The sequence below is a fragment of the Punica granatum genome, chromosome 6 (genome assembly GCF_007655135.1).
Source record: "Punica granatum isolate Tunisia-2019 chromosome 6, ASM765513v2, whole genome shotgun sequence".
Lineage (NCBI taxonomy): Eukaryota > Viridiplantae > Streptophyta > Magnoliopsida > Myrtales > Lythraceae > Punica > Punica granatum.
The window spans coordinates 13,671,313-13,792,722 of NC_045132.1; the positions used below are offsets into that span (position 1 = coordinate 13,671,313).

At 35.7% G+C, this 121,410-nt stretch overlaps 5 protein-coding genes and 3 long non-coding RNA genes across 14 annotated transcripts; 5 read left to right on the forward strand and 3 right to left on the reverse strand.

Moving 5' to 3' along the window:
* The first annotated feature begins 11,199 nt into the window (after window positions 1–11,199).
* LOC116210531 lies at window positions 11,200–13,562 on the forward strand. The gene is made up of 4 exons (XR_004157516.1): window positions 11,200–11,545; window positions 11,656–11,938; window positions 12,088–12,203; window positions 13,037–13,562. It is a non-coding gene; the product is annotated as an uncharacterized LOC116210531 (long non-coding RNA).
* Window positions 13,563–16,861: 3,299 nt separating this feature from the next.
* Window positions 16,862–23,858, reverse strand: LOC116211727 (aberrant root formation protein 4). Of its 3 annotated transcripts, XM_031546223.1 has the most exons (14): window positions 23,485–23,858; window positions 22,692–22,874; window positions 22,454–22,603; window positions 21,847–21,919; window positions 20,768–20,943; window positions 20,612–20,671; window positions 20,073–20,217; window positions 19,902–19,964; window positions 18,810–19,081; window positions 18,664–18,735; window positions 18,390–18,467; window positions 18,143–18,301; window positions 17,575–17,626; window positions 16,862–17,410 (listed from the first exon to the last, which is right to left on the reverse strand). In XM_031546223.1, exons 1-14 carry the CDS (start codon window positions 23,560–23,562, stop codon window positions 17,199–17,201), a joined length of 1,773 nt encoding a protein of 590 aa, XP_031402083.1. In that variant the 5' UTR covers window positions 23,563–23,858; the 3' UTR covers window positions 16,862–17,198. The 3 variants fall into 3 exon arrangements, with proteins under 3 accessions (XP_031402083.1, XP_031402082.1, XP_031402084.1); XM_031546222.1 differs by having other exon boundaries at window positions 20,612–20,943; XM_031546224.1 differs by lacking the exons at window positions 16,862–17,410; window positions 17,575–17,626 and adding an exon at window positions 17,633–18,017 and having other exon boundaries at window positions 20,612–20,943.
* Window positions 23,859–37,334: 13,476 nt separating this feature from the next.
* LOC116211584 lies at window positions 37,335–40,829 on the forward strand. 2 transcript variants are annotated; one of them, XR_004157703.1, is made up of 4 exons: window positions 37,335–37,713; window positions 38,075–38,194; window positions 38,308–39,927; window positions 40,195–40,829. It is a non-coding gene; the product is annotated as an uncharacterized LOC116211584 (long non-coding RNA). The 2 variants fall into 2 exon arrangements; XR_004157702.1 differs by having other exon boundaries at window positions 38,075–39,927.
* Window positions 40,830–41,209: 380 nt separating this feature from the next.
* LOC116211583 (pentatricopeptide repeat-containing protein At3g02650, mitochondrial) lies at window positions 41,210–43,228 on the reverse strand. The gene has a single exon (XM_031546033.1). It carries the CDS (start codon window positions 43,130–43,132, stop codon window positions 41,396–41,398), a length of 1,737 nt encoding a protein of 578 aa, XP_031401893.1. The 5' UTR covers window positions 43,133–43,228; the 3' UTR covers window positions 41,210–41,395.
* Window positions 43,229–45,455: 2,227 nt separating this feature from the next.
* LOC116210395 lies at window positions 45,456–48,952 on the forward strand. 2 transcript variants are annotated; one of them, XR_004157495.1, is made up of 6 exons: window positions 45,456–45,643; window positions 46,797–46,921; window positions 47,363–47,807; window positions 48,045–48,142; window positions 48,222–48,415; window positions 48,662–48,952. It is a non-coding gene; the product is annotated as an uncharacterized LOC116210395 (long non-coding RNA). The 2 variants fall into 2 exon arrangements; XR_004157494.1 differs by having other exon boundaries at window positions 46,797–47,807.
* Window positions 48,953–70,328: 21,376 nt separating this feature from the next.
* On the forward strand, window positions 70,329–84,380 carry LOC116212416 (sulfate transporter 3.1-like). Of its 2 annotated transcripts, XM_031547021.1 has the most exons (13): window positions 70,329–70,797; window positions 71,722–73,008; window positions 73,133–73,340; window positions 74,567–74,738; window positions 75,385–75,450; window positions 76,320–76,433; window positions 77,233–77,349; window positions 81,429–81,555; window positions 82,234–82,520; window positions 82,601–82,791; window positions 83,284–83,372; window positions 83,468–83,544; window positions 84,005–84,380. In XM_031547021.1, exons 2-13 carry the CDS (start codon window positions 72,672–72,674, stop codon window positions 84,203–84,205), a joined length of 1,986 nt encoding a protein of 661 aa, XP_031402881.1. In that variant the 5' UTR covers window positions 70,329–70,797; window positions 71,722–72,671; the 3' UTR covers window positions 84,206–84,380. The 2 variants fall into 2 exon arrangements, with proteins under 2 accessions (XP_031402881.1, XP_031402880.1); XM_031547020.1 differs by lacking the exon at window positions 70,329–70,797 and having other exon boundaries at window positions 71,716–73,008.
* Window positions 84,381–93,268: 8,888 nt separating this feature from the next.
* On the forward strand, window positions 93,269–95,570 carry LOC116210378 (protein ANTAGONIST OF LIKE HETEROCHROMATIN PROTEIN 1). 2 transcript variants are annotated; one of them, XM_031544244.1, is made up of 2 exons: window positions 93,269–93,543; window positions 94,424–95,570. In XM_031544244.1, exons 1-2 carry the CDS (start codon window positions 93,369–93,371, stop codon window positions 95,491–95,493), a joined length of 1,245 nt encoding a protein of 414 aa, XP_031400104.1. In that variant the 5' UTR covers window positions 93,269–93,368; the 3' UTR covers window positions 95,494–95,570. The 2 variants fall into 2 exon arrangements, with proteins under 2 accessions (XP_031400104.1, XP_031400105.1); XM_031544245.1 differs by having other exon boundaries at window positions 93,273–93,543; window positions 94,427–95,570.
* A 151-nt stretch (window positions 95,571–95,721) lies between these two features.
* LOC116210377 (protein NETWORKED 1A-like) lies at window positions 95,722–102,396 on the reverse strand. The gene is made up of 4 exons (XM_031544243.1): window positions 102,055–102,396; window positions 101,314–101,491; window positions 97,230–100,819; window positions 95,722–97,043 (listed from the first exon to the last, which is right to left on the reverse strand). Exons 2-4 carry the CDS (start codon window positions 101,414–101,416, stop codon window positions 95,961–95,963), a joined length of 4,776 nt encoding a protein of 1,591 aa, XP_031400103.1. The 5' UTR covers window positions 101,417–101,491; window positions 102,055–102,396; the 3' UTR covers window positions 95,722–95,960.
* Between the last annotated feature and the right edge of the window lie 19,014 nt (window positions 102,397–121,410).

The following is a 121,410-nucleotide window of genomic DNA, read 5'->3' on the forward strand; positions in this document are numbered from 1 at the left end:
GCTTCGCTGGCTCCCGCTCTAGCCAATGCGCCTCATGGCTCGATCTCATTCTCGCCGTCGCTGCTTCCCTCGGATGCGGCTCCCGCCTCTTCCCCGTCCACGTCCCCCTCCCCTCCATCTCAATCTCCATGTTAACGTGTAAACATGTCATGTTAACGTGTTCGGGTAAACGAGTTAATTGGATAAACATGTTGTGTTAATATATCCGGGTAACGGAGTTGATCGGATAAACAAGTTGTGTTAACGTGTCCGTATAACGTTTATAATCGTGTCGTGTATATGTGTACCTATTATGACACGTTTCGATAAACGAGTTTAAACATGTCTAAACGGGTTGACACGGATATAAACGTGTTGTATGGGTTTTTAAAACCTGACCCGTTTAATAATCGTGTCGTGTACGGGTTATGACTTCAATGACACAAACCCGTTTAGACACGATACGTATAAACACGACACGATACGAATTGCCACCCCTAACTCCTCCCACATTAATGTTTGTGGTTGGATCGGCAAAGATAAACTATATATCTTTGCTTTGAACTCATTAAAAAAAAATTGTATGGTTGGTTTGAAATTGTTACAAATTTACTACTACAAATTAACCCAAGTAAGACCGTTAGGTCGGAAAAAAGATAAATTATGTATCTTTGCTTTGAATTCATTAACAAAAAAAAAAGTATCTTTGTTTTGAAATTGTTACAGACTTACTACTAAAAATTAACCCGAGCAAGACCATTAGCTAGCACTGACAAAAAATTGAGCCTGGCCTTCTTAATTTTGATCTAATTTGCTAGGGAGTGAACATTAAATAAGAAATTAACATAAGCAATTGACGTTACTTCTAAATGAAAATATTTTTTTTTATGTAAAACTCACATATTTTACAATTTTACAGTAATATACATAAATTAATACATAACCCGTGCATGCACGGGTTAGCCGCCTAGTGTATAAAGTATATGTAAAAGAGAAAAGCAATCCATCCACCGCTATTAGCGTTCAAAAACTGCTCCTTCACTCCCAGCCACGCTATGGCTGCCTCCGATGTGTTCACCTGTGGGCACCTCGTTTTGGCCCAGGTTTTGGTCAAGAATCAGAAGAGACCCCAAGCATATCATCAGTCAAAGTGCGAAATTAAACAGAAAGACTTGCTGGAAGAACAACTTCTAGAAGACAGTGTTCGAGAAATACGAGATAAAAATCCTCGAGTAGTATCCTTAAGCAATTCTTTATTTTTGGTGTCATTTCTAAAATACTACAGTATGGTCGATAATATTTTTCTCAGGGTTTGTACGTAAGAAAAATAATTTCCAAAATAACGTGTAACTCCAAGAGATTTTTATTTTGAAACCCCACCATCTGTATTTTTCATCAAAAAATGGAACTTTTAACTATTTTAATTGATAAAAACTCAAACTCTTTGATTACCTCATTTTGGCCCAGATTTAGTCAACAATCACAAGAGACCCCAAGCATATCATCAGTTGAAGCGTGGAACTAAACATGAAGACTTGCAGGAAGAACAACTTCGAGAAGACGCTCTTCGAGAACTACAAGATAAGTCCTCGAGTACTATCCTTAAGCAATTCTTTATATATTGGTGTCATTTCTAGGGTACTATGGTTTGGTCGATAATATTTTTCTCAGGATTTACACGTATGAAAAACAATTTTCCCAAATAACGCGTAACTCCTGGAGATTTTTATTTTGAAATCCCACCATCTGTAATTTTATAAAAAAATGGAACCGCAATTATTTTGACTGATAAAAACTCGAACTCTTTGATTACCTCGTTTTATCTGATAGAATAAGGGTTTGAGAATGAGAAATCAATATTTTCTAGTCGTGAAAAAATTTCAGGTCATGCTATTTCTAGTTAAACAACTATTTTCCGATCAGAAAATATTTTTGGATAAATTTTCTCCACTAAGATGTGCTTAAAATCTTTAAAAAGGGTAAGAATGAAGTTTTTGCAAAGATTAGAGACTAAAGCGCGATTAATTCAGACCGAACTAGTTTAGTTTTAACTAGTTAAACTCAGTTCCATCATTTTGAAAGTGTAGGAGGTAATGGTACCTTGTGGATGGCATCCATGCTATCCATATGGTCGGTTGGACACCATCCACATGAGCTGACCATTCTTATCAGAACAGCCAACTGGCACGCTTCAGACCACCGAAAATTTTTTAGATTCAAAAATTACAAAACGACTCATGTCTCCATTTTCTCCATAAATCGAGGGTTATTTTCAGTATCAAGGACTTTTTGGCGGATTCATGTGCTGAAGAGCTGATGAAGTACACCAAAAAATCCTGAAAATTATATATCTTACCAGTTTCTATTTACACGGAGTAAGGAATCAATGAGTATTTGCCCGGTTTTACTAATAGAAGGTCGATTTACCCACAAGACGCTCGAACAAGGATTAAGGCCTTTGCAGCCTCTGGTCAGTCCGGGATTCAACCTTTCTAGCTAGAGTTCAGGTTGATTTATGATTTATTCTTTCGTTTTCCTGAGTATATATGTAACTACATAGTGAAGTCCCGAACTTTCCTTTACTTTCCTTTAATTTTTTAGTTAAATAGATGCTTAATAATGGAATAATAATTATGGAACTTATCTATGATGCTTCCTCATGAATCTCTTGATGTCGGGAACCCCGACAAAGGAAAAAAGGATCGAAGTATTCATGATATGTTCTTTTATTTTCGTGAAGTTACTTGCATTTATATTGGATGAAAGTCGAATGATGATGAATGTTGGTGAATGTTGATGGCCAAGTGGTTAGATTATGTTTCCATGAGCTCAGCTCAATTAGGGTTACACTTGCTAGGTTTAGTCAAATTAGGTTAGTTAGCTCTCGCGTCATAAGGGAGCTGAATTGATTAGGTTGATAATTTGGCTTAAGGTTGATTAATTCGCTAGGCAAAGTCTTGGGTCTCTATGCACGTGAATATGGCCGAATGGATTAATTAATTATTGAGTGGCTCAAAATTGATGAATTTGCCAAGATTAGCTCTCGGCTCAATAGGGGTTGAGTATGATTGGTTGACAAATCACAAATGAGCAAAAGGATTAAAATTGCTTAATTGGTCACCATAGCTCAAAATTGATTAAAACTGAGCTCAATTTGTTAGAAAGAAGGGAAATGGTCGAATCTATAATGATGCTCCTCTCCTTGGCCGAATTGAATTCCTGGATTCGGATGTCAATTTATAATTGGTTAATTGAAGTCCTAAATCGGTTAATCATGTGCACTTGGCACTTAATTAATGGGAAATCGGGTTTAATCCACCCACTTAGATAAGGCTTAGGTCTAATTGAAAAGGTTCATGTGACCTCGAGGGTTTAGGATCCTTAAAATCGATAAATAAATTGACAAAGTCCTTACTATTGATCTCGATAATATACTATGCTGTCACTATTATTTCGGTGTTATATTATGGGCACCTCCTCTTGACTGGAGCTACTAATCTGTGCTTCAGGGGATTCCATTATCATCCAGGCGATCATTAAGCGATCATTGCTTTCCAAATCCCTTTGATTTTTGGTCTGTTTTCTCTGTTTCTTTCTTTTTTGAGTAAATAGGCAATTTAGTCCCTGAATTTTCATGATTATGTCAATTTGGTCCTCGATTTATTTTTTGCATCAATTCAATCTCTAAATTTACAATTCACATCAATTTGATTCTCATTACATCATTTAGGTCCATCACTTTGCAAAACTGCATCTTTTAGGTTCCTCATTTAGGTCCAAAATGATGCAAATTTTACAAAGTAAGGGGACCTAAATGATGCAATTTTGCAAAGTAAGGGACCTAAATGATGTAATGACGATCAAATTGATGCAATCGTGAAAAGTCAGGGACCGAATTGGCGTAAAAAATAAGTCAGGGACCAAATTGATCCAATCGTGAAAATTCAGGAACCAAATTGCCTATTTACTCTTCATTTTTTCTATGTTTCCAGGGAAGCATGGGCGCTTCGGTCGAATAGGACATGCATATGTTGTTAAGATTAAAGAGTTCCGAATACGATGATACTCAAGAGGGCTGCATTGACTCCCTATATTTGCTAGTTCTTTAATGAAGACTTGTTACGTTTCTTATACTACTATCATCCATGTTGGTTTTACAGGAAATGACGTAGTTTGTCGATTTTCTTTCTTCTCTTGTGTCAACAACATTTTGTGTACTATGCAGTCGGCCTTCTCCGGAACTTTAGCTTCGCACAGATAATTGTCCTTGAGTTGTTACCACTGATTGTACTTTCGTTGCTTCATTTATCAATGAGTAAATTGACAAATTGGTCCTCTAGAGATTAAATGTACATCAGATTTACCCCGAGAAATTTTTTACATCAGTTTAGACCTCCACCTTAAAAATGTACATCGCATCCATCCTTCCGTCCAATTACCGTCTAATCTTAACAGACTTATCCGCTTGGCTCTGTCGTTCTTTCATCTTCTCAACTTTCCTCAGTTCTCTCTCTCTCTCTCTCTCTCTCTCTCTCTACCTCTCACTCTCTCTCTACCTCTCACTCTCCCAATCGAGGCAATCATGGAGTTGAGGAAGGGGATCAATCGCGGCAGCCTCTGCTTCGCCTCCGAGAAGCCGATCGGCACGAAAGGAGGGAACCTGATCTGGTGAATCGTCTCTGGACCTGCCGCGATGCTCGAGAGCTCCGCAATGAAGCGGGAGATTCTTCGGCCGTGCATGGCCGCAACCTCTTCCCCCGCTGAAGGGAGCGATTCCGCTGGGTGAGGTCCGTGCCGCAAGAATCCAACTCAGCTAGCTCCGTGCCGCAAGAATCCAACTCAGTTGGCTCCTGTTAACATGAAAGAGTTCAAAAAATTTCGGGAGAAAATTCCTTCTTTGACCCTTTTTCCAGGTAATTAGTGATTGAAATTTCGAAATTGATTCTTTCTTTTCATCCTAACATAGTTTGGTTTATAGGTGCCCGCAAAAAGCCAATGGTCTGGTGAATCGTGATGGAATATGCAAAAGATGGCTCGGTAAGGCAGTTCTTGACGAAAAGGCAAAACCGATTAGTTCCACTCAAATTAGCCATTAGGCAGGCACTAGTTGTTGCGAGGGGAATGGCTTGTGTTCATGGGCTCGAGTTCATTCATCAGGACCTGAAATCCGATAACCTCTTGATTAATTTTTATCAGACTAAAGATTGCTGATTTTGGAGTTGCAAGGATTAAAGTGCAAATTGAAGGGATGACACCAGAGACTGGAACTTATCGCTGGATGGCTCCGTAAGAAGTTCTCTCTTTGGTGCTATCGAAGTTGCATTGTTTCTTTGGTTGACCATTTAGATGCATTTTGTGCAGTATAATTTATTACAACTCTTTATTGGCTTTGGGTATGATACCAAGTTTGATAATACCCTTATTTCCCATGGTTCTAACTAGTCAAATGTAACTTGAGGTGGGCAATTCAATTCAAAGCATGCTACATCTCTATCCACTGACCTTTAAGCTTACATTGACGTCATGTCCGGTGCATAGAAATGGACTCTTTTGACAATAGAATAGAGTGTAAAATTTTATTTCGAGATTCCATGTTCATATTTCTCCACATGAAACACAGCATCAGAGTTTGTAGCTGAAATGTCCTGCTAGTTTTTGCTACTCCATAACTTTGCTGCATGACTGTTCTACAGGAGACCTATTTCAATCTCTGAAATTCGTTAATTTACTCTTGTAGGAATGTTGGACATGTGTATTAGGCAGTTTTGTAAGTTGTAATGACAGACTTACTGTCCTTTATGTTTCAACTTTTGTGTAATGCAGTTTTGCAAACCTTTGCAGATAAGTTAATGAAGTTAATGTGTTGTTCTCTCAACTTCTCTCTGTTCTGTTCATCTGCTATATATGTATTGTGTATACTATTAGTATTATCATTTCCAGTTTGCTTATTGTTTCATGGTTTTGATGAATGTATGACTGATTGTCAATAAGTTGTTGATATTTCAAATTGGTGGATGAGCTTCCTTGTTAGAAATGGATCAGTATTGCATGACTGTTCTATAGAAGACCTATTTCAATCTCTGGATGACCAATTCAATAGTTTACTGTTGTAGGAATGTTGGACATGTGTATTAGGCAATTTTTAAAGTTGTAATGACAGACTTACTGTCCTTTATGTTTCAGTTTCTATGTAATGCAGTTTTGTAAACCTTGGCAGCTAAGTTAATGAAGTTAATGTGTTGTTCTCTCAACTTCTCTCTTTTCTGTTCTTCTGCTATATCTTTGATCTCCCTTTTATTGTTGTTGCTAGTTTGATTTGGTTGGAAATAGGTACATAAGTTTGTTTATATATTGATAAGAAGTTGTATTTATGTGAAGTCCAATCTAAGCTTATGTACTTACGAGATTTCTGCTGTAAACTATTATGCAATGTAAGAAAATTGATAGAAGCTCAATAACATTCTTTTCTGTTGCCACTATCTTTTCTTTTGAATTGACAGAAGCTTAACAACATTTCTTCACAACAAGATTGCTTCAACAAGACTAAGGAACCCGACAGATATATATAATATAATTATATGAATAAGATAAGAAGTTTAATATGCATTGATGGAACTCAATAAACACATACAAAGGAGTCAATATACCATTGAAGTTCATATCAGATACATACCAGTCTTGACAAGCCTAAATAAAGAAACAAATTCTTTTCTTCTATTAACATTCATTACCACTATAAAGAAAGTCTTGAATTGATAGAAGCTCAACAACATTTCTTCACAACAAGATTGCTTCAACAAGACTAAGGAACCTGACAGATATGTACAGTACAATTATATGAATCAGATAAGAAGTTCAGTATGCATTGATGGAACTCAATAAACGAACACATACAAAGGAAGTCAATATACCATTAAAGTTCATATCATATACATACTAGTTCTCACAAGCCTAAATAAAAAAAACAAATCAATTCCCTTGCTCTATCAACATTTTTTGCCACTATATAAATAGAGTCTTGAACTGACAGAAGTTCAACAACATTTCTTCACACATTTATTGCTTCAACAAAACTAAGGAACTCGACAGCTATATACAGTACAATTATATGAATCAGATAAGAAGTTCAGTATGCATTGATGGAACCCAATAAACGAACACATACAAAGGAAGTCAATATATCATTGAAGTTCATATCAGATACATAACAGTCCTCACAAGCCTAAACAAAGAAACAAGTCCCTTCCCTTGTTCTATCAACATTCCTTGCCACTATATAAACTAAGCCTTGAACTAACAAAGGCTAAACAACATTTCTTCACACCTTTATTGCTTCGACAAAACTAAGGAACCCGACAGTTATATACAGTACAATTATATGAATTAGATAAGAAGTTTAGTACGCATTAATGGAACTCAATAAACAAATGCATACAAAGGAAGTCAATATACCATTAAAGTTCATATGAGATACATACCAGTCTTCACAAGCATAATCAAAGAAACAAATCCCTTCCCCTAGATATAACAAATACCAAATCGATATAGGATTTGGATTTGGTACCTGTTATACAAAAAATACAGTACTTCCACAATCTAACAGGCATATATGTGTTTAACTCCCTAATATTAAGAATTTTGGCTGCCTAATATTAACACATTTAGCTCCTTCCAACTTTACAAAAAGAACCATCCAACTTTACAAAAAGAACCACAATATATACCTTATATCACTTCGAACTTTACAAAAAGAAGCAAAATATATACCTAAGATCAGGAAATTCAAATCTGGTCAAAAAATTACAAATGGCATTACCTAACATTTCTTCAATGTGAAGGGGGCCTTTGGTTGAGGTTGAGGTATCTAGCAAATCTTTTTGCAGTTACATGACCAACAACATGCATGGTTTCCGATGACATTGATTTCTGTCCCCTAGACACGAATTGAGTAGGTACTGATCTGCTGATTTGCTGGTTGGGGAGCACAGTCCATGGCCTTATAGGAGGGGGCCTAAATGCAGGCACTCCTCTCACAACACTTTGTCTACCGAGCATTGTCATAGTTGGTGTTACTCCAAAGCTAAACCTCCATTGTAATGTCAAATACTTAACATCAGCATACTCAAACAACCAATACATATTCAATGCTTCAAACACATTAATACGTACCACATATGAGCTTGATGCAACTTGAGATGGCACTACTGAACTTGAAACAATCACTGATGAACTTGAAGCATTCCTCAACTGTAGAATATAAATCTTTCATGCTAATCAACCTATTTGCAAATTTACTTATAAAAAAAAATAATACCAGTTAATATATACCTGTGCGGATGGACTTGGCCTTTCAGGTAGGAAATCTTGACCTACGAGAGGAGTCCCCTGCATTGTGACCCGTTTTATTATTAGAAAAATAAAAGCACATCGAGTAAAGTATAATGAAAAATCTTTAAACATTTACCTGTGTTGAAGTAGTGTCATCAGATATAGCAGCTGAATTAGTTCCACTAGGCTCCACATTGGATTTCTTAGAAAAAAAATTCCCTTTTTTCTTTGAACTTAAAGTAATTGAAGGACCTTTGCAAGTCTTAATGTTGTGGTTACTGCCTCCACATTTCCCACAAACTATAGGATCTAAGCTTCTTTTCAGCTTGTATGGATCTTTTGTTCCTCTGCTTCCTTCTTCCTTTACTTCTTGGGATGACCAGGTGGCCTCTTTAACTTTGGAGGTTGGACAGGGTTTTTACTTGTTTTTGTCCAATATTCCTCACCGACAGTCGGTTTGATGAATGAACCATACAGCTGCTCATGTGTGCTCCTTGAATACCATGGATGCACAAAATCTTCAGGCTTCAAGTTATTATAGCCAATGCAAGTAACTGCATGCATACAAGGAATCCCAATAAGGTCCAATTCCCTGCAAGAACATGTATGCATTTGTAGGTCCACGACACATTTGGAATTTAGAGGGCAGGTGACCTCAAATTAACCATATCAAGATCACTAGCCCAATGTGGAGTCCAAGCAACAACTCTATTTTTCATGATCTCCAATTTAGTTTGAATTCTAAGGCATAGTGGACCTTTGTATTTGGCCATTTACAGCTTGCTCCTTGTCATCTTTTTCATAATATACATTCTGATCCCTTCAGCCATAGTGATGATGGGCTTACTCCTAACTTTCATTATCTCAGAATTAAATTGCTCGCACATGTTATTTTTTAGGGAGTGATTCTTTGAGTATGTATCAAATGCCGACCCGGTCCATATGTCAGGTGGTAATTTGCTCAGCCAAAGCCATCCTTCAGGACTGATTGTCTTTAAGTGATCCATCCTCTATTGAAATTGCTGCTCAGTTGCTACTCTAACACAAACCCAAAATGCATCCTTCAACTCTTTACCTGGCCAATTCTTGTTGAAATTGGCCCAGATATGCCTAGCACAAAACCTATGTGGTACTCTTGGGCAAATCTCTTTTAGAGCAGCATCTAGGCCCTATAAATATAAAGTAATTGGATTAGTAATAAGCAAAGGTGAATACATAAGTAATGAATGAAATAAATTAAATTTAAACATACATTTTGCATATCAGACATGAAGCTAAAACCATTGAGCACAAGATCCCCTAAGTCATCCACAAGATTTCTGAGAAACCATCTCCAATTTTATGTGTTTTCTACATCAACTATTGCATATGCTATTACATAAAAGGCATTATTTCCATCTTGAGCGACAGTTGACAGAAGTTGGCCCCCCAAAATACCCCTTCAGGAAGCAACCATCTAGGCCAATCAGTGGCCTGCAACAACTCAAAAATCCAGTCTTACAAGCCTCCAAGCAATACATACATTCTCTGAAAATGTTGTGAGACTGGAGCAACATTCAGTCCTACACTCAACCTTGGGTTGCTTTTTAGAAGTTCATTATAGTAATCTCTTAGCTTAGCATATTGTTCCTTCTCTGAACCCTGACATGTCGTATGAGCAATACATAGGGCCTTGGAGATCATAGCATCTCCCACTTTCACTCTATATGTGTGCATCAAGTAATCATAAGCTTCTTGTCCAGTCATGCTTGGTTGGAGCCTAACCCTTGGACCCCAACTCACTCCCTTGTAGCCAACTTATTATGCAACCTTCTACAACATGTATGTTCACTCACAAAGGTTTTCACTTGATATGTGTTGGTCTTCTTGTTCAGTGAGCACAATATAACCACAGTTGCTCTGATTTCATAATCCTGCTGCTTCTTCACACACACAAACGCACAACACACAACAACCTTCTTTGTAAAGGTTTTTCCCCCGGGGAAAAAAAATTTAAAGTGTTTTCGTGCTCCAAAATTACTTTCATGTTTCAAGTTTGGGGGAGGAAGTGCCTTTCCCCGTTCAGCTTTGCTTACTGAAATATAATCAGACCATGCCCATAACCTTGGACTTCGAATCCCACTTTTTTTGCTTCAATATGTTTTTATGATAGTTCTTCCCAGAGGGATGGCCATGCATATCCTCTGTTTTGGTTTTACATCAACTCTTCTTTAATGTATTAAATTTTGGCACGAAGTGAATAAATGGACAATGGAAATGGTTCTTCAAACAGTTTTGGGTTATTTGTCCATCTATCATGCTATCTGCAAATTGGAAATGTCCGATATTTATTTAATTGTCTGTGCAGGCAGAGCATTCTTGGTGCACCTCTTGCTATTTCTGATGTCATGGGTAGAGGTGAGCTCCCCTCTCCATGTCGAGCTGCCATGAGTTTGTCCTGTTATTCATTATGTCTCACATTATTTCTGAAACTGCATTGTTTCCGCTTCCCCTAGCTTACAGCTACAGAAATCTACTTCTACCATGTTATGAGATTGGGAATATTATTGCCCTCACAGTTGGGTTATCTTTGCATAGTGTCCATTGATTCTTACTGTTCATGTTTCACTATTGTTCATCGTATTTTGTACTTTCCATTTTATGCTTGCCTCTCCACGTTTCGAACTACCTTTTTTTAACCATATTGAGTCTCTGAGGTTCAAGCTTTAAACAGCATAAGCTTGGAAGTTGTCAGTGTGTAGAATAATAGATCTGAGCATGTTGGACCTGTTAGTTGCGTAAAGAAGAGTTAATACGTAAGGAATCAGATTGGGAATATTACTGCTCCATGCCTTCTATCGGACTTGACTGTTTTATCCATTCTGCATCTAAATGAGAGTGTATACTTTTTAGAGAGGTTTTTTCCCTTAGAAAATACTTAGCTTTTTCCTTGTTGGGTTGCTGAGACATTACTGCGTTGTCAGAGTTGCTGTTTTTGAATAGGAGGCCGAATGACAGTGCATACTGCTCGTAGTATATTGCATTCGTCTACCTTTTTGTCCTTTCTGGAATGCCGTGATCAAATTTGATTAGATAGAAAAGGGAGAGAGCAACATTTCGTGTATTTTGAAATCGCACTATATGTCTGGTAAACGATAGTTATTTTTTCATCTTTTGTGGATCTTAACCCTGGAAGAGTGAGCTAGCTCCCTTTGCGCTCAAGAAGTCCTTGCTATCGAGTCGCTGAACTTCTGATACGGTTTCTATTCACTTAAGTTAGAATACATTTGCTTTCTTATCATGTTGCTCCCCAATCCAAATGGTTAATCTCGAGAAATTATTTGATGTTGATTTTTGATCGCTTTGCAGAGTTGTGAACCATGTATAATTCTCATCCGTGCTTAGGGTACTTCTGGGTCTGCATGAAAGAAGGTTGAGTTGAGGGGCGTGATCACCTGGCTTATGGATATTTCGAGGTTCTACGAGGTGGCAGTTGTTCAAGTGGAGGGCTACCATAAGTTCGTCCACAAGGAGGCAGAAGCTGCGGCTTCAATATCAGCCACCAGGACCTGCTCCTTGACATGGCCAAGATCCACAACCACCTTCTCGGCCGGTTTGAAGAGTCTGAGCTGGCCATCTGCGACAAGGATAGGTTACATACCATTACATTCGCAGTATATCATGATTTTTATGAGTCAAATTACCTATCCTTACTGTCAAGTGTTGTTGCGATTGATTCAGTAGTTAAGTATCTCTATAAAGTTCATCTTCTGAATTTGTTCTGTCATCGGTATTAACCAGGATTCAATGGAGAGATCGGAAACCAAGTGGAGGCTGCGGCATGCTATGGAGCTGAAAGAAAGAGAAGTTGGAGTCTCTGAGGACAAAAAGTGAGGGATTTGATTAGAGCGAGGAAGGTGAGTTGAAGTTTAATGGGCTTGAAAATTTAAGACCAGCATGTATGGTATGTAAGAAAAGTTGGAGGGAGCTTATGAGCATTGTGGCTTCGCAATTGATTGGGAGAGCAACCTAGGCAATGAGACCGATAACAGGAGAATTGACCGGATGGATTGAACATCATAAACCCGAACAAGACGCAAGGGTGGATTTGTTTTTTTAAAAAATTTCAACTCAACTCAACTCAACTCCATTTATTTTCAATTCAACAACACAATCATTACTTTTTTTATTTTTAAATATTTTGAATCATTCAATTCAATTTTTAATATTAAATTCTATCAACTATTCATTACTTTTACACCATTCAACAACACCATCATTACTTAATCATTACTTAATCATTACTTTCTCTCAACTATTCATTATTTTTTCACACTTTTTTTCATAATTCAACAATACAATCAGTACGTTTATTTTCGCAACAAAGTTTAACTCAACTCAACTCAACTCCACTTATCTTCAATTCAACATCACAATCATTATTTTTTTTATTTTTTTAAATATTTTTAACCATTCAATTCAATTTTTAATATTAAATTCTCTCAACTATTCATTACTTTTTTACAATTCAACAACACAATCATTACTTAATCATTATTTTCTCTCAATTATTTATTACTTTTTCACACTTTTTTTCATAATTCAACAATACAATCATTACAAATCAATTAAAACCAAAACTCAACTCAACTCAACTCTCAATCCAAACACACTCTAATTAAAATTAAAACTCAACTCAACTCAACTCTAAATCCAAACGCACTCTAATCTTGCATTTGGGAAGATGCAGAGCACAACCTTCTCATGTGATACAAGCCTCATGGAGCAGCAGGAGAGGCAGGCCATCGAAAAAGATGTTACTGCTTCTTGTTACTGCTTCTTTGATCAAAGGGTCCATTTGGGATGTTCAGCAAAGTCTCGAGACTGAAATTTATGGGTGGTCGAGAAGAGAAGATGGAGAATGTTGATCTATACAATTGAAGTCTATGAACTCAAGCAAGAAAACGAGTCGAAGCTTCGGGAGAGGACAATAAGCAGGCTTTATGTAGATCTCTTACATGTTCAGAAGTGAAGAAACAGAATGTTCATCACTGATTTCTCTTTCGAATTTGAGTTAGTCATTGTTGAGATATTACCTTTGCAAATTGGTTTTGATAGATTAAGTGCATGTGCACTATATCTCAAGGACAAAGTCTAAGGGAGTTCTTTGATTGAAATAAGCTATAAATACACTAATGCAGCTTATTGATGAAAAGAATTGCCAAGTAAAAGATATAGTTAATTGGAATTATATAGCATCTAACGAGTTATTTTAGGGGTCCATTCTAATGAAATAATGGGCTGTTCTTTGGACGATTCCATTTTGGTTTCACTTTCTTTACATGCTCATTAGTTATATTGTCTTTAGATAATGGCTCGTGCAACGCTCGTGCATCTTCACTAGTATAAAAAAAAAAGTTGAATAGATTTAATTTTTTCATCTAAATTCATGTAGCTAGTTTTATCCTGCCAGAAACAATTCAATGTTGGTTTTTATGAGCCAATATTAGAGATAAGCTAACTATAAGTTATATGACTCTTCTATTAGTATAAATCCTTTTTTTTTCCATTATAACTCTTCTATTGATAATAATTTTGTTAGATAATTAATATATGTTATGTTTTTGAAAGTCAAATATTAGGATGATCTACTCGATATTAATTATTTTTATTATTCTTATCTTTGTTGAAGAATTATTTTCTCTTGCCAAATTAGAAAGACATTTTTTTTGGGTGAACAAAAGAAAATTTTTTAAAATGTATACTAAAACATTAATAAAGATTTTTAGTTTTTATTTCTAATCCAGCGCATCCTATGTGTCATCATCTAGTGTGTGCGCATATATATATATATATATATATATATATATATATATATATCATAATTTATTAATAAGAGATTAGTTGTAATAGTTAGGAAAAAGTATATGTGAGAATTTATTATTAAATGGAAAAAAAAAAGATAAAACATATGGATATAAAAATAGATGGAAAATTTTATTATTAAAAAATTAGTTGTAATAATGGTTATGAAAGGAAAATGCTCTTCCTTCCGATATGGAGGATGACGTAGCATGCCTACTCTCTCACAACAAAAAATTACCCTTGATTTTGTCAATAATTACAAAATTAACATTTGTATCTATTCGCCCCAATTTTCTAAGGGTTAACTTAGAAGGAAATAGCATTACTCGTTATGAAAAAAATAAATGCGAGAATTTATTATTAAATGGACGAAAAAGACCAAAAAAAAGTAATAATTATGTTGTTAAATTGAAGAAAAAGTAAAGTGTAGTGGGATTTGTATCCACAACTATACGGCAACTTGAAAATCCCAAAGGTTTTCATTCAACTATTTGAGCATGAGACCATTAGGCAAGCCCACCATAACTTTGCTTTCATGTATACTAGAAAAAAAGTTCGTGCGCGCAGTCGTGAGAGTAATGTTATATAAATTTCAAAATTATTATAATTTTGTTAAATTTTTTATATCTTCTTATTCATGATATATGATATTCTCTAATTTTCAGTGTCTTGCTATATTTGAGAACTACATGATAATATTTGAAAAACAATCATGTTAAACTAATTAAATATATTTTAGAAAAAGGTATAAATTAAAAGTTAAATGATGACACAATCATATCAAGATGCAAATTTAAGGAAAAAAATATATATGGAGCATTTATATTAGTTCTTATTGTGTTCGGATAAAACTAAGGATTTGTTTGACAAAATGTTATAGTCTTCTGTCATGCTAATTTCACATTTATTTAAGTAACTTTAGTTTGTATTGAAGGCAAATTATATCCATTTTAGCAAGCTATTTTCTTAATTTAGCAAATTCAGAATCTCGTATTACATTCTGTTGATGATTATTAGAGCAGGAATCATATAAACAATAGTTTAATAAAAAAAATTGAATAACCATGTAAAGATTATTTGGTTGAAAAAGTCCAAAAATTTAATTCCTCGAGATGTCATCTAATGCCTGAGCACCAAGTTAAGGAGAGTGTCAAACTCCAAAAATTTCCTTTTTAAAAAGTTCCTTCTTTTTTCTTCTAGCGTGAAGAAAAAGAGAGAAAGGAGTTTTAAATTTTTTTTAACAAATACTTCATGGAGGGACACATGACTAAAAGAGCTTGGAACTCTCCGTTAGCTTAATATATATAAATATATGTAAATTAAGTTATAACTCAAAACTCTCCTTTAGATATGTGATGCATAAGTCTAACGCCTTTAAACAACAATTTTTAAATTTTGTTTGTTAATATTAGTGCTATATTATTAAAAAAAATTGCATTAACTTATATTCATAAAATACATGTATACGTTTAAGGACATAGTCATGTTTTGAAAAAAATTTCGAGTAATTAATGAGAATATGAACATTGTTTGAAAAAAAATTCAAGTAATTAATGAGAATATAAACTTGTATTATGCGTTTGATTTAGAAAACATATATGATAAAATATTTGATAGTTCCATGTAAAAGGATTTCTTATAGAAGATTGTGAAATTTACGAAATAGAAAATAGAAAATAATCGTAATAAAATTAAGAAAAATAATACATAATTTTTTTATACATAATATATGACCCTTCAAGAAACATAAAAACAATATATTATTTTTATAAAATTCATTTTTATTGAAAAGTACTATTTCAAGCGTTTGTATTATTGAAAGTATGATAACTTTTTAAATATAAATATAGAAAGAAATAGAACATGTCCCTCTTCAAGGCTTTACGACCTACTCTATATTTTTATTATATAAGGTGAATAATAAAAAAATCACAAACTCTTTACATTTTAACAATTTACGCACAATTTTTTTCCTTAACCTAAAAATGTATAAATTTTCGATTTGAGAACAATTTTATTACTCATTAATTTTGACGGAATCGAGGCTATAGAAGGTGTCAGTGCCACCAATCGAGGGGTGAGGGCCAGAGTCGTGACTCTATCTGCCAGAACCAGGAGAATTCCCAATTCGAGGATTCTCCCAATTTCGAGAGTGAGGGCATCGATTCCGGCCACCACCCCCGATTGGGGTCGCCAGCACCCTCCCTCTGATTGGGGTAATCGACGCCCTCTATGACCTTGATTTCGTTCAAATTAACAGAGAAAAATTGATGTTATGTTAGAATTATTATCAAATCAAAAGTTTGTGCATGATTAAGAAAAAAAAAAAGTTCGTGCTATAATGATTAAAATATAAAATTTGTGCTTTCTTGATTATTAACCCTATTATAAATATGTAAACTACCATCTTAGCATTCGTTTTTCTTTTTTAATAATGAAGAAACAAAGGGGTTTGAAGGTTTAAATATTTTATTAAAAATTAACTTAGAATGACACACAGCTAAAGGAGATTTCTAAAACTTATTGATATAAATACATAAAGAATTAGAACAGGTCCCTCTTAAAGGCCGTACAATATAATCGATATTTTATTAAGTATATCCTACCATCTTACCATTTGTTTTTCTTTTTTTAATAATGAAGAAACAAAAGAATCTGAAGTTGTAAATATTTTATTAAAAATTACCTTACAATTATACACACACACAAAAGATTTCATCATTCTGTTTCATTTCGTTAATACCCATGACCTTTACATTAAGGTTATATCACCACTAGCAACCATGATGGAACATTGTCAAACACTCTACTCAAACTAAGAACTTTAAATCCATCATCCATCCAAGGTGAGTGTATCAATACACCACCACCAAGTGAATCTCTTACATCTACGCCGCAACAAATATAAAGATTTCCAATCAACAAAAACCCAACACCGGTGTCACCGCCTCAAATTTCGACATTCCAATCATGATAACTGAACTATTATCTCACTAGGAAATCTTAGTTACATGACTTGCAAGAAAGGAGAAAAATAACTGCCGGCACTATTTCAGCTTTGCTTCAACCAGTTCGATGCAACGATACAAGACAACTTCCACTGGATAGAGGCCGCATACCATGTCCCCTACAAGGTGATCGCAATCGTTCTTGTTCTCTGCCAAAATGCTAGTCACCAGAGTTCTCAGAGGCAGAAGCCACTCTTTGTATGCCTTCCGCAGGTTGGTCTCTGAAAGCACTCTGGAGTAGTTGGTGTTTCCTGATGAATCACAGTTCAACATACAGTCCAACCAAACCAGAAAAACTACAAATTTATAGAGAAACCAATATAGAGATGCGGAGAGAAGCTGCTTGAGAATTGAAAATATTGTTATCTGTGACACAGAACGGAGATGTCTTTAGATTTCATGAAGGATGTGTTACCTCTAGACTCTGCTATTAGTACGAATCTGTAGAGATTAAGGGCAGATGAAACCTGTCATGTTAAGCCACAAAGCAATAAGCTAATTGCTCAGCCAAACAAAAACATCAAATTCTGAATAAAGAGGGGTATTATCCAATAGTAAGATTTGTGATCATAATTGCCTCCAACGATATAAAAACTATATAACAAATTCTCATCCTTCACATATACAAAAAATAATAATAATAAAATAAAAAAAAATCTCATCTTCATTGAATTGATGCTGAAGTGGAAATTGACCGAAAACTCTCAACCTAACTAGCAAAATATAATTAAGAATTTGCAATAATTTAGTATTGCAGAATTACTATGCTTCCTGTATTCATTCATTTGGAGTCTGTAATTTCGAGCTCACCGTATAAAGGGGGACTGAAGGTGGTAGGTGGGGGAACAAAGAGGTAACCTGTTTCATTGTATAAAAACCTTTTCTACAATCAGCACTACACGCTCTGCATTGTATTTCCTAACACAAACTGGGAAAATTTCCATGCCAGATATGGCCTCATATGTAGTGAGAATGATAATTACCGCGTCAGTCTCCTCTGGAAGAGCCGGAGGCCCACCCTTAGATGGCCTCAAAACCAACTCAACCAACTCCAGAATACTTCTCCAAAATGGACCTTTCTTAGCTCTTTGATTTGCTTCCCTTCGCATTTCTTCCCTCACACAATCTAGAAGGATTGCTGTCTGCAAACATAAACGTAACTCAACTCCAAAATAATAAGCCATAAAAGCCTATAAGACATTACTTTTCAAGCTCACTTAATGCATTTACCATGGAGGGAGAGTTGCTATGCATAACCAGGGCTTTTAACATATCGAACCTTTGAGAAGTTGGAATGTCAGCAAGCACCTATGCAGGTTGATGCATGACAAGAAAAGATTCATATCATAAGAAATTGGAGATAAAAAAGCATATATAATTTTCAGAGCTTTGCAGCAATGGATAATGATCTTGGAAAACTCATAATAAGGGACAACCAAGAATCTAAGAAAAATAAGCACGTGCATTAAGGGACTAGAGAAACTTTAAAGACAAAACCCCTTACTCTTTTCAATGCATCATATGCTTTCTTCCTTAATGGTGCATCAGGTGAATAGATAATAACCATTTGAATACCCTGAAATATTCACGCCATCAGAGGAAATATCAACATAGAATACAAAGAAGTGCAAAACAGCCGAAAACCATTACCTGCAAAGCTGCAAAAAGGCTAGGGAGGAAGGACAAGAAATCTGGATGTTCACCATCAGACCCTCTCAAGATATCTCCTTCTGTTATGCAAAACAAAAAGTCAATGGCATGTTCCTTTAACCTCCAAGGTAGATCAGCCGATGAGAATATGTGCTTTAACATGCCAATCGCTCGCCACCTTTTGGTCTGGTCATGTCGAAGTACGTTCTCTACCGCACCCAAGTCTTCTTTAGCAGACTGTGCAACGTCATCAGAGATATAGCCCCAAATCACTGCATTGATACGACAACAACTGTAATTTGGATACAGGCCAAAGAAATACAGACAGACTCGTGTATGTCTTGGGGAACTAAAAATTTCATCTGGAAACTAAGTTTGATGACAATTTCTCATGCCACAAGTGCTCAACTCCGAAGTGCTTATAAAGTATATGCTATCACTCCACAATTACCACAACACATCAGTTGCTAAAATACTGTTGCCATGGCTCATTCCCTTCCAGGAAAACACCTTTCAACCACCACTAGTGAGGTCGTTCCAGACTATGATGACACACGGCACAGTAGCCCCTGCCTTTAGCTGCCCGGCCCAGGTAGGGGCTGGCTTGTCAAGATTCTATAACAAGCTGGGCCTGGGCAATGCAATTGGCAGAGCAACAAAGAGTTGTAGGAGTGAAACAATAAGATCTATTAATAATCTTTGTAGAAACTATTTAACTGGTTTAATTCTTCATGATAATAGACAACTTAGCAGCTAGGGCAGGATTGGACGTTTATCTTGTGTCTGATTGTAGTGATTGGCTAGGTTTGGACAGGCTAAAGAAAAGAAGCCTCAAGATCCACGCATCCTAAATCCAGTACATGATCATGTCTACTTCTGAGGCTTGATTTTAGCATTTAGGTGGTAAGAAACGTGACTTCATTTTCCCATTTTCCTTTTATTGTTTGGTTTTTCTGTCTAAAGGCTTTGCAAAATGCTCTATCAACTCATAACGACAAGAGAGGCATTTCCAAAACAAAGCATAACCACAATTAAAACTACGGAAGCCAAAAAAATGCAACTACCCAGTAAAAAGTATCTGTAGATATGTACCTGAAAGAGAGGCTCCCAGCTCAACGTTCGAAAAACAAGATTGGACATCATCATCATCTTCTTCTGGTAATGTGATTAAAGTAAAAGCTTCAAGGGAGGTATGAAAAGGAAGACTGGAGTTGCTAGTGAATCTTGGATTATCATAGATACAAATGTAGAATAGCAGCTTACCTATGAAGCCAGTCAAGTTGTCCATAACTGACCCTGATAATAAGCTCACATAAGACAGTTGACAATGATGGAAGAAGCATGAGAGTTGAGACACCAGGGGAAGGCAGTTTGGGGATCTATCACCAATGCTTAATGAAACAAAAGCCTGCACATCAGATGTCCATAAGGAGTTAAATATCAAGATGTTTGACAACATCATGAGAAAGAAAGAGAGGGTAGAAAGAGAGGATAGAGAGAGAGGAGGCAAAGAGTAAAGCTCCCGCTAACTCGTCAGAGCAGCAAATTCTTTCCCCCATTTGATGACAGAGGAAACACCACGAAAAGAGCATAATAGATCGAATCTCAGTGCAAAAATCCAGCCCCTTGACTACCCCACATAAACCCATATATCAGGTTAGACTGGATTCCACAGGCAAGTGGTCTCACCAAGGGTTACACACGACATGGGTATTCTTGGGATAGGAGGTACACAACCTTCCACCAATATACGAATTGATGGTGTTTGAAAAAAGCAATCAGGTTTCAAGTTAGAAACGAACCATAATTTGCAATATGTACAAACCAAGGAGAGCCCGCAGCTTTACACGAGACACATCCTCCTGTTGTGAAGAGCACATTAGGATAGGGTCAACATGGCATGTTGAATAATTCTGAAGAATCACGGGAGCAGTTAAGTGCATAAAAGTGATACAGACCAACTTTTGATGAATAGTGCGTATAGAGTCAGCAATGTCTATAGCCCTGCCAAACAAATTCTCCAGATTTTCAACCTCATCATCCAACTCCAGAGAAGCTTGCTTTAAAGCTTGAAGGATCACCGGAATGGCTACTTTTGTTTGCTCGAGTTGACGCCTTTTAATTGAAAGTAAAACTGTAAGGAAAAATGGAACATGTAATCTCAGTTATTCAGAGTGCGTTTGGATTTTGAGTTGAGTTGAGTTGAGTTTTGGTTTTAATTGGTTTGTAATGATTGTATTGTTGAATTATGAGAAAAAGTATGAAAAAGTAATAAATAATTGAGAGAAAATAATGATTAAGTAATAATTGTGTTGTTGAATTGTGAAGAAGTAATGAATAGTTGAGAGAATTTAATATTAAAAATTGAATTGAATGGTTAAAAAAATTTAAAAAATAAAAAAAGTAATGATTGTGATGTTGAATTGAAGATAAGTGGAGTTGAGTTGAGTTAAAAAAATTTCAAAAAACAAGCACACCCTCAATGTGCAGAAGTAATCTAAAATTTGTACCAGTAAAAAAATCTCACTTCTTTTTACATAAACTTGGATGAATAAATGCTCTTGTGGATGTAATGGGATCATATTGGTTGAAAAAAGGAAAAATTAAAAGGGTCCCTAGGAAACACTTTTATTTGAATTTCAGACCATAACGGAAGAAACTGACAAACTCCCCACAAATTTCCAAGAAAAATGATTCTGGGGATTATGACCTCCAAAAATATAGAGTACTAAAAAAAGCATCAATCCTTCTATCGTCAAACTTCTACAGCGTTTCAGGCACATCAAAGTCATAGGTACTACAAACACATTAGATATTCTACAAAATAAATGAATTGAATAAATTTAGTAATGGAAATGCAACAAAAAGAGCATCATGTACAATTCATACAGAGAAGCTCTTGGGCAGATTTCCCACTGTTTAGTTGCAATTTGTGGCAGTTAAGCATCAAATCCCAATCAATTAAGTTGCAAGACAAAAGTTCTTCATTGATAGGCAGCGTCAATCTGCCCCTGATACCGGGATATAAGAAAACTACCTTTTGAGATTCCACCTAGAAGAGGGTTAAGATAGAGAGAGGCGTTGACCTTTTCACCCGATGAATTTAAAGCCTGACCCAATAGTGACAAATTATGTGTTAAGCTCAATCAATAGCCACCTTAAAAAGCAACATGATGAGTGTTGCTGATTATAAAAATCAAGATCGCACTCAAATAAAAGCACGACCAAGCACCATATTATTACTCATATATAAAATCACCAACATATTTCATAAAGCTAGATCACTGAAGAGATCTTAAATGCCACTCCTGGAAGATAATGTGATGAAAGCATCAGCATGACATGACAAATGGCTGCATAAAACAAGGAAGAAAAATCCTTTGACCCATTCAATCCCAACACTAAGAGAAAAGGGATTTTCTATTGACTTCTCACAAAATTTTAGGGCTCATACTCATAACTGCGGAAGAGAAAGTCGATAAATTAACTTTATTGGAAAAGGCGCACATAATTGAGCAAATGGATTGTGATCCACTAGTCACACTGAATGAATATGACCAGAAAGATACCTGATGCAAGACCAAGCAAACAAGTTGAAAGTAAATAACCGGGGGAGCTTTAACTGAAAAAATCTAGCAACAAACCTCACAAAGAATTGTGAGCATGTCCCGTGGATTGCACGTCAACACGAGCTGTTCAACAATGCTTTCAGCAATGGTCGAAAACATTGAGGAGGCCCGGGAGAACTTGCAAACTTCTTTTGGTAAAATAAATGATAGTGCATCAATAACTTCCTGCACACAAAATCTCTAGCTTTAAACTCATTATCAAAGTGAGCCATAGCACGAATAACGTCTGTTTCCGACAAGATAGATTAAGGACCTCTTTCACTGATGGTGAGCAAATGTACGCAAGAGTGTGCATGAGCATCTCGATTGCATTATTACACACATCTTCATTCACAGAGTTGGAAGAAGTAGCAACTGACTCAGATGCAGAATCAAGAAATTCAGCAAGCTCTGACACCGATTTCTCGGATTGACTGATATCCCTGCTCTCAATGGACTGCAATGCATATAAATTTCAAGTATTAATCTTTCATCAGTTAGGACAACAAAACGAACATTGGATGACGTAGGGGTATTATTCACTTTCATGTCGTGCTTCTTTCCGGATCAGAGACCTAGGGATGAATACTACATTAATAACAGAACTTGAGAAAGGGAAACTTTTTTTTAAATAATTTGAGAGCATCTAAACTTTTTCATGCCCATACAGTGAAACTTCATCGCCGCAATTTCAGCAACTCTCCCTATTTAAACAACCCATGTAAAGCATGTGAAAATGCGGGAAGTCACGAGACAAAAAGCCTGAACCGATTTCCAGAATCATTAGAACAAAACAAAACTGAACAAAGCATCGTATCTTCAGTCTTCTTCATTGTCGCCAACTTTCATATCATATGTTAATTGCGGTTATCCTTAGACTGTGTAGCATTATTTTCTCCTACATCATACATGCATTCTCGGACTCTATAAGCCTCCTTTCACCGTGATTCAAACTTAAACAGTAACGATCACTGAAGTTGGATTAAGCCAAGCTGTGCCTGTAACAGAAAAGATAGAGAAAATACACATGGAAGCTCCAGAAGAGAGGTAGAATTGACGGGCCTTACCTTGAGGATATTCTGGAGGCGAAGCAAAAGAGGATTTGAAGAAGAGGATGAAGGTCCCGCGTTGTCTTTAATCTCCATGAACGGCGATTCGTCGCACCAAAACTTGCTAATTAGGCTACAAACGGACACGGACTATTGAGTTGAATTGAAATTCGGACGGCAGATGAAGAGGAGGAGGCGATGGTGATGGGAGAAGTGAAGAGGGAGTTCAGTTCGGTGGGTATTTTGCTCGGATCTCCGGTGGGGCTTTTGATGGGGGTGGGGGTGAGAGACCGGTGAGGGAGGAGGGCGGAGAAGGAAAGGCCGCCACCGAAGGAAGAAGGAGACGGACGGGAGCAGCAGCAAGCAAAGCAACAACTGGCGGACTGTTAGGGCTGGGGCTAATTTCTAAAGCAAAAAAGTTCGGGGCCTCTGTTTTATATTTTTTCTTTAAGATTCGGAACGGAGAAAGTTCGGATTTCAAACAAAAAGGCGCGCGAACTATAAATATAAATGCACTTTTGGCCAAAAAAAAATATATATATATATATATATATATTAATTTTTTATAAACATTACTCTTTTTTTTCCTGTGTGAGCCCTATAATTCAGACCCACAATTTGGCTACGACTAATTTAATCGAACCGAGTCGGCCCACTAAACGATAAAACTCTCCCAACGTAGATTTTCTGCATTAAAAAAAACTCAAATTTAAGACCTTACTTAAGTCAAATAAGCGCCGAGTCGCTTGAACCGATCTGTATTGGTAAAATATTGTTTTGATAGATAAAGAGCATTTCAATCTTTTTCTTTCATTCGATTTATGTATTCATTGTTTATTCTAACCAAGCAAGTACAAAAATTTTTGTTGTCGATATTTCTATTCCAACCAGACATATAAAACCTTGTGAGTATTGTAATCGTTGCCCTGCCGATTTATATCCTCCGGCTATAACTTTCATTGTCTGTTACATCGGAGGAAACCAAACGTGACGTAAAAGAGTTTTGAACATGTTTCCCATTTGATCATGGTTCCGACGAACTGGAAATACAATTTGCCTCAGCTTTGTGATTTGATAATAAGCTTCCCTTTCAAATCAATATAAATGAATTGATAAAGAGTAAATTGACAAATTGGTCATCTAGAGATTAGATGTACATCAAATTTACCCCGAGAAATTTTTTACATTAGTTTAAACCTCCACTTTATAATTGTACATCACATTCATCCTTCCGTCCAAGTCTGTTCAATTCCGTCCAAATGTTGGAGGGCTAAAGTGATGCAAAAAATTTATGGAGGTAAATGTGATGTATATTCAATCTTTAGAGGACCAATTCGTGAGTTTATTGAACTGTGCCTTTAAATTTTTTATTCTTTTCTACTGTTTCATCCTTTATTCTTCCTTTCCCTCACCTTGTTTTAGAAAAGTGTAGCAGAGGGCGGGAAACGAAACTCTACAAAATCGGCTCTGTGGGTTTCGAAGAAGATTGGTCCTATGTTGTTAAGCATTTTGGTTTTTGGGTTTCGAAGAAAATCGGTCATGTGTATGCAGCGTGCTACTAGCTTCGACAATCTGAAGGTAGGTAAGGGAGTTTATTACTTGCATTGCCGATTTTTTGGTCCCCTACTTGTCTCCTTGCTCTGATGTGTTGTCATTTGTAATGAATGTGGTCCCCTACTGTTCCTCTTCAATGTTGTTGTGGCCCAGATAATGATAAAGTTTCTTTTTTTTTCTTTTTTTAAAACCAACTGTGGTCCCCTACTATTCCTCGTCGATCTTTTCCTTGGTAGTGGTTTGCTGCTCTCCGTTTAAAGAAGACGAATTAGTTTCAACAAAGGAAACTGATCACAAAGTTAAAGCAAAGAAAAAGTAAAATGATTGAATAAATTGGAATGACAATTGTTTCCTAGAAGTAGGAGTGCTTGTCGTAGCTGTAACTGTAACTTTCATCTCCTGTGTGAAAAACTGTAGCTGTAGCTATTGCCACAGATCTTTATTCATGCATAATTTGAAAGTCTGGTCCTATAACAAGGAAAGAAAAGAGTGGAGAGTGATTCTGGTTGTTGTCATTTTTCTTCATTTAGGATGGATTGGGGGATTGAAGAAATGGGGATGTTATCATCTCATGGGAAGATTTCATTAAATGATTAGTAAGACAAGAAAATAAGGGAAATTAATTAATTAATGGATTAATTGTGGTGGCTTTAAGTTGTCTTACGAGAAGAAAATATTAGGGCCATCTCCCAATATAAGGAGATAAAAGGCCTAGCAACCCCAAGGTGTTTGGCCTAGTGGTTAATGTGCACTCAAGTTTGCATCGAGACCCGAGTTCGAATCCCCTTGGGGCTATCGGAGCGCCTTTGGTGTAATTACCAGCTCCGTGCGCCGCCGGGAGTTCTGTTAGTATCCAAAGCGAATCTTAAACGACCATATAGATTTATGTCTTATGTTCATTCTCTTTGCTATAAAAGTATTTGAAGCTTCCATCCCTAATTCTGGTATGATGATGATCATGAATATATTGAATCAAGTAAGCCAGGTTTAGATGTATGAGGTACACCACGTAGATGGTGGAGGTTATGGATGGCAGTTTGCTACTGGAGGGAGTACATCGCATGATGCTGGTGCTAGAGGGTCTGGACTGCAAGTCGCTGGTGTTGAAGGTCTGGACTACAGGTTGCTAGTGTTGGTGGATATAGCATCGAAGAGGCTCAAATGCAAGACAAGCCAAGAGCTAAAAGAAAAGGGAAGAACACAAAAACCAGGTTCAAGCAAAGAACAGCTGAAGAAAGAGAAAGATTGTTTGCAGAGCAAAAGAGAATATTTGCAGAACAAGAGATAAATGTTGAGGTGGAGGATTTAGCCATCATTGATCCTTATGACACAAATGAGCTAGAGTCTCTTAAAGGTGATGAGAATGATGGGGAGGGTGTGCAGTTACCAGTGTTTAATTAAGCAGCTGAGTTTGAACATATTACAAAAGAGCTTGGAATGGAATTTCCAAATCTAAAAGTATTCAGGAATGCAGTGAGGGATTATAATATTAGTAGGGGAAGGGAAGTTCGATTTAAGAAAAATGAGTCCATAAGGGTGAGGGCGAAATGCGTGGAGAAAGAGTGTAAGTGGTAACCCAGCGAACGTGGGGCAAGCCGACGTAGACAGCATCAGAGCATAAAAGATGCATACTAAACCATGAAGGGAGGTGTTGTGCCGGTGGCTAAATTTATTTTGCGGTACATCAGCTAAATATTTAAGCATGGCTATCATGCACATGAGAAGGCTTGACACGAAACAGAGCTGAACCAGATTCATGGCCATCACTGATTGTCATTTCATGTGCATGTAATGTTACAGTATCCAGTTTGCTAAAAGAAAAGAAAATTAACTGGTAATATCAATCAAATGAAACAACTGTGTAAGCATAACTTTCAAAATGAAATGCACGCCCTTAAAAAGTACCAACTATTGAGTGCAACCAAGAGATCACAGTGCAAGTTCGATTAGAACTTACAAAAAAAAAACCTGGATTCAGATCAAGCTCGGTAAAGCCATGAACAATGAATACCTGACTACTATGAAATGTCATCCTCTTATCAACTGGTAATGAGACGCTTCATATTCTATTCTATATGCAAAAGCAAAACAGAGAAAGGAAAAAAAGTGCGGGAAAATTAATAGACTTAACCATAGATAGAAGAAATATAAACATGGAGACATGTTTGATACTGTGTATATGTCATTGGTGCCCCCAATTCTAGGGATACAGTCCAATTGGTATTGAAAGTGTGTTAAAATTATGAATTGTTCCTACATCCATGCTAATAACTTAACTGTCTTAACTTTGCATCGGACTTAGAGAAGAACAGACAAAGTGATAAATAGAGGTGCTGCCAAAACAGACATAGAAGAGACTGAAGCATAAACCCCTTTAGGGGTGGATCAGATTATCTTGCCTAATAGCTTCAGCAGCTCCGGCTTGTAAGACGAAGTAATGAAATTGACCATGAGTTCAGGCAGACAGTTGCAACATCCCTGAAACACAATTCCTGATCATTAAGTTTTAAAAGGAAAAAAAAAAGATTTTGGCAAGCCACCTCCCAGTCTTGAGCATTAAATGCATGGGAGTGAGCATCATAAAGAGACAAACCTTATCCAAGATCCCTCCAAACAGTCTTGGAGAGCTTCGAGAACCAATAACAAGAAAGGCAAATAAAGATCAAGAAAATGATGGCGAATCATCCTTCAGAAAGCTACACACATAACTCATAACTAATAAATATAGAAGAATGCTGCACAATGATGATGATGAATGGTGGTGATGGTGACCGAATGTAGGACTGAGAGATTGAGAGGAGAGAGATAACAATGAAAGACTGACATGTAGAACGGAAGAGAAATGCAAGAATGATGTCAAGTGAATAATATTTTCCTTCATTTTTTTGGTGTGCACATAGTATTTGAAAGTTGATAAATACGCACTGGCTAATTCAGATAGAGTCGGATTGCGATCCACGGGTAAAAAAATTTCAGCATGCATTTCTCTATTCAGAATACTTAAACTTGAGATTTTACTCAAGATAAACAAACGTTAAACCACTTGAACCAACTCTTATTGGTTCTTTTTTATTTTAAATTATAAGAATACTTTTTGATTTTTCAACCACATCTTATAAATTAAGTTGTAATGACAAAATCGAATTTTCGCTTAAATAATAAATTATATTAATATAAGTGTATAAAAGTATATTTATATGTTTTCTTGTCTTATAATAAATTTATTGAAATTTTAAATCCCTGAAAAATCACTAGATTTTGATTTATAAATCACTTTGTCATGCACCATTTCTTAATGCCTATAAAATGGCCCTGTATAACTAAATAATTTGAAACATGAATATCTATTTATAAATCTAGCAATTACAGAAATAACTAGCCTTTTAGTCTGTGCATGGCATAGGTGTCTGCATATTCCATTTACAATCAATATTTTTAAGTTATTTTTGGATTTCAATTTTTCCAAGTTTTTAGGTGATTTTGTTTTTTTATTTGAAATGTTTTTTTTTTCTTTTTTCCTAGAGCCACAATGAGAAGATATCTAGAATTACTTGAGGTTCAAATCATTAAAAAAATGCATAACTAATTAATGAAATAATTATGAAAATTCATGTTCAAATTAATAATAGAGACTTATTGTTTGGATTAAAAAACAATTGATTTTAACTTTAACTTTAACTTTAACTCAACACACTACACAACAAAAATACACATTTCCCAATTCAAAAATTTTAACTTTAACTTTAACTCAACACACTACACAACAAAAACACACATTTCCCAAGTCAAATTTATAATCACATCTCATTTGTTCTTTTCCACAATCAAAATCAAAATCAAAATCAAAGTAACTTTAACTCTGAATCCAAACGGCTCTAGAGATTTAGTCAAAGGAAATGTCCAAAAAGCTTATGTGAAAGGCTCTCATAGATCAAATGAAGGACTCCCATTCATGGGAATCTACTTTATTAAATGTATATTTATTTTAAATTCATCGGAAAAGATTTCTGAAAAATTCAAAATTCTTTGTTGGAAATTACGAAGAATCTATATACATATAGTAAAAGAGAATTAGTACATTTGTTATGCATTAAATATTTTGGTGCAACTAATTAATCAATTTTAATTTTTTTTTCAAGAAAATGGTTCAAATAAAAGATCTTATGACTTTTCTACAATGATAATAACAAAAAATATTTTAGATAAATTTCGTAATAAACTTTTTACTCTTTTATTATAATTGCTACAATTAAGTATATGTATATGTATATGTATATAACATTGATAATATATTCATGAATAAATGTTGTGTACTAAATTTAAAAATTCTTATTTTTATGACTTAAAAAGGAAAAAAATCTATTTTTATATTTTTATACAACATGAAAATCATTATTTGAGTTCCCAAAGTACGATTATATGATAACATAAGAGAATTTATTAATTTTGAAAATATTTTAACACAAATTTGAGCAAAATGAGCACCATCAAACACCAATGCATCAGATGAGAAAATGTTAGTATACATAAGTAAAGAATAATTGGTGCATTTAATGATGTGAATTAATAGAGATCATGAAATTGTAAATTAATTTGAACATATAGATAAATATATATAATATATAACTAATTATACAGTTTCAAACATATATAATAAAGAGTTATTATACGTAGAAGTTATATAGATATTATAATTAGAATGAAAATAGAATAAAATATTATAATTATTATCGGTGATCCAAATAGTACTAATTAATAATTTTTCAAAGTTTATAACTTATACAAAATTTTATTTTTTTTATCAAAATACACACTTTACTATATAAAAGTTCAAAAGTTTGTGAACCAACTTACTTAAAAATTACTACTATATAATGAAATAGAAATTGCAAAAATAGAATAACATTTTTATTAGGATTGAAGTATTAGATATTCCTATAATTATTTTCATATACTTTTATGTTTTATACATATAAAAGTTAATATGATAATGAAAAACAAAAATATGAAAGATGAAAATGATAAGTTAAGATATTACTTTAAAAATATTGTTAGATTTAGTATTGCATCACAGGGCCATTCAACAATTACATATATATTATGTACTAAGTGGAGTTCTATTCTTTATAGCAAGGAGGCCTTGAGTTGATGAACGAGAGTTGAACATTTAAGGAGAATTTATGCTCCCTTTTTTATGGATAATATGGTGGGTAGCAGTGGTGATAAATTTGCCACCCGGCTATGCAATATTCAAATTTATATATGTAAGTATACAAATTTAAGCCAATAAATCATTTAATGTTTAAAGCCCTGTGATTAAAATGCAATTTGAAGTCCTAATTACTGCTCTAGAAGTACTTTCACTATTAATCTAAAGTAACATATAGTAAAGAAAATTTAATTGAACATAAACGTAACCTATATTGAAAATATCATACATAGGGTTAAAAAGAATTTATAACAAGCCACTAATTATATGAATTTATTACCCTGAAAAAAATATTGAATATTATGTAAGAGAAATTCCTCAAACATTTCAACAATTAAGTTGTAATCTATAATGAATATAGAAAAGGAGAATTGGTATATTAATTAAGCATTGATTAGTTTTTAATTTATCATTATATATAAATGAAAATAAAAAATTCATTTAATATGATTACCTAAAGTTACAATTTTGATTATTCAGTCAATAAAAATGTAAAACGCAGTTGCCTAAGTAACCGAAAATTGAAATATCTAAACCACTTAAGCATGTATATAAAGGTTCAATCTTTTTAGTTTGTGTTTCATTTCATCAATTAGAAAGTAAGCCAAGTAAATTGTAACTTGGGGATAATATAAAAGGTAAAATATTAATCAATATTTGTAGCAATGAAATGGAAAGAATGTGATCAAAAGTTAAAGGAAAAAACTCACACAATTTGTAGGGAAAATAGTACCGCACAACATGTTTTTTAAAATTTTTTCACGCTGGTAAATTCAAATTATTTCTTTATGCAGCATGATTTTTTTTAGTGCATCGCATTCCGTCCAAAATTTGACAGAATGTTGATATGGCAAAGTTTTTCGCGCAAACCGTGTACAGCTGGGCGCCACAGAGGACACTTGTGGGACCCACTTCCTTCGTCCTCCCTCTGTGTCTTTCCCTCTTCCACTGAAAATTTCACTCTCTTGACACAAAAAATCAGTGTAAATATCCCTTATGAAGGAAACCCTAGCCCAAGCAACAATTCGCATCTGAAGGAACTTTCTGATTATTGGAGGGAGTGGATTTCTTGTGAGAAAGTTTATTTCAGGGAGGAACAAGGGAGTGGTTCCCACAAATGTCCTCCGTGGTGCCCAGCTGTGCACAGATTGCTCCAAAAACTTTGTCACGTCAGCATTCCATCAAATTTTGGACGGAAGTCTAATGGAACGTTATGCACAATAAAAAAAAATTGTGTTGCATAAAGAACTGATTTGAATTTATTTTGTAGCATGAAAAAATTATAAAAAAAAAATGCTATATGGTGCTGTTTTCCCTAATATATTTTACTAAAACTTTACGCGAGTCATTCACTAGGATTTCAATGGAGAAAACTACCAAATACACCCTGAAAGATTGATTGTACATCACATTGAACCTCGAATTTTTTTTTACATCTCATAAACCCTTGGCCGTTATAAAACACATGTGAGGACCCTTCCATCTGACTTCCGTCAAGAAATAGACGAAATCGTCCGACATGACATTGTTTATCGTTTGTTTCTCTCTCACTTTCATTACTTATCATATATATATATATATATATATATATTCTATTCTCTCTCTCACTTTTCCTTTTTTTGTGTGCGTGTGTGTGAACTCTCACTCTTTCATTTGAAACAGAAAGGTGGTGGATGTAATGGGGTCCTATTCAGATACTGCGCCCCCTGTTGAATCGAAGATAAGTGGAGTCAAAATGGAGTAATGTTAAATAAATATTCATTTTCCAAACAAGGGTCATTCCAATTGCACTTCGAATCTATGTGAAATAGGGCTTCTCGTTTTTTGTTTGGCTACGAGATCAAATGAAAAATAATCGAATGCATTTTGAAATTTTAAAAAATAAAAATAAAGTAAGTGACGGAAACTTAGTGACACCATTAACACGATATATGGTCTCTTAGGAAAACACATACCCCTTTTAATTGTATAAATGGAGCATATTATAAAGCCATATACATATTTATATGTATTTCATAAGTAAGTTCATATGATTTAAGAAGGATAAAGATGAAAAACTTTAAAAGTTTACTGAAACTTTTGGAAATAAAAGAATTTGGTGATGGTTGAATGATAAATGGAAAGTTGGTGGACATGTGGCAATCTAATGAAGTCATACTGTAATTTTAATTTATTGTTTGTTACAGTTATCATTATATTTTATTTATTATAAATCATAAAAAAGTCAAAATAAAAAAGGCAAAATTTTGGTGGCTTGACACATGTCAATAATATCTAAGAGTTTTAGTTGTATTAGATATAATATAATATATAATATAATTAAAATTTCATAGTAGGCACTGCAATATCTATGGGAGCATAAAGCAAACTCCACAAAGCCCATACGAAAAGTTGAGGAGAAATTCTTCCAAGTGAAAAGTTTGGGGGCTGAAAGTCTGAAGAAAAAAATTCTAGGAAGTGAACTACCGAAAGCTTTGGAGTTTGGATTGAATTTTGCAATATTTGCGCTTTTCTCTTTGGTCTTGCTCGGTCGCACTCACCGCGCAGTTATCTCCTCCCCCGTCCCCGGCCTTCACTCCGCCGAGTGCACTGACGATGGCGCTGAGTTTCAGAAGTGTCCGTTCGATTCCTTCGGTTGCTTTAGGATGCCTTCGGGCTTCTCCCCGGCTGCTTCTTCTTCTTCCTTAACAGCCCGTGAGCCCTTCTCTCATCCACCCCATACCTAATCTTCTTCGTCCATCACTCTGCCGTCGTAATTTCTGCTCCAAAACTGCGATTTCCGAGGCGGAGAAGGCTCAACTGTTCTTGGATGAGATGAGGCACTGATGCAAGACCGGTGGATTAAGAAATCTCGACCAAGCCTTGTCTGCCTTCGATGGAATTACCAGAATCCGGCTCTTGCCTTCAGTTGCTGATTTTACCCTGCTCGTGGGGGTCATCGTTCGGTTGAAGCACTATGTCGCCGCTATTGGTCTAATAAAAATGATGGATGAGGTCGGTATCAATTATGACCTTCATAGTTTCACTATTTGGATAAACTGTCTATGCCGTATGAAAATGGTGGATTTTGGGTTTGCTGTGATGGGTAGAATGCTCAAACTCGGCTTTAAACCGGATGTGGTGCCCTTGACTACTCTGGTTAATGGACTCTGCATTGAGGGAAAACTTTTTAGAGCCGTGCAGTTAGTTGATGTTATGGAGGACAGAGGGTCCGAGCCTGATGTAGTCACCTACGGAGCAATAGTGAAGGGCTTAGTTAGGACAGGCAAGACAGATGTGGCCCTCAGCTTGCTTCAGAAATGGGAGGGCAGAAGCTGCACAGTAGATGTTGTTACGTACACCACGGATGTTGTCACAATTTTTATACACAACTTTTCAATTATGTAAAATATTAATGTGATACAAATACCATGAGAATATAAATGGAAATGGATTGTTTTCTAGACATATCTATACATATCTTGCTACCCAAACAATCTATTTCCATTGTACTTTATTATGTTTCCATTTACATTTCGTACTTTTGTGGTGACTTTGAAATAAGACGTCAAGATGACAGAATATTGACACAAACTTTACATATCTACTCTACTTATTTAATTTTTCTTGTAATTAAATAATCAATTTATCTAAGTAAACTTTGCTTCATGGTTAAGTAAATTGTATATATTGTACTCTTTCGTAGCTTCGTAGCTCAGTAAAACTTACTTCGCAATTAAGTAAACTTTACTTCTTGAATAACTAAATTTCTATATTATTATTCTATATGTCAAGGGTTTTTTTAGGGAAAAAAATCAAATCCATTTGTGAGAATACGAAAATCGATCGTAGCGATGTAAAAAACTTTACTTCTTGATTAAGTAAATTCATATATTATTATTTTAAATATCAAATGTTTTTTAGGGGGAAAAATTCAAATCCATTTGGGAGAATACGAAAATCAATTGTACTCTTCTTCAGGACTTTTGAAATGCTTCCGCTTAACATATATATATATATATATATATATATTAGATTGCGAGAATACGAAAATTGATCATACTCTTCTCTAGGGCTTCCGAAATGCTTTCACTTTACATATAGACTAGGGTGACGGCCCCTGCTGCGCACGGTCATTAATACCCGCTAATTATAGATCATAAAATATAAATATGCATAATATTTTTTAGTTATTGTTATGTAATGGCGGGTCTTCGAAGCTTATGTAAATATTTGTATAATTGATATATATTCATTAGAATTGTGATTACATCTTATATTTGAAAAAAGATGAAATACTTACTTTACTCATATGATGTTGACGTATTGTAATAGTTTTTTGAGCTGCATGACTTTTTTTTTTCTGTATACGATCATAGTTTGTTTTGAATCTCCATAAATCTTTGTGTAAAAGGAACAACATTGTTCATGGTCTGTAAGAGAAAATTGTGTTGTCAGAAAAAAAATAGTAATTAGAAAAAAAAAACTCTCAAAAAAAGTGAAAGAACAAAGAATATGTTGTTGAGAGGCATATATATGTGTAAAATGGTAAAAATTATACATGTTAAAAAAAATGTTGGTTGCATGATAGTAATTTTGTTGCTCATTGACAGATGTATTGATGAAGATCGTGGGCATGACAATGAAGCTGATGCACATGAGCTTGGAAGTCGGACTAGTGAAGAAGGAGCTGAAGCACAAGATCTTGGAGGCTTGCATGTTCCGAGTGGGCCAATCACACGGGCGAAGGTCAAACAAATCCAACAAGCTATGGGGAGCTTGCTGATGGGCTTTTTGGGCCAAGAGGAGTCTAATTCAATTGGGTCTCCAAAGGCCTTTATTGAACTGACTTGCCATGAGATGCTGAAGATGAAATAAAAGACTGTCAACTATTCTAGATAGCCTTTATTTAGTTTCTTTTGTTATTTCTGGCTTTAGGAAACTAAGGTTATTTCAGTTACCTAGTTTATTAGTTTTCAATTTCTCCTAGACTTATATAAAGGAGGCTGAGTAGCTGATCATAGGTAGACTATTCTAGTATTTTGGTAAGATTTTCTCATTTGTTCTTCATTGAACTCCTTCGAACGAACAAGTGTGACAACTTGTGATTGTTCGGTACACTTTGATATTATTAGTTCTTGTTTCTTCATAAACGGGTTAATAATCCTTGTCTTGATATTGTTGGTTCTTGTTTCTCTATAAACAACGGATCAATAATCTTCTTTATCTAAATCTGTGTTTGGCGATCTGGGAATCGATTCAAGTTGGTCGTCGTTTTCACAATCCTTCGTGAGGTCTGCATCATGTATTGTTGAGAAAAAATATATACTCAACTCGAATATATTTTAAAGTACCAATTCATAGAAGACGAATCCATTTTATAGATAAATTTATTTTAAATATTATATATTCTATTCCACTTTGTAATTTAAACTCTATACATTACTTAACTATAAATTAAGTAAATGCGATGAAATTAATTCATAATAAAACGAAATAACAATGTGAACGCATTTATTTTCTCCGTTATTTATTTATCGAAAGTCGAATAGAATGTGTTCTTTTATACCGTAAGTTTTTGAGAAAAAATGAACGTATATATTAATATTATTTATTTCACAATTAATTAAATACATATATTATTATATTATTTTATATTTTATTATTTACTTTCTCGTTAAATAATGTATATATTTTTATATAAAAATTTAGAAAAATTATTAATTATATATTGTAAACTGAAAAATTTTAATTTGCATAATAAAATGAAATAGTAATGTGAATGCATTTATTTCTTCCTATCTTTATCCATCGAAAGTTGAACAAAATATATTATAAGTAAGATTAATTTATTAAAATATACTAAAGAAATAAATGAAAATGAATCGCAATCTAATGTTAACCCATTTATTTCTTACACTTGCTTATTCATCAAAAATTGAATAATTAAGATAAATTTATTAAAATATATTAATAAATAAACGAAAACTAATCACAGTCAAGCGAATACAAAATCCGAATTGTACTCTCCCTAATATCGCATGAAATAGATCAATTAATGAAGCTTATAATCCTTCTCTTTGAACAATATAGAGTTAATATGTGCTTGGTAATCAGCAAAAAAGTAACATATTTGTGGAAAATAATTTAAAATTTATACATTACTTATCTTTTAACTAAGTAGATATGACAAAATCAATTAAAGTTTATTATTTTATTTTGTAAAATATATAGAAAAAATGAAAGTATGGGTAGTATAGAATCCATAGTATCCATATGACCCTAAACCCTAAAACACTGTCATAATATATCCGAACCTTGCCTCATAGGGGTAGAATGGGATCTGTAGTACGCGAAAAAATCATTCACTTGATCGATTATGCTACCATTCAATTTTACACAAAATTCATGAAGATTAATTAGTTATAAAACTCATAGAAAAATTAAGATACGTATTAATATTATTTATTTCATCTTAAGTAAACGTATATATTAATACATTATTTATAATATTATTATTTACTTAATCGTTAAGAATTTATTTTTCTAATAAGACGAAATAGTAATGTGAATGCACTTATTGTTTTCGTTCGTTTATTCATCGAAAGTCGAATAGAATATATTATAAATAAAATGAATTATTAAAATATGATAAAAAATAAACGAAAATGAATCACAGTTGATAGTCGTGAGAATACGGAATTCGAATCGTACTCTCCCCGATATTGATCGAAATAGCTCAGCTTTAATTGTATAAGATATAGATATATAGAAATAGATAATAGATATATAGATATATGAAATTATGTAAGTCTACCAGAAATCATGAGTTGTAACATCCACTTTTTTTGTTAACGAAGTGTTAAAGAGTAATAAAGCGTAGTTCTTTATCAATGATGATCTCTTTCCTGCCTATCTTATTTAAGACAAAGGGGGTGTTTGGGACGATAATCGTAAAACTGAAGCGTTGGTCTCAACAATCGACGGGATGATTTGGACAGGGTGTGCGAGCGGCTTACTTATACAGTGGGATGGGAACGGGAGTTGCCTGCAAGATGTCCAATACCTTCCTTTTCCAGTTCAGTGCCTCTGTCTCTTTGGGCTTCGCATATGGGTGGGGTATGGGAATGGGAACATTCAGCGGTTGGACCCCAAATTCGTGGGCAGCTCACAGCGATCCAGTGATTATAGATTGACCATTGGGGCGGGGCATGTTTTCAGCTTGGCCAATCGTGGAAAGATCGGATGTTCGAATGTTACTTCACCGGGCCCACTAGACAGCATTTTACGAACCGAATTGGGTGGGAAAGAATTCCTGTATAGTAGAAGAAAAAAATGTGAAAATGTTGGCAGGTACATGGAATGTTGGACAAGGAAGGGCTTCTCATGATCCGCTCATAGCATGGCTTGGTTCTGCAGCACCTTTAGCTGGTATAGTGGTGGTTTGGCTTCAAGAAGTTGAAATGGGTGCTGGTTTCCTTGCTGTGTCTGCAGCTAAAGAGACGGTATGGGGATCTTATACGTACTACAATTTTATCTCTGTCCTAGATAGAATGTTTCTATCCAAGTTCTTCTACATTGAGTATTGACCGAGTCCCCTTAAGGTCCTTATTCCGTCACTATCTTGTTATTCCCTTCAGAAATGAACAAGTCATTAATCCTACCACTTTTAAGTCGAAAGAACAAATTAAACTCATAAAAATGAAAGTTATGATGCTGTCTATTTAGAATTTCAGCAGGGAGTTTCTTGACAAATTTATAGATTTTTTCTTTTTGGTGAATATAGGCAAAATAAATCAACAGAGAGTTACAAGGATCTATTTTTAGTCTACAAAAAAAGGTCTTATTGTTTTCTTGGATATGTAGGTGGGGCTCGAGTGTAGTGCTTTTGGGCAATGGTGGCTCGATATGATCGGCAAAATACTTGATGACTGATCAAATATGTATTGGTTCTAGGCAGCTCGCTGACCTGCCGATGGCTGTCTGGTGAGTCTGTATTTGTGAATTTTTGTAGAATGTTTGTTTTGGTGCATGTTTTTCAGGTAGTTTAAGGTTGATCTCCTTAGATCAGCTAATGAGATTTTGAAATGCTTGCTCAGTTCCTGGCTGCCCTATGTTTAGCAATGGCAAACTTGCAACACATGATATCCCAAGGTTTGCATTTGTTTCAGTTTTTCACATAAAGCTTTTTTCGTGCAATCCTACTTAAGCTGTAATATTTGGTTGTATTTCTTTCGTGCCTCCATTGTGCTTATTAAAAGAATTAGTGTTTTATTGATCACCGTGCTTATAAAAAGTGGGGAAAAGTACAAAAAGTTCTTTTGTGATTTGGGATCGGGAAAAATTAAACCATGTGTTTTTGTTATGGACAATTAGCCTCCTAGGGTGTACTTTGTCAACCATAAGGAGTTACGATATTAGTTTTTTTTTTTCATTTTTAGCCCTTGATCTTTAGCCATTTAATCATTTTGGTTCTAAATCATTTTTCATTTATCATTCCCACCATCAACTTTTTATATTTTTCATTTTGGTCCTAAAAAGAAAATCGATAGGAAAGGAGGGGTCAGGGCTGCTAATCACCGAGGTCACCGGCGTCCTCTATTGGTATCGGCGACCTTGGTGGAGGGGTTGAGGTCACCAGTTGGTGGCCCCAGCACTCGAATTGACTAGGGACTCCGAGATCGATTCACGGGCTGGGGTCACCAAGCGACGACTCCGGCCTCTCCACAGAGGTCGTCAATACCCATGAAGGATGTCGGTGACCTCGGTGATTGGCGATCCCGACCCCTCCTTCCCAATCGATTTTCTTTTAGGAATAAAGTGAAAAAAATAAAAAAGTTGAGGATAAGAATGATAAAAGAAAAAAGATTTAGAACCAAAATGATTAAAAGGCTAAAGATTGAAGATTAAAAATGAAAAAAAAACGATGTAACCCTTTTTTGCTAATGGAATACACCACAGATGAGCTAATTATCCCTAACAAAAATACATTGTGCAATTTATCCCTATTCGAAACGTCAATGGAGTTTTTGTACTTTTCCTTAAAAAGAATAATAGTGTTTTCTTTCTATCTAATTTCTCCTTCCTTTCTTTCTTTCTTTCTGATTTTCCTTCCCTCTGCAATTCCCGGCCATCATGCTCTTGTTTTGTGTAGTCTCTTTCTGACTTGGGAGTGTATAAAGCATAACCGGTTCCCGCTAAAAAATTGCAGAAAGTATTGCGTATTTTAAGAGCATTGCTCTCTCTCCGCAACTGCTGGAACCTCTCTTTGCTGCAGGACATTTTTTACCTGTAACCCGTTATGAGTTAGCGATTATCCATATTCAAATATTGACAAATTTAATCCCTGAAATTTAACACTTTGTGTTTGAAACGTACGAGGTTTGCATGGATGTGATTGACAGCAATCACAAGCCCGTCCGCTGCACTTTCAGTGTGGATATTGCTCAGATCAATTAATCAGTGAGGAGATGTGAGTTCGGGGAGATTATCATGTCCAAATGGAAATGTCGACTCTCTGCTTGATCGGCTGTTTGAGATCCCAGAAACCATAGTCAGCACCAACAACATAATCATTTAAAATGAAGACAGCATCCAATTCTGTTCATTACCAACAGATCTAGGAAGGATATTGCTCTGTTCCAGATAATTTGTGATGGCGTCTTCAAGCAGCAGATCATCGTCCAAGGGGTTCCTTTGGGTTTCCACCATGGCTCGAGGTAATGGCGTATTCTTGCTTTGTATAATGGTTCAACTCAATTTACGCTTTCTTCATTAGATTCTGCGGTCGGTCTGATAATTGTCTATTGGATCTCATAGTTAGCCATCAGTCTGCATTTGCATTTGCAAGTGCATAGATTACTGTAATATGAAAAGCAGTTCCCAACAATGTTTTCTCAAAATTGATTTGGAAAACGGGATTGAGGTACATGTAAACACGCTCCTAAATGCCTGGTGATAATATTTTGGATTGGTCATGAACCTAGGTGAGTCGCATTTCTAGCACGATTGAGCCTGATCACACGGTCGAGGTGTTGGCGCATCACATGGTTGGTGGGAAAACCCCCAACCCAAGAAAGTCATAAGAGTGATTCGGGTGGGGCGGGAGCTACATCACTCAAACAAAGTGTCACAGGGTCCGGGTGCACCACTGCTCCACCGCAAGAACAAAGCAAATAGTAGTCAAGCCATCACCAGACTCAAAGAGGCAGCCACAGATCCTCTAGCGGTCTGGTGTACAGTGTCTTAGCGGTTCCATTGAAACCGTGGCACACCTGAGGAATTTGCAGAGTCCGTGAATTGACAGACAGGTTTGGATATCTGGGTGGAGAAAATGTCGAGATTATCAACCAGTCGATCGGCATACCTTTGTTTATCTTGTGGATGATGAGCAAATGTACAGAAAACTTGATATTACTTGAGAAAATATTAGCCTCTGTCAATATTCATTACTTGAGAAAATATTAGCCTTGGAGAACTTGACTCGGAAGCTCTTCTCCCCCCTCAGCAACCGCAAAGCCCTGTTGATCTCCCCGAGCTTGCAGTATTTCCCGACGAGCATGAAACATACATTAGACAGGGGAACCTTACACTGGACAAAGAATAATCCATGCACCGAAGCATATACTTTCTCTATGCATTCTTTGCAACGTAACATCTCTGCTATTGTATTATACCAGGACCCTGAAGCAAGTATATTCAGTCCAAGTGCAAAGCTTTGCAGCGTGATCAGGAGATGAATAGGGACCAATCCTCTCCCGCAGAGAATGTGCCCTTTGCTGCCATCTCTGTGATTCCCACCTCTCAAAGTTATCTCTGAGCTGATCACAATACTAATCATACATATAATGAAAGTTATATGACTATCTGATACTTGCAAAAGGTTACTTCAAATCTCACAGAGAAATTAGTGTCCGTGAAGCAATCAGCTTTTCCTGAGCATTTAGTGAATGCAAAGAGAAGTGAAGCTGAAAGAATTATCTAAAAGCAGAAAACAGTGTATTCAAGTAAATAAAGCATGTCACATATATAATCACCTTCAAAATTCCTTTCGGTTATTAGGACAGCGGAGAATACATGCGAAATGGGTAAATGATGCTCCGCAATTCGTCGTATCTGGCAACTACATAAAATGAACAAACATCATCTGATTGGCCTAGGTCCCATGGATTCGCACCCGAAAACTATCTAAGCTTCTATTCTTGTTTCTTCAGCTGCCAACTCCTCGCCTTGAAGTTCTTTCACAGCCCTTACGAGACCGCGTGTGATCCCATTTAGATACAACCCGCTCTCCTTCATTTCCTCCAGCAACTTCTCAGCTGTATCAGTGTCAAGAGCCTTCAAGCAGAGGGATTGGATCAGCTTACTGTACTCGTCTGTGTTGGGTTTGACCCCGAAGTTCTTCATCTCTCTCAACAGTTCTAAAGCCTTGTCGAACTCCTCGAGCTTGCAGTATCCCCTAATGAGCGTGTGGTACATGACAGGGCTCAGTGTCTTGTGCTTCTTCTTCGCCTCCTTCAAGAGCTTACATGCCGCCTCCATCTCTCCACCACTCACAAAGCCGCTCATGATCACCGTATAAGTGAACAAATCGGGCTTCAAACCCCGTTGTTCCATTAACTTCTTCACCTCCATTGCTGTCTCCATCTCTCTGGCCTTCGAAAATCCATTTACTACCGAGTTAAACACCGCGTTTCCAGGAGGTGGGCCTGCCTCGATCATCTCATGCAACAACTTCTTCGCACCATCCAATTCCTTGCTCCTGCATAAGCCACTAATAACTGCCGAAAATGGCTTGATTGCATATCTTCTTGCCTCTTCATCAAAGTCACCCAGATTCTCCCGAGCTAACTTCACTGTCTTGTCCTCCCGGGACAATGAGACAATCAAGAGGCTGATGGCGGAGGGAGGAGGGATCTTTCCTTTCTCCTTTGCAGCGGAGTAAAGGTCATGAGCAGATTTAGCCAGCTTTCCCTTGCAAAGCCAAGACATGACCTTCCCGACTTCCTCCCCGTCAGGCAAGGTCCCCGAGTTAATCATTCTCTCGCACACGGGCCAGGCGAGTTCATAAGTGTTGCACTTACACAGCGCATCAACCGTGGAATAATAAGACGCAGAATCAGGAACACATCCAAATTCATCGAATTTGTCAAGAACCTCAAGGGCAGCCCGCCCTTTACCCAGCCTCGAGAACAAAGAGAGCAACTCATTCAGAATTCCCCTATCCAACACAGCCTCGCCCTTTGCTTTCTCCCCGATCTCCCGGACCAAATCCCACAACACGTAAGCCTCTTTCTTCAGGGGTTCGCCTTTGCACACAGCCCGAACCAGAGCTCCGGCAACAGTGCGGGTTACTTGAAACTCTGAAGGCTTACTCGAAGCCCACTTGAAGAACCTGATGAGATTCCCACCGGCGATAAGCGGAGTCTCGAGCACCGTCAACACGAACTCCTCATGCACCGGCAAGTGCATTCCGTCGAGTTTCGACTCCAGAGACCCATCAGCAGTGCCCTGCAGAAGGGACAGCACATTCTCCATTTCCTCCGGGCTGATCTCGCGGGACTCGGCTCTGGAACATTCCATCCGGTCATCATCAGATTCACCAGAAGCCATTTCCACGGCCCCGGCGGAACCATATTCGGCTGCGAAATCTTCCACCTGGTCACTGTCAGATTCACCGGAAGCCATTTCCACGGCCCCGGCGGGACCATCCTCGGCTGGGTCAAGGTCGCTGCTGTGGACAGCCGACTGGTCGGAGAAGAACCTCGCGAGCCCACCATTAGAGAGGAGCCCAGATACAACAGCAGGAGATGATTCGACGGGGACCACTTGGAGGGTTCTCCCGGAACAGGTCACCGGAGATAACGATTTTCCGGCGACATGTCGAAATTGGGAGAGAGAAAATCTCGCCAGTGCTCTCCACATCCTCTTCGTTCCTCCTCACGACCAGACCCCAGTCTCCTTCTTCACTGTGTCGAACTCCAACTGCGGCGCCGGCGATGGCATATAACGATCAAAAACCTAGCGAATGGAATGTATTGAGGATTCAGTTTTAGTTTAATTTTTTTTTGCACCCTGAACTTTTATATTTAGAGTATGTTTACCCCTACGAGCTTCATAATTTTATTTGCACCCTACACTTTGATAATTAGAATATTTTGACCCCTACGAGCTTTATGCAATGTTGTTATCCCCTGCATCCCATTAGGCTTTATTCTGAGAGAGCAGAAATTGCTGCTCCTCTTAAAAATTTTATTATGTTTTTTCATATTTTGGAATTAAAAAAGAAACTTAAAGACAAAGTGAAGTACACTTGGTCCGAGTTAGAGCAGTGCTCTCAGTTGGAAAGACTCAACTGACAATAATTAATTGAGGTTAAGGCTTTTTTTTTTATAAGTGAATATCAAAATCGGGATTATCTTCGGTAAATATCGTAAATGAGAGTATCCCGAAATTTGCAAATGACTCATTATAATATTATTATGTTATTTACCCCAAAGTCATGTGGGGTTATTAATATTAACAAATATTAATAAATTATAACAAATCATTCATATCAAATATAGGTAAATTATTCTGATATAGTAATTAATTGCATCTGACGAAATATAAAATTACTATCTATGGGTAAATAGAACAATCTATCGATTATGAACAATATATCTACCTAAAGCCAAGGAAAAGAAAAAAGAAGGGAAATATGAATAGACGTTGGAGTGAAGAGGAAGAAAAAATTTTGGAATATGAATGTAATATATATTAAAAAAAGCGGGTGATGTTATGAATTTGACAATAGGTAATAATAATAATAAAAAAAAGGGGAATTATAATGAGAGTTCTTAAAAGTTTTTCATTTTTTAAACTTAAGTATTATAAGCTCAACTTTGCAAAAATTAGTCATAAATATTTTTTTTCGGCGTGTACCCTGATATTCAGAATCCTAATGGGGTCTGATTAATCAAGTCGGGAGATCGAGTATTAAAAGTTATTCTCCCTCCTAACAAGTGCGCTTTCCGGAATTCGAATTTGTATTCTACTCCTTACGGGGGTGAGCTGATTACCACTCAGCCAACCTTTTTGTTGGTTAGTCATAAATATTTTAAAAAAAGAATAAAAGTGAGAAAAATTACAACAAATTCAAAAGAAGATTAAAAAATGAAATGAAATTAATTAAATTTACAGAAAATTGTAATTTTTTTAAAAATAATAGAATTAAAAAAATTTATAGAAAGTTCATAAAAAGTTCAAAAAATTGAAATATTTAGAAAAATAAGTAAAAATATAAAGTTAAATTAAACAAAAATAAGGCTCTTCCTTTCGACCTCCCTTACTTCCCGATGAGGTTGCCGAGGGCTCTAAAGCCTTCGGCGACCTCGTCAGGAAGGAAGAATGGCCTGAAGAGATCCCCCAATCTAAGGAGCAAATCGGGGGAACCCTTCCGATGTTTGGCCTTCCCTCCCTCGGTTTCTCTGTTTTGAACGAGGAATTAAGGTGGTGAAGGACTAGATCGGTGAGCTACTCCTCCTTCCTGAAGATCTCGTTATAGGGAGAGGTGGCTGAAAGAACCCCCTTTCTGGTATCTAATGTTTTTCTTTTTTAATTTTATTTAGTTATTTTTGTAGATTATATTAATTTTCTTACTTATTATTTTCCTAACATTCTACTTTTTATTTAATTTTTTTTGTATTTTTAGTTTTAATTTATTATGAACTTTCTGTCATGTTTTTCGAATTTTAGTTTTAATTTTTCTGAATTTCTTGTTTTAAATTTTTTTATAATTTTCTGTAAACTTAATTATTTTTAAATTTTCTGTAAACTTAATTATTTTTAAATTTTCTTATATAATATTTTCAATTTTTCTTCTTTTTTTGAAACTTTTAGAATTTTTTCATATATATTTTTATTATTGTTTTAAATTTGTAATATTTTTAGTTTCTAATTTTTTTATTGTATACTTTTGCATTAATTTTGGTTAATCTTATTTAATTTTTATTTTTTCTTATTTTTATGTTTTTTAAAAAAAATTAAAAAATTTTCTGAGGCGGCATGCAGTTATTGGCACACGTGTGCCATATTAACACTATAACCATTTGACGGCGGTAAGTGTACATCATCGCTTGTTAATGACTAATTATATGATTGATCAAAATTGTCATTTTTTGAAACAATTTAGAAGTGTCTTTTTTGCTATAATTATATAATTAATAAAAATATGCGGATTCAAGAATAAAATTTTGGCATTCCCAAAATACCCCTGCCTTTTCAATTCCCGTCCCCGCGTTACTTCCCCGAGTCTTCTTGCCTTGTGATCTGCAACATCCACTCGCCCCGCCCGCTAGCCCATTGCTCTGCGCGACCGCCCTCACACACTACAATGGCCTACGAGACGTTTACCACCACTACCCATTGCTTACTAGACACATACCCGGTTGGCAGGTTCGTTCCTTTTCCCTTCCTCCGCTCCCGCTTTACAGTTTTTGCAGTGCAGTATATCTCAATGCTTCATCGTCCGCTGTCCCATGCTATCCTCTCCTTGTGCCTGTCATTGTTGGTTCCTCATTTTCCATACCCTTTCTTACGCCTTGAAGCCGTTCGTCAAAATGCATAAGAAATTCGGTTTGGTAATAATGCCCACCGTCAGTTATTAGTGTGACTGGAACAGCAAAAGTCACTAATATGCTGCAACCAAGATCGATTTTCGAGCACATGAGAATGTTTGATTCTCATGAACTTCTATTCGTTCTGTTTGGGTCGCTGAAGTTCTGATGTTGTTGGTCTTGTCCCTTCAACTTTGTGGATGCAGCTTTTACGTGTTATCATATTATGTGTTCGTATTCGGACTATTGCTTCCTTGACGATGCTTATTTGTTCGATCTGGATTGTTAGTCGCTCAGTTAATTGATCCCATTGATTGGTTTTCTTGGTTCCTTAGTCTTTTAATATTAGATAACCCCGTAGGAAATTGAAAAAAGAAGGGCAGGCTTAGAGATAATTGCAGACTTGATTGGCTTTCATAATAGAACCTATGCAATTAGTAATTAGGTTAGAAGACCAAAAAGTAAATGGACTTAGGAGTGTAGAATTATGACCCCTAGTTAATAGTAGGTTCCTGATTGCCCTTGAGTACTAAGTGATTGGTGGTGACTCTTTGTTTTTCTGGGTTGGGTTTTAGGTCTTTTGTTTTAACTTGCAACAACACTAATATAGGCAACGCCCTAATTTTCAGATATGTAATCAACAAACTGAGAATTAGGATCCAAAATTTTCGTTTCTACTGGAAGTCTTTCTTTTTGGTAAAAATGATCGGTACTCTGATCTGTCATTAGACGAACAGGGAGAATGTTAGCTGTGGGGTTTGGTGACTTGATGATCAGAGTACTATAGCAACGGTCAATATGCGGAAGTTCACAGTATTGTGGAAAGATTATTTCAGTTTAACTGCAATCCTCAACTTTGGTCACCCCTTTGTTCTGTCAGTTCGAGCTCTTGATGTCCGAAATATCTGGTTTGTTTTGGATCAGGAAGGCAAATCTGAGCTCTTTATTATAGGGTTGATCGAATCTTTTTGGTGTTTCATGTGAAATAACAGTTAAGTTTAAGCCTTCAAGGAAGTTTACAATGTTCCCAGTGCTTCCGCATCACAACTATGCTGAGGTTGCTGCAGCACCAACTGCCACATATTCGCCAGAGAATGGTCTCTCCAGCAACACTGCGGTACGTTTACAAAATATTTTGTCGTAACCTCATTTGTCATGTTCTGAGCCAATTAGTCTATCTTGATTTGCATCAGGAATATTGTAATTATTGATAGTAATGCTGTCTTTTTTGGTAGCTGCACTGATTAGTAGGTCATTAGAAAGCCTAAGAAGTTATTTACTTGATTCTGGGAACTTCCTTGTTGAGATGGTACATTGTATGTACAAACTATGGCATGTAGAAGATGCTATTCAGCGAAATTAGATTGCATAGACTCTTCTTCTGTTACAGACTTATGTATGCGAGGAAATACTTGCTACTATAGGAGGACTTGACGTCCAATTTCTATATTTATCTCTCTGGTTAATTTTGTTGGATTTGCTTATCTACGATGATATACAGTGATGGGTGTATTATAATTATTAGTGCTGCAAATAACCTGAACTTTTTGTCAGGCAGATATGGGTAAAATGTTCCGATCTAAGCCTTGCTCCCTAGCTCTAGCCTCAAGACTCTCCATTGAGAATAAAGGAGCCACATTAAGGTGGTGTTTGGTTTCATAGTAGGATTTTAGAATTGTGATTTTGATTTTGATTTTGAGTGGTATAAATGGGGCCCACCCTTTGACTTTGTAAGAGTTATGTTGTTTTGTTGTGGGAAAAAGTAATATAAATGGGATCCACTCTTTGACTTTGTATGAGTTATTTTGTTTTGTAGTGGGTAGAATTAAGTTAGAATTGTGATTCTAAAATACAACACTGAAACCAAACAGAGCCTAAAGGCATTCGGCATTTTATTCTAAAGCTGATGCTCTTTTATAGTAAGCAAAGCACATCTATTAGAGTAGCAAATGTTGTTTACAGGCGAATCCTTTCACAAGTTGATAAGCCCCCTATTTATGAAGGTAAGTCTTACTTTCTATTCTTTTGTATGTCTTAATATGTTGAACTTCATTCGCTTCAATGCGTTAATTCTAAAATGGTAGTCTGAAACATTTCCTCCCCCCCTTCCCCATACCCATCACCCCCACCCCCCCCCCCCCCCCCCCCCCCCCCCCCCCCCCCCCCCCCCCCCCCCTGCTCTTCTCCCCTCTGCAGTATTTAATATGGAGAAAACATTTAACTTATTGTTGACAATGTAGATGGACTTGGAGAAGATATTCTACGGAAATATTGTTGCTTATGATAATGCCATGCTTCCTGATGGCAAGCGAGATGAACTAGTGAACCCAATTTGGAGGTAATAAGACTGGTTTTTGTTTTTTCAAGATGTGACAGTAATTATATTTCACAGCTCTCATCTTCAAACATTGTTGCAGGAACATTTTTACTGACGATGGCTCATCCACGCCGACTAAATGAATGACGTTCTGCTAGTTTCTTTGATTAAATGAATGATCGAATGATATTAAATTGTCTTCCATTAATCTGGTACGGATCTCAGATGTCACTCATTATTGAAGGCAAATGGCCAGGGATGCTCGTCGAGAATCGTTTTGCCTCTCCTTAACAGGTAATGCACTCTTTGCCCGAGCCCTTTTGGTTTCACTTTAGTAGCTATTAAGCTGCTTATGCTCAGAATTTTTTAGGCTCAATTTAGATGGATGCCGTCATTTTGGCCAATTACCTGTCATATTAGATATTTGTCTGCCTTGTCCGTCGAATTGATTTCTTGTCAGCATGACACATGTTGATTTGTGACTTCCGTTGATAGTTTGTATGAATCTTTACTGGGTAAATAAGGAAGCAATGTTTTCAGGGAACTTCATTTTCACCTTCATGAAGAGTCCGACAGATCCCATGAAAAATTAACGGATGAGTCCAGAAAAGTTGGGATCATCATATCACAGAAAGCGTCCGAGATGTCATTCAGCATCATCCAGCAGCTTATTCTAGTTTTAAGCTCCTTCAGCATCTCACTCGGTACAGTTGTTCTAATGTCTCCTAGTTGTTTCGAAAATAAATTATTGATGGTTGAGTAGAGGATAAAAACTTTTATTTATTTAGAATTATAATGATTGTGTCGTTGAATTATGGAAAAAAAAGTAAGAAAAATAATGAATAATTAAAATAAAGTAATGATTGTGTTGTTAAATTGTGAAAAAAGTAATGAATAGTTAAAAAAATTTAATATTAAAAATTGAATTGAATGGTAGATAAAATTAAAAAAATTAAAGAAAATATGAAAATAATAATTGTGTTGTTAAATTAAGGGTTAATAGCGCCATATAGCCTAACGTTTGAATGAATTCTTAGTTCTAGCCCAAATTTGATTTTTTACCTGAGATATCCCAACGTTGACGTGTTGGTTTCAAATCTATCCCGACGCTAACTTTCCGTCCAAAATTGACGGAATTGCACACGTGGCACGTTAATTTCACATCTATCCCGACACTTGTTACAAAATTAATGTGCCACGTGTGCAATTCCGTCAATTTTGGACGGAAAGTTAGCGTCGGGATAGATTTGAAATCAATACGTTAACGTTGGGATATCTCATGTAAAAAATCAAGTTTGGGGTATAACTAAGAATTCCTTCAAACGTTAAGCTAAATGACACTATTATCCTTTAAATTAAAAATAAGTGGAATTAAAGTGGAGTAGAGTAATGAATATTACTCCAAAACCAAATACGGGACATGGCGACATGTTGATGAGGCTCCTTGAAGCTTGGCCAAGAAGGGAATGGGATATGTATTTTTGTTATTTATTATGGACCTCCCGCGGGTGTGTATTCTTCTTTCTACATGTGGACCTTGTAAATGTTTGTCTTCCTAAGACTGGTCAGGCCTTGTGCCACCCTGATTTCCAGCTCTAACTTGTAATGGTTTATTAGTAATGCATGCCTTCTTTCAATAAGATAAATAATTTATCGTTTGGGTTAAATTCAGTATACTCATGTAATTTGAGGACGTTTCAAAATAAACCATATAGATTAATATCTCAAAGCAGTACTCTCTAAGAACATTTTAACATTCTCAATCCGCTCGAAACCAAAGTCGTTAATTTTGGATCGAAAGGAGATCCTGTGCAACACATATGAGATTTTATTAGGACCACAAATGGAAAAAATAATAATAACTGAAAAAGGGTGGACATGAGTTTTACTTTTTCACTAATCTCTCTCGAATCTTTTTTTTTTTTTTTGGAGAAAGTTCAAAAAATGGTCGAAGCAGTTCATCGCTTTTGCCATTCCATGTGCGAAGAATTCTTATTATGTAGATCTGCTTCCATCCGAGGACTCGTGATATATATTGACCGCACTGCAATAGTCTGTTCTTTTTTCTTCTTCTTTATCCTACAGATAAACATTGTATATGTATTTTTGAAGATCAATCCGTTGAGAATTGTAGTCCCACATACTAGAAATTGAATAAAAATCTATGAATTTATTAGATACAACGTATCTGTTCGAAAACTATTAGCTAGAGAAGGGAAGAATAGCCAAATCTCTAATTAAGAAAAGGGGGAACGCCAGATACCTGGACATTATTATCCTTGCATTATCTTAGGATAGGTTCTTTGATTTTGCTAAAACCAATAAAAGCCAAAAATGTTCTCTGCTGACGTTCTTCTTGCTCAGTAAGATGATGGCATCGAAGCAAAGCAATCTTATGGCCCAAAGATATGTTGAAATTCAATTGTGCTCCTCCTGATAGAAAGTCATGCCAATATCACGTGATCCCTCTTTTCATCCAAATGTTAATGGCATCAGTGCATGCTTCGGAGCAGGACGGATTTACTATCTTCGAGGATAATTCCGAGACATGTTAAAAGTATAGGATGCATTTTGAGATCGCCCATTCGCCCTTAAATTTACAAGATGAATGTATATTGAAGTCATTATAATTCTACCGCCTCCAGGGACCTTTGTGATAGATCAAGGTGGCCAAGGGTGCTGCTCTTCCACATTTCAAATTTTTAATGAAATTTCATCGTTGGAGAATTTTAAATTTACAGGTCCTGATTTTTTTTAAAATGACGATTAAAAACGCTGTAATAGATTTTAATTAATGAGAGGAAAGATTATTCTTTTCCTCACATAATTCATTATTTTCTGATTTCTTTTTCTAAACCTAATTTTTCTGCCCCAAAAAAGTCGTCCTTCGGTTCTGTCGAAACCTGAGATGGTAATAAATTGCCCACAACAGTACCTGAAATTACAGGTGCTGCTAATGAGTCTAGTCAGAGGACTGGTCCGGCAGATCTTTCACAGGAAATGACAGTTCTCTAATCATAATTGTTTACACCCGATTGTCGCACCTCGTGTCACGGAGTTTGGAGCTTACAAGGCAAGTCCGATGATTAAATTGGCACTGAATTGCGCGAAGACAACCCATGTACGCATCATGGACAACCAATGCACGTGGATAATGGACCCGAGCTAGCAAAAGCCGAGACAAGAGCAGAGGCCCATGATTGAAGCTCCAGTCCAGCCCAGCCCATGATGCGCGGCATCGTCCAACTCGGCCTGCTTTGTGCAGGGTTGGCAGCCCCGAGATGGAAACCATGGTTGATCTCCTTAATCAATGCAATTGCAAATTTTGGCGCATCTAAAGGAGGCAAGGGCTATTGAAGTACGGCATTGCTTTCTTTAGTTTTTAATTTCTTAGTTTAGGCTTTGGTCAATAAGGAACAATATCTCTTTAGTTTCCTTAGACTAGTTTTTCCTTATTCTTGGATAAGTTCGGATGTAGCCTAAAATAGATCATCCTAGACTCGGCCTATAAGAGCCAGAATCGTCCAGTATTATAACTCTCTCGATAGTAATACGCAAAATCTTTCATTTTATCTACCTTTGTTTCCAGTACTTTACATAACCTTTCACTTTTCTTTATACTTATCATTACGCTCTTCATTTCTATCGGTTACATTACGCAATTATGATTATAGAGCCTCTCGGATTTATCCATGTAACCATCTAAGCTTCCGGGCAAGGATTGAGTTTACATTCGCGGCTTGGCTTCTGGGCCTCGGCATGTACTTGCAAGACCGGATCCCTATCACACAGATCTTCTAGGGTTCGTGGTGGCCACACCGTTGGGAATGGCTTTTGGGTTGTCTCTAGGAAGTTAGGCTTAAATGACGTGCACATGTTGGGAGCATAATTTTCAGAATCGTGATTCGAATCATAAAATCATACGATTCAACGATTCAAAGGGGGTCATACGATTCCGATTCAGAGGGTGACTTAGAAAATGTATAATCGGAAGTGAATCGGGCCGTGAATCGCGAAATCGCAGAATCGGGCCCATTCTGAGATTCTGGATTCAGCCCAGGCCTGATTCAGGCCCTCGGGCGAAAGGCAGGCCAGAGTCGGGCCGAAGCCCAGCCCATTGGCTCTAAGCCCGACAAATTCTTTTTTTTCCCCCCCTCATTTTCCCTTTCTTCCCCAATACTCCCCTTTCTCCCCGACAATTTTGTGCCCTAACCCACTACCTAGTCTTCATTTCGTCCGACTCTCCGACGATCCAAGGTGAAGATTCAGCCATTTCTTCTTGTTCGGTTGTTCCGAGTCTCCGACGAGCTCCGTGAGTCCGTAATTTCGACTTCCGGAAGTTCTGCCCAAGCTGTTCCGACTTCTAAGCTTCAACCAAACCAGTCAAAGCTGACTCGCCTTGAGTTTCAACAGCCTAAGTCTTCGACGAGCTTGAAGCTCCGAGCCTCCGTGAGTCCGTAGTTCCGACTTCCGCCCAAGTTGTTCCGAGCTTCAACCGACTTCCGTTCAAGTTGACCCTGCCTCTAGTCCACTGCCTTCTTCAAGTGAGCTTCGACCGCCCAGCGTCCAGGATCTCTCGGTTCGGTTGCTTGGTCTCTCTGTTCAGGTAGCTACTGAAATTGGAGGATCTCTCGGTTCAGGTTTGTCTCTCGGTTCAGGTAGTTACTAAAATTGGAATTGAAATTGGTTGCATTGGAATTGCCCAACGTTTGAAATTGGAATTGGAATTGGAATTGAAATTATAGGAATTGCACAGCCCCGGCGCCCAACATTTTTTGTTGGAAATTGGAATTGCTTATTGAAAATTGAATCTACTAAAATTGGAATCTATTGAAATTGAAATAACTTATTGCAAATTTGCAAATTCAATCAATTGTTTTCTAGTTGAAAATTGGAATTGCGTTGTAATTGAGCTGATGAGTACAAGGATTAACTGATGATGAAACAAAGATCTTAGATGGGTTGATGAGCCGGCAACTATTTTTTTTCCCACATTGTGTTTTAATTTCCTATTCTGTTGGATGATTTTTTCTTGAGTTTCTGTTAGATTTTTTGAGTGAGTGATTATTAAGTTTGTAACGATATATTTTTGTTTTTATCATTTTATGACTTATTATTGATTTGTTGGTTTGTAGTCTTTATTTGAATGAACAATGATTGATTTTTTTTACTCAGAAAAGTATGCTACATATATATGTATATATGCTATTTTTCTAATTACAAGTAGAATCTTACGATTCATGATTCTACGACTCTCGACCGATTCTAGGTAGAATCGCGATTCTGAAAACGTTGGTTGGGAGAATATAAACGGCCTTACTCACGAGGCCACGACGTCGTTTGACCATCTATAATTCGCACGTGTTCTATCTCCATCGACACCAAGGAAATTCAGCTGTCGGCTAGTCCTTTGGACACCCATGAATGAGGTATTATGTGAGGAGGGCTAGTGGTTTCGCCATCTGTTCACCTTAGAACTACGCTCCTGCACGCCTGACAATCATCAACTTGCCACGCGTAAGCGGGAGAAAAGTTGTGATCATATTTAGGCAGAACAATAACTATTCTCACCTCATATAATTATAAAAAAAAAATTTAAAAAAAATATCCCAGCTAGCTCTTATACAATGAGCCAACACCGAGGCTGCGTGTAGTTGGTCTGGCACAAGGCTCTAGACTTCCCGCAATTTTATCAACATATCTATCCTCTTATATAATGATCTAATTTCAATTTTGTGAAAATCTGCACCGTTTTTAATTAGAAACTCGATTTTGACTTCCATGGTAGTTGCTCTCGCATAGAATACTTTTTCCTTCAGAATAATTAATGGGGCTCAAAGAGGATACTTGAGCTCAGGACGCTTGAGTAACCAGTCTTTTGTGATCTATCTACTGAAATAAAAAGTCATCTCTTTATTTGATTGGTTTAAATTTTTTGGCAAATCACAACAAAAGTCATGAATTTTTCATGTTTTCTCAAATCTAGCACAAATTATTGTTAAAAATACTAGAATTTTCATTCCCCCAAAATCTAGCATTTCTCAAAATTTTAATTTATTTTCGCAGATGTGACGAGCATAATACTAACATAGCTTTAAAAAATTCAAAAATTTTATAAAAAGCTTAAATGGTTCCAACAATTTCTAAAATATTATGAAAAATAAAAAATTCAGATCAGATATAAGAAATACAATACAATATTAAAAATGAAAAATTAGAAAAATTCAGGAAAAAATGAAGAAACTCATAAAATTACAGAAAAATAAAAAGAATTATAAAAGTTCAAAAAAATTCAGATCAAATATTAAAAATATAAACAATAAAATATGTAAAATAAATATAGAAAAATTAAAGTACAAATCAAGAAATTCAGAAAAATAAAAATTTCGAAATATTCAAAACTAATTCTGATAAAAAATAACAAACAAAAGATAAATTTGGAAATAAAAATTAAAAAACATCCAGGAATAATTACGGAAAAATAGAAAATTTTATAAATATTTAAAAAATTCAAAAATTATAAAATAAAAAAAATCAGAAATAATAAAATTATAAGTTAAAAAGAAAAAGAAAAATTCAAGGAAAATTTCATGAGAGCAATTGACCCTCTCAAGATCAGCATGTCTCCTTCACTGCCTACCACGCTGCTCACATTTTTTACTTTGGTGACGCTATATTTACGTTTCGGATCGGGTCTATCATATCTCATTTCTAAACCTTAGAGTCAACCGATACTTATTCAGTCTCCATAAAGTCTAATAAGTTCGGAGCGACTAAGCTAACCTAGTCTAGCTCTAGAATTTATCATCAACTGATACATTTTCATCCGTTGATTACATAGTCTTCAGCCATGCAAAATATTTTGAATAATTCCTCCACAAGGATCAAGTCAAATTTTGATATGGCAAAGGACCCGACCAGGACTGACGTGCCCTCTCTTCCTGAGAACCATTCAATCACACTCAAGTAAAAAATATAAAAAATAATAATAATAACAAAAGGAAATTAGGGGATCATATGGTCTAGGCATCATCCCCAGGACTTTAACTAAGTGAGCAAGTACATTCATGGTTCTGTAGCCACAAGTTTGTGCCCAGAAAACGATTATGGCTCTGATATGTTGTATGGCTCTTTGAGCCTCTAGAGTTGCACCAAGACCAACTCTAGTTAATGGATGTACCTTTCGCTTCAATGAGTTCAAGTAAGGTTGCTAAAGTGAGGTCGGCAGTACGTCAGTCCCCAAAATGTTCCATCCAATCAACCCATTGAAGAGAGAATAGGGGTTTGGTGTAATAGCATATCTCGTGTCTAAAACAAATTTTCAATTTAATTTTAATTTGTGAAATTTCCTATACGTCCTTATTTTAACCTTTTATTTCTTTTTTCCTAGGGATTATATGTACATGGGTCTTTATACTCACCGAGAAAATAAAAAAAATTGTACTTCAGAATATGATATCTCGCTAGATGTTATTGTGTGTAACGAGAATATCACATGACATTGTACCGTCATATACAAAAAATTATTTTTGTTAATAGTCGATTTTTTTTGTGATACTTCTAAAAATCAAGAGGAATTGGTCTTAATGATTTATGACATTGTCACGTAGTATACTGATTACATATAAAAAAAGATTAAATTTTAATTATAAGTTTTTGTATTCCAACATACTTGGGATCTGCACGGACGACATTATTTATGGACATTGGTAAGAGGAAAAAAACATTATTTATGGACATATAGGATCACAGTATGTGATTATAATACTCTGGATATTATTGGGGCTTTATGAGATGTAGCATGTGCAAAACATAAATAGGAAATATGATGGCATGAAAATTATACTCATCCATAGTTCAAAATAATGTATATTTGATATATTCAAGTAAGGTTCATGTAAATCCATTTTGCTGGGTAGGTTCATGTAAATCTAAATTACAATGGGAAGAAGCATAATTGCCTTGTTTAGTTCGTGAGTGTTATTTTAAAATCACAATTCTAACTTAAGTCTATCCACTACAAAACAAAATAACTCATACAAAGTCAAAGAGTGGGTCACATTTATACCACTTTTTTCCACAATAAAACAACATAACTCATACAAAGTCAAAGGGTGGACCCCATTTAAACCACTTTTTTTAAAAATCATAATCTTATTTTAAAATTCTACTATGAAACCAAATGCAACATTAGATATTTGAAATGAAAACATAATAACAGAATAATCTGTGAAGTAAAATTAACAATAATTCAACTTTGCTTACTACTACCGTAACGGATTCCATCCATCTTGTTCCAATAGGCATCACTGATCTTCATCTCTGCGAATCGGGATGGGGAGCTTCTTTCTCCTGCAAAATCAAGAGAGAAAAAAAAAATCATCTCCAGAAAGGGAGAAAAATGATTGAACAACTTGCCCTCAACCTATAACCAACATGGTTTAAAGCATGGCATACCTTGATCTCCTCTGAGTCTCCCCTAGTCAATATATCGAAACCGTCATTTTCCCTACTTCACACACTTGTCATATTGGATGCATATTTTCAGGACTACTGGCTTCATCATCAAAAGAAGGAATATTACATTTAGATCCTTCAAATGGAAAATGAATATCGGCCTTACTTTTGACAGCATCATTCGAAGCATGGACAATGCCTTGAAGGCTTGAATTGAGGCTCTCTTCAACTCACCTCTTGTTGTCCTCACTGAGCACAGATAAAACAAAATAAAATAAAAAAGTTAGGAAAGAAGGATAAATAAGGGAAGCCGTAGACATAAACACATTTAAATACATGAAGAGCATGCTCAAATTGAGTACAAAAGAAGGAATAGGGCAAATTATAAAAAAAAAACTCAAATTTTATAAAAAGTCTCAGTTTTGTCATAAATTTTGTTTTATAACAAAAAAAATCATAAGTTTTCTAAAATGTCTAAAAAATGACATCCGTTATAACTTCCGTCAATTTTTGCTGTTGATGGTGGGTCACTTTAACAGTCCACGTAGGTCACACGTAGGCAAAAATTGACGGAAGTTATAACTGAGGTCATTTTTGAGACATTTTAGAAAACTTATGGTTTTTTCTGTTACAAAACAAAATTTACGACAAAATTGAGACATTTTACAAAATTTGAGTTTTTTTTTTGTAATTTACCCGAATGAATATTACATTTAGATCCTTCTATCTAAGTTCCTGTAGCTTGTTCATACTCCTTCAAATGGATAATGAAGATCGGGGCCTTACTTTTGACAGCATCATCCGAAGTATGGACAATTCCTTGAAGGCTTGAATTGAGGCTCTCTTCTATTTACCTCCTGTTGTCCTCTAAGCTCTGATAAGTAAGTAAGTTGTCGTCTTTAGCGCCTCTCCCCAGAGTAATTATGTTAAGGTCATGTATGACTAATCATGCTTTTCACCATATCCTTAAGTATCATATTTTGTCTCTCGGCAACACCATTCATAGAGTAAATCTTAGAGGAATGAACATCGTCCCACAGTACACCGTGACCTTACTAGAATTACTTTAGAGAGAGGAGCTAAAGACTGCAGCGTATTTATTTAATAGAGTGACCATTTAAGAAAGTACCAAAAACCCCTTATGAACTATGGATGGGCAAGAAGCTCAATTTAAAGTATTTATGCATTTGGAGTTGTTTGGCTAAGGTAAGGCTAAATAGGCCAAATGAAAGAAATTGGACGTAAGGATAGTAAAGTACTATTTGGTTGGCTACTTTGAAAGATCCAGATGCTACAGCTTTTATGATCCTACAACAAAATGATTCATTTACAAGAAATAATTTTTTTAGGACGTTGAAATTGGGGAAGATAAGGTTAAGGATGTTGTCCTTGAAGGGAATTTGTTTCTTTTCCTACAGTTGTTGTTTCTACCCTATCCAGTCTCAAGAGGCTATTTCGAAAGAACAAATTCAACAACCTCAAGAACAACTAAAGTAGGCATCTCATTAATGGTGTCATAAATTTCATCAAGGTGTCATCTCATTTGGTTTCGAGACGAATGCGTTGATGAATATGAATACCATAAGTTCAACGGGAGTATGTATATTTGCATGAAAGATTGTAAATCAGGAGCTACCCCTGTTGTTAAATGAGACAAATTTAATCTCAATCAGTGCCCCAAGAATAAGTTTGAATAGATATAGTTGTAGTAGATTTCCTATGTATGTGCAATGGGAATTTGGCAGTTAATGCATGCACAAGTATGTATGTGTCTAAACATTGTGTGCATGATTGCCATGTTTGGGAGGTAATTAAGTAATTTCGGTGTGGATCATTTTAGTAAGCAGCCAAATAGGTTTTCCAGTATTTACAAAGAACAAAGTGATTTACGCTCACTAAATCAAATCAGTTCAAGATCTACGTCTGGCTATGTTTATTTGTTGGCTGGATGAGCCATCTCTTGGAAGAGTGTTAAACAAACGCTTACTATAACTCTAATGATGGAGGCAGAGTTCATAGTTGCTTTGTGACATCTAACTATGAAATATGACTGTATAATTTTGTCACTGGCTACGAATTATGCAAAGTTTTGAAAGACCACTAAAGTTATTATGTGACCATAAGTTGGCAGTCTTATAGTCCAACAATTTTGAGTGGCTAGTTATTTATAGAGCATATCAGTACAACTTCCTCGGTTGCGGATCCGCTCACTAAAGGCTTACTACCCACAGTCTTTCGTGAGGATGTTGCTCATATTGGTACTATTTGTGAGGATACTACAATTTAGTAGGGTATTTTGATGCTTTTCGGTTGTATTAGTACATAATGGGAAATTGCGGTTTATTCAGAATCCAAGTGGGAGATTGTTAGATTTTATTTTATAATTGTCGTCCAACATATATATTAATTAGTTATGTATTATGGCTATCTTTGTTATTGGCCTGATTAAGTGATCTACTATGATTTAAAGTGTTGGGCCATAACGATATCTCGGTATAGTATGGGGTCTATTGTGCAGATACGATAAGGTAATTTCTAATTTGATGATGGGAAAAATTAGAAATTACAATAACCTCGGGTACTTAGATGCAATTGATGAGTTATGGTCCTCGAGTTGTACATTAAATAGATGCTCTTTTGAGATCCCATTACTCAGTCTAAGAGATAGCTCACATCGTGACTTATAGACTTGGAAGAACACATTACTTGTCTTTTGCTCACCTTTGGCTCCGCAATTAATCCAGGTACGCTTCGGTTACTCAATTGATTCGACGTTATCGGTAAGATCTTGGTATTCGGGTAATTCAATTTTACTAACAACACTACCCTAAATCCTAAAACCCTAAAACACTATGTCATAATAGATTCGAACACGTGCCCCATAAAGGTAGAATGGGACCTGTAGTACATGAGAAAATCACACGCTTGATCGAATATGTTACCAATCAATTTTACGACGAAATTCATGCAGATTAATTTGTATTAAAACTCATAGAAAAATAAACATATATATTAATATTATTCAATTTATCATTAACTAAACGTATATATTAATATATTATTTTATAATATTATTATTTACTTCATCATTAAATAACGTATTTGTCATTATATTATTTAATAATATGATTATTTACTTCATCGTTAAGAAATTTATTTGCCTAATATAACGAAATAATAATGTGAACACACTTGCTATTTTCGTTCATTTATTCATCGAAAGTCGAATATAATATATTATAATAAAATAAATTTATTAAAAATATAATAAAAAATAAAACAAAAACGAATTACAGTCGTGAGAATACGAAACTCAAATCGTACTCTCCTCGACATAGCAGAAAAAAGCTTTAACTTTCACGTATATGTAATGATTAGTCAAAGCAAACTACTTTATGGAGTGAAAAAAAAGATGGACTACTTTACAATATGACTTGGATTTCGGCATCGCTACGTTTGTCATGATGAGCCTGGCTGGCTATCAACATCATCTACGTGGCGGCCTCCAGCCATAGCAGCCTTGAAGGTTAAGGTGGTACAAGGGTTAGGGATTGAGCATTAATGATACCTCTAAGGGATTTAAGAAACCGCGTTTGATTAAAAAAGTGAGATAGTATTCGGATGATAAATCATGCCATGAGTGGACCGATTTTACTACATTACAAAGTGGTTCGAGATCAATAAAAGTATCACATGGTCAAGATTAAATCGAAGTTCAAATGAGCATTATTTTCAATTGATAGTTGAAAGTATCTCATATTTTACCTAAATGGGTATTTACCTAAAATGACCTATGGTTTGCCTGTTTTATCAAATCTATCATATGTTTTTTTTTGTCAAATCTATTTCATGGTTTACTTTTTGCATCAAATCTATCTCGGCGTTATCTTTTCCGTCGACATTTAACGGCCGTACTGACATGGCGCCTACGTGGCAAGTATGGCCCACTATCTCTCCACATGCCACATTAGCATGCCACGTTAGCACGACCGTTAGATGTCGACGGAAAAGATAACGCCGTGATAGATTTGATGCAAAAAATAAACTATGTGATAGATTTGATAAAAAAAACATATGATAAATTTGACAAAATGGACAAACCATGAGCCACTTTAGGTAAAAAAATCCCTTACTAAAAAAAAAAGTTAAAATGACCTTTATAATGAGCCGATTGTTCTACCCTTATGCATAACTAATAATGGAAACTATCAAAATTTAATTTCTTTTTAAAGTAAATTAGAACATGACTTGCTGCATTATAAATTTAATTTCTATGTTATGCGCGGAACTTCTTAAATTAATAGGAAACACGTCTTCTAATTGAAATTAAATAATTTCAAAAATATATATATATCAATGGGGTTTCCAATGCGGCTGTGCCTCTATATTTCCATCTTCTCATAATAATTACAATACATTCTTGAGAATTTTATAATAAAAAATAATTAAAACTTATACAAATTATGAGAAATATCTTAATTGAAAATTATGTGTAAATGCCCTGATTTATGTGAGGGAGGGAGAAAGAGAGAGAATAGAGATGGAGGGACAGAGTAAAAGGTGGGAAGTGGGTGATTAAAGATATACGAAAAGATAAAATTGTCACCCACTTTTTATTAATCTAACTACTTTGATTTTTTTTAATTCTAAGAAAATCATGCATGGATCTAATATAAAAAAAATTAAAAATAAAAATTTCAATAAATAGATACAAGTTGTTTCATTGGCGAGAGTCGACATTGGGATCTCTCGATTCTTCATAATGGGTATGTGCTACTACGCCTCGTTTCTCAATTTTTTTTAATTACCTGTAATTAAATAAAAATAATCCAGATGAATTTATATGTTATAATAAGTCGGGTTAAAGTAACCCAAAACAATCACACCATGATATTTTAGTCATATCCAATTCAAAATGTCTAAAAAGCGAAATTTGAGCATATATATATATAGGGAGACGTGTGGCAAAGGACCCGAAACCATTTTAATGGCCACTTCCTTTTACTATAGACAACCAACCATTCTCGACAATGTTTCAGGGAGACATTGCTAAGCATTCTCTAGAAGCTCATTCCGCTCCCTTACCATCAGATTTCCCATCTCTAATATTGCCTCGGTTATATTGTCTGTGTTTCATCTCCATTTTACTATAATTTCATTAATATTCTTTCAACTTTCTTAGCTTTCTCTGTAATTGAACTATTTACACCTCATAGTATGAGTGCACCTCTCTTACCCCAAAATATTTACATTGATCAATTAAATTTTCAAAAAGTATATATGTAGACCAAGCATTCGGTTCCCTTGCTATCCACGAATGTTTCATTGGTCAATACACTACTAGAAACTGCGTGTTTACCGAGAGAATTTACCGAGGAACATGTCCCTTGGTAAAAATTCCTCTGAAATCCATCAGAAAAATTTTCCGGCGGCGGATTCTCTCGGTACTTATCGAGGGACAATTCCTTTGGTACTTACAGAGGGAAAGATCCCTTGGTAAAATTTTAAAAAATAAAAAATAGAAACAAAATAAAAATATTTTAAAAAATCTAAACAGTTACAATAAAAACAAACTATTCCTTGTGTAATATTTAAAGATTTCTTAAAGAAGTTACCGAGGGAATTATCGAGGGAATATATCCCTCCATAAAATTTAAAACAAAATAAAAATATTAAAAATAGTTACCGATCACCTTATAAATTATAATAAAAATCTATAATATTTTATTTTTTGTAAATTATAATACTAATTTCATGATTGAGATAAATTAAAACACTATATTATAAGTTATAGAATAAGCGCCGATGATAAAAATAATACAAGAAATAAAACGTATAGCATTATAATAAAATATCAAATGAGAAAATCAATATTAATTTTATAATAATAATTTTAGAGATATATATTAAATACAAATTATATTTCTTGAAATGAATATTATTATGTAAATTGAATTATTTATCCTAAATATAAAATCAATTTAATTTAGAATTGATAGTGATGAATTATTTGTATTATTGAAATTAATTTAATTTAGGATTGACAGTGTTCAAAGCGTATTGTTGAAATTAATTCAGGGTTGAAAGTGTTAAAGATTTTATATTAGTTCAGCAAAAAAATAATTTATATTAAATGTAAATGAATTTAATTACAGTATTAAAATTTTTATTTTCCAATATATATATATATATATGTAATTATAATTACATTAAATATAATTAGGTGTATGTAATGGACAAAATGCGTTAGCATAGCTTTATGGTTAAGGAGTTGAGCGTAAAATTAACGGGTGCGTCGCACCCTTTGCAGGCGCGCTGGTGCATGCAGCCTCGTGCGCCGGGTGGGTCCAACAATTAAAATTATTTTAATCCCATGGAGTTACCGGGAGAATACCTAGGGAATGCTCCTCGGTAACTATTTTTTTTTTAATCCCACGGAGGTACCGAGAAAATACCGAGGGAGCTCGGTAATTAATCTCGCGGTCAATTTACCGAGGGAGTGTTCCCTCGGTAAATTTACTGAGGCTAGGTAAATTACTTAGGCCTGATTTACCAAGGGACTCAATTCCCTCAGTTTTCCACTGGTACCGATGGATTATCGGGGGATTGTTTCCTTGGTAAACGTGTGATTTTAAGTAGTGATATGCCCAACTAATTTCTTTCATGGATAGGCATTGCATCCCACATGTTGGTGTTATCTTCTGAGCAAATCGACAGAGTTCATTCTCGAATAAACCATAGCACTTCACGAAATTTGTCTTCACAATTTTCCATAGCGAGTATTCTCTTTTCAATTTCCTTCTGGTCATTATACGGTCACAAGCAAAATATTGTGAAAGCTCCAGTCACTATGTTTCTCGTATTGTGTCAATGCAAAATAGCATAGTCGATATGGCAGCCATAGCAAGGGTCAAAGTCTCTAAAACTTCGTTTTCTTTGAATTATCTAGAGTATTTTCATGATTGATCTAAACACGTTAATGGCAAAACAAATCAAGACACATTATTTTACTTTGTGTGTGTATATATATGTTTTATAATTGAGAGAGCATTTCTTGCAAGCTTCAGAGTTGTCCTTTTTGTCTTGTGGGAAAGAGCCTCCCTCCCCGTGAAACAAGGCTCCGCCTTATTATATTATATATGTTATATTAATATATAAAACATTGCTATATATACATATATGCATATTTCATGTAAATAAGTATACTCATCCGACCAATCATAGAGGCAATATAATAGAAAAATAAAAACAAAAGGGTCATCTATGGATAATGTTATATGCCCCGTTTGGATTCAAAGATTCCTGATTTTAACTTTAACTTTAACTTTAACTCAACACACTACACAACAAAAATACACATTTCTCAATTCAAAAATTTTAACTTTAACTTTAACTCAATATACTACACAATAAAAACACACGTTTCCCAAGTTAAATTTATAATCATATCTCATTTGTCATTTTCCACAATCAAAATCAAAATCAAAATCAAAGTAACTTTAACTCTGAATCCAAACGGTCCCTTAGTCTTTTAGATGGAGATCCAACTTTAGTTAGGATCTCATGAATTAATGTTATAGCCAATTTTGTAGGTCCAATGATAATATACGAAATGACATTTTATAGTTTTAATTTTTCTCTATCTCGATAACTTTTATGTACCCTTAACTAACGATTTAAAATGATTCGAGTCTATCATCAAATTATGATTTTCAAAATGAGATCATGTTGATTAATAGAAATGCATATGTCATACTAATGAGACTGACAAAATTCAAGTTGATTAATTTGATAGCTTCTGGCTTACATGTATAAAAAGAGATTGATGCAGAGAGCGGGTAATTGATGGAGTTTACTCCTCTCACTAAGGCCTTGAGTTCAAATGTTATTTAGAGTTCATCGATCTAAAGTAATTCTCATGAATATACTGGGCCAAGCGTGGATTGCTTGTATTATAAATTCAAGTTAAATTTGAGTTAAATTTGTGATTGTACTATAAATGTTCCATGTATTAATCTCACTTTGCAATTGGCATTATGCATATTTGATGGAACACTGTTTTAAAAAGCTATCTATTCTAATTGTTGAATGTTGAATATTCGGTGGGCTAAATTATCAATAAATAACTTCAGCAATATGATAATACATCCACGGAATGCTCTTGAACTTATCAATTACGAATTATGTATAAATAATTGAATAAATTAAGCAATAATATTTGTCAAATGTAAATACAAAAAAATGGCCAGAATAATCGATCATCATATATGAAAAAAGTACATATCATCCCTTAAACATGTCGGGCTGCCCTCTGGCGTCTACGACAGTCACGAGAGATCCCATTGGGTCCAAGACTTCTGCCTAGAACAGATTAATAATTGGCTGATATTTTATTAATAAATAAGAAAAATGTAAAGCTGCATAATGTATAGAAAAAGGGAAAAGAGGAAAAGAGTTATAATATATAGAAAACCAATATGCATGCTGACTGTGAAATTGTATTTTAGTTCTATTTTTGCACATGAAAAATAATAAGCCATATGACAAGTCTTTCGGTCGGGAAAGTATTAGATATGGACTCTCATCATCTATAAAAGCATGACTTAACCTATGAAGCGCCAAACATCTGACAGAGAGCGAAAGATAAGACCTACGTACAAGTTAGCTGAAAAGAAATCCAATTAACTAGATTCCTGTTCCCGTATTTGCCTAGTTTCGACAGAAGGTAAAAGAATTATTCGTCAGGCCGATCTGGTTATTATTGCTATAGTTGTTATTGTTCCAAGAAACTCCTTGGACCGAGTAGGATACAAGAACCAAAAAACAAAGGGAAACATAATTAATCGTGCCTAAGAGGTCCGCCAGTTAAATGTTCACAGCTTTCTTGGCCAATATTTTACCGTTATCATAAAATTGATAGAGTGTGGAGCATTACATGCAAAGATGAATGTTGATTTAGGTGGTTCGACGTCTATTTCCCTTATATATGATTATCTTATATTCGAGTCTTGTGAAAATTCTATCATGTAATGAGCTGATCAGACTTAAATTTGAATTAATAATTGAGACTTATTGAACTTTTAAATATTAAGTGATGTACAAGAAATTGATATTATAAATTATTAAATATCAAGATTGAAATTCACACCTCCCATCCCCTCTCCAAGGCCCCATATGTTGAACGCGGATATGGTAGTTATGGGCGGCAAAAAAATTGCCCACTTTCTCGTGGTTAAAAGCGCAACTTGCTTATCAAAATAGGGTGCAGTGTAGTAACGCACATCTTTACTTGTTGACTTAGAAGTCACATGTTCGATACATAGTGAGACTATTCGTGCTCCCTTATTAGTTATTTATGATTTTTTTTTCAATGTACTCGACTTTGAACCTCCCTTATAACAAAAAAAAACACAATATTCTTTTATCCGAACTTCCGCATGCATACTCCTTTTTTTTTTTTCCGGTAATAAGAGCAAGGCTGTTCTCAACCTATTAGTAGATATATTCAATTTGGGATCGGCTTAGTCTTGGCAAGTAAATTTAGAACTTCTATATTGCAAACACTACCAAAAAAATGAAAAAAAAATTAGCAACTAAATAATCAATTTTAGTTGTTAAAGAGTAATCTTTAACAACTAAAATATTTTGCATCACACATATTTAGTTGTCAAACTCTAATATGCAACCAAATCATTTTAGTTGTCATAGGTATTAACCGACTACATCTTTTTTTTTTTGGTGGATTTTTCTCCGGTGGATATTAACCGACTACATCTTACTATTTAGTAAAGTTATAGTTGCTGAAACCTATAACAACTAAAATAACTTAGTGCTGAAAATTATTTTAATCATTAAAGATTACTTTTTAGCAGCTAAAATTGATCACTCAGTTGCTAATTATAAATTATTTTGTTGTAGTGAAGTGAAATTTACCGAATGAAAACTCAATTTCCCAATCATCAGTCACAGCTTATGCTCTTATATAATTTATATTACGACTTGGTCGTAGAAATTGCTTTTTAGCTAAAGTTTGTCAACTTAATAAACTGACTGACTAGTCATTTGAATATCAAGCGTGGACGTAAACTTTACTCTTGTCTGATGTATCATATATTTTGAAATATTTATTACATATTTATAATTTATCAATTATTATATACGTGCTGTCTACGCAAAAACATAAGAAATTAATTCTTATAATATGAAAAACAATCCAGATCAATACTAGTGTGAAACCATAAAAATATTTAGACACTTAGATTAAAGAATCTTGATGTTCATGTTTTTTCAAAATTCTAAACGTGTATTTAGAATGTAACTCTTTTCGACAGTGTGGCTAAGTAGTGGTGTATGTAATAGCATGTGCATGTATGTTAATAATATAAATTAGATGAAAATCCGCGTATTGCGCTGTAAATTTTTAAAAGTAATAATGCAAAGAAAAATGGCTGTTTTGTAGAAAATATAAAAAAAATTAGCATTTAACATTTTGCACTATATTTTCTCAATTTAATATATTTATCGATATCATTCACCGAAAAAATATCGCTATCGATATCGATATCCTAATTAGACCCCTAACAAAAATTTAAAGTGTCTCAAGATTTATATACAAGAAAAAGAATTAAATCCTCTCTTATATAAGAAGTTACCTCATTTTACGGTAACATCTACTGAGTCAATCGAATCTTTTGCCATTTGAATTGGAGCAAGATTTGGGGAGCTCCTAACAAATAGTGAAGAAAATACACTACAATGAAATGGGTCTTTGCTAACATTTCCGCCCCCACGGCATGGAAAACTTCAAGAAAAATTGGCTGGAATTGGTTAATCCGACATTTTGAAAAACGTTAGCTTTTGTTAACCTTATGACGACCTTTTTTTAGCTTTAGCTTACGCGAAATAAAACGTCCCCTTTTGTTTATCCTATGCAAATGCTTTCTATCAATACCGACGCTTTTCAAACGTTGGCCTTTGTTAAAAAAAATTATGAGCATAAATTTCCCGCTTATTCAAAAATTATAAAAATTTGGGTAAATTGCATTGGTGGTCCAAAATATTTTATAAATGTTTCATTATGGTCCAAAAAGTTTTTTTCGCTACATGATGGTACAAAATGTTTCAAAGTTGTTTCATGATGGTACGAACCGTCAATTGGCCCTAACGCCGTTAACATTTTTGCTGACGTGGCGCGTCCTATGTGTCACTTTTGTTACGTGGAACCAATCATAATGCGCCACGTCATTTAAGAGAAAATAAAATTTTAAAAAGTCCAAAAAAATACAAAAACAAATTTAAAAAAAAACAAAAAAAGAGTAAAAATTTTGAAAAAAATAAAAAAATATTTTAAAATTTGAAAATTTTAAAATTATTTTTAAAAAATTAAAAATTTTTAAATTTTTTTAAAAAATACAAAAAATAATTTAAAAATACAAAAAGAGTAAAAAAGAAAAAAAAAAAAAAAAAAAAAAAAAAAAAATTTTTAAAAAAAAAAATTTTTAAAAAAAAAAAAAAAAAAATTTAAAATTAAAAATAATTTTAAATTTTTTAGTTTTAAAATAATTTTAAATAATTTTATAAAAATTTTTAATTTAATATTAAAATAATTTTTAATTTAATATTAAAATTATTTTTAATTTAAAATAATAAAATTATTTTAAAATTAAAATTAAAATTTTAAATTAAAAGTTTAAAATTATTTTTAAAAGTTTTAAAATTTTAAAATTTTTAGAATTATTTAAAATTTTTCGGCCACGTCAGCAAGGAGGTGACACGGCGTCAAGCTCGAGTTGACAGTTTGTACCATCATGAAACAATTTTGAAACATTTTGTACCATCATGTAGCGAAAAAAACTTTTTGAACCATAGTGAAACATTTGTAAAACATTTTGGACTACCAGTGCAATTTACCCTAAAAATTTTGTCAACAAATTATTATTTCGCTACTGGATGTAGTCAAATTTGTCGTCTAAGTATATCAACAGATTATTATTTCGCCACTAGATGCTGTCAAACGTATTGTCAAAGTGCAAATATGTGAGGGACAACATGTTGTCACCTTATAACAATCTGTTGTCTACGGTATTCATGGCTCATAATAAAAATGGCAGCGTGTTATCTCTTAATGAAAATATGTTTTCATAGAACACAAGATATTGAGGAAACTATATGGCTTTGAACCCTATATAGGATCACGTTTTCAGTTGTTGGAATACAAGCTTATAGAGGCCCGGTCAAGAATGCATTATTGTGCAAACTCATGACGGCTCTTTATCAAAAGACCCATTTACTTAATCTTACTAAGAAACAAAATGTTGTGCAATATTTTGAAAAATATTTCAAAATAATGAATTTTATAATATTGGTAATTACCTTCTCCACTTTTCATACAAAAAATTGGCATATGTTTGCTCTAACCAAGATAATTCAAAACATATCTCTACATCATCGGTGCTTTTTCATGTTTCTTTGAAAGAAGATAATTATTTCACATATATTTAACAAGTGTGAAGCTAATTGAAACCTAATTGACAAGAATGGAATTGAAGTGGTAAGAGACTTATTTCTCTCAAATTTGACTAGAACAAACCCAAGGTTAAAACAAATCAAAGTAATCGCTAGCATTTCGATTATATAAAATAACTTTTGAATTCCTCATGGTCTAAATTTCAACAAAACCAAAAGAAAATATCCCGACAAGCATGACCACATATTACAAGAGGTCAATTGAATCATTGAAAGAATAACTTATACCTCCTAGAAACACATAATTATAGGTTTATTAAAGGGATTTAAACCAATCAAAATAATTACTTCTAACTAGCACCAATCCAACTACGACCGTTTGTTATTGTTATGTTAATAGAATTAAACCTCAACGAGTAACTCAAAAAAATAAGTTGACGTTAAATTTGTGAGATGTAATGTGTCATAATGGTTTTGAGCAACACATTATCACTTCGTCGGCTAAAAATGTTTAAACTAACATTTCATAAACGTCGGCCACTATCTTTTTAAAAAATAAAAAAAATAAAAAAAGACTCAATTGCTGAGCATAAACTTTCCCACCCAATCCTTGAAATTTTTGACCCTTTCACTCCCTCCTCCTCCTTCTTCTTATTGAAATTTGACTATTAAATTTCATCCCTATGCATAAAATTCTCTCCATCCCATTTCACTCATCCATGACCCGTCTTGCACCCTTTCTCTCTCTACCCCTTCTTTCTCTTGACTCTATCGTCCAAACGGTGTGGTTTTGCTGCATCTTCTTTTCCTAAAAACACATAATTAGAGGTTTATTAAAGGGATTTAAACCAATCAAAATAATTACTTGTAACTAGCACCAATCCAACTACGACTGTTAGTTATTGTTATATTAATAGAATTAAACCTCAATGAGTAATTCAAAAAAATAAGTTGACGTTAAATTTATGAGATGTAATGTGTCATAATGGTATTGAGCAACACGTTGTCACTTCGTCGACTAAAAATGTTTAAACTGACATTTCATAAATGTCAGCCATTATCTTTTTAAAAAATAAAAAATAAAAAAGATTCAATTGCTGAGCTGGAACTTTCCTGCCCAATCCTTGAAATTTTAACCCTTTCACTCCCTCCTTCTTCTTCTTATTGAAATTTGATGTTTAAATTTCATCCCTATGCATACAAATTCTCTCCATCCCATTTCACTCATCCATGACTCATCTAGCACCCTCTCTCTCTTTACCCCTTCTTTCTTTCGACTCTATAGTCCAAATGGTGTGGTTTTGCTGCATCTTCTTTTTCATCTTTTTTCCATCCTTTGCCACACGCTGCCGCCACCTTGAGAGGAGGGCACAAGCACACCAACTCGTGCCGCTTCCTTCCATCTTCTCCTCTCCATCATAGCCTACCCGAAACATTTAACCTCAGCTATTACCTCTATTTCCTTCCCTTTTTCCATTGCAATTGTTACTGCTACTTCTGCAATTTTGACTAGCTCTTTCTTTAAGCTCAACTCCTACTGCAACATCATCAACTTTTATTATGGCTCATACTCAGATCCTCCTCCATCTCGTTCCCTGGCGGCTGTAACTCTTGCTCCCTTCTCGAAGCTGTTGCTGGTGGTGGCGGCTTTTCCTCTGCCTCTCAAAGTTGCTATTGCTAGTGAACGCCCCTCCTCGATTTCTCGAAGTTGGCTGCTACTTGCTCGAGTTACAACCCTCATCATTTGCGTGAAGGTTGCCGCCCTCATTCTTGATCTACTGAATTAGTTAGGGCCCGTTTGGTTTTGTGATCAAATTTTAGAATCATGATTTTGATTTTAACTCTACCTACTACACAACAAAAACACACGTTTACCAAGTCAAATTTATAATACAATCTCATTTGTTATTTTCCACAATTAAAATTAAAATCAAAATCAAAATCAAAATCAAAGTTACTTTAACTGTGAAACCAAACGCACTCTTAGCTACTTCTTGCTTGAGTTTTACCTCTACATACATGTTATATTTGATCGCGAAAGTTGTGTTTGGAATGAATCATGCGTTTTCTTATCTTGACATTATACTTGTGTTTGATTGAGATTTCTAGGGCTTGACAATAGATTGTCAACAAATTAACAACCTGTTGTCCGTGGTAAAAGGTTCTCAAATTGTTGTCTATTTTTTAATTAAATTGGCCTACGTCGATGCTTTCTCAGGAATTTTTTTTTAAAGGCTTTTGGCCAACATTTTTTTTCATTGGCTTAGGCATGATTTTTGCTAACACGGTAAAGGTCAGCTTAGGCATGGTTTTAGCTAGTTCAATAAACGTCGGCTTAGACATGGTTTTAACTGACGCATTAAACGTCGACCTAGGCCCGATTTTTGCCGACGTATGAAACGTCCACTTAAACTTGGTTTTTAGCCGACATTTTTGAAACATCCACTAGGATTGTTGTGCCCCACGTTTTTCAAAAAGTGTTGGGAACCTCTGCTAAGGGGTTAACAGATAATTTTCAACTTTGAGAGCAGAATATATATACAAAAAGGATTATTTGAAAACCTCTCCCATTGGTTTTTTATTTGGATGTTAAACGAGATAAGTTTCAACTTTATCTTGGATGATAAGAGATTTACCATACTCTTCCTTTCTTTTGTTGCCTCTTGTGTCGGATTCAGGTGGTGTTTGGATCAATTTGCAGACAACTCGACTAATCTAACTTGATTCTCAGTCGAGTAAATGTCATATCATCAAAGTTCCCATACCAGTAAATTTATAGGCGAATAAATTTTATTTATCTATCTTCATGGGATTTGAATCTCAGTCTCTTACGTGAACAATTATCCCTGCAAATTACTTAAGTTTGTCTCTTCTTATTTTTTTTTTCCCTTGATTTATGACGTAAATATTAATTTTTTTTAGGTGTATACGATGGTCTGGAAGTTTAACGAACCTCATATATCAATTTTTTTTTAATGCAAAGAAAAGTTTTTGTTGTATATTGATTCAACAATGGTCAACATATTTCCTTTACAAAAGTAGACATACATGAGCTTACACGAAATGTGGCTCCCCCCGACTTGGGAAAGAACAGACCACAATCGAAGAAATTATTTTTATTTTTCTAATTATTCTCTTCTAAGGAAGACGAAATATATTGAAATTTTTTAAAGCCAACCCCAGCCATGTGAGCGTATGAAATTCATGGAATTTGTGGGTCCCATTCCTCCACTCCATAAAGACAATAGCAGGTGATACTAACAGCCAAAAATGATATGACATGTACAAGTTTTAATCAAATGTAAAGAAAAATATAAAAGAAATAAGTTCCGTGACTTCGCATAATAATGCATTACACTTTAATTAGTAAGTTAAATTTCACACTATATGTATTAGTCTCATTAATATTTTCTTGAATATCTCTGGTCAGTCCCCTCCCATGGCATTATTATAAAGCCATATCCTCCCTCCATCCCCTTTGCCTCGCTTCACCTTCTCTTCAATCCCTCATCACCACCATACATATTCACGTCTCCTCTAAACCCATACATCTGCAGAAGTATAATATCATATAACCATAGGCCAAAACCCGAAAGATATTGAACCGTGCAGGTTCCTGAGCAAACAAATGGGTACCATAAACTATTCATATTCGCCCGGTAACGTGGAATGCCCTCACAAAGTCGTCATTCCACCTCCTCGACCATTTTTCAAGTCGTTTAAGAACACACTCAAGGAAACCTTCTTCCCCGATGACCCGCTTCGACAGTTCAAAAACCAGCCGCGGGGCCGCAAATTCATCCTGGGCCTCCAGTATGTATTTCCGATCCTGGAATGGGGGCCACGGTACAGCTTTGAGTTCCTGAAGGCTGATCTGATAGCTGGGATCACCATCGCTAGCCTCGCCATCCCACAGGGCATAAGCTATGCCCAACTGGCCAACTTGCCACCTATTCTGGGACTATGTGAGTGCCAATATAACATAGATACACCTGTATATATATGCATATATATATATATATATATATATCCAGATGACATGTTATCTTACCATTTAACCATGCTTTAAACTTCCTTCCGATGACACAGATTCGAGCTTTGTTCCACCTCTGGTGTATGCAATGATGGGAAGCTCGAGAGATCTGGCGGTGGGAACTGTGGCAGTGGGATCGCTTCTCACAGGAGCGATGCTGAGCAAAGATGTGAACCCGAACGAGAATCTAGAGCTATATGTTCACCTGGCTTTCACCGCTACATTCTTTGCAGGGCTCTTTGAAGCTTCTTTGGGCTTGTTAAGGTGAGTTAGTGAGACAAATTTAAACATTCATCATATGACATATGTACGTGCAAAGATGAACAATGTCAAGACTTGACTTTCCACATCGAAAAAATGTTTCATATTTCTTAATATTTTCCCGGTGCGGGTCGAGTGATTCTCAAAAATAATAATGAACGAGTAAAAGAATGGAAAGGAGGCGAAAATTAGTGCAGAAAGCGTGCAACAAACTATCACTTTCTTTTGTCATTCGCATAGCCGTTTGTTTGAAACATTCAGCTTAACATATGATGAGAAGTGTCATGTCCCCCACCTTCTAATTTGGACGTCTGACCATACACTCAATTCATGAAATTACAATGATTGTGACCGGATCTCTTGTAATTACCTTAACTCCCGAACTAAAAATAAAAAGTAAAAAATTGTCCCTGTCATAGTGTTGTGATGTTTTAGGTTCGATATTTTTCGGTGGATTTAGGTTCGGCGTTCATTAGTTGGAGTTAATCTAGGTCCTTGTACTACTAGTTGGTACAGGGAAAAGAGAAGTAACAGAACATATACAGAAATACAACCGTGTAAATCAAAAGAAGAAATTGAATACATGCATTTACGTTATACAGTTGCCTTTTTCTCACTTTGTCCTGTTTATTTGAGACATTTTCCTCGGAACGCTCTGTCCTCAACCTGATAGACCAAGTCATAAAACTTTCGGCTTTGAGAAATTAACTGGATAAAATAAGTCAACCGTGTTAATCATGAATCAAGGCAATCGTTAACTGACATATAGGTAAAAATAACATATTTTAAACAATCCTTCAACACTGATATTCTTTGGTTGTTATAATCAAGCATACGATACTTCTACATATGTATCAAAATAATTGACTCAGTCCACCACTAATCTAATCTGATGATTTTTTTCCTCTCTTCTGAAACCACTAATGTGATAATTGACTTAATGGATCCCATAACATACGGTTAAAAATTATTTTCTTCTCTCTCTCAAATTTGTCCTATTTCGTTTTTCCTAATTCAGTTTGTCCTGTTCTAGAATTAGGTCAGTTTGCTACTTATACCTAGAATATCATACATATACGACAAAAGATTGAGTTATTAAGAGAGCTTCGTGATGGTAAATATATTCTCATGGCAATACACAATTATCCTGATCTGTCTGGTCTTGGGAGTATCAAATCGTGGCAATTCATTTTATATAATTGATTACATGATTAATCTGAATTATGCAGGCTAGGGTTCATTGTGGATTTCCTGTCACATGCAACGATTGTAGGGTTCATGGCCGGAGCAGCCACAGTCGTGTGTCTGCAGCAGCTCAAAGGCATCCTTGGACTCGAACACTTCACCCACGCCACCGACGTCGTGGACGTCCTCCGCTCTATCTTCTCACAAACCCATAAGGTTAATCAATTAGTTCAATCACTTAATTCTTCTCTTGATCTTATCAATCATTTTAAATCTTCTAAGTCAATTAACCATCTTACGATTTGTTAATTTTTTGCCTAAGACAAACTTAATTAGCTAGAGCATTAGGGTTCAATGTGTGTGTGTGTGTATATATATTTGAAACCAAAGTTTACCGTTCTTATTTCCCTTTCAGTTTGAGAGGCCCAAAAACTTCCTTTATAATGGATTGATGGAAAAAAAAAAAGCGCCAGTAATCACTGGACTTTACAAATTATAGATATGTATGTGGCATGCCTACACTGTCTCAGTTGAAGACACTAGATGAACTATCGTTGTGACAATTTATATACGCATATTACAGTTCAAAAATAAGAATATTGAAAAATGAATTGATGTGGTTGTGCGTGGGAGAAATTCCGTCTATTTGTAAAATCTAGTGATCCCAAGAATATATTCAGGTAACACTTTTGGAAAACGAGCTCGTCGTATTAAAAATCGAAAATTTGAACTTACATATCACATCTGGTATATATATGTGTGTGTGTGTGTCTGTATGAGAACACTAGGTAGCTATTCCTCCCATGAAAGCTATAATTAAATCTGATATATATCTGCATTATTCTCTGTAAATTGACTGCAGTGGAGATGGGAAAGTGGTCTGCTGGGATGCTGCTTCCTTTTCTTCCTCTTGTTGACCAGATACTTAGTAAGTTCCCTTCTGATCTCTCTCTCTTTCTATATATAAAAATCTTTTTATTTTATTTTCCATTATTATTCTTTTTTTTTCCCCTCTTGTTTCAATTCTCTTTCTTTTTCAGTGCTTCTGTATAATAATAGCCAAGGTGTTCACATGCATAAACAGAGGTATGAGGACATTGACCTCGGAATTAGAAAAATAAGGGCATGTGCCATAATATCGACCTGCCAATATGCCATTTGACATTTTTAAGCTAGACAAGTGAATTTATGTCGTCTCACTTTGACGTGGGTTTTCATCCCACGTGTGATTTGTTGGCTCAAACTCAACAAAATTAATAACTTCCTATTCTGGTGATCTCTCTCTCTCTTTCTATATATATAAATCTTTTTATTTTATTTTCCATTATTAGTCTTTTTTTTTCCCTCTTGTTTCAATTCTCTTTCTTTTTCAGTGCTTCTGTATAATAATAACCAAGATGTTCACATGCATAAACAGAGGTATGAGGACATTGACCTCGGAATTAGAAAAATAAGGGCATGTGCCATAATATCAACCTGCCAATATGCCATTTGACATTTTTAAGATAGACAAGTGAATTTATGTCGTCTCACTTTGACGTGGGTTTTCATCCCACGTGTTATTTGTTGGCTCAAACTCAACAAAATTAATAACTTCCTATTCTGGTGAGGAATCTCTCGCAAAATTGACTGGATACACATCTAAATCTCATGTACATAGAGAAATAGGGTTTCGTGCGATAACACCATCATTATCCACCTGAAACTAAAGGATTTTTTTGTTCAATTATCATCGACGGAATTCAAATAATACAAATTCTTCATAATGTGATTTTTCCCATACATGGTGATGAGCAGAGCAAGAGGACACCAAAGTTCTTCTGGATATCTGCAATGGCACCACTCACCTCAGTCGTCTTGGGAAGTCTTCTTGTTTATCTCACTCATGCTGAAAAGCATGGTGTTCAAGTGGTATGCCCTACTCCTACCGAGTTTTCTTAATAACTTCCACTGGGTTCATATACATCATTTTGGTCCACAAAAATCTTAGATATTGGAAGCGAAAGCTTCTCCATTCACCCTCAGGAATGGATGGACCCGCCAGTCCTCTACAACCTATCCTATACATCGAATTTTATTAATGCCATTCAAATTCCAAAAAAAGGAAAACAAAATAATAGCCAGTCCTCAAAGAAGACATTGGCAATTCCGGAAGCGGGCATTCCGTCACGAACTTCTTATCCGTAGATTTTATCGAAAGCAGAGCGTGCCCAACCTCTCTCTCTATCACGCAGATAAAGAGTTCCTCTCTTTTGGGTTAATGGGGTGAGGAATAAAGTGTGGCACTGCTACAACGTTTGAGGGGTAGCTAGAACACAACCAGGTCATCCACTAAGGAAAAATACATATCGGACCACAACCTTTAAGCGGGGTCATCATGTGTTATGGGCTTGTCTTGTTCTTTTCTTGGGCCCGGTTCATACCTCTTGACTGCTTTCCTTCTCCCCAAAAGATGAAATTGGACAGCGACAGGACCGCCTTTTGTGTTTGTGAGCCGGCCCCCTCCACATCGATCTGCAGATTTGAAGTGTTTTTGTCCTGTGGATGCTATTCCCTTGGGACCCCGATCGATCGTCATTTCTAACTACCACGAGCACCAACAATTGTGAAAATCTTCAACGGTCCTTTCTATAAGGACCATATGGCGAACAAAAATATAAGATCCTCGTATGTTTATTTGATTATTTAATTTTGCATATTGTTTGTACAGATAGGGTCATTGAAGAAGGGTTTGAATCCACCATCCATGACAGATCTGGCATTCGGGTCCGCTTATCTCATGACGGCTATTAAAACGGGCATTATCACGGGAGTCATTGCCCTAGCTGTAAGTTCTATCTTTCTATCTGATTCATATTTCCTATGAAAAAAGAAGATTTTTACTGAAGATATTTCACGAGTTTTAGAAGTATATGCAAATAATAATACTAATTATATCATACATGCATGCATCACATGATATGTCGTCATGCATGCACCGTTTGTCCTTACCATGTCGTTCAGAAAATAAGAATCTCTTGGATTTATGTGCATATACAGTACTAAAATGTGATGAACATGAATATGAATAAGAATATGAATATGAATATGAATAGGAGGCAGCCAACCCAAAGGGTTAAGTATAGTAGTTAATGTGCACCCAAGTTTGCATCGAGATCCGAGTTCGAATTCTCTTGGGGCCACCGGAGTGTCTTTGGAGTAATTACCCCCTCCGTGCGCCGCCGGGGGTTCACGGAACCCTGAGGATTAGTCGGGTAAAACCCGGACATCCCGGGTTAGAAAAAAAAAAAAGGAATTGGAGGCAGCCAATTTGCTGGATTCTTTATCTATATAGTTATAATATGTGATAATAGTGTCCATCTGACATTAATTATTTTTGTCAACCATCGTGTTGCTCATTCCCACCGCATAAACTCTTCGCACATGGTAAGGGTTATTTATAAATAATATATTATAAATTAGGATTTAAATAATATATTATAAACAGATCTATGAATATACGTACTTTATACTAGAGTTTCCACTTTTGCTACGTGCGACTGAAAAATTAAGAAAAATTATCTTAAATTTTTTCAAGTAAAAAACCAAAATTATATTAAAATGAAATGAAAAAGAAAATTAAAACTAGAAGGGAATGGAAGCTTGGAAGATGGGATCGGAGAAACAGAAGAGGAAAGAAGAAGCAGGACACGTAGCGCAAAGAGAGAGAAAGTTATAGGGAGTGATAGGGTATATGCTTTTACAATTTCGTCCCTACATTTAACATATTATTTTTTCCTTTTTAGGCTTGGTTTAGGATTGATGTTGTCGATGAAGAGGTACTGAAACACAATCGCTGAAAAACAACTATTGATTTCAGAATAAATTAAGTATTTGAAAGAAATTAATTTTAAAATGCTGAAAGTTAAAAAGACAATTATTAATATTTGAAATAAAATAAGCAGAAGCAGATTTCATAGACATATATTGACTTGTTTGATAAAAATCACGTTTGTAATCGCAATTTCAACCCAAATTGTGGTTCCAAAAACTTTCACCAAACATTAAATCTGCTTAAAATTATAAGGAAAAGTGATCATGAAACATCTCATAATACCTCCAAAACGAACTATTAATATAATAATAATGGTTGAGGGCAACATAGTAAAAATGCAATAGAATAACTATTAGGGTACACTAAAAGGTTTCCATCATATATATTTATATAGTAAATAAAGATAGTATAGGAGTTAGATATATATATATATATATATGCATTAGATATATGTATATATGTATTCTATCTTATTTACATATACCTTTAACTATATGTTATGGCCAAAAAAAAAAAAAGAAATTGCAAATGGTAGGTATAGCAATGTACAAATGCATGCGTATGCGTCTATACAAGTCCTCCGTTTTGAAGTGGGACATCCTAGAATCCTAATACCATATCCAATACGATTTCCTTTTATGAGACCCATCTTATCCCTTCACTCCACTATCCCCTTTAGTTTATTTGTCCTTTTCTTGGAGAGGTAAATTTGAATATATATTCCTTTACTCGTAGTCGAATATAAAGGTGAGGGTGCCATAGAAAGCACTGACCATGATTTATGTGGTCCAGTTGGGAAGCTGATAAATTTTTTCCGCAATAAAAGGTACTTATAGCTATATATTTTTACTAGCATGCGACACGTGTGTTGCTTGGGTGCAATTGAATAAATTTGTACTGTAACTAGTCTAAATAATTATGTATAAATAAAAATTTAATTAAGTTCAAATGAATTATGTTAAAGATATCAATAATTATAAAATATCATTCATATTGGCTAAGTAAAAATAATCAAACACACAAAATATCTCTTTATTAAGAAAAATCATGTGAAAATTGATAATTTCATTACTTCTTCCGGTCCCAATTCTTTTAATATATGATAAACCATTGTACCACCTCACAATCTATTAAGGTATAGATTAAAAAATAAATGATAAAGAAATTTTCATGCAAATATAGTAGATCTAAGCAAATTATAAATGACCAAATAAATTAACATCCAATTAAAAAGATAATATCCTAAACAAATTACTTTTATAAGAAAAATACATGAATATGACAATCATGGATTTCAAGAAAACCTGACGAAACCTAGTGAAATACTTGTGAAATCTTGAAAATCGACCAAATTAGTGTCAGATATTAGTATTAGTATATCGAATAAACTTGTACAGTATATATATAGTGTAAAGGTCATATAAATTAACAAGATATTTCCTATCATATTAAAATTCCAACACAATGAAAATTTTGTGTAAGTTCCACTATACCATACATACCATATATATGTAATCAATATTTGTGATCTAAGTCTCAATATATGATATGTAGTGTAAATATACATGGATATTTATAAAATGAAGATTATATATATATATTACAATATATATATATATATGTATATTACTATAATGTAAATATCTATTACACTTGTATCAAACGGCGCATATAAATATATTTGTATTCCTAAAATATAAGATCTGTATCTTATCTTTTCATTGTATATCAAATATTTTAGTATATATTTCATTGAATATCGAATATTTCACAATATATTTTTTACATAATTGAAGTGATGAAGTGGTTTCCACGTGCCAATTTATAACCCTTGGGCTACATGTGGATCTAATATATATTCTACTATATATATATATTAAATAACAAAACATTATGAATATATTTTTCGGTGGATAAATATTTCTTGATAAAAGAATATAAAAATTTCCTTATTGTATAATTGATGATGTGCCATCGCGAAAGAGTTCTGTTTTATATTTTTGATGATCTAGCAGCATGAGGATTCAGCTGGAAACTTTATTTTCATATTCTTCTTCTTCTTCTTATTATTATTATTTAGGTTCTATCTGCATTAAGAACAAGATAATAAGGGCTTGAAAGTTAAGGCCAAAAAGCTTCCAGAGAAAGAGCAATAAAATTTTCTTCGATCAGAAAATGACAATAATTGACCTCAGTCTTTTTTATATTCTTTTAATTATATTGTTATGAAATTAATTAATTATTGCTGCAAAAAAAAGTGAATTTATTATGGTAACGCACCACCATATATATCTTATGATTATTGAAAATGTGAATAAATATTTTTTTGTCAAAATTTAAGAAGAAAGAATTTTTTTAATTTTTTGGGTAAATAAAGTTATTTATTAATTTATGTTTAATTTAGTCACAGTAAACGGATCTTTATCTATTATATGATGATATTACTTTTGCTGTACAATAAATATCTCTATAAATTAAATGTTAGATGTCAAGTTTAATAACATCTCCATCTTGTATACATAGCCTATAGGTACAAAAATATAGAAGTATTTTACTTTTATTTTTCCTTATCCAGTAAATATTAGTTAAAAATTCACTTGCTTGAAACTAACCCGTAATTCACATTCCACATGACGTTGGACATAAAAGAATTACTGTAAAAATTAACGCTTTAAATCCAAATAAATATCTCAAGTCCATTTTTTTTCTTTTTCTTTTTCTTTTTTACTATGGGAAAGCAACCATGTGTTCATATCTTTCAATGATGAAGGCGGCCTAAGTCGAGAAATTAATGGCTGGTTTCAACTCGATGCATTAGCTTGGGCTTCCGTAGAAGATATCCGGCTACCATCTTTGCTAGGAGCTTAATTACGTGCACCAAGTATGAAATAAATTAGAACTCTATGTCGCAAAGAAAGTGGACCGGCCGGCAAGATAACATGATTTAATTGCTTCTGTTTCTATCACAACAAGGCTGGCTATTTATTGATGATAAACTCTTGATTGCTTCTGTTTGTATCACAAGAAGTCTAGCTATTTATTGATAATAAACTCTTGATTGATTTTAATGTTTGATGGTTGGGACAACGCAGGAAGGAATAGCAGTCGGAAGAAGTTTCGCTATGTTTAAGAATTACCAAATTGACGGTAATAAAGAGATGATTGCATTTGGGATGATGAATATCGTCGGTTCTTGCACGTCTTGCTACCTGACCACAGGTAATTCCTTTAAATTGTATTAATCAGTTTTCAGATCATATCTACCATCAGGCATTCACTCTTGTTGGCTTTATAGCTATATTACAAAAGGGAATAAATGACAGTAGGAATAACTTTTTTATTCTAAAATTGCTCATTTTAAAAATTTAAATTGCTTAAATGAGGACGAAGTTAAAAAGACAAAATAGTAACTTCAATATTACCTTTAACCACCCGTTTAACCACCAATTTCCAACTTCCCTCTCCCTATTTTCTCTGTCTCCCTCAGTGCTCTCTCCCTTCTTCTCACTTTCTCTCATTCTCTTTTTCCTCTCAATTCTTTTTTCTTTTAATTTTTATTTAATTAAATTAATTAATCATTATAAAAATGATAAAGATAATTACATTGTATCGAGAATTTCAATAAAAGAAATTATGAGAGATCGTGCATAGTACGGGCATACGTCTTGTATATATATAGTTCAACAAAGTAAACGGACAAAACTATTATTGTTTATGATATTGATTTTTTTATAAATATAAATACAGAAAAGCTTGCAATTAACTCCTCTAGTTTTTCTCCCTTTACAACTAACTCCCTTTTTATTTGACTTCTGCATTTGAACCCCTGCCATCTATATGATCACGTCCTGCTTTTTGACACATTTTTTAATTATCTGAACAAAATTAATTGCATAGGGCCATTTTCGCGATCGGCCGTGAATTTCAATGCTGGATGCAAGACTGCAGTGTCAAACATCGTGATGGCAATTGCGGTCATGATTACGTTGATGTTCCTAACACCGCTGTTTCACTACACTCCCCTTGTGGTACTGTCCTCCATCATAATGGCAGCAATGCTTGGGCTGATAGACTATGAAGCCGCCATGCATCTGTGGACTGTCGACAAATTTGACTTCCTTGTGTGTATGAGTGCGTATATTGGAGTCGTGTTTGGCAGCATCCAGATCGGACTGATAGTAGCGGTATGAAATATAAAATTTCATTACCGCAGTCAAGATAAACACATACAAATAATAAGTTTGGTGGGAATGAAATGTTTCAGGTGGCACTGTCTTTGCTGAGGATCATACTTTTTGTCGCAAGACCACGGACCATTGTGCTGGGAAACCTTCCAAACTCCAAAATCTACAGAAATGTCGAACAATATCCGATAGCGACAACTGTTCCCGGAATCCTCATCTTGGAGATTGATGCCCCCATTTACTTTGCCAATGCAGGCTACTTGAGGGAGAGGTATGTTTTTTTCCTTGGTTTAAAAACCTGGTCAGGCCTGTCCGTCCGACCAAAGATACTATGATTCGAAGAATCCCATTTCCTTCATAATGAGTAGTATGGATTGCATGATGCGCCAATTGGACCGGTGCAATTTGGTATGGTTCCTATGCTAAGTCCGTGCAGATTAGAGACTAAACCAGTTCAGTCATCCTATAATTAATACACATCTTCTAGTAACTTATAGAGTTGTCCAACCTTGAGATAGTCGGTCGTATTACCTTCGGCTTGTGCAAGCATTTAATCTACCATTCTACCCCACGTGATGAAATCTATAGCAACCACTAGAGTTTTATTGAGTCTGTGTCTTCTTGCACTAAGACGTTAGAGGTTCCATGAACTGCAAAGTACAATGTTTAATGCAGGATCCATCGATCACTTGTGTGATGCTTAATGCTTTGAGGCAATTTATGGTCTGATATTACAAAACTTATTATCAATTTTCTTTTGCAGGATCTCTAGGTGGATTGATGAAGAAGAAGATAAACTGCGCACAGCAGAAAAAGAAACAACCTTGCAATATGTTATTTTAGATATGGGAGGTTAGTGGCAAATCTTTCAGATGAATTTCGGCAGATTATGTACTTATAAGTTTCTGAGAAAATGAATTATCTCATATGGTTTCATATGTTGGCAGCGGTTGGAGCAATAGACACCAGCGGAATAAGCATGCTTGAGGAGACCAAAAAAATTGTTGATAGAAAAGAATTGAAGGTAATATATGATAAGTATATATCTACTGTTCTATCTTTTTGTTCCTTCCGCGTTGAAGCCTGACCTCATTCATGACCAAACATAAGTAGTCTGCCGTACTGGATATGTCTGTTGTTTACGATTTTGAGTTATCACTCCGACCAAAAACATAATATAATCACAGCCTTAGTGAACTAACATTAACAGAGAATATTATTGTGTCGTCAGGCATCTCAGTTCATATTGATGGATGCATGAGACACCGTCATTCTTTTGACAATGTTTCTGACAAACAACTTGATCATTGTGTCTTCATATGCAAGCACAAGCCCGCTTAGAATAGTTGACATTGACACTTCAAAACTTCATACAAACAGGAAAGAATGGTCCGGCATAACTACAGACAGACATGTCGAAAAGCTTCATGCATTCGCAGCATACAGAAACATTTACATCTGGTTCTTGTCTTCGTTTCATGTAGCTCGTGTTGGCAAATCCTGGGAGCGAGGTGATGAAGAAACTAAACAAGTCGAAGTTCATGGAGAACTTGGGCCAGGAGTGGATCTTCTTGACAGTGGGAGAGGCGGTTAGCGCCTGCAATTTCATGCTCCACTGCGCCAAACCAGAGAACCATTGCAGGAAGGATGCTGATGCTGATGATACATTAAACAACAACGTTTAATCAAACATCTCAGTTTCGATTGGCAATTTGGCGAAGCCGAATTTTAAGTGCTTCAGATTAGAATAATGGTACGTCTTGTATAATTGGCAGGGAGAATGAAACTCTTCCGAAATAATAATAATAATAAAAAGGTTACTTGGGTCAATATAACCCCGGCAACCACCCGATCCAACAAGGGCCTGGGTGATCTTTCATTTTTTATTTTTTTACGAGGTGAAACAGTCGCGTTTCGCCTCGGAAAGGGGAAACTAGCTTTTCTAAATATGATTATGTCTTCCATGCTAATCCATTATCAGTCAAATGTAATGAAAGAAAACTTCAATTCCATTGTCAAAGTAGCCGACACTTAAAAAAAAAAGAGAACATAATATATAACTAAAAATATTATGAGTGCTTGTGGTACAATTATATAATCACTTATAAGTTATCATAAATGTACTAAGTGGAAGAAAAAACAAATAATAATAACAATATAATTGAGATAACAAGCAAATTGACTAACCAATCATGATTTATTATTAGATTAAATGGTAATATGATGTTCTTATAAGACAGTAGTCATTTAGCCCGGGCACGCGCGAGCATTTGCAGAATCTGTTTAATCTAATATTTCATAAATTGGATTTACGAATTATTTAGTAATAATAGGAGTTAATTTATGGAATAGGAGTTACATGAAAGTATTGAATTCATTCACTTGCGCAACGCTTAACCTTGATGGAAAGGCGAGAGATGTAATGGGGTTTTGCAAATCCATATGAAGCAAAATTGGTGGGAGTTACGTCCAGATCAACCTGATCATGGACAATCACTTGCCATAAGGCTAATTTAGATTTTCAAGCTCGATCCCCAGGTTTGGCCATATACCACTCTTGACCAGGATGATAATCGAATCATCATCATATACCTACTTTTGTTACATAGGCAAACATTAAAAATAAGAAACCAAGAGTGAACTACCCGGCAAGCATTGGAATGCCACAAGTACTCTTCGGGGCAACCTCTCAATCGTCTTGTTTGACATTATTTATATCACACCTATAGGCAATATCTGCATAAATTAATCCAACCTGGAAATAAAATTTAGTTATAAAGAATATATCAAAAACAGTAACATGAAATGCTTGCCCAAGTCTGCCCGAAGGACTGACATTCTTGTTACCTAATAACCTGTCCAGCATTGCAAGTTCCACACATATACTAAGCAGATTTCAGCAATGCAGCTACTGGATCGCGACGGTGGCATTAAGATGAACTAAAACTGCAGTATTTGATAGCATGTGTAAACTTCTCTTCCCGTCGCTCCTGCCTCGTTCCTTCTTTTGAATATTTCCATTCTTGAAACATCCTAGGAAGGCTGCATAAACCAAAGCACTATTCAACATGGCGCATATTACAAAGCGAGGAGGATAATGAATCAGTACTATTTCATAGTGCCTTCGTCAGGCTATGGCAGGGACTAAACTATGATTCATTCGTCTTCTCATTGTGTGTCAATTTGCAAGGTTCGACTCCGGATTCTTCCCTAAAGATTTCGAACCAGTTGCATAAAAAGTGCACGTTGGATTGCATATTAACATCTTAAGACTCAACAATTAAATAAGCAAATTCTAGCATTTACCTTTTCTAGGAAATATGCTCTCATTAGGTTTGCAGATTCTTTCATTTGTTTTGTTTATTATTTGACCGTGTGGAGTATTGAATTAGAAAGAATTGGGATGAATTTTCTCAATGTACAAGCCGTAAAGAATATAAGAAACAAATGAAAGAAAATAATTTTCTAAATACCTTCCCGATAAGGCATCTATAATTTCATTACGATAAGCACCAGAGTTCACTGTACATACAGATAGCAAAAGCACATGGTAGATCATCCATTAATCGTCGAAGGTAAGGAGATGTTATTCAAAGTCCTTTTTTTCCTTGTAAATTTTTCTCACCCAATCGAAGCTAATTGTTCGATTTGTGCTGGGCCACCATCGTCTGCCGCCCCATAAGACTCTATCCTAGCAACCACGACACTGTGGGGCTCTATCCATCTCACTCTATCCTTCAGCGCTTTGTGGATTCCTCATTATCCTGAAGATAGGAAAAGCATATGGAACATCTCATCGATTATTATTAGGCAAGAAATGTACTTTTCTGTTTTTGCCAAAGCAAAAAAATTCTAGTGAAAGAGGGCTCACCTAATCCGTGTAAACAGTCTGATTTGTGTTTGCTCGCCATCATCAGCCTCCACAGAGGGCTTCCGTATCACCACGATGGCTCTGCAATATAGTCGCCAACGATAGGTGTAAAAAAAGAAAGAAGGAAAGGCGAGCCAAGATAAACAGACAGAGGAGAGAGATACAAAATAAGTGTAATTAAATCTGTAATTAAGTATAAAAAAAGATATAGTGCAGTAACATACGCCTCGTCTGTTGACCTAAAGTTCATTCATTTATTAGTTATTTATGATTTCTCTTTCGTTGTACTAAGTCTTGTGCCTCCTTTATAATCGGATTAAAAAAATCTGTAATTAAGTCAGTCGTTTTAAATTAATTCGTACCTATTACTATGGGAGACTTGAATGGAGAGTTATGTTGGACTGAAGATTATACATCATTTTTTTTATAAGTCTACATCTGATTTTTTTTTAATTTTCACAAAATTTAATATATATATCAAGGTTGTCAGAATCGCGATTCTACCTAGAATTGATCGAGGGTCGTAGAATCGTGAATCGCGATTCGAATCGTGAATCGTAAAATTCTACCTGTAATTAAAAAAAATAACATATATATATATATATATGTAACATACTTTTCAGAGAAAAAAAAATAATTCTTGTTCATTCAAATAAAAACACAAACCAACAAATCAATAATAAATCATAAAATCGAACATTAATCAATCAACCAAACTCCCCATAAGAACTCACTCCATAGTCCAGAACTTTGGGATCACAGCAGGCGGCGGCCCCGCCATGTCCACTGCCAAGAAGAGGCCGAACCAGCCTCTTCTCTCCGGCCCCTCCGCCATCTGCCACCCCCTTGTTCTCCTCTTCTTCCTCGTCTCCTCAACCCTCTCAGTTTACTTCCTCTTCACCTCTTCCCTCTGCAGCAGCTCCAACCTCAACAAGAACACCGCTCCCCTGTTCTTCATTCCTCAGTCGCAAGTGGTCCCAAATCATGGAAATGGAAATGGGTCTTCGAGAACGGAATCCCGTCTTCTTCGTCTTCTCGGAAACCCCGCGAAGAATCCTGCCATTGCAGAGGAAGAACTAGGTCCGTACCACAATTGGGAACAATTTGCCGCTGATTTCCAAGAAATGATGCGGAGCTTCAAGATTTATGTGTACCCTCATGCCCTGAATTCCTCGTCTGCTTCTCCGTTTGCCGACATTTTCCTCCCCCACCCAAAACCGACCAACCCGAAGCTTGGGAACTACTTCAGCGAGCACATGTTCAAGGTCTCCCTTTTGCGGAGCTCCCTGATCACTCCCAACCCGGAAGAAGCCCACTTCTTCTTCATGCCCTTCTCCATCAACAACCTCAGGAACGATCCCCGGGTTCGCTCCGGGGATCGAACTATCGAAGATTTCGTCGAAGATTTCAGGCAACGTTCGAAGGTCGAATTGGAAGGACAAAGCAGGGGAGAAATTAGGGTTTCATGATAGGAAAAGAGGAAGAAGGGCGGGTGGGAGAGGGGTTTCGGGTTTGGGCTTTCGGGTCCAGGCTTCGGCCGCTTATTGGGCCCGGACTTGGGCCGAATCCAACCTGAACATAGAATCGCAGAATCGGGCCGATTTTGGGATTCTACGATTCAACACGCGATTCGGATCCGATTCTACAATCTCGACTCACCTAGGTGAATCAGAATCGGTGATCCTCCTTGAATCGTAGAATCGTACGATTCTATGATTCGATTCGCGATTCTGACAACCATGGTATATATTGATATAGGGGATTCAAAGGGACGGTTAACCAAAAGTTAAGAAAATAAGAAAAAAGCTGACATGAAGAGCTCTTATTTAAGGAATCGTGAAATTTCCTCGCACAAGTCTAAATTAATTAATATAGTAATAATAATAATATAGATAGATAGATTTTTAAGGTAATACCGTTCTATTAAACTTGACCTAATTAAATAATGATTTTCCAAAAGATACTCTCGATGTTTAGAATTAAAAAAATTAAGAAATTACATTTTCCAATCTTTTCTACATTTTGTAATAACTGAATTCTGCATATTTACACCCGTAGCTGCTCCTTTAAGAATAAAACTTGATCAAGATAAAAAAAATTCATGACCGAAAAAGAAAATCAACAAATGTAATTCTTAAAAAAGAAAAGTAAAAAAAAAAGAATTAAAGAAGAATATATGTATATATATTGAAGCTTCTGTGCTTTGAACCGAAGCATCAAGGTTCCGTCCTAACTCTTGCTGCAGTGATTAGAGCACAGAGGGCTTTGATTGAAGCCCCTGTAATTCGAATTACACACTAGCAAGGCTTTGACCGAAGCCCATGTGCTTCGAATTGAAGCCTCTTATGCTTAGAAATTTTTTAACAAGAAGTGTTCCAGTTCTTCGACTGAGAGTGATGGTGGCAGTCTTGGCTGCCGGGACTACTGGTGGTGATGGTGATGGCGGCGGCAGCAACGAAGGCTGGTAACTGGAGAGGAGGTTTGTGTGCGAGGTTGGAGGAGGCTAAAGGATGTGTGAGAAAGAGGGTAATTTCGAAATTTTAAAAAAATAGAAGATTGCCAGCAAGTGGTAATCCACATAGCCACCTCCCCCGATGGTAATTTACATTACCACTTTGGTGGCAATGTGATGAAAATTCAGATTATCAATAATGCACCCCAATCAAATATGTCAATGTAGTGGACCCAAGCACTTTAAACTAAGATTATGGGTAATGTGGATAGATTGTCTTTTTGACAAAAAAAGAAAAAAGAAAAAAAAAAGAAGAGTTTTAAGAGTAACTTTTACATAACTTGTCAAGTGGTCCTCTTTTTTTTAGAAAGAAAGAAAATTATTTTTTTACACAATTAGTTATTGGTTTGTTTTCTAATTTTAATATTACTTTTCCAAAAGCTAAAAATATAAAAGTTAAAGAGCGCTTGGAAAAGGTGCCGCTTATGGTCAAAACGACGACCCCAATCTCATTGTTTTTCAAATATTTCATTATTCAAGGAAAATCTACTCCTAAAAGATGTAGAACATTTAGAAACTCTAAAACATATAACGTTTTTCATATTAAATACTCCAAGAAATACGAAAATATCATTATTAATATAACAGTGACATATAAAATATTTTTCCATTAGTTATATTATTGTTGTATATATTTTATACATAAGTATATCAACTCAGCTTCTTTTAGTAAAAAAATGTTATAAATATTATAAATTTAAAGTTTAATAACTATTTGATATTATGAATATTAAGGATTATTGTGTATTTAATGTTTTACTCCTTAATTTCATAGGGTAAAGATAAATACTTATCTTTTTAGAACTTTTACCCCAAAATTATTTTATTTTGAAACTACATTTTTTAAAATGATTTTGAATTTTGAATATTTTATTCTTTTTATTTTTCTTAATTTCTTAATTTTTATTTTTAATTTAATTTAATTTCTCTTATTTTATTTTTCTGATTTCGCATACTTTTATATTTTATTTCCTTCATGCATCTTATTCATTGTTTGAATTTTTCTGATGCCACGTTAACTAATCATTTTTCATATCAGCAAATATAAACCGAAAATTGACATACGGAATTTGGGCCGAAATGGTAATTCGTGTATTTTTATGTAAAAAAACAAAGTTCATACTAAATTTAGAAAATATGCAAAATTCATGGTTATTGGCACAATTCGCCCTTTTTCTTTATAAGTTAGGATTGTTAGTATAAAAAAAAAAAGGCGTACACCCGTGCCACGCATGGCGTTTCATAAATTTTTTTTCTTGTTCTACAAGAATTCCTAAAATATATAGTTTTTTAATAATAATTTTCTAGATGTATATAATTTTTAGCAATTATAATAAAATAAGTAAATCATTAATTATGAAATTAAGTAAAATATTTATTAATGAAATTAATTAAAAAAAGGAAATTATGAGATGAGAGAGAAAAGGCAGCTGAAGATTCAAACGCGAGGGAGGTGAGAGAGGAGAGAGAAGAGAAAGGAGGGAGAGAAAATAGAGAGAGAAGAGAGTGAGAAGATATGAATGGGTAGTTATTTAACTGTATTTACGATATTAATCTTAATCTAGCGGTTGCTTTTAATTAAATAAATATGTAGTAAGGGCATTTTGGGAACTCGAAAGTTACACTGAGTGCTTCTCAAATATAGTAATAATAGACAAATAAGAAAAGGTAATAAAACAAGAAAAAGATCAAAATGAAGGCAACTAAGGCAGTCGGCCTTACTATATTTCTGTTATCCTATTGTCATTTTCAGGTCCAAATTGAATAATGAAGCAACATAGATTTAATAATAGTTGGGATTCGTTTCTAACGTCTCTTAAATTGACGCATTTTAGTGGCTCCAGCTGCTTCTTATGGCTATGAAAAAATAGAAACCCCCAAAGCCTTTTGCCATCGAAAAAAAAAATTGATAATTACCATAACAGTAATAGAAAAAAATTGCATTAGATAGCACGAATTCGACCGTTTATCCATGTATTAGCGTAATAATAAAACTTTATTATTTTTATAAGTGAAAATTGACATCTCCTAACACCACATTTCATATGGAAACCCCCGGTTAGCCGTCCTGCACATTTGGAAAGACTGTGAGGCCCACACTTCTCCTTTATTGACGGAAGAAGAACCGCTTCAGCTTTCCAAAAAATTCTATAATCCATTTATTTTTAATGGATAGTATATATATGGATTCGATCGCTGAGATTTAATCTTGAACTTTCAAAAGTGAGAGAATTCATAAAAAAAAAAAATTCAAATATTGAGGTTTGAAATTTGTGATTAAGGATGGCAACGAGTTTGTGTAAATGAGTATCTCACCGGTCTTAAACCCTTATAGTTCATTAACCTACTATTTGGATATGCAGGGGAAGGAACGAGAAGGAAAGGAAGAGGAGGGGAAGGAAGGATAATTTTTGCCCGTGTTTGGATATACTTAATATGGGAAAGGAAAGGGAGGGGTGGAAAATTTTAACCGTGTTTGGATCAGTGTTATCAGAATCGGATAGGATGATGAACCGGAAGGGGTATGGATTCATGGGTTTATGGGTCTAATCGGGGGTTCGATGGGTCGGACCGCACGTTTAATTAAAATAAAATAAATATTCATATTATTAAAAAAATTATGATAATTAAGATAGAAGTATGATGATTTCAAAAATATATGAGAATAGTGTAAGAAAATATAAATATATTTAATATTTCTTACTTTAAAATAAATATTGAATTTTAATAAGTACTTAAAAGTAGAATCGGCCGGTTCAATGAAATTTTGCTCAAAACCGGCCGGTTCTATGGGTCCGGCGATTCAAATGTGCATTTTGGGTTTTCAAGTGAACCGGACCGAACATGGTGCCGGTTCCCATTTCGACCGGTCGAACCGGCCGGTCCGGTCCGATTCTGATAACAATGGTTTGGATATATATTAATAAGGGAAATGGAGGGGAAGGGAAATAATATTAAGTTTAATTACTATATTAGCCTTATATATGTACCTTTTAGTAAAAAAGTTGGATTATTTGGTCTTTTCAAATTATTCTTAATTTCTTCATATTGTTTCGCCTCCATTCAACCCCAAATCGGTGTTGAAAGAAAATGAGGCCTTGGAGGTAAAATGAGGTGAAACTTTTACCTCCATTTCCCTTAACTTTCCTTTAAAATTACGTTTCCAAATAAGGGAAAAAATTCCCTTCCCTTCCCCTCCTTTCACCTCAATCCAAACATAGTGTTTTTTCAATTGGGTCATGAAAAGAGTTTGGAAATCGAAATCAGAACGTTGTAGGGTTTGAAAATGATTCAGGATTTTCCCTTAAAACCCAACTCAAACCCATTAAGTCGAAATCACTAAAATAACAGTCATATTATTTCATATTTACAAGATAAACTTACCTTATTTTTCTATTTCTCCTTATTCAATTCTTCCGATTCACAGAATTATATGAATTTGATGACATCTACAGAAATTAGCTTGCCTACTCCCCGAACAGTACTATAAGAATCAGTACTGAACATACTTAGTCTTTACAAAAAAAAAGAGGAATAATTTACTGTGCACGTTAACTAAAACTTTTTTATGTGTTATAATTTATTTATTTTATATTATGTAAATATAACTATTTTTCAACTATGTTAAATTAAATATTAATTTTACTTTAAATTAAACAATGTTCTACCTATATCGTTCTCAGCTCCAATCTTTACTTCCATCATTCTCCTTATTCCATTGTTATAGTTGCTGCAGTGTCAAGATCACTTTGACAGACCGGAAGAAAACGTGAATGACCATTTGAAGATTGTACTAAGAAGTTTTCATAGTTGATCGGAATTTAGTTCGTTCCTTATATTTGGATGTTTAGTATTTGTAAGACTTATTTAATGCTATGAATTTAAGTGTTGTGGCTATTTTTCTCAAACAATTACTCGCCTTGAATTATATTTTGTGTATGAACACTTTTTGTTATTTCAGATTATTTTGTAGAACTTTTGATGAGTTCGTAGAAGTTTTTTTAATAAATAAATTTTATTAATAGGCAAAAAACGGGTACCCAATAGTTACTCATTAAATTAGTGGGAAGGGTTTAGAAATTTTCCTTTGAAATATTAACAAGTTTGAAAAGGGTACATGATGGACCTAACTGTCCCATACCCTCCCAAGTACCGTCCCTATTTGTGATACATATAACTCCAATTGCATGCATCGCGGACCAATCCGCAGGATGGAGTTGCCAACCGCGGGTTATTGATTCGGTTTACTTCAACTAGACTGAACCGAGTCAAACCGACCGGACTGAACCGAGTCGGATTATTGATTTCGGTTTAATCCGGTTTCCTTGAGTTTGAATTGAAGACCGATTGGACTGTCTTTCCATCTTTTTGCCATTGCCAATGTGAGCGACTGTGTATTGTGTAATAATAGCTCAACCTTTCCCAACAGCCAAAACAAAGAGCAGAGGGGAAGCCAACCGATGAAATGGCGCCGGGGAAGAAATCGAAGAGGAGCAGCAGCAGCAACAGGAGGAGGGGGAGGAAGGACTCCAAGAGATTGAAGAAGCGCAGGAGCATCGCGGTGGCTCCAGTGGACCCCAGAGCCGTCGACACCGAGTGGTGGGACATCTTCTGGCGCCGGAACTCTTCTGCTGCCCCAGGTCTTCCTCCATTCCTTTTCCTCCTTAACCTTAATCCCCGTGCCCCAGGTGTCTGCTCCTATCATCTCATTGATTGTCGATCAGCTAGCTGTCTATTTGATCGTTCGGTGTTGTTGTTGGGTCTGCATCGTCTGTCATTGCTCAACTTAATTGCAGAGCACCCAGACTGTGATTCTGTGAAGATTGTCGATTTTGGTCTACTGGGTGAAGCAAAAACAATGGATTTATCGTTATTGTCTGCTTCGTAGTATCCTGTCATGGCCGATTGATTTGATGAGTAGTTTGCTTAATGCCTTGCCTTAGGTCATTCGATTCATGAACAGGATGTAGAACAGAAAGTGGGGAAAAAAATGTTTAGGGCTTTGTTGACCAGACAGCAATTCCCATTTCGATCAACCCTGGAACCAGATTACATTAGTTTTCGAAAACACGAAACATTAATTAAGTAATCACAGGATGACCTATTTGTCTTACTTTCGATGTAAGGACTACTGGGGTTTTGGTTGAATTTGTAAGCTCATTCATGAACAAATGAAATCTTCCGGAGGTCATTTCACGAGGTTCTCAACATATATTTGGAGCTATAATTTGTGTACAACTAGCTTTTCCTTTTGCCTGCGAGTTTACTATGTATCAAGCTTAGAAATGGCAGTTGATCAAGTCTGGCTCCATACTTCTTCTAAAAGCGATCTTTGAAGGTCACTGTTTCGTCTCAATGAAATTGGAATCCTCTCACCTGTTTACTTAAGATTGGCTTTGTCACTGATTGCCGTGCTGTAACAACCTACCGCTTAATTTTGAAGTTTGCAGAGGCCATAATCTTCTATCGGACAGGTTTTGCAAAACGCTTCCGTTGATTGATGCTTAATTCAAATTTTAGCAGGTCCAATACCTGACAATGAGGAGGAAGGATTCAAGCACTTCTTTAGGCTCTCGAAGCAAACTTTCGCTTATATATGTTCCCTCGTGAGAGAAGATCTTATATCATGCCCACCCTCGGGGCTCATCAACATTGAAGGAAGGCTCCTCAGTGTTGAGAAACAAGTAGCTATCGCTTTAAGAAGATTAGCCTCCGGCGAGTCCCAAGTCTCGGTGGGAGCTGCCTTTGGGGTTGGGCAGTCGACGGTCTCCCAGGTGACGTGGAGGTTCATCGAGGCCCTAGAAGATCGTGCAAGGCACCACTTGAAGTGGCCTGATCCTGAGAGGGCAGAGGAGATAAAGTCCCAATTCGAGGCGCTGTATGGGCTGCCCAATTGCTGCGGAGCAATTGATGCGACCCACATCATCATGACCCTACCAGCAGTTCAGACCTCGGATGACTGGTGTGACCCGGCAAACAATTATAGCATGTTCTTGCAAGGAGTCATTGACCATGAACTTAGATTCCTCGATATAGTCACAGGTTGGCCGGGCGGAATGACAGTCCCGAGGCTCCTAAAGTTCTCAGGGCTCTTCAAGCTTTGTGAAAGCGGGGCACGACTAAATGGGCCCGTAGAAAAGACCTTAGGAGGTGGGCACGAGGTGGCCCGAGAGTACATTGTTGGTGGGCCTGCATATCCGCTTCTGCCGTGGCTCATAACTCCTTATGAGAGCAGTGAACTCTCGGGCTCTGCTGCACCTAATTTTAATGCTGCACATGAATCTGCAAGATTGCTCGCAGTGAGGGCCTTCTCGCAATTGAAAGGTAGTTGGAGGATACTCAGCAAGGTCATGTGGAGGCCCGATAAGCAGAAGCTCCCAAGCATTATATTGGTCTGCTGTCTACTCCATAACATTGTAATCGACACCGGCGATAAGTTGAATCCTGATGTTGCTCTGTCAGGTCATCATGATTCGGGTTACATTGAGCAGTGTTGTAAGCAAGTTGATCCATTAGGAAAAACGGTTCGGGACAACCTAGCCAAACACTTAATGTACGTCAAAGAGAAGAGCTTAATTAAGTCGAAGTAATGCATCTCTTCATTATTTGCCAGATATCAATTATGAATGGAAAGTTGGAAACTGATATTTCTCAGTGTTTATGCACATAGATTCACTTTGTCGTTCAGCTATCTTCATTGCTCATCCCTCTGCTATCTCGAGTAAACCATCGCAGAAAGAGCTAACTCAAATCTGCAAGTTCAATCCTTCAGGAATACTGAAGGTGCAAACTAGATCTCTTTGATATGCATACAAATATGATCGTGAAATAACGCTTTCTTTGCTTTCTGATATCAGTCTGAAACTTGCTGAATGAAATAAAATTACTAGACAAAGAGCAGCAACTTTTATCGGTTAGTGCCTGGGATGTACAGCAATTAGGATCTTAATAATAATAATAATAATAATCCTGTCCTCCCTATTGAGATTATTTGACTAGTTGCCGACCATAATAGAAGTGACACTACAGTTAAGCTACTAATCCTCAAGAGGAATCCTCACTTTGCTCGGGTCGGGAGCTGTACACAAGCACAGAACTGCCCCTTCTTCCTCTTCAGATTGGTCCTCACCCGAACATGCAGGAAATCCTTCAACAAGACCCTTGTCTTCCTATCAGACAACCGGGCTGTTCTCAACTCTGCCCTGCTCTCCTTCTCGACCTCGTCATCGAGCTTCAACAGAAGAAACTGTATCTTCTGAACTTCCATCTGAAGCTTTGCAATCTTCTCAGACCCTCTACGAGCCTGCTCTGAAATCCTCCTCCTGACCCCACTTCCACGATCATCATCATTTGTCTCTGCACCAATTGATCTCGACAAGAAACCTTTTTGAGCGCTCTTCGTGAGCTTATGATTCACATCAAAGAAGTTCAGGACCACCACCTCAGCTTCTTCCAGCTGCTCCCTCACCGCCCTGTATTCCGCTGCTCTTCCCGTCCCGCTCCTCTCAGTGACCTCCACCTTCCTCTTCAAGTCCTGCACGGTTATCTGCAAATTAGTCAGCTTCTGAGCATCTCCGTTGAGTCTTTCTAGGGCCCTCCTCAGGTTCCTCCCTCCTGGATGAGGCTCAGTGGAGCTCTTCTCAGACAGCTCCTGTTTATCGACCTCAAGCTCCTTCCCGGAGAAAGATTCTCGAGAAGGATGAACTGCCTTCCGAGATATCCCTACCCTCAGATCAATGCTTCCACTGTGATCAGTAGTTTCCCACAGTTCAAGCATCCTCTCATCAGATCCAATAACAGTTTCCCATCGAGTTGGTCCGAAGTTAGAACACTCAGACATCTGATCAAGCACAATGTCCTTTGTCAAAACCTCAGACTCGGGGTGAACCGGGTGTTGGACTGGTTTCTTCCCAAGCCTGTTATGTTTCATAACTTCCTTTCTTCGAGAGACATGTCGGGTTTTGGGATCAGATCCTCGATGTGAGTTGTGGCGCTTGTACCTTAACCCCTCAGTCTGTCTCATCCCATCTTCTGATTTGGCGCTAGAACTTGAATTTTCGGGTATGATTCCTCTCTCAGTATGATGAACACCCTCATCAATGGGGCTGGTTGACTGCAAGTGAGTGATCAATTTGATGTCCTGCAACGGTAGAAATATCATGTAAACTAATATTATGATCCATGTCTTAAACAAATAGCAATATTAATTGTGATCTGCAGGGGACATCGAAAAGAAAAAAAGCAGCTAAACGATACCTATTGACACCTCGATGAATATAAGCCCAGGATGTTTGATATAATAATTTATTAAATGAAGACAAAGTACCTGAATTTCTTCACTATTGGCTCTAAGGTGCTCGTTGTGAAGGCTTGCACAATTCTCCAATGGTGCTCCGCAACCATTCAATGAAACTTCGGCTGACGTGTGACCCTCAAGCTTAGACGTTAAATGAAGATTTTCTTCTTCGAGAATTCTAATTCTCTCTCCGAGCATTTCACTCTCTTTGGCCTTGGACTGAGTAAACCCATGAACATTCTCCTTGAGCAAAGCTTCCCGGAAATTCGAGATCATCATCTCGCAAAGTAAATCTGTAGCATGTGCTTCCCACAGCTCCACTTCATGCCTTCTCTTTAGCAGATCACTGACCAGTTTTTGCTCTCTAATTTTACCTTCCCTAGTTTCTTTGTGCAGCCTATTCTGTGATAATACATATCTCTCAGTCTGAACCTTCAGATCCTCGTAAAGGGTATCTCTTTCTGTCGCAATTATCACTGCCTCTTGTTGAATTTCTTTGATGGCTGCACTGAGGACTGACTTCTCAACAAGAAGCTGAAAATTTTCGTCCAGAAGTCCGGAAAGATAATTATGCATCTCCTGAACCTTTTGGGACGTACTCTTCTCGACAACGAATCTCTGTCTCTCAGAGGACTCACAGGCCTTCGTCAGCTTCTGACACTCGAATGAGAGTGATGAGTTCTTCTCTTCGAGATCTTGTACACAGTTCTTGAGAATGAAGATCTCAAAGTGGCTTTTCAGAGCCTTGTCCAGCTCCTCCTTAAATTCTCGATTCCTGCTCAAAGCCTCTTGCTGTAAGAGGAGGACCTGACTCTCAAGAGCAGCCATTCGGGTTTTAAACAACTCAGCAGAAATGGAATTCTCTTCTCTCTCTCTATCAAAAGACAAGCATTTTCTCTCTAGATCTTCGCACCTTGAGAGGGACTCCTCGAGCCTCCTTTTGGTCGTTTCAAACTGGTAGGAGAGACTCTCCTTTTCAGTTATAAGGCCCAACTTCTCGTTAAGAAGCAAGAGCCACGACTCTTCTGATCTCTTCAGCATGATCCTCAATCGTTCAATCTCCGCATTGGCATCGGATAGGGAATTCTGCGAAGCATCACTTTTCTTCTTGAGCCTCTCTGAGTTCTTGGTGGCAACTTGTAACTGACACGTCAAAGAGGCCTGAGATTCTTCCGACACCTTGAGCTTTTGTTTAACCTCTTCCAACTCTTTGTTCAAATAGGAAACAGAATACTCCAAGAGGGCATTCTTCTCGAGCAGAGCTGCATTGTCCCTCATATTCTCATCAATGTACTCCCTAAACTTCATGCTCTCATCCTGCAGGTTCTGTTTAACATCTTCCAACTCTTTATTTAAATCAGAAACAGAATTCTCCAAGAGGGCATTCTTCTCGAGCAGAGCTGCATTTTTCCACATATTCTCGTCACTGGATTCCCTAAACGTCGTTCTCTCATCCTGCAGCTTCTGTTTAACCTCTTCCAACTGTGAGTTCAAACCAGAAAGAGAATCCTCCAGGAGGGCATTCTTCTCGAGCAGAGCTGCATTTTTCCTCATATTCTCATCAGTTGATTCCCTAAATTTCGTCCTTTCGTTCTGGAGCTTCTGTGTAACCTTTTCCAACTGTGAGTTCAAACCATAAAGAGAATCCTCCAGGAGGGCATTTTTCTCGAGCAAAGCTGCATTTTTTCTCATATTCTCGTCACCCGATTCCCTAAACTTTGTCCTCTCATTCTGCAGCTTCTGTTTAACCTCTTCCAACTCTGAGTTCAAACCAGAAACGGAATCCTCCAGGAGGGCATTCTTCTCAAGAAGATCAGCATTTTCTCTCGTATTCCTGTCACATAATTCCCTCAACTTCAATTTCTCATCCTGCAGCTTCTGTTTAACCCCTTCCAACTCTGAGTTCAAACTACAAACGGAACCCTCCAGGAAGGCATTTTTCTCGAGAAGATTTGCATTTTCCCTCATATTCTTGTCATGGGAGTCCCTCAACTTCAATTTCTCATCCTGCAGCTTCTGTTTGAGTTCTTCCAAATCTGACTTCAAACCCAAAACAGAAATCTCCAGGAGGGCATTCTTCTCAAGAAGAGTCGCATTTTCCCCCAATTTCTGGTCACAGAGTTCTCTCAACATCAATTTCTCATCCTGCAGCTTCCGCTTACCCTTTTCCATTTCCAACTTCAAACCTGAAACAGTAATCTCCAGTAGGGCATTCTTCTCAAGAAGAGCTGCATTTTCCCTCAATTGCTGGTCACAGAATTCCTTCAACATTGATTTCTCATCCTGCAACTTCTGTTTAACCTCTTCTAGCTCCGACTTCAACCCTGAAACAGAATTCTCCAGTAGGGCATTCTTCTCGAGAAGAGTTGTATTTTCCCTCAATTTCCGATCACAGAACTCTCTCAATTTTGATTTCTCATCTTGCAGCTTCTTCACATATGATCTTACACTCTCGGGATCGAGACCAACAGATTCCACCTGTTCCATCACGAGCTGATACTTCTCCTTTATCATGTTCATTTTCTCCTTGAAGATGTATATTTCCTGATGAAGAGCATTCTGCTCCTCCACCTGAACCTCAACCTCCTTCTCTAGTTTCCGAATTATCTCCCTCAGGCTAACAGTTTCTCCTCTCAAGCTGTCTACCAACGAAGATGAGGATGAGTTCAGCTCCTTCAAATGCTTATTCTCCTTGTCGGCCTTCTTGATTCGTTCTTGCAAATCCTGATTACAACTTTTCAAAACCCTCATCTCCTCCTGCGCTTGAAAGTGAAGATTCTGCAGGTCCTGAAGGGCACTTTCAACCTCCGTGGACTTTAGGCGCTCCTCTTGTACACAACTCCACAGCCTCCCAATCTCCTTATTCTTCTGGGTAAGTTCCTCACTTTGAACTCTCATATTCTCCTTCAAAGTTTTGATCGCCGCAACTTTTGTTGACAATTGACTGCACTCAAGCGAAGCAGATTCCTTCTCCTCAGCCGTTTTCTCCAACTCCTGTTTCAGTATTTGCTGCTCCATTTCAACTCCATCGGACTGCTCAGAAACCTCCATAATAAGCTTGTCAACATCTGCTAGCTTCTCCTGAAGGCTTGATATCGTCTTCAGTGACTTCTTATACTGACCCATCACTTCTTCCTTTTCCTCTTCCACCCTAATGAGCTCTTGTTTTTGTGTTTGAGCCTCCTCTCGAGCATGTTCAGCATCTTTTTCCATTGCACTCATCTTGACCAGACATTGTTGGTACTGGAGAAGACTTACTTCCTTCTCGGCCTCTAAGTTGACTAGTTGTTTCCTCAGAAACTGCCCCACAAAATCTTTATCCAACTCCTTAGTATCACCTGATGTATCTTCATGATCAGAAGAAATCACAGGTAAATTTGGATCGTCTAAAACGGGAGGGACTTGATTTGGGAAGGCTTCAGCCATGCTACGGTGAGCCTGGCGTAGAACTCCCGTGGCATGGTCATATCTCTCTGCAAGTGCACGGTAAGCTCGGTAAAATTCCTCGACCAACTTCAGGAGGTCGGGCCTTTTCTTGTAGTACATCTCTGCCCTCCGAGCAAAGGAGTCTGCATCTTCTTCTATGAGCTTAAGCATCTGCTTTATCTTCTCATCCATGTCTGTGTTACGAGGAGACACGACACATAGTCAAATCAATGTCATGGGAGTAAACAGTCATAGAGACGGAATGTCATTGGTAATTTCTCTTATAAGAACCATTGAGATTGCTAATATTATAGCTGCTCATTTTCTTCCATTTCGATTATCCTCTCATAAATCAGTAATAGGATCATTGTCAACGTCAACAAGATAAAACTGGGTAACGTTATCATGGCAGTTTGATCAATGTTTCATGAATAATGTCCACATCATGGCATCATCCTATTTCAGCCTAGACAACGGAAAAGGGTTCAAAGAGCGGAAATCATAAATTTCATATGTCAAAGTTACTTTATGGTAGCATCAATCAAACATCTAATGCCATTTTTCATTTGAAGGAATGGAATCATTTAGAAATGGACCCATCATATAAGAGTGGACTAGCTGATGCCATTTCTTTCAGCAGTCGAAAATTTTGCAGGGTGAAGAACAGTGTTAGTTCAAGTAGCTATACCTGAAAGATTTTCCTGAAGCCATTTGGAATTCTTCGGGCTAATGTGGCTGTCCCACCACCACGAGTACATCCGTCTTGAATCAGCATGCACCATTGTCGCCATTTCTCGAGCCCTCAACGAACTGAGCTCAACAGACCAATCCAGTTACAGGGTTTGCCACTCTTGATCTCTTTGGACCTTAACACAAAGATGTAAAGAGCAACGTTAATGATGAACCAAACAAACTACCGAAAAGAAAAAAAGACAAGCCAAACTATTTGACAACGGGTGATCAAGAATCATCCGGAAGACAGCAGTAACTGATGGCAAAAGGAAATCGGCTGAGCTGAGTAGGTAACTGATGGCTACCTACTGCTGCAACATTACACAGTGGCGAGGCAACCGATCAAAAAGACACTAGCAGACACGTTTGCCTGGGATTATCGGGGTTTCGTTACCGAGGAATATTTGCCGAAACACGAAAGACAGACATGTCTGCTGGGGTTCTTCTGGGATTCTAATGAAACGGAAGATCAAAGCAGGGGGAACCCGGAATTTCTCAGGCAATGGGATTCACAGAGAGCACACACAGAAACAAACTAAAATTCCAGAAAATCAAGAAAACGGAGGAGCAGCACAAGAACCAACCCGATTGCGCACAAAATCAACAGAGACGTTTGCTACATTTGTCCAACAATGGTGAAAATAAAGGAAAATGTGAAGTCCCCCTAAAGGGCACCCACATAAACATCTGAACTCACCAGACCAGACCTAAACCAGAGGGTTTCTCTTGTCTTCTCAGCTACATCACTTGGTCAAACCCAAAGACAGACACACATGCGCAAGTCCTCACTCAACCCATGTCTGTTGGATCTCTCTCTCTCTCACACTGGCGCTGCGGAAATGGTGTGCTTTTGGGAACAAATGAATGACTGGACAGACAGAGAGACGGGGAAATAGATTGGTCTTCCCCTGTTGTTGTTGGAGACTGAGAAAGGTGAAAGGAGGAAAAACAAAAGGGTAGGAAACTCAGCAAAAAGAGAAAGCAAGCAAACTGAGTAGTGAGTACTGACTCACTGAACAGAGAGGCACAGACACAGAGAGACACAGAGAGAGAGCACAGTGTCAGTGAATGGCAACTTTTATTTATTTGTTTATTTATTTATTTTTGGTAATCATTCCAGGGTGGTGCAGTAAATGGCAATTTTCATATATTTATAATTAATGTTTTTCAATTAATATTAATTGCCTTGCGGGAATTTTGCTTTTCCCCTTCATCGACGGAGCCGAATAACGGTCTTCCAGTTACCAGTCGGCTGAGTGACACTCTTCGTCTTTTCATGTTTTTTCTTTTTTAAGGCCCGTCTGATTCTCACGATTAACGTGAACGTGCTTTTAGATTATACTTTTCTTCTTCACTGCATAAATCTCTTGATTTTTCTTTTTTTCTTTTTTTCCTTCTTTTCGGTTGAAATGGTTGTATTATCTTGCAAATTGATCAGAAAGGAGGCTCGTAGGAGAAGAGAAATAAAGGGTATACGAACCCGATTAATGAGAAATTTGAATGAGAATCTCTTAATTCATCTTCCCCCAGATTTGCTATATCAAACCGCATATCTTCAAAACGGTTGTGCCATTAGCTCTTTCCTTTTATTCCCTTCTCAGTATACGTTAATAATGAAAATGGGATCAACATATTACTGGCAAGTTCTGATAGTGCTATTGGTAAAATACTGATGACACAATGAATGCTCCGCAAACATAAGACTTCGACCAAGCCAATCGAAGGTTGGCTAATTACTTCGATAAAATGGTGAAAAATACCCGAGGAAGGACATAGATTCCGAGGTATCAATCGAAATGTCGTGTAACCGGAGAAAAAGAAAAGGAAAGGAAGTTTTATCTCTCAATTATTTAGTGGTAGCAGTATGGATGGGTACCTTTGGGGCCGCTTTTACAATTATCTAGACCTAGAGAGAGCATTTGTTGCACTTTGTGCCTACTCGGATTGTTAATGTGTACTTTTTTTATATAGTTAATTGTTAATATGTACTTAATTTAACAAAACTAATGAAGCAATTAGTTTGTGACTATTAGGATTAGCTGCCTATGCCTCAGACATAATCATAACACGGAAAATCATATAACGTGCAGCACAATGACAAGTGCAAACACCACTCTCTCTCTCTCTCTCTCTCTCGAGCCTCCAAAAGTCAGATGGCATGAACCTTCCTTCTATCATTACCATGAGGTCGAGAAAATATTAATTGAGACTTGTACATATGCCATAATATACAAATTTTCCCTTCATATACATTATTTGGCGAAACCTATAACAGCTATTTCTTTTAGGTGGCATTTGGTGCATTACCATTTGAGATTATTGGTAATTGGAATTATGTTAGATTCTCACTCTTAAAATTGCAAGTAAAGTTTATTACCATGTTTAGTGTGGACTGGTAATGTTATACATTATTGGTAATCTTGCTAGTAATCTAGATAGTCATTGCTGCTGAGAAAGTATATTACCTGTGTAAAAAGTGGATTATCATAAGCACCAAATTACCAACAATATTTCAATCAAATATGGTAATTTAGTAGGTTCAAGAAATTTAATATCAGATTACTAATAATCCACATGAATTATCTCATAACAAATGTCCTCTTACAATTTTTCTTTTTTTCTTTTTTTGGTGTACAAATTTTTCTTAGTTTTTAAATGGAACTTGCTCTTATCACTCTAGAGTCTAGGGCATTAATCGCCAGACATCTTAATTAGCCCTCCTCAAGAGAACTTGCAATTGGTGGTAACTTTTTGCATGGAAGCCAAGACATCATTTTCAGGTGTGAAACACATATATAATTTTTTTTTTGAATATATATGGTTTTTTTTAAGGATTAACATAAGTGAATAAGACGTGTGTACACTTTATAAGTAGTTTGTAGGTTCGAAATTCCTTTGTGTGGGTAGTTTTTTGTGAGTCCACTTATGCATATACTTGCACATAAACTGATCTGGATCTATGAACTTGTGGGGTATTCATAGGTCCAAAAAAGTAAACTTAAATAAATAATAAAAACAAATATATAAGGTTTTTAAGTGTAATTCACGAAAATTGTACCTACCATATGAATGATCGATTACCTAAAATGATTCGACATTCAAAGACATAATATTGCCATTTGATACCTTCTCAGTTTTGGGGTTTAACCTACTAGCTGGTGCTACGTAGAGCCGCACTGCTCTTATTTTTTTCGGGATGGAGAAGCTAGCGGGCAACTCTGCCTGGGGAACTTCGAGCCTCGATTCGAGGTGTGGAGGTCCAGTAGCGGTCGATCGGCCCAGAAGAGTGATATGTATTCTTGCTTTACCGCGATGGCTTTGGGTTAAGATCCTGTTGCCGTATATATGGTGAGGTGTGCTACTTTTGCTTTTTTTGGTAGATATTATTATATGCTTCACAAAGAGAGACTGATTATAATAATGTAGGAAAGCACTTATGAAGAAGGATCATGCTTGATTCTGAAGCAAATTCGCTGCATATACGTACTCATTTGACATTATAATTACCATTCCGACTCAACTAATATCACGTCAATTCTTTTTGAACGAAGATTGATTAAGATCGCCATCCTAACCAATTCTCCAGAATCAAAGCTTCGCGGCATGAGATATACAATAGTTTGAGAGCTGAATATATACACGCAAAGGAGGGGCATTTCTAGATATTACGTGAAAGTGCAGAGGTAAGTAAATGAAGAGTTTAATTAATGTCATGTTGTTAACGATTTAGTACCCAAAAGACTTTTGCTACCAACTTCATCCCTCAATGTCCATTCCATATCTCAAAATAGCCCAATCGTCAACCGCTAATCCATGCCGTGACAGAAATTTAAAGTCGGAACTGACATGTAGCTAACTACGATAGTAAAACCATCTTTTAAAGAACACGCTAACACTTTGGTTGTCGATTTTTTCAGTTGCCCCCGTTTCAATACTTGAACTAAATTTGCCATCAATTCACTCTTCCAATTTTGACTCCATCTAACAATTAGGTTTGGCTATCAAGTCCTTCAATGGCAGGATGCGTACACTGTGTGGGTGGGGGGGGGGGGGGGGGGGGGGGGGGGGGGGGGGGGGGGGGGGGGCGCAAAACCCGCTGAGGCTCTCTTGGCCAGTCGCTTACACCCTCAAGTGAGGTCACCCCCACCCCTACCCCCCAAATCCCTTAATCACTCAATATTTGAAAACACAATAAGTAATGAAATGGGGCAGACCAGTTGAGGGCTCCTCGGCCAGTTGCCATCCCTCAAGTGAGGTCACTATGGGGCATTACTTGTAGCCATGGGAGCCTTCAGCGGGTCTGCCTCCTTCCGCCAATGACGGAAGGGGGCAGACCCGCCGAAGGCTCCCACTTCTAGTCGCCTCCCCCTCCTACCAACGACGACCTCACTTTAGGGGGAGGCGACTTGCCTTGGTAGCCCCTAGCGGGTCAGCCTCCCTTTTCTCACTTTTCGTTTTTTGACAGAGATTTAGAGGATGGGGCAAATCGGTTGAGGCTCTCGAGTCGGCTGCCTTTCCTTCAAGCAAGGTTGCTGGGGACACCGCCTGCTTTCGGCGGCCTCTCCTGAAGGGGCCATGGTCGGGCAAGGAGTCCTAAGCCTGGTGTGCTCCCTACGTCCTAATGTTCATCCAAAAATAATCTATTTTCCTTTTTTTTTTTATTAAAACGACATCATTTTTTGCTATATTAATAAACGGTATATTTGACGTTGTTAGCACCATGTGAGCATCCACGTGAACATTCCATTGAAGGAGTTAACGGGCGGACCTAGTTGTTAGACGAAATCAAAATTGGAGCAGCGAATTGATAGGTAATGTAATCCAAGTATTGAAGTGGGAGCAACTGAAAAATTCGAGGACTAAAGTATTAGCGCGCTCTTGTTGAAATCAATTGGAAATTAATATCAATTTGATTCTTGAAAGATTTGTCGTCCATCACTTTAGTCATTGAAAGATTTTTACTGCTAGAATGGTCCTTAAACAACATTTATTCCATTGGAAAAAATAGTTCGTTGTCTAATGGCCGTCGGAAATGTTGATGTGGCGTTTATTGCCGTTAAATTAGTCCGTGAAAAAAAAAATAAAAAAAGTTCATGCATTGCTAAATCTTCTTTCAAAACTTCAAAAGATTAAAAAAAAAAGTTTTTCATTTTGGTTGAGATGGGGGAGGGCGAACTCCCTGAGTCGATCAACTCATTAAGTTGATTCGGGTGCGGGTTATGTGGAGCATAAGCCTTGACTTCAGGTTCTTGGGCTCGAGCAGGGTCGAGATCTCGCCCTAGGGTATTATTCTTTGGGTGAAGATCGTGATGTTTTGCTCTGCCACAACCTCCTAGAGAGTCTGAACCAATAGACCCTTTGTCACCAGCTTGAAATAATGTGAGTCAAGTAGGGTGACAAGGATCGTGCTGGAGTTTATCTTACTTGGAGAGCTACCAATGGCGGTGATATCTCCGGCAATTGGAGGACGTGGAGGAGTAAAAGAAGAGGAATTATAGAGAATATTCTAAAAGGCACCACATATGGGACTTGGGTTATAATGATTGTGTTAAATTATGGGAAAAAGTGAAAAAAAAAAAGTAATGAATTGTTGAGAGAAAGTAATTGTTGTGTTGTTGAATTATAGAAAAAGTAATAAATAGTTGAGAGAAATTAGTATTAAAAATTGAATTGAATAGTTAAAAAAATTGAAGGAAAAAAAGTAATAATTGTGTTGTTGAATTGAAGATAAGTGGAGTTAAGTGGAATAGAGTTAAAATAAAACTCCAAAACCAAACATGTCGTTAGAGTTGTGAGAGACAGATGTGACTTTTCCGTTTGATTTCGTAATATGATTTTAAGATTTTAACTCTAACTTTAACTCGACTTACTACACAACAAAAGTCAACAACACAATTATTACTTTTTCATTTTTCAATTTTTTAACCATTCAATTCAATTTTTAATAATAAATTATCTCAACTATTCATTACTTTTTCACAATTCAACAATACAATCATTACATTTTTTTTAACTATTCATTACTTTTTCATATTTTTTTCTCATAATTCAACATCATAATATTACAAACCAATTAAAATCAAAACTTAACTCAACTCAACTTAAAACTAAACACACTATGCAAGAGATTGGGGAGGAAGAAGAAGATTAGAGTAGAGAGAATGATGAGAAGGGGTGCGTAGAAAACGCTGCCATCCTCAGCATATATGTTAAAAAAAAAAATTAATGTCATTATGTCCATATTAACTGGCATGTAGATTTTCCGTCATGATGTGGACGCCCAGTTGATGTATGGACTAATTTGGTAGACAAAATAGAATTGGGGGATCAAATTGGTGGCTAAAATCTTTTACAGACTCAATTGTTGGCCGAGAAATCTTTTAGGACCGAAATGATACTAAACTCTTTATTTTACTTTTAGTCATATTATTCCTTATTTTTTGTTTTCCATTATTTTACTATGTGTTTTATCTTTGCAGGTGTTTGCCAGAGTGGATATAAGATGAAATTACGAAAGTGGAATGATTGGCACATAATTTTGGAAATCTATTCATATTCAGCAAATAAGGATAGGGATTGGAAGTTGACAACTCAATAATAATAGGAGATAACGTGCCAGAAATAGAAGAGGAAAAGAAGAAAATTCTCGACTACGAATTAGGGAAGTGAAATAATTATAATTTTAAAATGTTACTGGCATGGAATAAATTTGTCCTTTTTATATGTCCTTATGTTCATATACTAGAGCATTGGAGAAAATTTTAAATGGTCTTACTTCATAATGATGTGGTGAGAAAAAACTAATAAAATTGCTCCAATTAAGAAATTTTTTCACAATTAATCGAGTGATTAACACTTATTATTTATTTTATTATAATTTAATTAGTATTTCCTCAAGTCACATAACACCGAATAATCTCTCAGAGCATTGCGATAAAATTTAATAGTCTCAATTAGTATGCATAATGTGTTCATTCAATTCCAATATATCCAATGAATTTATTACAGATGTTCAATTTAAAAGCCTCTGATACGAAGTTACTCAATTCTTTTAAATAAAATACCTCCTGCGATAACCTCATTTATAAATATTTAATTATTATCTTTGTAATATCTTAAGTTGATATAATCAACTGCGTATGATAATTTATTTTATTACAATATATGTGATGAATTAATTATCTTTTAGAATAAATTATATGCTATTTTGATAAATATATTAATTATGATTTTAGAGTAATCATTGCATTTATTAGGAGATATTATTTACATTTGTTAAGTCAATTTTATTATATATATATATATATTTATTTATAGCTGAAATTGTACTTTTTTCAGTACTTACATTAACTAAACTCATCTATTTTAGTTTGCATTCAATTTTACTAGTTAACCCGTGCATTGTAGGGGTTTGTTTTCAATAGTAGTTATTCAAAATTCTTAAAGATTAGTTTAGTTTTCAAGAATAGTAAAAAATTTCAATAAAAATTGAAAATTTTGAATAATAATCCTACTACATTAGAATAATTTTAGATAATTTCACGTTACCAGATTCACAATAGATATTAAGTGCAAGTATACAAACTTCATTTTGTATTTTATTTTAAGATAATATTTTGCTGTCCTTAATTTTATTTATTAATTTATTACTTTTTATGTGGTCTTAATTCAAGGAATTAATGTCAATGTTTTTTTTAATTTGTGTATAGATAACTAATTATTTTGCACTTTTTTTTGAATTAGCTGTTTTCAAAATCTTAATTTTCATACATAAGGGCTTTATTTTTTAATATGCTCATAAATTAATATAATTAGTGTATTGTGATAGTTTATATATGCTTAATTAATTATTTTAGAGTATAAACTATTTCTATATCTACTTTCATATTTGTTTATCAGATCATTCATTGTTTACCCAAAAAAAAAAACTTCTAAGGATAATTATTACAGATATTAATAGCATTTATTGCAAAAGGTAGTCAATATTTATTATTTTGTAGCTTATTGCTTAAGTTAAAACTAGATGAAAGGCCCGCCGCATCTATGCAAGCTAACTTGTTGGTTTAGTAAAATAATTGTCGACCAATAAAAACCACAAATGTTATGATTTAAAAAACATATCCTAAATATAGGTTTATATTTCATAGAAGTTTTCTTGTATTGTTCTTGTGGGGGTGGATATTTGGATTCAAGCCATTAGAAACAAGTAATTTCCGCTATTCAATTACAACTGAAGTCCAGGACTCTATAAAATCATATCTCTCTTCACAATTTCCATTCTTCCTTGCTTTCACTGTTGGCATTTTCATTATATTTTGATGATCTCTATAGCTCTTTAGAAGGTTTTTGTTGAGAGTTAAATCTTACACGGAAAAATGACATAGAAAACCACAAATATTTGGATTGGAGATGAGCTCAATCGCTTTTCGAAAAATGAAAATTTTATATGGTATCAGAGCAAATTTCATGCGTTCACATGCCAATGTGAGCTCACATCATTCTAAGTCTAACATCAAGTGTAGCCAAGGTGCACCTCATCTTAATTTAACCCTGAGTGGAGAACTCATGGTTTGTTTATCTAGTTTAAAGCCCGAATATGAAACTAGTGGGAAGTCTAGTTTGAAAACCCGATTGTGGAACTCGTGGTTTCAAACAACTATAAGCTAGGCACTTCATCATAAACCTCAAGAGCCGATGGGATGCATGGCCCGACCCTGTTCATGTTGCAACCCTCTATGTCTACTGGGATGAGCAAATTAGTTTGGAGGTTTCCCCTATTGTAATAATCATCGATGTACTGTTGATCATCTGACATTTCTCTCACATACGCCTGCCTGTTCTTCTGCGACCTTGAGAACAAGTCTTCACTCCTTTTAGTACCATAAGGACCGAAAAATGTGGAGACTTGGAATCGTGGGTTTCGACCAAAGGAAAAGAAGAATCTTGTATAAGATAATCGAATGAAAGATAGCGCCATGTGGTCGAACTTTGTCGAGCTTAGCGTGAAAAATCAAAATGTAGGGGGACATCTGTTGCTAGCATAAACTCGTTTTAGACCTAGCATACGTGCCATCGTCTACTGCGACACGTGGAGGGCATTATCGTAATTAGATACTACTCCGGTGGCATCTTTGTAGATCGCAACAAATCACAAGCTAATGTGTCACTAAGCTACAATGTTGTCATATGGAGCAGCAACTCTGAACTTGAAATACATTGTGTTCTAGCCTTCAGTGGATCAAGGAATCAGAGTCAGACATAATGACGTCATTCTGTGCGATTTAGAGTCGGAGTGTCAGAGACAAAATCTAGGACGTTGTTACATGGTGGGGATTATCAGAGACTTCAGAGTCCACACTGGGTAATTTCGTTTCGACCAGAGACAAAGTCACCGGAGTGCAAGTCAGAGCAAGCGAGACATCTAGCATGCCCTAGAAGCTGCTTGCCCATATGGATAAGGACATATTTGAAGCACATGTAAAATAAGTGCCAAAACCCGATGTGGAGAGTAAGGGATCCTCCAATTGCTCCATTCCCGTTCTCAACCTTCAGAGAGTAGGACGATAACCACTCAAGGATGAGGAGAATCTATAATGCTGCGTTTGATTTGTTAGTGTGATTTTAGAATCATGATTTTGATTTTAACTCAACATACTACGCAACAAAAATACACGTTTTTCAAGTCAAATTTATAATCTCATCTCATTTGTCCTTTTCCACAATCAAAATCAAAATCAAAATCAAAATCAAAGTTACTTTAACTCTGAAATCAAACGCACCCTAAATATCAACGACCCTGATAGGAAAAAAGACCATTAGATCAGCATAAATTTCAGCTTATCTTTCAGTTATTATTAGCTTAACATATTCTAAGGACTAGTGTAACCTAGATTTCAAGTTTGTAGTGGCACGGATTCTCCCCCAACAATTCACGTTCAAAGCCTATGGCAGTAGAAATGATCGTTATCGACGCAGTCACAACTCCATCAGTCTGTGATCATGAGGCATCACTATTATTCCACAGTTTACTTAGAGCATCTCAACGTGGTTGCATCCTCAATCATTGGCACAAATAACCTCATATCAAGTGTCACAGAGTCTAAACTATTCTAACTATTGTAATAAGATGCCCACATGAAATAAGAATAATGAGAAATCGAAAAATAAACAATACCAAATGTACATGGTATAACCCTCAAAGCAAGGGAAATGTCACGAACAAAGTAGGAGTATCAACTAGATTGAAAAATAGGAGATTATAACAGATGTTACACCCGTGTTTTCTCGCCCCCATTAGAAGACCCAACCCGAGAAGAGCCACACAATCCTCTTAACTCTCACAACTCTCTTACTTTATGAATCCTAGAGACTCTAAGAGAATAACCGAGAACTTCTAAAGAGGATTACAAGTGTCATACAATGTGTCTTGCCCAAGATTGCCCCTATCGTATATATAATATAAGAGTATACTCATAGCATTCTAGAATATCCTTAGAAATATATTTTCCTAATATATTCTAAGTTGAAAAAAAATTGCACTAAAACGGAAATCAAATCGCGAGATATTCTCTCTCTCAGTTAAACTTGCTATGGCACATTACTGTTCTTGCCATGGCCCGATTTGCTGATCGCTTCTGTACATTGTGCCATGACACGTCTGGCATTTTTTCCATGGGACCTGTTGTTGAATGCTTCCTTTTCTTTAGTTGATTCTTCATTCTCATTTCCGGATCTTTGGGCCTTTCGAGTTTTTCGGGCTTGATGCGAGACACCTCTAACAAATCTTCGCATTAGCTCGTATTGAGTCAAATTACGATCTAACTTCTCATAATCAATTGCTCTTTGACAGCCCTCACTGACTCAGCCCTTACGAGCCCCATTTCAACTTTTTGCATGCGTCGCTCAAGTCCAAGTCAACCTTGAACTTTTCAGAAGTGTCAGGCTTCGTCGGAATTTTTTAGAACTTTCACTAACCATGAGACAAGTCGAATTTGACATGACTTCAGCATTCTCCAAAACCACTAGTTCTCCAAGCCCACATTTTTTTATTTGTTTTGTTTGTTTCCTTTGCTAGTCTCTTATTCGAGAACTACTCCATAAAGAATGTTGTCTCCTCTTAGACCTTTCTGTCTGAACATCCTCTATCACCACTGGCTGAGTATCAAGAGTCTTCGAGTCTTCAAGTCTTTCACCACGAACTCCACCTTTTTCACAAGCTTCTCCACATGTCCTTGGCTCCACCTCTTATGCTCCTTTACTCAAAAACAACTTTATCAAATGCAACTATTCGATTGATAAGGAATTTCAAGGACTTACTCATCGAGTGCACTGGCTTACACTCATCCACTCTGTCAATGCCGAGATCACCCAAGTACTTTTCTTCAGGAATTCACTCAATGTTGACGTAGAACCGGTTTTATTTTGCAAGACGTATAGTCCTTTTAGCAGCACCCCTTTAATCCATATGAGAACAACTTTCGAGACTTTCATGACTCCATCTTAGGCCCTGTACTTGCAACCAAGAGCATGAAGACTCCCTAACGAGATCAAATCTTTTCTTCTACCCTGGACATGCCTAACATCTAACAGTGTTACCTCACCATCACACATCTCTATTCTAACTCTACCAGTCCCAACAATATTAGCCTTAAGAATTCCACCACCCTCTATCGACCGATAGGCGGTAAACAATTATTTTTCATGACAAGTATGGTAAGAGTTTCCTGAATTGAGAACCCATGTTGTACCCGACCGACCCGATGTAGTGAGGGTCTTTGTCCCCTCATCCGCTGGAACTGTGAGAGTATTACCTTCACCATCGATTTTCTCCGTCGCCCCTATGTGTGCCGTTGCCCGGACTTTTCACCTTGGACAATTCATTATGCCCCTTGCAATAGGTCCCTCACCATCGCTCCCTGGTAAGTGGTCTCCTTCCTATGCAACTCTTTCATGTTTAAGGCTGTCCTAACGTCCTCTAAGATGATGTTTGTCCTCCCGTAGAGCATGGTGACAGGGAAGCTCTTACAAAACTCAGAAAAAGTGCTCAGCAACAATAAGCATTGATCATTGTCACTTATCTTGATATCCATGTTTGTGAGATCCATCACAAACTTCTCCTTAGGTAATAGGGTCACGAACAACTTATTCTCTCATTCCAGTGCTCCCTCAAAGCCGTGCTGTGCTAGCAAAGCCTTCATCTTTAAATGCCACAATCTGAAGTCGTTCGTCCCATGAAATTTCTCCACCTCAAATTACACACCCAAAATCTTCAAAAGTTCTGAGACTTGTGCTTTGATACCCCTTTATTTTTTGATATCTTTCCCATGCATATATGGTGTCCTTTATTTTACAATTTCCGTCAAAGCAGCAATATTCCACTAGAAAGCAGCAAAATGCAGTCCAAACAATCTTGGATTAAGAAAATCTTGGGGTCTTGCCTACATTTCACGAATTAGCAAAATTTACCTCTTAGAAGATGGCATATAGTTCATTCACGGATCAAAATTCGAATAGAAAATTCAATGGCAACACAGAACAACTACAACCGTATCAAGCACAATCCACATTGCAAAATGTAAATTCAAAAATTCATTAGAAAAAGAAGACCTCTTCATCAAACCCCACCTTGAAGAACAGGCTCTTACCAATCCGCCTAACAGGATGATTGGCAGCACAAACCTCCACTCCATAGTCAGATTCTTTGCGCCTGTAAGAGCAATGGCCACCGTATTCTCGAACACCGTCTGCATCACAAGTGTGAGACCGAAGGGGCAGAGCTCCCGCTCGAGTGGTAGCCACACGTTCATGTTACAACAACCCTTAAGCAGGCTCTCCTCCTTGGCAGAGGTGATGGAGATGAGGAAGGTGCCCTTGGCACGGGTGCGGGGGACGAGGCGGAGGAGCTCCTTGGTGTTGCCGGACTTGCTGAAGAGGACGAGGACGTCATGGAGGCGTAGGAGTAGGGGCATAGGTTTAGGTGGGGACTAATTGAGGAGTGAAGACTGTAAGAAAAAATTATATATTAATATTGTTTACTTCACAATTGAGTAAGCACATATATTATTATATATTTTATAATTTACTTTTTCCTTAAGTAATATATGTTTTTATATAAAAAATTTATTGAGAAATTATTAATTATATATTGTAAAATAAAAAATTATTTTCATAATAAAAAGAAATAGCAATGCGAATACATTTATTTCTTCTTTTCTTTATCCATCGAAAGCTGAATAGAATATATTATTTTATATGGTAAGATTTTGAGAAAAAAATAAATGCATATATTAATATTATTTACTTCAAAATTAAGTAAACATATATATTATTATATTATTTTATATTTTATTATTTACTTTCTCGCTATGTAATGTATATATTTTCATATAAGATTTAGTGGGAAATTATTAATTATATATTGTAAAATGATAATTTTCATAATAAAACGAAATAACATTGTGAATGTATTTATTTCTTTATTCATCGAAAGACGAATATAATATATTACAAGCAATATAAATCTATTAAAATATACTAAAAAATAAACGAAAATATCATTGTAGTCTGATGTGAACACATTTATTTATTTCGTGTGTCTATTCATAGAAAGTCGAATAGAATATATATTATAATTAAAATAAATTTATTAAAGTATATTAATAAATAAATGAAAACGAATCACAGTCGCGCAAATATGAAATTCGGATCGTAATCTCCCTGATATTGTACGAAATAGCTCAATTAATGAAGATGATAATTCTTCTCTTTGAATAATGTCAGAATTAATATGTGCTTGGTAAGCATGAAATTTGTGGAAATTTGAAATTTATACATTACTTAACTTTCAACTAAGTAAATGTGACAAAATCAATTAAAATTTATTATTTTATCCAATAAAATATATATAAAAAATTAAAGTATGGTTAGTATAAAATCCATAGTACCCGTACTACCTATAACCCTAAATTCCTAAAATACTATGTCATAATAAATCCGAATACTTGCCCGGAGGGGTAAAATGGAATCCATAGTATTCAAGAAAATCACTTGTTTGATCGAGTACTCTACCAATCAATTTCATGATAAAATTCATGAAGATTAATTTGTTGTAAAACTCATGGAAACATGCATATTAATATATTATTTACCTCGTCTTTAAATAAACGTATATATTAATATTTTTTTATAAAGTTATTATTTTCTTTATCGTTAAGCAACGTATTTATTATTATATTATTTTATAATATTATTATTTACTTCATCGTTACGAATTTTATTTGCCTAACAAAAATGAAATAAAAATGTGAACGCAATTATTGTTTTCGTTCATTTATTCATGGATAGTTGAATAAAATATATTAAAAGTAAAATCAATATATTAAAAATATAATAAAAAATAAACGAAAACGAATCACAGTCTCGATAATACGGAATTCGAATCGTATTTTCCCCGACATCAATTTAAATAGCTCAGCTTTCATATGTTTATATTTTATTTCATCGTTAAGAAATTTATTTGTCAACAAAAATGAAATAGCAATGTGATATCTTCCCCTCCAAAATTGATACCAAGGCTGGCGTGGCCGGCATCGACTCTTCTCCCCTCCAAAATTGATATCCCACATGTAGCGCGATTCTTGGGCTAAGGGCACCATTGGCAGCCTCCAACCATCTCTAGGTTTTTTGTTAGGGATCTAGGCAACTAGAAAGAGAGGGTGGTTAGTAGAGAAAATCGTTTTTTTATAGGGGTTTTTACTTAAAATGACTCATGGTTTACGTGTTTTGTCAAATCTATCATATGTTTTTTTTTATCAGATATATCTCATGGTTTACTTTTTGCATCAAATCTATCCCGCCGTTATCTTTTCCGTCGACATCTTCACGTGCCACGTCAGCACGACCGTTAGATGTCGACGGAAAAGATAACGCCGTGATAGATTTGATACAAAAAGTAAACCATGGGATATATCTGAAAAAAATGCATATGATAGATTTGACAAAACGCGTAAACCATGTGTCATTTTAAGTAAAAACCTTTTTTTTATATTATAACCAAACGGATAAAATTGATTTTCATAATATTATTCTTTCTTTTTTTCTTGGCCAATTCATAATATTATTCCAAGCATTTCATAAAACTATTTTCATGAAAAATACTATTTTCATAAATGGTTTTCTCAGGAAAATCAATTATTTTGAATAATAGATTTCTTTATTTCTTTCTTATGTAAGTTTTTTTAATAAAATGGAAGGTAGAATCCTTTTTTTTTTTCGGTATGTACGCTGGTATTCGGAAGTCTAACGGGCCCCAGCTAATCAGATTTGAGATAGATCGGTCCAGGGACAAAACTTGTTGGGATTGATGTGTGCCTTAGAAACAATCCGTCATCATTCTATATTATAACATTTATATACCATGAGGCATTTCTATTATCATGCGGTTGCGCTATCATGTTTACACAATGTTCTTGGATTGTAGGTTAGATAGGCATCAAGTATGACTTGATTGTGAGATTCTATCAATGATGAACTCTATTTCTAAAAAGTTTTTGATCGAAGTATTATCGTTAACTTAGACAACGATAATGTAGCTAGACTAGTGTGGTGGTGATTGATGATCAAACCTCATAGGTCATGGATATAAAGACTACCATAGGTGTGCAATGGGGGTAATGTGTGCTAAACTGATCTGCCATGAGACTGCCACACGGGTCATTACGAAATTGTCATTAGTAGCTTTCATAGTGATTATGGTGCAAAGGCCCTTTGACTTGATTCAATCATTGATTCCTACATGGTATGCAATATACTTTGATATAGTCAAACACCAATCATAACATGATGGTTATAAAGGCAGTCATTGGATATGCTGTAGAACATGGTGATGAATGTGAGTGACCAAGATAGGTTTAACGAGAGCGATATCTCATTGGCCCCCTTGGTTGATAAAATCTAAAAGTGTATGCGTGAGTCGATATAGAGATATCGAGCTCATTTGCTTTGACAAACTTACCCGGAGCCAAGAAACGTGATTGAGTCATACAAGGATGACAACAACAATACATTGGGCCTAGTCGAGATATATGGGACAAAGGGACCATGCAGCATGGTAACATAGTTCATAGGTTCGTCAAATAGTTGACTTTTCGATTGCTTGGGTAGCGGTGATGCATTGCTCGATGCTGCTCACTATTTGTAATGTTGAATTGGAGATTTGGACATTAGTGCCAACGTAATTGGAGACCTCTAGGATCACATCAACAACCGAATCAACGGATGACGAAGGCAATCTCATATAATAGAGATTCGATGAGTTTAAGCACAAGTAAGAAATATCAGAAGTTTAATGAGATTAAACTTCCCGACTGATTGGATTTTGATTATTATATTTAATGGATCGGATAAGGGGTAAATTGGTGATGACACTTGGTCAAATCATGTGATGACAAGTGGACCAATAAGTTGTAATATGATTATATAACTTGCTCAAGGGCCCTATTTAGGTCCGTTAGTCGAATAATTTTATCTTGCGTGGGTTCCTTCCTTCATGTATAGGCTGCTAGCACCGCCATGGAGCGCTTAGTTTGAAGAGCCGACAGAGGTTTTCCTTCTTCCAGGTACACTTTATATGTCTTTATTCTTCTAGTATGACACTAAGACACAAATGAACTACTGAAACTGCATTATATGTCTCGATAGGTCATTTGTTTGTCTCGATAACATTTCGAGACAAATAAATTAATTGATCATGTTGGTGCTGTTTCTTTAAAACCCTAAAACCCTAGAGACAAATTTGAAACAAATTTTTATTTGTTTCTAACTAGTTCAACTAGAAACAAATGATTTGCCTCTAAAAATAAGTAAAATTATCACATAAATTGTCTCTATATATTTTTTAGAAGCAAATATTGTTGCCTCAATATGTTTTTTATTCCTATCTATAAAGCGCTTAAAAAAAAGTAAATATTTTTTTATGAAACCAAGTGGCGGATCCCCAATTCGAACAAACCAACTCAATCTACCAACATAATTAATCTACAACAAAGAGAATCGAACCATTAACCTCTATGTTAATATAACATCTCCTTATCCAATGCATCAATACTTCTTACTTGTCTAAATTTGTGACTTTTATTATTTACTATACTTTAATGATAATATTTATATTCTAAACAAATCATTAATATTTTGTATTTATAAGTTTTATTTTTAAGTAACCTACAAAATAATAACATTAATTCCGAATATAATTTTTGTTTTAAAGAAATTTATCTTTTTAAAGAATTTTTCTTAAAGACTTATGTTTGAAATTATATCAGATAATTCCGAATGTGATTTTTGTAAACAATTTGTTGGTCGAACGAAAAGTCTAGAAATTCTTGTAGTCGTTGAATTTTTCATGGATAAGTGGTCGTCGAATTTAAGTAGAGGATGGGAAGAAGATATGGTGAGGAGCAGAAAGAACCGAGAAGAAAATGTAAAGCATGATAAGAGAAAATACTTGCAATGAAGAAAAGATCGAATGAAGAATATATATATATATGTTAGGAATTGGTGTATGCCCTAGAGGCAATCTATCATCAGTTCTGTAATATGACATGTATTTCATTATATTACGAGGTTTTTCTGTTATTATGTAGATTGCACTAAATATGATTTTACACAATAATATCCTTGGAATAGTAGGTTCAATAGGCATCAAGTGTGACTTGATTGTGAGATCTTATAATTACCAAACATTATTCCTAAATGTCCCTAGTCAAAGTACTATCGTTAATTAAGACAACGATAATACGGTTAGACTAGTGTGGGTGTTGATTGATGATCAAGTCTCACAGATCATGGATATGGAGATATCAAGTCACACCACATGTATACATTAAGAGTAATGTGTATTGGACTGACCCGCCATGAGATTGCTACATGGGTTGTTACGTGACTGTCATTAGCATATCTCAAAGTGACTATAGTGTAATGGTCATTTGACTTGAGGTCACCATGGATTCCTACATGTAATGTCATATACTTTGATACTGTTAAGAGCCACCGTAACAGGCTGGTTATAAAGACAGTTATTGGGTATATCACAGAGCATGGAGAGGAATGTGAGTGACCAAAATAGCATTTGTCCCTCCTACGAAACGGGAGCGATATCTCACGGCCACTTGGTGGTTAAGTCTAAAAGTGTATGCATACCCAAATGAGTCATATAGCGATATCGAACTCATTTGTTCTGATAGACTTACACGGTAAACCAAGAAAGAGAGATATTGAGCCATACAAGGATGTCATCGACCATGCCTTGGGCTCAATAGAGATATAGAGGACAAATGGATTATATTACACGGTAACGTAGGTTACAAGGTTCGTCGAGAAATTGACTTTCCAATTACTTGAGTAACAGTGATGCATTGCTAGATGCCGCTCACTGTTTGTAATATTGAAATAGAGATTTCGATATTACTGTTAACGTAATTGGGAACCTACAGGGTCACACAATGACTAAATTGATGGGATATTATGAAACAATAAAATCGTCTAATAGAGATTAAATGATTTAAGGTGCGACCGATTAATCGGATATTTAATGAGATTAAATATGTCGATTAATTGGATTCGATTTATTAAATTAAATAGCCCACAAAAGTAATATACATAAATATATACATGCTTGTATGTGTCTGTGCACGCATGCAAATATATATATATGCTTATGTACATGCATATAAGTGTATATATATAATTTGGGACTTTGATTGATTTTGTCCCACACCGGTCAAACGAGTTGAAATCCTTTCCCCAAGCCATTATATATACATGGCAGTGTATTGAGCTGAAATAGATATATACAACATAACATATATATATATGATATACATGTATGTATATAAATGGGGTTATTGAGTTGAATTGTTCAACTCGTTAGGACCAATTAAGTCCAATAATTTCGGGTGTCGCATCTGTATTTCTTTCAAGTGTTGGCCGCTAGCACCGTCGATCTCGAAGACTCGTCGACAAAGTCAGTGTGGATACTGGTAGAGACATCACGCGTGGGACGCTCGGTTGACAATTTTAAATATTCAAGGTACGCTTTTATTTACTTTTATTCTACAAGTAGGTCTTGGGATTAGTTTCACGGGTAGGAAATTTTAAATTTTTGTTCCTTTTCGCTTCCGTAGGCCTTGTGAAATTAGCAATATATATATATATACACAAGAAATGGTTCTTAGAAAAAAAAAGATGAAAGAGTGAAAAATTGAAATGAATAAAGTAAAATTAGTGACTTATATGATTTTTTATTCTTAACTTGTAAAATTGTTACATTCGAAAAACAAAAGTTTCAAATTCAATTTAGTAACTCCATATTAGTTTCTATACGTTGATACACTTTAAAGGCGTATTAATTAGTCTCTATTGCTCATACCTATGTGAACAATTTTTTAATTAATTGTATTAAAGACAAATAATATATCTTATAGATACATAATTTTATTTATCGCTGAAAGTAAAGATTTAGAGACAAATAACACTATATATAAAGACATGTATATATGTCTCTAATTTTTGTTTCTATAGATCATTTGGGTCATAGTGTGATCCTAGTTTTAGGGTTCGTGTGGTAGAAAATTTTAAATTTTTTGCATACCGTTGCTTCCGCTCTTGCTCTGTTAGGCGCGCAATTCCTTGAAAACTCTTTCGGCATAGATTTTCTCCATTCAAAAACTCGAACCTGATACCTTACTTAAGAAAAATAAGTGTCAAACTGTTTGAACCAACTAATATTAGTAGGTAGATTTCTAGCTTGTTACTAGAATATTGGGTAAATTCTAGAAACACTCTCCTTAATCTCATTAAATCACAGCGACAATCCATATTTTAAAATATAGGAAATGAACTTTCCTACATAAGGATGCTGACAGCTCTATAAGTTTTAAAAATGGATATTGAGCTCACCTCAGGTACACATGTCTTTTTAAAAAATAACTTGGATAGCTAGTGTTTAAAGTAGAAGATGTCATATCCTAATTTAAAGGTAGAAGGGGTCAGCGTCTTT

Bases quoted from the DNA above. Each gene is read 5' to 3' on its own strand.
- LOC116211727 (XM_031546222.1), bottom strand. From the start codon at position 23,562: ATGGAGATTAAAGACAACGCGGGACCTTCATCCTCTTCTTCAAATCCT. The intron at 19,965-20,072 runs GTAAGCTGCTAT...TCACATTACCAG, and splicing joins CAACTTGACTGGCTTCATAG to AAGAAGATGATGATGATGTC. The intron at 17,627-18,142 runs GTAATTATCATT...TTAACATGACAG, and splicing joins TTCCAGAGGAGACTGACGCG to GTTTCATCTGCCCTTAATCT.
- LOC116211583 (XM_031546033.1), bottom strand. From the start codon at position 43,132: ATGTGGAGAGCACTGGCGAGATTTTCTCTCTCCCAATTTCGACATGTC.
- LOC116212416 (XM_031547021.1), top strand. From the start codon at position 72,672: ATGGGTACCATAAACTATTCATATTCGCCCGGTAACGTGGAATGCCCT. The intron at 75,451-76,319 runs GTAAGTTCCCTT...GGTGATGAGCAG, and splicing joins TCTTGTTGACCAGATACTTA to AGCAAGAGGACACCAAAGTT. The intron at 82,521-82,600 runs GTATGAAATATA...GAAATGTTTCAG, and splicing joins AGATCGGACTGATAGTAGCG to GTGGCACTGTCTTTGCTGAG.
- LOC116210378 (XM_031544244.1), top strand. From the start codon at position 93,369: ATGGCGCCGGGGAAGAAATCGAAGAGGAGCAGCAGCAGCAACAGGAGG. The intron at 93,544-94,423 runs GTCTTCCTCCAT...TTCAAATTTTAG, and splicing joins GAACTCTTCTGCTGCCCCAG to CAGGTCCAATACCTGACAAT.
- LOC116210377 (XM_031544243.1), bottom strand. From the start codon at position 101,416: ATGGCGACAATGGTGCATGCTGATTCAAGACGGATGTACTCGTGGTGG. The intron at 100,820-101,313 runs GTATAGCTACTT...CTCGTAACACAG, and splicing joins GCTTCAGGAAAATCTTTCAG to ACATGGATGAGAAGATAAAG. The intron at 97,044-97,229 runs GTACTTTGTCTT...CTACCGTTGCAG, and splicing joins CCAATAGTGAAGAAATTCAG to GACATCAAATTGATCACTCA.